Raw genomic sequence first — 140,483 nt, forward strand, 5'->3', positions numbered from 1 at the left:
CTGCAGAGCCTTAATATTTAAGGAAAATATTCAGCCTTTTTTTAAATAAAGAAAGTTGCCTTTTTTGCCATACGTTGTTAACAGGCTAAAAATGCAGAAAATGATCTTAAAGATTGTAAAGATCAGATTTGTCAAAACTTAATGGTACACCTCTACATATTCTCCAGGCAACATTTTTGATTTGTCCTCATACCAGTTTTGCTTTTACTATCCTTTTCTTTTGCAGAGGGGGACTTGGATTTTGGTCGTGTGGGTGGGAACCTGGTGGGGGACTCCTGAAGGGTTGAAGGTGCATCTGAAGAGTCTGGAAAATAAAACCACAACACGTAACTATTAACAGACAAACACTTCACATCTCCTTATTTTCCCTGCATGTTTGTGAGTGGAGGTGGGGTTATGTCAAAATGTTCCTATAGTAACTATACTGACGTCTGTTGAATCATTAGTGTTTGGTGTCAGGATCAAAGCAAAAATAGGTTTTCCTTTAAAGGATCATTTTGCACTGACAGTCTTTCAGGTAAAAATGCATCATTAACCTAAATAGACCACAGAAGTTGTGTTCTGAGTCACATCTGGGACTTTCGTTTCTTTCTTGACTGGATCACCAATGCTCTCACTTTCTTTGCATTCATAACTGAATTCAGCCCATTCAAATCCCTTCTCTGGGGTTTTTACAAAAGGAATTTTGGGAAATGTAGGAATTCAAAAACCTAAAGGGGCACTTCCCCAAATGTACAGTTGTATAATATTTAGAAAGAGGCCTGCAGAAAAAGAGGAACAAACAACACTTTTCAAATCACAGTTTAACTGCAGTAATTCATTTTACACCATAGATTCACATTCAGCGGTTTCCCAAACAAATACAAGCAAGAGCAGTACTGCAGTAGACGCACATATACATTGGCCTCTAAATTATATGGAATAAATTAAATTGGAGCTTCTGCCTTCTAGGTTTAATTATTTTTCTTTTTTTTACTCATTTAATTTAATTTATTAATTTCTAAGGACAACACGCATTTATCAACATTTATGTAAAGCATTCATTTACTGTTGGCAATAATTGAATCTTACTCACACCACATTTAACATGAATGTACAAATTAATTAGATTTTCAGTTTTAAAATGCTCAATCCATAAATCCAAACCTAAACAGAACGGTCGTGACCCACCCGGAAATCTAAACACAAGACTGGAAACTGCAGGAATTTTAATATGTAGAGAGATTAAGAGGAGATTACAACTAAATCTGAGTTATTAATGTTGCTTTTGCTTTTAAAAGGTTTGTTTACATCAGTAGCAGTTTGTAAACACAGCAAGAAAACAGCCCCATATTTGCAGTTAGGATAAGCTGAGAAACACTCAAAATGCTTGCTTTTCATCTCAAATTCTTGAATAATTTATATGAATAATACTTCACATTTATGAGCTCGCAAATTATATGTTGGAGCTTTAATAGATTTCGCTTTTAAAGTTTCTAGCAACACACACAGAAACACAGCATCTGTTTAATTTATCTGGTTAACCCGAAAACACACCAAAACACAACTCTATATGCCTGTTTCCTCATATAAAAGGTATCGTGACACCATAATAATGTATTGAGAGTTATAGAAATAAAGAAAACAATGTGTCTGTGTTGATACTGTAATCAATCTTTTTGACATTTAAAGTAATGTCAGAATCTGCATTATTAAATTTTAATGTATGTGATTTAAAAATGCTAAAAAAAAGAAAAGAAAAAAAGACTATTGGCTATTTTGATGTTTATACAGGGGGAAGAGAAGATTGACAGCCCGAATGATCGCATGCAGGATAATACTGATGGCCTTAAGCTGCCAGCGGTTTGAATTAGGGATTTGAGATAATTCATGATGGCAATCTCACTTCAGAAGAACGAATAGATGATCGCGATTATCCGACCACTTAATAATTCCAGAGAAGAGTGATATTATTGACTTACACATAGAACAACCAGAGCGAAACAATTGTTGTGGTTCCTTTAGCATCGTTTGTCAGATATCTTTCATTAAGCACCCAGCTTTACACACACACACACACACGAACACACAAACACATACACAAACACACACACAACCACAAAGTACTTACTTTGGCCGACTCTCAGCACCAGCTTCATGGATTTGGTTATACACACCCCTCCATTAGTATTATCCAGACCCTGCAGAGAGCCTGCAGAGGTGGCTGACATACACAGAGAGGCAGAGAGGAGGCAAACATTATTAATTAATGTTTAACATTTTATATTTCATGCAATGTGAACAAGTTTATCGAGCAATGCTTGGTTCCAATATGATTTCTTTGCAGACGGTTCAGCCAGTTGCTTAATGTTGCAACTCGTAGGCAACAGAATGCAGCTACACTGGGATGTTGCATGCAGTATGTAGATTATTACACACTAGGGCAGCACCAAATGATAATAAAGGAATTGTTTGGTGTATGAAATGTCAGAAGACAGTAACAATCATGTGTTCCATGAGCCCAAAGAGATGTCTTCATGTTGCTTGTTTTGTCAGATCAGCACTCCGAAATCAAAACGATATTTAGTTTAGTATCACATCGGATGATAAACAAAAGCAACAAATCCTCATATTTAATAAGCAGGAACTGGAGAAGATGACATATTTTGCAAGGCCTTAAACTATTAATTCATAATCAAAATAGTTACAGATTAAATTTTCTTATTTAACAGATTAATCGTCTCACCTCTAAATTCTAAATGTGTCGAGGACAAAGTGAATAGGAACATTTTAAATGTTCACTTAAATAGAAGTGGCTAAATATAATCACACACAAACACACACACCAAGAACTCTTGTTCAACCCGTCACTGCCACCCTCCACGCGCGCACGCACACGCACACACACACACACACACACACACACACACACACACACACACACACACACACACACACACACACACACACACACACACACACACACACACACACACACACACACACACACACACACAGACTTGTTAGCAGCATTTAGGTCAGATAACAACATCTCACAGTCTACAAGCCACGTTGCCATGAAAGCTCCCATCAAATCTGCCTGATGCTGTAAAAGCCTTGTGTGATTTGGGGCATGTAAGCCCTTGGAATCACACTGGCCTGCCAGAGCGAAGTGTGCTGTCAGAGCGTGGCGAGGTGGATGAGGCTACATGGTCAGACTTGCTCTCTATCTCATGCATCACTTGCCACTAAGATGCTGGTTCAAGCGACAGCGGCCCAATAACGAGGCCACATTTTTTTGACTCTCACGCAATCCGACAAATTGAGATGGAGCCGAGGATGATGGCTTCCTCTTCACCCACGAGAAAAAAAAGAAACAGTTGCTAGCATTGATTCAAATCCACCTGTAGGAACCAGCGGCTTGTGATTGTGTTCTACTGACTTTTAAGTGTTCATATGCAAAGAAACATTAACGGGACTGGACTCTGATATGATGTCTGAGCTGAACACGAGCCGTGAGGTTGCACACAGTGACTCACAGGTGATATAATAGTCCCTCCCCTTGATGAACTCCAGACCCCACAGGTTGGGACTGAACTCCTGGAACTTGAAGGTGAACTTTACGTCCTGGTGAGGTTTGTCGCAGTTCAGCAGGGGCGTGTCCGTCTTGGCGATGATGCAGCTCTCCATCTGACTTCTGGAGACCAGGTACACTCGGTAGAACTCCTCCTTTCCCCCCGGGGAAGCATCAGCCCGGGGACACACGATGTCCATCTTATCCCCGATCTGAGGATACAGGACCAGACCCTTACCTGGACTAAATCTGTGTGTGAGATAAAATGAAATGTAATAGCATTAGTGTCATTCAACAACAAAATGTGTAATCAAGTTCATAAAAAAGCCCCAAAGGGGACATCTTAAAATGTTTCGTTCAAGCAACGAAGACATGACATTGTAAATCTGGAACGATTAGTCGACCACAAATGATTTTGATAATCGATACAAGCAAAAATTTAAATAAGTCCTCTAGTTTCAGCCTCTCGGCCATGAGGATGTGTTTATTTTATCCGTTAGTGTTTTTCAAGCAAAATAAGTAATTTGAAGATCTTGCACTCAAGGAATTTTCAGACATTGTAAAACTCTAAACATGAATCAATCAATCAAGAAATGAATCTGCATATTTATTGGTGAAGAAATGAATAGTAAGTTGCAGCCCTTTCAATTTTACCACGATACAAAACATCACATTTGAGAAGCTTGGGGCCAGAGAATGTGTTCTTCATACATGAATCATAACGATTAATCGATTATCAAAGTGTTTCTGTGCTTAATGGGATAATTGTTTTTTGCTCTACAGTCACTCATATGACATATCAAAACTGTGGTATGAGGCTTTCATTCAAATTCCTTTTTATCCTCTGATTTACTGGCTCAACTACAAGCACAATAAGTTGCACCATCTCTCCAGTGTGAACCTGCTTCGTGCACTTACTTGGTGTTGGAGCTGCTCCAGTGGATGGACTCCAGAGTGACTGCGAGACATGAGCTGATGACGGCCAGCAGGGTCACGGCGGCGGCGCAGCTGCATGTGGTTCTCCCCATCACAGGAACAAATCGCAGGTCCGCAGCGGTTCAGTATCATAAAACAGTGGAGTGGAAACCGGCTAAAACGTGTTGCCTTTGCATGGCTCCGGCGGCTCCACGTGCGCGCACAGGACGCATTCCCAACAAGTTGCGAGTCCTCCTCCTGCAGTTGAATGAGGTTTTCCACATTGTGCGTAATTGGCTAGAAAATCATTCGTATGAGGAAATGCATGTATTGGGGACAGAGACTGTGAGGAGTATTTCTTCAGTCATCAGCTGACTGACCGGTCCGCCCATACACTGGCTCATGCGTACTGAAGGGGAGACACTGGTTGGCACAGTTTGTCTTCACATCAAGAAACTGAGATAAATATGAGATCAATGAAACGCCTTGTTTCATTGGTGGAAGTGGTAGTGGTTGGGGTTTATCCTCTCCGTACCTTTCAGAAATATAGTGTAAAAAAAAACAACGTTTTCCTTCCTTCTATTCCCAAAAGCAGTTTCACCTCTCTGAGCAAATAGTTCAGATATTTTATTTACAAGTTATATATATATTTTTTTGAGTTGTTCTTCACCTGAATCAAAGAATGTTGAGACAAATTCATGTATTACATAAATAAAAAAGCAGCTTGTGATATAAGGGATTTTTTTTTTAATGGCGAAAAACCGGGATTTTTTTCTGTATCTGGAAATCTACTCTTGTTTGCATTAATGATTATTTATTTAGCATTATCATTTGGTCAGAGTTGCCTTTAATATTTATTTTTCAAATATTGTTTGTATTACTTTTTTAACTCAAAGTTTTAATTATTCTCAGTGAAGTTACCATTTCAGGAAGTTCAAGAGTGCACCGATTTGTCTTATCGTGCATTTGTGGTCTCCCCTGTTGGAGGGGGGGGGTGGATGAGTGATGAGCTCTGACTCAATCTTCACCATATATGAACATACTCTACCCAGAAAACACAGACTTTAATCTTTGATCAGGTCCATCTGCCTCTGAACATTGAGTAAGGTCCTCAAATAAAAATAAATAAAAACATTAACCACATGAGTTTGGGAACTACTACACTGTATGCCGAGCTTCTTATTATTTTCTGGATCAATATATGTAAAATCATCATTATGGATGGGCTGGGATGAATGTATTTTTCTTTAAATCCTGTGTATTCTGCATTTAAGGAGCCAAGGCTGTAATCCTCTCATTTTCAGAGAATCTGAACTAATGACAAAGTGGTTTAAAAGATTACTACACAGGGTTTCTGTCGCAAGACTAAAGCACCACAAATGACGGCTGAACTGCACAGAAATGTCTGCGTCTCTGCTGGGAACTGACTGGGCTGTATGTGTGTTCAAAGTGCTGGCAGCATCTTCCCATATTTATAATTCATTTTATTTTGTATTTATTTATTTATTTATTTATTGATTTGACATGGACTGCACATAAAAAAAGCAGATGCAGAGATGATCTCTCATGAAAACACAAAATTGAACAGGTCAGACTAAAACTATTTTCAGTTGTTTATTTTTCTTTTCGTTTCTTTTCATTTACTCAACAGAACAACATACATTGACAAGGCCTTTTCAGGTGTCAGTGGAACAGTACAAATCCAGTTTTGTCCAGAGCATTAATTTACCTAAAGCAAAAGACCCACAGTAAAACAGTGAATATATCCAAATGAAACAAAGTGAACTATATCACAATATACATCTCTGTAGGTTCTTGTTAGACTGTGATTGAGATTTTGTTTTTCTGTCTTTTTTTTAACTGCTGCAGTTTTAGATACAGTTATTTCTGTGGGAGCCAATTTATTCACAATAGTTAAATTAAGCACAACAGGGGACAGATTATAATCTATTACATTTGCTTGATCACAAAGAATATTTGCTAATTCTTGTTGAGCAGACCTCTCTTTAGGTTTAGGCCATAATGTGCAGAGTTGTGCTGTAATCATAAAAATATATTCTCCATTGAATCATAATGGGAATTTGAAATTTTTGCAAAGGTTCCAACTCCAATGTATGATGCACCAATTAAAATCAAAGATATGCTGAGAACTTTGAATGTACTACGACTGCAGAATCTTGGCATCCTCACAGAGAGCCAGGTATACATGTGTGAGTTCCATGCTTGTTTCACCTCTTAACTGTTTATGCATCGTTCCTCTATTAAATGAAGACTGCCTCGTCCCAGTCAACCAGCACCAGAGCTGGCAGTGTTGGATGTAGCCGTTGGTGGTTCTTTTTTTTTAGGTGAGATCTCCCAAAGTGAAGCTAATGCTAACATGTTAGGTGTCTGGTAGTGAACAACCCCTATCACGATTAGCATTAACCTCAACCTGGGACTAGATTTGACGGCTGTTTCATCATCTGCATGCCTACCTCACTGTTAGTGTTCAGGCTGTTGAGAATATCCTGCAGGGGGTGACAGACATACTTATCATACGTTGGCTTTGAGAGGAAACGTTGGCTCTGTTTCATTCACAAGTATTATTATAGATACATTTACAAGCTGCCAAGCAGTACAAAGATTAAAAAATAAGCCCCTCCTTCATCAGTGATGAACACATGAATGCTTCAATACTTATGATTCATATATAATATATATAATTCTTTTTTAATGCATAACATTTACAGTACATTAACTTTTTGTACACTATTACTTAAATTAAATTATGAAAACAGGACTTTTACTTGCAAAAGAGTATTTCTACACTGTGGTATTGCTACTTTTACTGAAGTAAAAGATCTGAGTTCTTCTTCCACTACTAGCAATAACTGGTCATTGATTTTTTTGTTGTTGTGGTAACCTAGGTAGCAGTAACAACCGCAACGGTATTGGAGAATGGGCGGTTAGTAAACTGCCTCAACTCAACATTTTTATATTTCTGTACTTAAAAAAATCCAATCAGAATGATTAACTTCCATTAATAAAAAGGCTTTGAGGGAAAAATACTGTCATCTCTACCTACATTCTCACTTTGCTGAGAGTTTTTTGATTAGAAAACAATTCATCACTATACACATTTAGAAATTTGAACCCAATTCTTTCACTATCCTCCTCATATTTATCATTTAAAGTGTCAATTGTGAAGATTTCACTTAAATAAATGTTAGTTAAGTCACTATTGCCAAAGGAGGTAACACAATGGTGATTGAACCTATGGCCAACTGATTAAAGTATTGCAATATTTACATATTTGCAATAGTACGAACCGGGTGTCTATGGCAACATTCCCAGAATATGTGCTGTATTACAGTTTTTCTCTATCATATACAAACAAAAAAAGGAACTTTTCACACAATTCTGAAAACGTCATGTATCAACAAAAAGACTCCATACTGCTAGAAGAAATTCTAAATGAACCAGAACTGAAATCTTAAGGATTGTCACTTTAAGTGTTACCATTCCCTGTAATTCACCATGGCATGTTTGGTTCCTGATGAAATCTAAAACACATCTCTGTAGGTTTGAAATATGTGTGTGACCCGCTAAAGGATCGTTCTAATTGAAGAGTTTAAACCGGGTATTTGAACAAGAGTTCACCGAATTTTGAAAGACTGAGACAGTCCAGGTGTGACGAAGCAGCTGAAACTATCAGTAGAGTTTTTGTTTCTATAATCTCCCTCCAGAGATGTTATGAGGTAAAGCAGGATGTAGCAGGTGCGGTTGTATTTGATTCTGGTTGAGGAAATACTCATCTAAGTTGAGGTGTTGTCAGGAAGTAATGTTTTCTGTGTGATTGTTGTAATAGTAGTTAGGTAGTTACTGACCGGTCTCCACTTCCTCTTTCAGCAACGGGTGTCGCTCTCCATCTTCTCTGCTGAGTGCCTCTCTCTCTCTCTTCTGTCAGCTCTCCCCCTTCTGTATCTGTCACTCTCTCACGCATTGAACAGCAAACCCAAATGTGGGTTTTGTCTTTTATACACTTGCGTGTGACTCATCTGAAATCCCCTTTCTAACATGGCTGTTAAATAGAAACGCAATTTGCAGTAAGATGTCATTTATCTTTTATGTAAATGTTGCCTACAGAAAAGAAAGTGAATTCACTTCTTGGATTTTAAACAGGTTATTCACAGCTATTTCTAGTACTACGTCAGTTTGACCATGGATTATTTGAATTCAATAATATGTTAAAATATGTGACACATCAAAGGAAAATAGATGGAATGTACTGCATTTGAGCGACATGTGTAATAACTGAGCCTCTATAAACTCATGAAATTATTTTAATTTGATATTCAGAGAGAGTTAATAAAACGGTAGAGGAATTAAGTAATAGGGCATCTGGAGTCAAATATCATGTATGTATGTGACAACTAAAACTAAGTTTAAGTTGGCTCTTCTCACATTAAGGCCTCAATAAAGAGAATGGATGAATAAATAAAGAGGTCTTAAACAAAATAAGAGTTTCCTCATTACCCCTCAAGCTGTGTCCCTAATCCATAAAGTACTAATCATCATATTACACTGTTTTAGCAGTTAGTATACAAAATAAATAACACTTCTTTAAACTATTAGAAAAGGACACAATATGAGCAACGTCTGACATCCATCAAATGATAGAAAGCTAAATATCTTTGAGTTTTAGTACATATTTTTTGTCCTTATAGAAAGAAGTTGTCGCTGGAGATATATTGTGTGTGTCTTGCCACCATTCAGAATTTTGTCACATTTATTTCTAGCTGTGAGCAGCTTCCTTTGTGCACTCCACTGTGTGTACATTGGTCTGGTTTGAGTTTACTACAAACAAAGTCACTTTTCCAGTGTGAAATCTCTGTATACTAAAAACCTGTTCAGAATTAGTTTGTAGTGTGGATTAGAGACACAGAGTTTACTGCCTTGCTATCAGCTCTTTAAAGCTGTACTTCAGACACTGTTGGTATGAGCTAAATGTTAACATCAACGCGCTAACATGATGACATTTAAGGTCCCATATTGTAAAAAGTGAGACTTTTATTTATTATAAAGCATCTCTAGGTGCTATTTAGATACTGTGAGAATATTGAAACACTAAATCTAGATTTCCGTATGTTTGTGATGTCCCAACATTACATAGAGCACTTTACATGTGTCGCAATTTATTTCTGGTTGCAGTGTATGTGAATGACATCAACTGACAGGAAGTAAACATGGACCCAAGCTGTTGCCTAGCAATGCAATTCCATTGAACCAAGCTAAAAGGGAGCGTTTTAGACAGAGCTATTACAGGTATATTCAGACAGAGAGTATGAGAAAAATAAAGAGTTTTCATTTTCTATTCAAAGCATGTAAACATGTTCTATAAGGAACCCCGAGCAAGTTTGCTGTTGTTAAACCTGGCCTCTACTTACTTCAATTCAGTAAGGATTTACTCTGTTACTCAGTTCACTGTGAAAGCATGCGTGAAAAACTAAGTTTTCTTTAAGAATTCAAGGCAACACAGGGTGAGTAATTGATATACATATCACAAATCAGCTTAAGAGGGCTTCATAATCTGTACAGCATTCGACATCCTCTGTCTCAGGACCCTCGCATCAGTAAAAGGAAACTATTTTATGGGAAATAAAAGTAAAGAAACCTCCCGGAGCGCAACAGAGGATGGATCCCTCTCCATGGATGTCCTGAAGTGTAATAAATGTCATGTGTACAGAACATAATAATAAAATAGTCAATCTGTATGATGGCATGCTAACATTAGCTAATTAGAACCAAACACAAGGACTGAGAATGAAAGTCATTAGTTTTGGTATTTGGTAATAAACCAAAGTGTTGGACGAGTTATAATTTGGACCTGATGGTGGCACTAGGGGAAAAGTCAGAAATCACCAAAGTCATTAGGGGTCATCTTCTGGGAACCATGAATATCTGTATAAAAGTTTGTGCCAGTCAATCCAGGACCTGTTAAATCATTTCATTGGGTGGCACTCGATTGAAAAAAAAAAAAAAACGAGGATCTCCAAAGTCCTTAGTTTTCATCATCTGGGAATTTGGTTCATCTGAACCAACGCTCATTGCAATTTTCCAGAAGTTGTTGAGATATGTCACTAAAAAACACAAAGGTAAACCATACAATTGTCCATCTGGATTTTGACAGATTTTCTTTTCTGCAACCATTTCATTGAAGTCAAAGTGATGCTAAAAACTGTGCCATGTTATTTTCCTTTATTTACAGATATTACAGACCCATTTCTTATCAAGCCACCTGTACATTATGACTGTGCAGGGTCGTGAAATGAATTCGATTTCTGTTTGACAGTTGAGGGAGTGTCACCAGTGGGGATTTTGAGAGAGACCCTTCCACTAAATGACTGTGATCCTGCACACTATCCTCGTTACATATCGTAGATGCCACCTATAAACTGGCTCCAAAAATCACACAGCCACAGTGTTTGCTTGTGGTCTCCGAGTAACCAAGTCATACTGCTCTGTTTCTGAGAAGACAAGGTGCCTCCCCGATCCATTCTCACTATCTATCCCTCCCCCTCCCCCCCCTCTTCTCCAGCACTGAGAACAGCACACTTTGGCTTCATGCAAACCTCTTTTTTCCCTTTTCTTACACTCATACAGTGGACGTTTGTCATGTAGACTATCACATTCCTGTGAGAGTGTTTAAGAGGAACTAGTTTGAAAAGACAGATTAGCGTCATAGTCGTTGAAGGGATAAGAATGAAAGTACATGAGGAGGCGGGGGAAGAAGCAGAGAAGCGGTAGGGACCCTCCCCTTCATGTACTGGAAATTCACAATGTGTAATATGCCAGCTGAGGAGGCTTCAAACACATATCCTCATTTCTTCTGTCCGGCTTTCTCTCTCCTCCCTCTCATAGATTACACATTTTGAATTTTCCTTTTTCACTTAAAAAAGGTTGTGTATTGTCTTAGTGATCAGAAAATGTTCTATCATGTGAAAACATATGTGTTGAGCTAAAGAAAGAGAGGAACTGACATCATATTCAGATGTTAAGGAGAAAAGCAGATCCTAATCTTTCTTTGAAGGTCAAGTGAAGTGTCAAAACATAGACTTTTGTCAAGAAGACCTTAATCACCTTCATTCTTTGCCTACTTTCAATTCTTTTTTCAGCTACTACGATGGAAACCCGAAAGCCGGCGTGAAAGTTTGTCTATAAGAGCAAAATGATTTTATGTGTTGTATTTATGACTAGTCAAAAGAAAAAAAAAACTCTCTTTTTCTCTCTGTTTCTACAGCTCAGAGCTCTGTGTCAGTGTTTCCACGTGGGTAAACCGCTCCGTTTTCCTGTCATATGTGGTTTATGCATGAGAGGCCCAACAGACGTACAGCTGATATGATCTGATAACATTTCCAGCTCTCGATGTCGTCATCGTCCTCAATGTCGTCATCGTCCTTAATGTCGTCTTGTGGTCCTCAAAGGTTGACATGTGTCTTCAGACAGAGTCATGCAGGTTTCTTTTCAAACCATGGACAACATCTGGTTCAGACCCAAAAGCAGCTTTGGTTTTTTGACCCCAAACAAAATGAAACAAGTGATAAACACTATGACTAGCAAAGAGCAACGAAGCACAGAGTGGACTCTCATTCCTGCTCTTTCATAGCGACGTAGAAGAAATGCTTGGTTTCCCCAACTAAAACCCCTGCAGCTAAAATTAGCAGGTTGAAAGGAAGTGTGGGTGAGCTTCAGCAGTGGAAAGACCAACGCGGGTGATGAATGATTCAATTCCACAAACTACTTTGAATACACGCACACTTCTCAATTTCATTGGTGACTGAAACAGATCCACATCGACTGATTCAATTTTAACTAGGACTAGCCTACTTGCACAACTAAATGTCACCTTATTTTCAAAATGAATGTTAAATGTGTTTGCTTTTAATAGGATTTGCCTACCACACAATGTATTATATGTTATATGTTACACATGATATCTGTATGTACTGTATGTATGTATAAAAAAATTATATAGTAAATAATTTACTTAATGGTAAAATGATAAACTTGCTGAGTTCATAACCTCAAATAATCACTTCATATATTGCAGCCATATCCAGGTTTTTCATCACTGCGTCTGGAAAATGACTACGCCCAAAAGAACAAAGAAAATGTGAAAATGATTAACCGTATTATAAAAATAAAAATGACAGCCAATATTTATAACAACATAAACGTTTAATTAACTAATATGAGGTTTTGTTGCTTTGATATCACAGAAATATGTTGTCATGGCAACATTTCAGCCACAAACTGCTTCTGTTTCATACCTAATTTGAGTCATTTCTGTGTGGTTGAAAGATATTAATTCAAACACATAAAGCTTGTTCCTTTTTTTTGTTTATTCTTTTAGTGGCTACCAACCATCAGAATACTTTTATCAATTGAACCAAATACTCAGAGAGATTAAGGGAACAACAAGTGACCTCCACACTGTTTCTATTTCAAAGAATCTATTCAGAAGCATAAAATGTTTCAGATCCTCACATGTATTTCAAAACCCCCACATGTAATCCTAATAATTAATTGATCTGAAATGTCAAATGGCCATTTATGAATATGTTTCCTTTTGGATGTGTAATCCAACTCCATCCATTTTTTCCATCCATTTTCCGTAACCTGCTTATCCAGTTAAGGGTCGCAGGGGTGCTGGAGCCTATCTCAGCTGTCAATGGGCGAAGGCAGGGTACACCCTGGACCGGTCGCCAGTCTGTCACAGGGCTGACATATAGAGACAGACAACCATTCACACTCACATCCACACCTACGGGCAATTTAGAGTCTTCAATGCACCTAAGCTGCATGTCTTTGGACTGTGGGAGGAAGCCAGAAAACCCAGAGAGAACCCACGCTGACACAGGGAGAACATGCAAACTCCACACAGAAGGTTGTCCAGCCCGGGAATTGAACCCAGGCCCCTCTTGCTGTGAGGCGACAGTGCTAACCACTACACCACCGTGCAGCAGTAATCCAACTCGATTGTCTTTTTATTTTGTCTGTCATTATTTTCTGGTTTATTTAGTGTCTAATAAGGCTTTAAACTGGTTTCCAGGGGTTTAAAGTAACTAAGTACATTCACTGGGTACTGTACACTGAACAGTGTGTAGCATTAAGGCGGATCTTAATAAGGGGGAAAAATGGAATATAACATTATAAAGTATATTTTCTTTCAAATATGAATTGGGTCATAGTCACCTTAGAATGAGCCGTTCATATCTACATAGGGAGCGGGTCCTCTTCATGGATCCAGTGGCCATGTTTCTACAGTAGCCCAGAATGGACAAACCAAACACAGGCTCTACACAGGGCCATTCATGATTTAATGTGCGTAGGTGACGGTACATCTTCGGTACTCAGAAGAAGTTTCAGTTGGTTGAAATCTATAACCTCACGCGCTAGATGCCGCCAGATCCTACACACTAGACATTTAAGTACAATTTTGAGGTTAATTTACTTTATTTGATCATTTACATTTCCTTCTACACCAATTCATTTTGGAGGCAAATACTGTACTTTGTAATCCACTACATGTACTTGATAATTCACTTACGTTACGTTATTAATACAAAATTTAACTCAGCTAATACATTATGATATACAAGTAAAGGTCAATATACACAGTAGTGTATAAAGCAGATACAAGTAGCTCTACCTTTACTGCAACATTAAAGTGATGACCATGTTTAGGATTCTACATCAGTGATATAATATAAACGATTCTGAATGTGTCATTCTGCATAATGAATACTTTACTTTAGGTACTTTAATTATATTTTGATGGCTAATACTTCATTTAACTTCAGTGTGATTTTGAATGCAGGACTTTTATTTAAAACACATTTTTTTTACATTAAAATATTGTTACTTTTACATATGTAAAAGATCTGAATATTCCTTTCGGTTTTATTAGCCTAGTGTTTTGTTACCACTCAGCTGATGTAAGAATGATTAAAATAAAAATGAATTCAGATAATTTGGCTTCTCTCACACACAAGCAGCAATAATAAGTCAACAATGAAACATTAAACCAACCCTGTTTGAGTTCTAGAAGATTTATTTTTGTAAATGTCTGCTCCATGTTCTGAGGTATGAAATATTCTCATATATCTATGTATTATGTTATAGTTCATTAATAGTTTGGTGAATGGATCAAAGGTGGTGCTGAATGCAGAATGGATACAAATGAACATTGGTATTACAGTTTTGTTGTTTAGTTATTTTGCTGTTAATGAAGGAAACAAAGAAAATCAGATTACAGTATCAAAAAGTTCTAATCATCTAGATTCTGTTTGTATTCATACAATTGGAATTAGCTTTAAAGTGACTGATAAACAAAATGTTCTTCCGAAAAATGTTCAGGACACAGCAGAAAGACATTTGTAAAAGATATTTGTTAGTACTTGATCAGAGGTATCAAACATGACAATAAAATCCCCTAAAATGACTAAAGCAACTGTCTGAATCATTCTCAATGTGAGTCCTTTAAAGCTTCTCATGTATATAGAGTCATCACAAAAAAAATCTGCTTTTAAAGAAACTTCTCAATCCTAAATACTACAGCCTACACAGAAAGGACAAAAGATGTCTTGATTGTTTGGAGAATGAGCAGCACTACCCTCTACTGGTGAAGGTCAACTATTGCAGCTTGATTATTAAAAACAAAAATGTTGTGGCTTCAGACCACAGCAGAGCAGTCAGTTCCTAAAAGCAAACACTGATACATGAGCTTACTTTTCATCATTCCTTTAAGTGAAGCAATATTTGAATGTTTGATATTTCCAACAGATTATATGATAAGTCTAAGAGCATCAATGAATTAAGTTGTATCTAAACAAAAACTATTAAAAACACATCATTGAGCCCAGTGTTGTACTGGACGACATACCAGTTTCCTTTATCACCATAAACATGGTTACTTTAGTTTGTTTTGGGTCATTCACCGTCCTTCCTGTAAATACTTACTAAAGCACCAAATCTGTGTCTGTAAATAGTCTCCAACAAATGTTAAATGTATTGGTTTTTGAGTAGCATTTGTCCAAGCGAAAGTGCCCAACTATTTTAGGAAATGGTCCTTTTTTACAAATAAAAGTAGGATATTTTTTCCCAGATTAAGTCTACAGTAGATATAAATAGGCTTGGGGTTGAAAGTCTAACACTAATGAGAGACGGACAATTTAAATAGTTAGGTTGGTCTTTTCTTAGGATTTGTTGACAATAACAAGAATATAGAACAGAGGTCTTCAACAGGGGGTCCGCGGAGGTACTGCAGGGGGGTCGTGAAATATTTGGTTGATTAGTCAAATTTTCATATTTTTTAAATATTTTTTCCTTTAAATACACATTAACATGAATCCAACATATTGTAGCAAATGGTTAAATGGAGGCAGAAGATGCTATCTTTCAGTCAGAAATGCACACATTCAGCGACACACAGGAGCTCTCTAAAGCTGGGCACCGGTTCACTCACAGCGTGAGACCAGCCTGAACCTGTCCCTCCAAGCCTCCCAAACACAAAGAGGAGGCCCCGCCCCTATCGCTGCTGAGCCAATCACGAGGCCGCATGTTTCATATCTATCTATCTATCTATATACAGATTCATCCAATTGTAATGCAAATGCTTCTGCCAACCTCAGCTACTCTATCAGTTGCACCCTCACATCAGATGCCATCTAGATGTGTATATATATATACATATATACATATATACATATATATATATACATATATATATATATATACACATATATATATATATACAGTGGGTACGGAAAGTATTCAGACCCCTTTAAATTTTTCACCCTTTGTTTCATTGCAGCCATTTGCTAAAATCGAAAAAGTTCATTTTTTTTTTTTTGCATTAATGTACACTCAGCAACCCATCTTGACAGAAAAAAACAGAAATGTAGAAATTTTTGCAAATTTATTAAAAAAGAAAAACTGAAATATCACATGGTCATAAGTATTCAGACCCTTTGCTCAGTATTGAGTAGAAGCACCCTTTTGAGCTAGTACAGCCATGAGTCTTCTTGGGAATGATGCAACAAGTTTCTCACACCTGGATTTGGGGATCCTCTGCCATTCTTCCTTGCAGATCCTCTCCAGTTCTGTCAGGTTGGATGGTGAACGTTGGTGGACAGCCATTTTCAGGTCTCTCCAGAGATGCTCAATTGGGTTTAGGTCAGGGCTCTGGCTGGGCCAGTCAAGAATGGTCACAGACTTGTTCCGAAGCCACTCCTTTGTTATTTTAGCTGTGTGCTTTGGGTCATTGTCTTGTTGGAAGGTGAACCTTCGGCCCAGTCTGAGGTCCTGAGCACTCTGGAGGAGGTTTTCTTCCAGGATATCTCTGTACTTGGCCGCATTCATCTTTCCTTCAATTGCAACCAGTCGTCCTGTCCCTGCAGCTGAAAAACACCCCCATAGCATGATGCTGCCACCACCATGTTTCACTGTTGGGATTGTATTGGGCAGGTGATGAGCAGTGCCTGGTTTTCTCCACACATACCGCTTAGAATTAATGCCAGAAAGTTCAATCTTGGTCTCATCAGACCAGAGAATCTTATTTCTCATAGTTTGGGAGTCCTCCATGTGTTTTTTGGCAAACTCTATGCCGGCTTTCATATGTCTTGCACTGAGGAGAGGCTTCCGTCGGGCCACTCTGCCATAAAGCCCCGACTGGTGGAGGGCTGCAGTGATAGTTGACTTTGTGGAACTTTCTCCCATCTCCCTACTGCATCTCTGGAGCTCAGCCACAGTGATCTTTGGGTTCTTCTTTACCTCTCTCACCAAGGCTCTTCTCCCACGATTGCTCAGTTTGGCTGGACGGCCAGGTCTAGGAAGAGTTCTGGTCATCCCATACTTCTTCCATTTAAGGATTATGGAGGCCACTGTGCTCTTAGGAACCTTGAGTGCTGCAGAAATTCTTTTGTAACCTTGGCCAGATCTGTGCCTTGCCACAATTCTGTCTCTGAGCTCCTTGGGCAGTTCCTTCGACCTCATGATTCTCATTTGTTCTGACATGCACTGTGAGCTGTAAGGTCTTATATAGACAGGTGTGTGCCTTTCCTAATCAAGTCCAATCAGTTTAATTAAACACAGCTGGACTCCAATGAAGGAGTAGAACCATCTCAAGGAGGATCAGAAGAAATGGACAGCGTGTGAGTTAAATATGAGTGTCACAGCAAAGGGTCTGAATACTTATGACCATGTGATATTTCAGTTTTTCTTTTTTAATAAATTTGCAAAAAATTTCTACATTTCTGTTTTTTTCTGTCAAGATGGGTTGCTGAGTGTACATTAATGCGAAAAAAAATGAACTTTTTCGATTTTAGCAAATGGCTGCAATGAAACAAAGAGTGAAAAATTTAAAGGGGTCTGAATACTTTCCGTACCCACTGTATATAGGCATCTAGATGGCATCTGATGTGAGGGTGCAACTGATAGAGTAGCTGAGGTTGGCAGAAGCATTTGCATTACAATTGGATGAATCAACAGATGTGTCAAAGGACGCCCACCTTCTGGCGTTTGTGCGCTTTGTCGATCAAAATGAAATGCAGGAGGAATTTTTATTTTGTAAGCGGCTTCCTGAACGCACAACTAGTTATGAAATCTTCAAAGTGATTGATGTTTTTTTCATAGAAAAGGACATTCCATGGGCAACATGTCGGTGCACAGCCTAACACATGAAAAAAAAATACCTGAAAAAAAAAAAGTGGACTAATCGCGCTTGTAAAGGATGTGGCTCCGCAAATGATTTGGACGCACTGCATGCTACACAGGGAATCACTTGTTGCCAAAGACATGAGTGCTGAATTGTCAGATGTCATGGACTCGGTCGTGAAAGTTGTCAATATAGTCAAGAAGAGTGCTTTGCAAACGCGTCTCTTCTCTAGTCTCTGTGCTGCTGAGGGAGAAGAACACACTGCGCTACTGTTTTTACTTCTCCAAAAGCGCACAGAGCTGGCTGCACTTTTCAGTGACAATGTCTGGGTCACCAAACTTGCATATCTTACTGACATTTTTGCTGAGCTAAACAAACTTAACAGTTATATGCAAGGTCGCAATACACATGCCATTCAGCTGTATGACAGAATGGAAGGCTTTCTCAAAAAGATCAGAAGTTGGAGGGAGCGCGTCGGGGAGGGGATCTTTTGCATGTTTCCATCAGTGGATGAGCTGGGAGATTCTGCTGTGCTCTCCACTCCCGTAACACCTGCAATTCTTGCGCACTTGGAGGAACTACTTTTCTGAAGCTGACTCCTGGCGCAAGGACAAGACATGGATACAGGACATGGATACAGTTTCCATTCAGAGACAGAGGAGGAACTATCCACTGACAGTACGTTCAGAAACATATATTACATTACATTACAGTCTTTTATCCAAAGCGACTTACAGTCAGTAGTACATTACATATCATTCACCCATTCACACACTGATGACAGGCTACCATCAAGGTGCCACCATCAGACTCTAACTAACATTCATGCAACATCCAGTCCACACCGATGGCAAGCCTTCGGGAGCAACTTGGGGTTAAGTGTCTTGCCCAAGGACACATCGACTGCCGAAGCCGGGTATCGAACCACCGACCCTCTGATTGGAGAACTACCTTGCTCTCCACTACGCCACAGCCGCCCATATATGAACCGCCCATATATGAAACTAAAACTCCCCCAGTTCTGGATCTCTTGCCAGAAAGACTTTCCACAATTGGCAGCAAAAGCTATGATGAGCCTTTTGCCCTTTGCAACAACATATCTTTGCGGAAGTGGATTTTCCTCACTCACCTACCTGAAAAACAAATACAGGTCAAGACTGCAGCCTGAGGCTGATATGACCCTCTGCCTGGCCACCTCCATCCATCAAGGAGAGATGAGCTGTGTGCTCCTCATCAGGATCAGACATCTCACTATGTGTGCCATCCACATGGCTTGAGGATTCACTGTCCCCCTACATGTATGTTTAAAAAAAAAACATGAATCTGTCCATTATTTTAATAGTTCAGTATTGTATGCAAGATAACAGGTATGTTTATGTATGGCAGTGGCACTAATAGGCCATCACTCATTTTCGTTTCCACATTTATGTTTAAAATAAAAACTTCAATTTGAATATATGAACCTGTGTATTATTTGAATAGCTTTGTATTGAATGCACAATAACAAGGTATGTTTATACATGGCACTAGGCCCAGTTTAATATAAAACACAATTTTATACAATATATATAGTAGGGGGTCCCTGCTCCATCTCTCTATCAGTTTGGGGGTCCTTGGCCTGAAAAACGTTGAAGACCCCTGATATAGAATATAGGTGGCCTTGTGATATGAAATTACAAATTCAAAGCCTAATTTTGTGTGCTCTTTTTAGCTTAAAAGCAGTGCTTCAGTGCATTTAAAAGAGCCTCAAAATCATCTACTCAACTTAACCAACTCCAATTGTAAGGCCAGTATCATGGTATATTTTTAGCATGTTGAAAGCCATAGTTCCTCAATCTAAAGAGGGAAGCAGCCACACTAAGCTTCACACAAATGTATAGGCTAAGCAGGGTTCCCCAAAAGGAAAAATGATTCCGCCCAATTCAGAATAGGCCTTTTCTTTTAAACCTGAGAAGAGTGAATTTGTGTGGAGGAAAGTTCCTATCCATCTTTACTGCAATTTCAGCATCATCTTATATTATCTTTAATAGGTAAACCAGCCATTTTTGAATATATATATATATAAAGTAGGATAAAATAATCAGCACAATACAAACATTCAGGCTCCCTCATGTGGTTCCAAAGTTCACTGCAGATATGAATATTAAATAAAAGACCAAGGAAGCAAGTCAATTTGGCAACGCAAATTAAAACCCAGTCTTTAGGAATGACTAAGGGAGTAGTACATTCAAAATCAAATCAGATATGGTGCGTCATTGTGTTTTAGGAGTCTAACCTGCAGCAACCTTTGTTTGATATCATTCTTTTTCAATCCGCTCATTTCCTGTCACATCTCTCACTATCTACTATCTGAAGATGGTGAAAGTTCAAAACAATTGAATACTTGTTATAAAAAATGTTTTTGTCCAGTTATTTCCAGGAGAACAAACAAGGGCATAAAGAAGTACATTGTAGAACATTAATGTGCGCCACTAAAGAAAGCACACCAATTAGGTTGCTCACTGTTAAGCAAATTGTATAAACAATATTTTCAATGCTTTCTACCTTGTTAATTATTTCCCAGTTGGAAGTTTTATGTATAACTTTGTGCATTTGTATGCCTCTGAGGTTGATGTTCACTCAAATAGAGCAGTTGATTATATCTGTTTTGATACAGAGGAAAGTACATTTGTGGAAAAATATTAATTTGATGTTCATAGATATGTACAAAGGAAGGAGTGTGTGTTGCAATCACACACAGGAAAGAAAGAAAGAGAGAGAGAGAGAGAGAGAGAGAGAGAGAGATTATAACAGTCAGTAACCGCTCCTTCTTTCTTTATCGCCTGCTCCATTTCTTCCACACACAAGGCAAATAAACCAGGTAAGAGGCAATCTCTTTAAATTATCACCCAAATGATGCAAACAGCCCCTTAATACAGACTTTAAAAACACAGATAAATCATAAATCCTTAACTCCTTGGTTAATGTTGTTCTAGAAATCTGAACTTGGTGAGCTTTTAATCAGGGAGCCACGATTGCTATCGGAAACTTTGGCACAGGTGAGCGGTGCTGCTACTGTTTGGTGCCCAAAGGAAGTGTACTCGTTAACACAGGTGTGTTTGCATGCACGCTGTTCTCATTCCAGCTGCGCACAAACCGTCCGGTCTACATGTACATTCAGGCAGGGCCCTGAGCCGCAGGAGAAAATAACAGATTCCTTTCTCTGTAATCATTACTGCTAATACAACACCTGACACAATACCTGTCAGCGTGTGTATGCATGTGCTTGAAAAAATGTGGTTGTTGGGACCAAAAGCTGGTCACATAGTGCAGACTCAACTCCCATTTTAGGACAAAAAACTGGTTCTTGAGTGTTACACCATTAGATTTCCTAATGAAGGGTAAATGAAGGGTCGGGGGGGGATTGTCAGACAGGGAGAGAACCTGTGGTTTGGGTCAAATGAAGTCATTTGGGTCAAATGAAGTCATTGCAAAAGTTCCCTTAAGTGATAAAAAAAATCAAAGTCTGTTTGGAGGCGTGGAAGAGATTTGACATGGATTGCAGTGCTATATTCACTTAATATTAAACTAAAATATATATTATATACAGGCGGCTCTTAATGTTAGCTGCTACAAGGTTGCAGCAAGGAAGTAAAACTGTACCAAAGTAAGGAAGGAAGTATGTGGTGTCATATTTGTGTCGGGTGTGGAAATCAGTCTGTGTTTTAGGCAAAGGATTCATGTGAAATTCAGCTGCAATTTTACAAGTAAGCCATCCATTTGTCCTTTGACAAAGATGAAAAATGTGGAACATCTTTGTCAATGGTCAAAAAAAAAACCTACATCTAAAAAAAAAAAATCCTACATCTTTGACATAAATCAATGTCTCCTGTGTTTCAGCTCTCAATGGCCAATATGAATGGGACACAGTTTTCTGTCCATGCAGTCAACCAGCTTACAACCAGCCCAAACACCTCCAGTAACTCCAGCAGCACTTGGCAGTGGGAAGCAATTCGGGGAATCGAAATTGCAGCTACTCTGATCATCTTCCTGGTGAGGAAATTTTCTTTAAATATTGTATATTACAACTTCCCATAGGGCTGTAATATTGAATAAGGAGCTGCATAATGAACGGTATATGACGTTTTGGGGGCCAAAAACAGCCTTGTTTAAGACCACTGAATGACTCAGTTTGAACTGAGAGTTGATAGAGTTGGATAATGAGTTGATGATAAAACTCTCATATCTGTACGGTAAACATGTAACTTAGCATAAAGACTGGAGGCAGAGGGAAACGGCTAGCCTTTATCTGTCCAAAAGGGGAAAAAAAATCTCAAAAGTTCATTAATAAAGACGTTATACCTTGTTTGCTCAAACTGCACAAAAACATGTAGTGTAAAAAACAAGATGTCTTTGTTTTTACAGGTGTTATGACTATTTCTTGGCCAGGAGCTGTGATTTCCTGGCATTAGGCCAGGAAATCACTGCTGTTTATTGTACAGGGATATAACGTGTTAATTAGAGAGCTTTAGAGGTGCTGGTAGGATGATGTTTTTACCTTTGGACAGAGATAACCGTGTCCTCATTTATTTCCTCCATGCTATGCTAAGCTAAGCTAATTGTCTACAGCTTTCTGCAATTTCACAAATGAGTGCATTTCCCTAAATGTCTATTGCTTTAAAAGTCTGTCGTCCTGAATGTAATCGGCTCTCTCGGTTTCTCAAGGTGGGTGTACCTCTGAATGGGCTGGTGGTCTGGGCACTTGGAATGCGGCATAATCGTCACCTGGTGCGCAGAGGCAGCGGTGAGGAGACGCGTGCTGCCAGCAGTTTCCGTATTTATGTCCTGAACCTGGCCCTGGCTGACCTGGTGCTGCTCCTGCGTACCCCCCTAATGTTGGGCTTCGTCGCTCACAACTACAGCTGGCCGTTCGGAGTAGTCTTCTGCCACCTGATCATGTTCCTGCGAGGTCTGGGGTTGTACGCCTCCGCTTTCCTCCTCTGTGCCGTGGCCCTGGAGCGATGCTTGTGTCTGCTGAGGCCCGTGTGGGCTCGACTGCGGCGCCCCTCCTGGGCCGTTCCTCTGGCCTGTGTCGTCTTATGGCTGATGGCCGCCGCCTTGTCCGCCCCGTATCTCTACTATGCCGTCCTGAAGGAAGTCAACGGGAAATACCATTGCCTGGAGAGTGGGACGTTTAACATGGGACTCTTTCTCACAGAAACAATAGCAGGTTTCATCTTGCCTCTGCTGGTGTTCTTAGGCAGTAACCTGGCTGTGTTGCTCACCATTCAGCAAGCAGTGCCCCTATCACCCACCTCCAGCAGCCCTTCAATGGCCCGCAAGATGACCAGGATGTACCACGTGCTGTTTTTCACCATGCTTCTCTTCCTCACCTGCTGGGTGCCATATTTTGCTTGTCGGTTCCTGCGGGCCTTGGCCATAGATCAACCAGAACGGGCCACACTGTATAAAGGAGCGGTTTATGGCACATACATATCTCTGTTCCTGGTGTACATCAAGTGCGCTCTAAACCCGGTGCTGTATGTGTTTGCTGCTCGAGGCTTAGGCCGTGTTATCAGAGCTTCAGTTGTCTCCACTATTGAAAGACTTTTCAACGATGAAAATTCAGATTCCATTCGTAGGAAGTCACTTAAGAACTCACTTAAAAACTCACAATTGTAGTTGGGAGGCCAACAACGTTTTATTGTGAATAAATTTGGAGTCGTTCTAGTGTTAAAATCATAAATGCCTTTGATTTTTGAAAATGTGAAATGTTTTTAAAATAACTTTTAACTGGTTTATCCATTTGGTCATACGTCCCCAAAAAGTGAGCTGTGTAAATAAAGGGACAGGCTTGAGGGGTTTCATTACCGTAAAGCATAGCAAATGCTTTAGGCCACTGTTTTCCAAATGCGTCCAAAAGCCATAAATGGACAAATAAGTGAATGTTATTAATATGTTTTTATAGGTGAAATCCTTGTGTAACAATGGGGGATCCCAGATTTGGATCGATGGCGCCCGACACTGATTTTCAGATAAAGAAAAAATGTTATGTCCCACCATTTGTCAGATGGACAAAGAGTGAAAATTACAACACAACAGTGAAGTGCATAAGGAGGAATACACATTCCATTAAACACTGATCAAGGCTTGGTTTTGCTATTGTGCGCTGAAGATTTATGGACATAACTGTAGTCAGTATTAGTACATGACGGAAGACGTCAGAAACGCTGCTTCTGTTGCGACACGCTTAAGGCAGGGTCATAATTGGGCATAAAAGTGAATTCATGAATCATCTTGTATGTTGATCAATGGGCAGGTAACACCCTCATGGTAAATGACATGGAAAAATGAACAGATTAATTTGCCAATGCCGGTTTCCTGGCCCCAGGGTGAACATTTTCTTCAAGATGACGCACTATTAAGCTCACGTGTGCTATCTCTACTAGGTTCCAAGAAACTTGATACAGAGTTTTTCTTATCAGTATCAGCAGTGACTCAGATCCATCAATCTGATGACCTCAAAGTCAAGATGTCCAGACTAAACAGGTCCTCGTCTATATATCTGACTGCTACTAGTTGTGCAATTAATGAACCGATGAATGTATGTATTGTAGAGGAGGGAAGCACAAGAGGCTGAGTAGAAAGTAGATATGTTGCATGATCAATATCTCATTGCGACTGTACCACGCCCATGTTCAACTGGACTATAACTTTTGCAAAGATAACTTTATCATTGTTTGTATATAAAAGCACATCTGTTCTGTAACAGTCCACAAAATGAATAAAATTGTATTAATGGAAGCACTTTACATTTATTTTCTTTCTACATAAAAACAAATAAACAAAAGTCAGTTTCTTTAGATGGCAATGTTTAATTACATTTGACCATTCAGTCAGTTTTTACTTGTCAACAGCATGCACCTGTGGCTTTAAGGTCCAACAGGGAAGAATTTCAATTAGGAACAACCAGTTTGTCTTTATTTGCAAGTACAGTATTTCTTTAATGAAGATGTATTCTGGTGTTTCAGCTTGGCTAATGATATCTGAACTTTCTTGCCAGTTTACTGTTTTAGGTAGAAATTAAGCAGTTTTTGTCTCGTTTTTTACATTACCCAATTTCTTTTTCGGACCTAAAAGGTCCCATAATGTAAAAAAATGATCATGATCATAACCTATTTATTATAAAGCAGGTCTAGGGTCTATATAAAATACTGTGGAAGTATCGAGAGGCTCAATCAATGGAGAAATACACACTGCCCTTTAAAGAAGCCTTCAGGATTTCCACACGAATTTGATGTCTATTGGAATCACTGCACAGTTTTAAAGGTAAACATTCTAGCAGAGTATGTGAATGACATCAGTTGGCAGGAAGTTGACTTTGACCCGCAATTCCGTGGAAGTGTGCTAAAACACGTTTCAGACAGAAGGTGTGAGTGTATGAGAGAAAGAAAAAGAAAATCAATAATTACTACTCGAATTGATGCCTGTCCTAGTGTCATTTATTTTTAGAACTAGTACTGTTGCCACCAAAGTCTGAATGCTTTTATTTCTTCACATCGATAATGCAATTCTTTGGTGTTTCATTTGATTATTGCAGGTGTTACACAACTACTGAGTTATGTTACACCAACGCTTCAAACAATGTGTGCACACATGCAAACCTCTTTTAAAAAAAAAAGGACCTGTGTAAGCAGAGATTTGTGAGGTTCCTGTCTGAACAAGGTGCAGCACTTATTGGGTGAAGCTAGGGTTGAAGAGCTGATCGGCATGTTTGTGTGCCTGTAGAAGCAGCGCCTGGGCGTCCTGAACGCCCTCTGATTTCTGCAGGATTTCTCCCAGTTTTCGGGCAGTGGTCTCAGACTCACTGTCTGGTATAATTTTTCTCAATCGAGCCTGAGGAAAACAAAAACATCAAGCACTGCCACTACAATTTTTTGTAAAATGTTCTTTGAACCTTAAACAAGAACGTAGCTTTATCCTGTTGATAAGATCAAGCCGGACAACACAGAATACCAAATGTCACATTCCTTTCGTAAGACATATTTCACATCATTTTCATAATATTACAAAGAAGTTGCCAAACAGAGCATGTGTAGACAGTGCTGCAACATGTAGAGGAAGTGCTCACTCAGACATTTTGACCACATATTATTCACAAAAAAGGTGATGGAACAATCTGAATGTTGTAAAAAAGAAAAAGCTCTTATGCAACAGGGACAAGTCAAGCTGATACTAGATTTTGTGAAATTGTGTTTCATGTGCCACCCATGCTCACCTCTAATGTTGTTTCATCTTTTTGTGGAGGAAGAGGGGGAAGATTGAGATGTGCTTTATCAGCTATATGTAAAATCTGTGTGAAAACAGGTAAGACAACACTGTATGAGTACAATCAAATGTATTTTTATCATTATCTAATAGATGAGGTAAACGCTCGGTAAGTAGGCTGCTAATCTCTGCTTTGATACAAGATAAAGACATTTCCTGTTCCTGTTTGCAGCTCAGAACTATTGTCAAAAATACACCCATTATGTTGGCTCCCACATAACAGCTACACTTCATCATGCTGTTCAACTGAATCAACAAGGAGTGTGGACTCAAAATGACAAACAGGCTGATATTTGTGTGGAAAAATGCAGTCAACCCTGTCTCTCTCTGGGTCACCTCAATTCTGAAATCTGAGGTAATGAAATGCTTTTGTCAGAGTTAATAAATATCATAAAATCATAAAAGACCTTATGACATTAAAAATGCCTGCCAGAGTGTTTTGGCAAGAGCTAAGTTATGAAATTAATGTATCAAGACCAAGAGATTTTGCCTTTGTGAATTTTTTCGACAAAGATTCTCTCTTCCAAACATATAAGTTTACACATGATGTGTCTACACGTTGGGGTGAAGAGAGATTTAAATATGATCTGAAAACAGACAAAGAAACTCTTACTTTGTTTCAATTAATCAACAATCAGCTACAGAATAAAGGAATAGTGATATAAACAAAATAACACCATATATAAAAAGGCATTTTGTTATGTTTATGCTTTATCTTTCTGTCAGCCATTTTTTTATGCAGTGTACTGTGGAGCAGCAGCATCTCGACAGCAGACAGGAAGAGAATAAATAAACCAGAAAAGCCAGCAGTGTTCTGGGGTGTTCACTAGATACGGTGGAAGTGGTGGGAGACAGGGGGACAGGCTGCACAACCAGCTCTGCTCAGCAGACTACATGACACTAATACACTGTGCAATACAATATTTATAATAGTTTCTGTCTGTATATATAATATTACTGTGGATTCTCTACTGTTCTTTACCGTTTTTTATTGCTCATTTGCTTATTTATAATACTTATTTTGATTTTTGTGTTTTTTTTTTATTTACTATGTCTCTTGTTTTGCACTATCCTCTTTGCTGCTGTAATCCTATAAATTTCCCCGCTGCAGGACTAATAAAGGATTATCTTATCTTATCTTATGCTGGCATGTGTAAGTGTTTTTGCACCTCTTTAGCTTTCTCCTCCTCCTCCTCCACCTGGTCCCTCAGCATACTGCATGTGTGCTGCAAAGAGACGGTCTGCTCGTCTGTCTTCTCCAGAGCACGGACCACAGCCCTCAAGTCTTCCTGAAAACCCGGACAAAAGACAACAAGAAGTCATGTAACACAATTAGACACCATTTTACTTACTTCTACTGCAGATAATGAAATACACAGATTTACACACACATTATGCCTTTTAAATGTAGTTGCACTACATTGAAGTTGTAATTAGCCTTCTTATTGGATTTTCATGCCGTTTACTGCATTTAGGACTGCAGCCAGTGTTGTAGTACTCAAGATTTTTATTGGCCTCGAGACCGGTCTCAAGATCACCTTTTTTGAATTCTCGTCCCGGGATCGACTGCATTTTTACTCAGCCCTGTCTCGGTCTCAGAAAAAGACGAAATCTGGATTTTATTTCAAGACAAGGCAAGACCACAACTCCAGGGATATCACTAAAGTACCTGTGCATTATTTGATTTATTTGTTAACACCATTACTGTGATTGATAATTCACAGTAATTAATTGAAAACAAAGACAAATTCCCACACATAAAATTCACCTCTGCAATGCCTTTTGATTATTTCATCAAGACATTACTCATGGTACATTTATACAGTACCAGTCAAAAGTTTGGACACACCTTCTCATTCAATGGTTTTTCTTTCTTTCTTTTTTATTTTTTCTCTACATTGTAGATTAATATTGAAGACATCCAAACTATGAAGGAACACATATGGAATTATGTGGTAAACAAATAAATGCTCAACAAACCAGAATATGTTTTATATTTTAGATTCTTGAAAGTAGTTGAATGAGAAGGTGTGTCCAAACTTTTGACTGGTACTGTACATACACACAAAGCATATAAAGCAATAAAAGAGGTGAATGACTTTGAATCTTCTCTTGAGCATTTCCAACACCAGGAGCATCACAGTCGAGCTGTAGCGGCCTCTTCAGACTACAGTTTGTATTACCTCCAGAGTGCTCAGAGTCGTCTTTCCAACCACTGACTTCTTGGCCTCCTCCTGGTGGCGTTGAAATGATTGCTCTGAATCATTTCGTTTTTGCACTGGAACTTTGAGCTCTGCACATTGAGCAAGAAACCTATAAGAGTTTGGGAAATATGTCAGCAAAAAAAAAAACTAAAACTAAATTAATCAAAGTGCACCTATTACATGATCCTTGACATTTTTTTCTTTTCTGTTGAATACTTTAATAATGATGTTTGAATCAATTCTAAAAGATCAGACTGAGAATTAGTGATTGGTGATATTTAATGTTGGTTCATAGACTTTCATTGCATTGATATTATGATAATGTGATGATATATCAAACATCAGACAAGACTTTTCTGTGATGAACAGTTGTCCTGTTTTGTACTTAATCTATTTGATTTTTGCAACAAAAAAAAAGTTTTTATGGTTGCTTTTATTCTTTAAATGTCAATGGAGGCGTTAGTAAATACACATAACAGAGAATAGAGGCCTGTACTATGAATCGAGTTCAACATACCCAGGGTATCTTTTGCTCATCTGCCTTAACTAACCCTAACAACCGCAATCAGTCACACTTCAATAGTTATCAAATCCAGGGTTTCCCAATCAAGTTATAAGCTTCTTCACATAAAAGGGTTGGTGTTTTGCAGCATAAAACCAATCACAAACTAAACAAGTCTACTGGCAACCGAGTGCCATATTTTTCCAGCCTGCTATTAGACAAATACAAAGAAGATAAACACATAATCCAAGCTAAAACCAAATCAGGTGACATAACTAATTCAGAAAAGGACAGCTGGAAAAAAAAAGAATCAGCTGTTTGAATGTGTAAATTAACAAGCCTATAATATCACTACTCCATCCAGTACATGAGGGGCTCTGACAATAATTACATGTATGTTTTTTAATTAAATGAATGCGTTTCTTTAAAGTATACTTATAAAATTTGAAAAATGAAAAAATGATATACCCATTGATCTGTTATCCCAAACATTACCTGCTAAACAGCTCACCTGGTTTTCATTATGTTCAGATGTTCCTGGCTCTCTTTCTTCTCTTTCCGCCTCAAAGCAAGAGTTGCTCTGGGAAAACCAGATACATTTTTGTAAGTTTCCTTACCAAGTTGATTTAGAATATTATTCATTGCATGCAGTAATTGACATGCCTCTTGGCATTGAGCGGAATATTTATGCTGGCTGAGTTAAATGAGTATAATTATAACCCAACCCATATTGGGTCTTTTTGAGGCTAATCTGATAAGGATACATCAACTTGGCATTGCTCTCTGATTAAAATTATGATAAGGTATAGGTGACATTTTTTTTCTAAATTACCTCAAAACTAGTTGGCATTTCTGTACAGCAATCCATTATTATGTCAACATACGTATACATAAATACTGACAAATCTGCAAAAAAATGGCCAGTTTATCGATCTAGCTCTAGGTATAATATATAGGTATGTCAGAACATACACTCCTGCAATCTACAATCTCACTAATAAAGTTATATAGTTCAATTATTATCTTTCTGACAGTCATTCAACTGACCATTAACGTCTTTGTAAAGGAAGCAAATATGGCTGAGCTGTTGTATGTCACATTATAATATAATACATGTGTGTATAGGAAAACAGTACTTTTCAGGGTAACAACAATGAGTGCTCAGGTTTAAATCAAGACAGTGAAACTCACAGTATTGACAAGTCCATTATGTTCTCCAGAGCATTGATGGAGGATACTGGCATCTGCTTCCACTTGTCCTCATCTTTTACTTTATAGGGTGCTGAAGATGAGGCTTCAGCTTTATCAGGACACAAATAGGAGAAACACAAGAAAACATAAAGTAACAACAGTGCAGTTGGTTTGCTTTGTGGACATACTATTTTACAGTGTGCTACATTACTATCCCTGCATGATCTCACAGTTACACATCTGAATAGACAGGGGACCCCGTGCTAGGAGAGCTTTTCTAACCTTTCCTCTTCTGTGCTGCTTTTGGTTGGGTGCGCTTGCCATGGTTGTTGTCACTGTGCTGGGGGTCCTATAACACATGAGGAAGGTGTGAAGCAATGTGAGGTCACAAGTTGGGCAACAGGAAACTGGCAGAGTGCAGTCACACAGTCAATATCACCTTGAGCGTTTGCCAAGTTACCTGATGCTCTGGTGTCTGATCTGTTTTCTTCTTGCTTTTTGAGTTAGGAGCTTTTGACGCGGCCCGGTGAGAGCCTCTAGCGGGCTTCATGACGAATGCAGCGTAACGTAACGTAACGTGACGTAGGTGACGTAACGTGACGTAACAGCGCCTGGCTAGCTAGCTAATCTGACATAACACTGAATGAGTCGACGCTGTTGAAGCAACAATTAACAAAAACGGTTTTCTTGTTGTCAAAATTAAGACCTTCCTCTAAAACAAGTCATAACCCGTCAATGCACGAACTTATAACACGTGTTTACGAATAAAGTCGCGACCTGGACAAGTTTTCGCGCTGTTGTTTTCGAACGCTTATTGGCACATTCAACGCGCATGCGTGAATACATCTTCAGTTTTCCCCGAGTGTCGCTTTACAGGCGGCTAATCCTCCTCAAGCTACACTTATACTACCAGGGCCAAAGATAACATAGGGAAGCTTATTATTGAGATCCTAATCAAATGTATTAATGTTTCGGGAAAAACAACAGCCTGAAAAAAACAATCAGCATTGAATTGATGCATTCTCACCACGCCACGACGAAAACGCTACCTGCGAGTTGAAACGCAGGGAATAGAAGGCTCCATGTACTGCAGTGGCTGAGGCCCTTGTGATATTCTAATCAGGCCTTCTGTTAACATGAAGCAGGACAGTGGGGTTTATATGTTCATATTCTAGGCGTTTATATAGGCTGGTGAAAAATAAACAGCTTGTTATATCTAAGATAAAACAGCTTCGTTGTACTTAAGTCAGGTTCATGTAGAGGTGGACTCTAAGGCAGGTGGGCAAATGTTATTGTCGATTCTTTCAGGCATGAGGGTGCTACCCAAAATTGACCCATTCATTGGAAAAATGTTGATACTTACTTGAAACGCCAAATACAGCTCAAGTAAAAAAAAATATTATTACAACAAATGAGGAACAGGTACAGGTCCAACCTATCTATGGTTGCTATTATTTGTTTTTGTGGATTTTGGTCTTTGTTATATTTTAACTTATATATTGCTTTACAGTACCAGTCAAAAGTTTGGACACACCTTCTCATTCAGCTACTTTGAAGAATCTAAAATATAAAACATATTCTGGTTTGTTGAGCATTTGTTTGTTTACCACATAATTCCATATGTGTTCCTTCATAGTTTGGATGTCTTCAATATTAATCTACAATGTAGAAAAAAATAAAGAAAAACCATTGAATGAGAACTTTTGACTGGTACTGTATATTTTACCAGTAAATCAACAAACCATATAATCACTTGTTACACCCATTAAACCTATTATAAAACTTATAATAAAGACGGTTAATAATTCTGCAATTTTTTTAGTTTTTATTTCTTCCTCATTTATTGAAATATGTAAAAAGAAAAAATATATGTATTCACTTAATTTTTTACTTTTTTGCAGCTGATTAGACAGAAAGACCTTCAAATTCAATACTGAAATACATAATCTAGTTTATTGTTTTTTGAAACAGAAAAGAGAAGAAATATCCCTTCAACAAAATGTAATCTTTCACAATTATGTTTGCATGAAAAATGAAAAATAAAAGAAGATTGCCAATTATGGCTATTTCTTTTGGTTGCTTCCTCCATGGTGTGGTCTGGTTGGTGTTTCAGTATGACACTGTCAATTTCTGTCCCTCAGCTCCGTCACACCCTCTTAGGGTTGTGAAATTTGCCTGTGAAGCGTCCATTGTGGAGCAGGTCAAAGGGGCTGAGCACCTTCCTGATACCCAGCATGTTTCCGCGCGCTATCTCCTTAAAGGTCCAGGGATTCTGGTTGTTCTCCTCCATATCAGCCTGCTTCTTTTGTAGGTCTGCTAAGCTCTCTCTGCTCATCACCTACAGGAAGAACACAATGCAAGAATGTCTGTGTTATTTTTTAGGTATTTAACCCACCAAAGATGTTCAACAGTAAAGTCCTTTTCAACTCAAAATGTGTTTTGCTTATTGTTACTTCACGTGGATCCTTCAATTCACATTAACGGAGAATGGACTATTAAGTAAAATAATAATTTAAGTTTACGTCTAAAGTTTAATCTAAAAAAAAATATATATATATTTTCATTCATATATGGATTTTTTAGAAGATAGAGTAGAGATGTGATTCTGTTATTTAGCCAACCCTCATTGATATTAATGGGGTGGACAAAATAAAGAGAAATACCTGTCAGTATCCAGCAAATATGACCATTAAATTGAATCAAGACCTTTCTAAAACAGTTTTAACAAAAAACAAAATTATGACCTTCATTAATGTAGGATTTATTGAAGGACTGCAGCAAGGTCTGTCTAATAAACTTGCAACTGAATGCAAACATACAAATGAATCTCCAAAAATATTCTTTTGACAAACGTGCTCAAGCTAAAGTATATATTAGACACTAATGGCTGAGGTACAGTATCATCTCACCTTGGCAGGGAAAGGTAGCTTCTTTGCCACTTCAATCAAGATATGCTCAACCTCCCCCAGCTCCACCTTTCCTCCGACTTCCACAATTAGACGGCCATAGCGGACAGGTGTCACATAGTGGTCGATGGCTCCCTTGCCCCCACCCATGCGCTGACCCAGACCTTTACGCGTGACGGGCTTATATGGGCCATTGATGCGCCAGCGTGCAAATGTAGTCCGGGAGTCCATCTTGCGATTGACGGTTAGACGGATCATCTCTATGTGACCCCAATGAAGGTAGCCCCCTCCCATGGCCTGAGCATCATAAAGAAAGACAGAAAATCAGGGAAGTCATGCGAAGAGTTAGAAATATTTATACATATTATATGTAACAGCTGCTTTTACCAGTCATCTCATATACAGTTACAGAGCCTTCATTATTAAAGGCAAGTTATGAAATGCAGGTAATATAATGTCCATAGACCTTAATGCCTCCTGCAGCTGTCAGATATCATTAAACAGCAGTGTTTACAGAACATAAATGCACTGACCACAATAGCGTACTGTCCTGTAGTGAAGGCATTTGCTCCCCTCGTTGGACCTGTGATATCCCGTAGCTTCTTCATCTCTTTCTTTGCTTTCTTAAAGTTAGGCACCTTGTTCATAAACTTCAGTTTGGGTTTCTCTGGCAATACCACATCTTCAGAGATAAAAACAAGATTTTGGAATCATGAACAACATTATCATACAGCATCAAGCAAACATGTCTACTTGAACAAAGCCTGTGGAGCTATCGACGCTGTGTTTTTCCCCACGTCTTCCCCTCTGCTGTGGTACATGTATACATATAACAATGTGTAAATTCAGAGAGGATGAATGATTACCACTGTAGTCTGGAGGGGTTTCATGCGTCTTCAAGCCAGCAGCTAGGACTTTCAAGTGGCTGTGTAGAAGACCTGTGTAACATAAAGCAGAATGAAGAACTGTCACATATTACTGCTAACATAATACTACTCAGTTTAAATTAAAAGTGTGGATTTGAACAGATGCATCTTCAAGCCTCAAGAGTTATTATGTGATATTTTCAGTTTGAATAGAATAAAACCCACTTGAATGCACAGTGGTGCCGTGAACGAAAATGTCCAAACTTGACAGAGTCTGAATTGTGTATTTTGCAGCTCATGGAGACAGACGTTGGAATTTAAACCTTTGTTATATTTGTCCTTATTTGAGACTGTTGCTGTGCTTATATCTCCACATAGAATTAAAAAAAGCACATAAAAGTTATAGAAATCTATGTTTAATTTATGCATTTATCTTACTTCCTCTTTTATATTTATTCTGTGCAGCTGCTTCTGCATGTCAGTGGTTGACACCTGACAATGCAGTACCTTCAGTGTTGTCTTTACGTTAATGCTCTACATACTGCTATACCACTACAATAACGGGTTTACTCTTACGTTGTGTTAGAGGTGACTATGTAACATTTGTCCAGATACCACGAGTTAAAAAATACAATTTTGTCTTCCACTGGCAACATAACAGCAATGCTTATTAATGTGTACGGTCCAATTAATACATGCTCCTCACACGCAATGCACACAGCCTAATTGGGAGCTGGACTAATTGCATTGTTGACGTAAACGTCACTAGAGGGTCCTCCCTGTCTGACCGGTGTTACCTTGTTGAGGACCCTTGGCTCGACAGATGCCGGTCAATCCGCCCACAGCTGCCTTGATGAAGGAAAACATGACGTTAAGGTGGAAAAGGACCCTATAAACACAAAACCTCCACTCCGTGTTTCCGGTATACGAGCATGTTAAGGTGGGCAACTAGTTAAACAGTTATGAACAGCATGCCCTGCACAAGGTCGCTGCCATTGCTAAGCTGCTTCTTCAATTTCCGCCAGAAGACGAGACACTTCCTGTGCTTTCACAATAAAAGTGTCACATCTCCAAACATACAGCCTGACTCAGAAACATATTTTATTTACCAAATGCATGGACAGCAAAGAAATGGTTGGAGTGCACCAATGAATGTCAGCTAGTTATTCCTTTAGATCTCATTGGGGCTAAAACATTTGTTTTTAAATCCTTTATATTTGTGAATTAATAGTTTTTTCCAATTTGCTGTTTGGAGATACATCTCACAAGTGTTTATTATGATAAGTTTATTCAAATAGACCTTGTGGTTACAGCAGTACTTTTCATTCTGGGCAGGCCGTTTTCGATGCAATAACCGTATAAGCCGGGTAAACTGTTCCACTAATACATAGAACACATATTTGAAGTGGTTTCAAAGCAATAACTTGGCTTAACTTTGAAGGACAAAAGAAATATTAAATCAAAATAGTTAATAAAATGTGGTCACTAAAAGCATTGAAACCATAAAACAAATACACTACAATGGCTCAACTGAACTTGTACTTGGTAAGAAACAATGTTACACATGTTCAGCATCAAAAAAGAATGAACATAACAGCTTAGTGTCTTCTAAGGATGAAGAAAGACATTTTGGGAAATTTGATTTCCATGTTTTTTTGCATTTGACGTTTACTTTAGGAGTGGGCCCGGCCACCTCAACACTACAAAAAGCCTTCAGCCACTTACATTTATAAGGTTCGGTGTCATACATGTTAGGCATGGTGTTTTTATACTAAAATCCATGATAATTTTTTGATCCACATAGTTCATTGAAATTCAAAGAAATACCATTGCTAATGAATCAACCCTCTTCATCACAAGTAAGCCATCAGGACCTTCATTGAAAAGAGCGATTACAGGAGAGAAAACCCTAAATAGTCATGCCAAAACATACATGGGAATAACTTTTAGGTGTAAAATGTGAAATTGAGACACAGATGGGTTGACGTATAGTTTCATGTTTATTAAAATGGGACGGATTTACAGTTTGCACCCTCCATCCACATTGGCATTGATTTAGAAAGCAACAAAACAAGTACAAATGCATTATATACATACCAGTATACATATAATTATAAAACAGTATTTTTCACACAAATGGACTGTATTCTTTTAATTATTTGAAGTCATGGTTAGGAGGCCTTTTAAGCAAGCTACACTTTTACTGTTGAGTTGTGCATAAGCTGTGAATTCACGTCATGGAAAGTGAGTCAAGTTTACAGAATCTACCACATTCAGATCTCCGTGTTAGAAAAATTGTCCCATGTTTGCACAGAGTTCCCTCACAGAAATGTGTTGCAATTACAGAAGGATAGCATCAACAGCACAGGCGCCAGAGAAACAAGAAAAACCCACAAAACAGTAGAAGGTTGGACAAATGTAAAAAACTGAGGAGACACTCCTGTTCTTTTGGTTTTTGCCTTATCAGTAAATGGCAACGCTAAAAAATATAGACGATTGGAGGCTTGATCTAGGAAATAATTAGCGAATATCTTGTAGAGTTTATGGTGTGTAAAGAGTAAGATTTAATTTTAACATCTTCTGATTTTAGAGAAGTTACAACCATTGGAAATAGCTTTTTTATTTTAACTGTAAATTTGGATGGGCATCTTCAGTGAGAGGCTGACAGTAGCACATCTCTAGGATGAGAGACAGGTGTTAAATATGGAAAAGCAAACACATACATTTCATGTGTCTTCTGCCACCTTTGGTAAAACAAATTGTGAGAGATTCTGTCTGCAAAAACTCACAAAAGAAACCCATCCTTTTAGCAAAGCTTCACCTCCAGCAAACATCAAGGAATAGGCAGTAATGAGAGCTGAGTTGTTCTTGAGGGATCAAAGATCTGAACTATATAGGTTTTGTTTTCACTTAATTTCAAAATAAAAAAGAAAGGAGTTGTGTGCTGTGCAATACCATGCATTATGTAACAAGGATTTTTACTTTCATTAGGAATGCTGTAGACAGTAATCTTTGTCCACATCAACTGCTTAATCTGGATTGTTTCATGCTAGTCCTGTACAATGTCACAGTATGATGCAACAGAAGGAAGATATTTTAATAGCTCAGGCTGCCAAATAACTTCCTTTTAACCAAAACCAGGGTATGTTATTGGATTGTGTTGTGGTGAATAAAGATTTGTTCCCAACAGTTTTTTTTTTTTTTTTTTTTACCATCATTTTAAAAAGGATATTATATATAATTTAGTAGAATTGTGATAAATTATTTTCCATTATGTTCCACCTGTGGTTCATTTAATTTGTTTTAAATTACTTCGATCTTATGGTCATATACTTCTTAACCGCTAAGTAAGTATTTTACAATGTGTAAGCTGTTTAAAAATACCTGAATGACCCACAGAACATAATAACAGAGATGAATTACAATTATCTCTGGTATTCAAATTGAAAATGTTTGTGAACAAATTACCTGCATGCCCGTCCTGAAGACAAATTTAATTTCAGAATAAAATAACTAGCTTGGCTTTCCCAACTATTATGTTTGCCACTGACTGACATTTGTCTTGTGCTGACAGGATTCAAAACATCTTCATCACTGTATGTTTCCTAGCCAAACAAACAAAACTGATCTATGACAGCAGGCGAGCAGAGAAGATCCCTCTTGATTTATTCATTTGTGACTCAAAACCAGACAGAATTTATGGAGCTTGACTTCACATGATTTGACGAGACTACATATCTGCCACTTGTATCCGAGCCGTAACATTTGCAGTCACATTTCACAATGTGTCTACTGACAATTTATCAGGAAATATGATCCGTTTTGTGCAAGTTTTAGAAAGTCAATCCGATTGGTCCTTGCTGCAGTTTGAGTTTTGACTCCCCAGTTACACACATTGATGAGCAGAGGAGCACTGTGAGATTTCATGTAGTGTCTTACACCGTTGTTGCTCCACAAACGACACATTGAGACAAAGTTTTCAACCATTAAAACTTAACTGTTTGGATCAAATTGTTGAACTGAATTACTGTGAATACAACATCCAGTGCCCTTATAGCTGAGGGGAAAATAAAGCAGCAGCGAGACCAGATCTCACAGAGTAAAAGACAGACATAAAAGACTCAGTTTCCATCAGTACTGATGCATCTTTGTAGTATTTCACATTAAAACCTAACATTGCAATGTGCAAGTTAGGACAATATTAATACAATACCCATATGAGGTGATTAGACCAGAACTGTAAGAGTGGTAATACTTTGCATGCTTCGCAAATATTTGCAACAGGTTTCAAATAGTGTGTGTTCTGTAGCTCAGACAGTTTCTCAAGTTCATGTTTAAAAACTGTTCAAGCAGAGACAATGACCGGTACAGCACTGAACCCACGGATAAGCACAGGAGCCTGTATTTGATTTATTCTCTGTTTCAATGGATTAAAGGGCGGGTTGACTAAGGTGTTGTTTCTGAGTCCCTGTTCAGGCCTGGCACTAACATGTGTCTTAAGTGGAGAGCTCTAACCTGTCAGTTCACATCTGGCATTTAAATGAGTCTTGAGTGACAAATGTGATTGTATCTCACTTCCTTGCTCAATCTGCAAATCATCACCTACATCATTTCCATTTGCAAAGATCAAATGCATTGATTTTTTAAACTGGCAGGATGCAGCAACGCAAATGAACTGTGTACAGTTGTGTTTGGGGGGTTTTTGAATCACAAACAAAGTAATTTCATCCTCTTAAAAGCCAATGCCAGCTCTGAACGGGGTTTAACGTCTATTAAAAACTTGTAGTTTGACAGTGTGGTATAATTGCAGCACAGGAATAAATAGATGAAATCATCTGTTCATCCCTCGCACTCTCAAACACATACGCACAGCTTTTTTTTGTGTTTCTCATCAGCTCCATAGCAGACTCTGCTATTGGCAATGGGTGTTCTGTGCTTTTTGTTATCCCCACAGTCCTCAGCATGTCCTGCCTTTGTTTGGTGCCTCTGATCACAGATCACATGGCAATTTGAAGGGTCAAGTCTCACGTATGGTTGCTGCTATTAGTTAACTGTCTCTTTGTGGGAGAGTCTCTTACTCTCTGGGCGACACAGTGGGTATGGACAGGCACTCCACCTGGCAGACACACCACGTCAGGCTCACTAAAGGTGTTGTGGCACAGGCGGCATCCTTTCTTTTCAGACACAAAGATTGGTTTCTTGCGGTCTTTCAACTGAGGAGAAAATACATGAAAGAAGAGTTACAGTGATGAGCCCAATGATAACACTGCAGATGTAAAAAAATACAAGATAAAGCGGAATAATCCCGTATAGGATTTAGACAATATATGCTAACTCGTCAGCATGTGTCAATACTAAATGTGAATATTTGTTCTTCTGTTTTTATAATCAATTCAAAGATATTCATGACAAAGAAATACAAAAATAAAACAGATTCCAATCTGACACAATTAGATATCTGGCAATTCCAAATTTCTGGTAGAAATTCATATTAATAACCTAAGACTTATTTATTTGGGAAGCTGGAACAGCAAGTCAGTTGTTTATTATTTAATTGGTTTATTCATGATTGCTCTATTTGAGAAATATTGAGGGAAATGTAACTTCACAAACACCTTTAAAAGAGGTAGAAATGTGTTAATATTATCAGTATTATTGCTATCAAGCCTTTGTGAAACTAATGCTCATATTGTTTCAATAACAAACTTGTTAAGATAAAAAAAAAAAATACATTATCTAATAAATGTTGGTGTCCTACACTGTGAAACAACAGGCTAAACAAATATAGCAGTCTGAGGAAGGAGAAAGTATTAACTCATCTCTCTAATTTGCATGTTTTTGTACTGTGTGGTGCGTTTCTCACCCTGTCATGCAGCAGTTGAAGGTTTTCGGAGCGGGCTAGCCCCACAGCGATCTGGGATGTGCGGCAGGAATGCATACTGGCCCTGATGGCTCGACCCAGAAAGGGCCGCAGCAGCTGCAGTGACCAGCCCTCAGGGAGCATGCGCAGGACACGAACTGCATCGAACACCTCGCCGTGCCGATTGAGGAGGTCCACTGCTGCCATCTCGAGGTCTCCACCTCCCGCTGCAGCCTGGGACTTTCCAGGAGGGTTCCTGTCTAGATAAACCCCCAAAAGCAGGTGGAATAGCTCCTGTCGATACGCCGAATCCCGACAAGAAGAGGCCCAGACACAGAAGGCCTCGGCAGATGGGAAGTCTCTCAGCTTGTGCACCAATATATGCAGTGCTTTATCATGCTCCTCCAGTTTTCCATGTAGTGTTGCACGCTCTAGCAGCAGTGTTTCACAGTTCTCCATCTTACCTAAAAGGAGAAGAGGAATATTAAACATTAATGGTCAAAACCTGCATAATGATCTCTCTTTGTGACTTTTGAGAATCACACCTTGCTATAAAGGATTCTCCAGTCACCTTTACACCCAAACCTGCACTAAGACTACATTGTATTTACGATGCTACAATCTGTCATACAATAGGTGTTAAGTCTAAGATGACAGTTGTGGTTGTACTATAACAAGCTAAACGTCCTGGTTAAAATACTGCAAAACAGCATTTATCAAAGTTTATGCACAAATAGAAAGATCCATCTTATAAATAATATATCCAAATGTATTTGCAGCTTCAGACCTGTGACTCACCTAAAAGAAACTGTGCACGGTAAAGGCTGGACACCCGGAGCAGAGCCTGGAGCCTCTCTCTAGCTCCGGAGATCTGCTCCTCATCTGCTGGCGACTTCGACAACAGCGACAGGACCCTCTCCAGGTACAACACGGCCAGGTGTGTGTGGAACTTCTCCTTCTGCATCCACAAACATGGGAGAGAACAATCTAAAGTCAATTCATTTTCTGGGATGAAAATAATAATAGCAAAAACAGCTATCTTAAAATCTAAATGTTTACATTGATAGCCAATTGCAATATTCATATTTTCACTTGATTAAGGAGCATTTTTTTTTTTATTATTGCCTTAATCTGAAGGTTTATTAAGAATGGTCTCAAAACTAAAATTACGAAAGAACAGGATACCAACAGGATTCGTCTTTATTAAAACTACTGACATGCCCATGAGACGGAGGAGCATCTCAGTCTGAGTTTGTAGTGGCCAGCTTCTCAGTGTGAATCTGTGAGCAGGGCACTCCTGAAAAGGAGCAGTGGTCTAAGTGACATTATCTTTGTTAAATTAAGCTCTAAAAACCAATGCAAAACTTAATCCAACCATTTACTCAAGTACTAATGTTGCAGAACTCTTGGAGGGAGCCAGGCAGAAACTGCAGGTGTATATGCCGTTTAAAAAAGGCGTCCTAGCTCACAGGTCAGGATTGCAGGAGGAAGTCAAGAAGCTTACAACTGAGCCTGTGTCTCATGTGACCAGCTTTACTTTTAGAACGTGTTCAAAAGTTAGTCTATTGCAGTCCATGTAAATATATCCATAATAAAAATTCAATTTAGTACTTGGCTAACCGATACTGCAAGGAAAGTCCTCTAATGATGCTTTCTTTCCTGCAAGAAGGTTGGTGTTTTGATCAGCTACCACACTGCATCTCTGGGGCTAGCACAGATTGTGTGTGTGTGTGTGTGTGTTGCTCAAGGACACTTCAACAGAGCTGATCACTTGTTGACACCAAGACCTGAACTAGTGTCTCCTAGTTCTCTCTCACCACGAAGCCTTTTTACTCTACCTGTATCCGTCTCTCCAGCACCAGGTGTTCCAGGTAGAGAAGCAGCGCCTGGCTGTGCTTTCCCAGGTAAGAGATGACATCATCAGGGTTCAGTTCTGGAAGCTCTTTAATGGCAGGCCTCTTAGTAAAGATGTGAACACCTATCTATGAACAAAAAAAAAGACAAAATGGTTTACACTATAGCTATACCACTTCATTCATAATATGAGAACATTATGTCATAAAATTAAACAACCCACAGTGCCACAAGAGAAGACTATCAAGGTTTTCTATTAAAGCCACACATAGAGCTGTATGCAGGGAAATATGAGGGAGCTCTATATTAACTTAGAATAAAAAACTGAAGAATTGGCTTGTGAGCACGCATTTCCTGCAATCGTGAATGTTTTAAGCACTTCTATTCAATCATCCGATATTCAATGTGGATTGTTTAAAAGTGTTACTTGCTCTAAACTTTATATAATTATGCGTATGTGCTGTGGTTATGTGAATTTCATTGTCATTTCTAAAATACAGATTTCTATGGTTTTATCCTTTATCATCTGAAAACAAGTCCTCTTGGCTAATTTGCGGTTTTGTTTTTGGATAGTCAATGGGCATAGTCCTTAAAATCAATAATTGATATTTATGAAAAAATGAATGCAACTCTTTTCAATTTAACCATTATTAATAATCCTGAGAGCACAATCATTTGGAGGTAATTTGAGGTCCTGGTAACCTACCGTGGGATCTTTCCGCAGGGCCCAGTCTGAAAACTTCCACACAAGGTCCAGATTGGAGCAGGAGCACAGAAAGTCCACAATGTACTCATAGAGGTCAGATCTTGTGGAGTCCTGCAGATCCCCATCTGCCACTCGAATCCACAGCTGTAAATAAGGAGGCAATATGTTAAATACCTAAAACTTCAGTGAGCAAAATATAAAAGACACATTTTAACCGTACATACCTGAAGTGCTGCTGAATCCTGACCATTAAAACGATAGAGCAGCCCGAGTGCAAAGTATCTGTGAGAGGATGGAAAAGACTGAATGAAGTAAACCTCTCCCTCATGATTTTTGTACAAAGCAATTCAATTGGCTTGACTAAACTGGACACAGTATTAAAGCTTTACCAGGATGGGAATTAACAGCAAGTATTTACCAAACAACGTCCCATCTCAATCAGTCCATGTAGGAAATACACTGATCCCCAAAGTGCTAATTATCAGCTGGAAGCATATGACACCATCAAACTGAGACAACCAATTTACCTCTAATCACTCTTTAACAATCAGTGCAGTCACAATTTTGGATGTGTGGATGCGGTCTTGGATTAATTGTTTGTGTGTCCATTCCAATTATAGCACTTCTATAGAATGTGAAGGCTCTTAAAACTATGAAACGTCTGTGTTAAAATGATCACTTATAGTACTTATTGACAAAAATGATAGTATACACACTTGTGATATTTCTCCAGCCATGGGACGCTGTCTGCTAGTAAGCAGGCGTTGTCTGAAGCTAGCAGATCTAGAAGGCTGTCATGATCCTGTTCAGCATACAGCTTTAGCAGTGCGGTGTCCACGTCCTCTCTGCAGCCATTGGCCACCTCTGTGCTTCGTACCTGTGGGTAGAGATAACAGAAATATTATGCAATACATATAAAGTATTACCATGACCTCTGAGAAAGTGATCTTGCTGCACAATGTCTCGATTTACCTCTCCCAAATAACTGATAAGGAATTTCTTGCATCGTAGCACTTTCTCCTGGTCGCCCTGTGCCAGGTGGTTAAGATCTGCATACTCATGTAGAGGAGGGTGGCAGCGTGTGAATGAAGAGGAAGCTGGCAGCAGCAAAGGGTAGAGAGATATCAACTCCCGCACATCCAGCTGACCCTTCCTGCAAATATAAAAAAAGGTAGCAAAAAAAAGTGAGTAAAGCAATCAAAAATTGAAAGCCAAAATCTAGAGGAAGACAAAAGCAGTGTTGGAACGCACACGACACCTCATAGCGGCACAATCTGAAAACATTTGTTCTAATATTAAGAATTTATAAAATTCAATGTGCACTGGTATGGCAGAAAAGTACACATTGATTGATATATGATTAAAATACATTTTGAAATGTGGATCCAGATTCACACAAAAAATAAAAACAATTTCAAAGTTTACTGCAAAAAAATAAACACTATTTCAATATTAATGACTAAACTTTTTTTTATAGCTGACATAACATGAGTGTTGCTGTACCAAAGACACAGACTGTTCTATCCCATGACAAAACAGAGCAGTAAAACAACCCAGTTTTAATAAAATAAACTAACAGTCTTACCTGAAGTGTTCTTTTGCTTCTAGAAACTGAAGTTGGCCAAACTGTATGAAACCTGCCTGCTGCAGGATTCTTTTGTGCAAAATCTGTGTATGTAGAAAGAGAAAATATAAGAGACAATTGTGTTTTTTATTTAATTTTTAAATACTGTCAATGATGTAATAGTTTGCATTAAATATCTCAGCTCAGGCAAAGCTAGCATATTATATCTGATTAAGATTGATGAATCACACATGACACTATCTTTTGACCATATTTTAGCCATTAAGTCAAAACAGCACACTGTTTGTTTACCTGGAACTTCTCTTTGGGAATATTTTGCTGTGCTCCCTCTGTGAGGAGGAGCGCCTCCTCCACTCTGTGACTGACCAGTAGGTCCTGGATCTGTCTCTCCAGGGGCAGGGGAACCAGGACATACACGGCCTTAGTGGAAGCCAGAATGACCTTTCCTAAAAACACACAACACTCACAGGTCAGGACTTCAACACTCAAACAGCCACAAATATGTGATATCCCAAGTTATTTTTTTACAACCAACAGACTCAACCTATTCTTAATCCTGTGGTTCACACTTTTAAAACGTCTTTAGCTCTGAGAGAGACAGCTTCACGTGTAGCGCTTCAGTTGCTTATCGTTTGTTGAACTTAAAGAGTCTCTGTAATAGGAAGAGGTTGCTAGTGCTCCAGTTCCGGTTGAGACTCCAGTGTACTAAAAAGTACCTTAAAAGGTTTTGGTTTCTCATTCCAGCCGGCCAAAGCAGTGGCTCTTTCAATCACTGGACTACTGAATAACAGTCCTGTTTTTCAATTCCTTTTTTCACAGATCTGTGTGCAACATGGAAGCTCTTGACATTTAAAGACTGGGGTTGTAATGGTATGATATGGTATGACAGTACGATAACCATCTCAGAAAATACCTTGGTTAAAAAAATTGCAAGGACCAATAATGTGTTATATAACAGAAGCATGTTAGTTTACATGTTAGCAGCACTATAGTATTTAAATTAACTATTAAATGAAATATTAACATATACTGAAGGTGCACGACAGCTCAGCCAGACTGCTTCCATCTGTACATTAAAGTGCAGAGCTTAATCGGTGAAGTATTCTTTTAAACCTATTAATACAAGAGAAAATGTAATAAATGGTAACATGGTTGATATATGTTAATGAGTACTCCTGCAGGAGGCAGGACACTTGGCAGGATCGAATGCATCTTAAACATAATGCGCCTGTCAGGTGAAACCTCATATAACAGTTCTTCACCTTCTTGTGTATTATTAAGGGAGCTTGTTGGCCTTTTTTGACCATTAAATGTGTTACAACCTTACTGAATAATGGCAAAATGCACGAACATCAATCAGATATTCACTCCTTCGAATTTCTTTTGATAAATATTTGGTTTCAATAGATGACATAGGTTCAAATCCTTGAGAAAGCAATGTGTGAAGATACCTTCAAAGTCTTGCAGAATGTGTCCATCCCTGAATGAAAGGGTTTGTTTTAGCTGCTGGTCCAACATGCTGTGGATGGTGATGAAGCTTTCATCCAAAGCAACCACGTACGGAAAACACACAGCGGCACCAATCACGCTCTCTGACCAGTTGACTGGAGCCCGCTGAGATACCCCTTCTGCATTGGCAAACATTCCTGGGGAGCGATGGGGAGAGACAACTTCAGATTGATGGAAGATAAACAGGGATGCATCATGAAACACTCTCTTAAGATAAGAAGTACTCATAACTTTTCAGTAGCAGATACACACAGGCTGTGGAAATTGTATTTTCATGCATGATTAATGCTGTACATAAAAAAGCTGTTAGTTGCAACCATTGAGTAGAAAGGAAACAGTTGAAAAAAAAAAAAGGAAAATTACCAAAGCATTAAAATTTAAATACCACAACAAATGCAATTTACAGGTCGAAGAATGATGAAAAATCAGTAGAGAGAATAAGGCCAACAAATATGTATTGAGTAAATGAATTAACAGACATTTATATCACATTTTTGTCAGTACTTGCCAGCTGTAAAAAAAAATACTATTGGTATAATTAATTCATAAACATGACCTGGATGTAGACAAATGGCAAAAAATGTATCAATTAACCGATAAGATATTACAGATAATTAAAGTTTCTGCTAAAATTGACAATTACTCACTGTGAGTGGAGTGCATGCACGGTTTAAGACTTGTTAATAGCTGACAGCTGACAGCTGACAACGTGCTTTTTAAAAACCTGCAGATACCATGTTTTTTGTCCCGACTTACCCAGACCACCAGGTGCTGCTAAGAGGAACTCCTCCCTGCCGATCCTCTTCACAATGGGTCTCCTCTCTTCACTGTTGTAAGGGAAGAGGTCTTGGGAGGCTCCTGTGTTGTAGTTCAGAATCATGTACTGTGTAGCGAGGGCCAGGCACAAGAAGTAACCATCGACACTGACGGCACAGGGCTGCTCAGGAGTGGTCACCTCTTTGACCAGCTGCACTCGGTCCTCATACACCATGTAAATCTGCACCGTGCGGCGCTTGGAGGAGAGCACACCCATTTCCACACAGAACGGATCACCGTTCACCGGGTTCTCGTTGATGCAGAACGCTGTCACGCTTCTGATCTTGGCTCCACCTCCTGCCGCCGAGGGCACCGTCTCCAGTGTCACCATGTCGACCAGGAAGACTATTCCATCACAAAGCACTATCAGACGCTCCAAAGCGGAGGCAGCACGCAGCTCGGCAACTGGTTTCTTGAGGCCCAGATATTTGTGCAGCAGCTTCTGAGCAGAGTAACTCAGCTTCCCTTTGGATGAAGTGACCTCATCAAGCAGGAAGTGGTGGATGAAGCAGTCATTGGTGCCCATGTACAAGTGTTTTCCACAGCATTCAATGCACTCGATGTTGATGCGAGCCTTGTCGCCCATGAGGAGATCTCGCTCCACAGCGGGGACTAGCTCAAAAGCCTTCACACTCATCTCAGCCAAGGCATCTACACTAGATGAGGAAAAACAGACAGGCATCAACAAAACTGCATACGAATGAAACGATCAAATTGACAGTACACTGCAAAATATTAATGTGAACTCACTGGCAATATAACTAATCATAAATAAGATATACGGAGGCATGGGTGTATCCCTCATTCACAGCAGACTCTGGATGTAATGCAAATAATTTGGCTCATCTGATTTACCTTTAATAATAACACAAGAGTGAAGTAAAAATCCCAAAGATTCTTTATATCTTAAGGGTTTTTGAAGTGTTGGTTGGGAAAAACATAATCTTGGAGCTCTGGGAAGTCCTACCAAACATGTCTCAAACTGACATTTCACAGATCAAGGAACTGAGTAATTGATTAATAAAATGAGAAGAGTTGTAAGAAGCATTGTAAATAGCCTCAACAGCAGAGAGACGTAGGTTCGCACTCAGATTTGGCATTGAGCCTTTGGCTGTTGAATGATGACTGTAGATGTCGACGTGGTGTATAAGGCATATGATTAAGATGAGGGTTTGTTAAGGATTTACAATCAACATATGGAAGTGTTGTGTGTTTCATAAGCTTAAGTCACAAGTCCTGCTACATATGGATGTACACTGTATTGTGTTTAGGCTTTCCTTTTGTTTTGTTCTTGGCCTGTAATGCCAGTCGAGTCATGTACTCCCACTTATGGGCTGGGCCCTTTGGGGTTGGTGATACTGGCTTAAACTACTACTAGCCCCCATATTCATATATATATATATATATCATATATATATATATATATATATATATATAGATGATAATATTAAGTGTTTCTTTTCTTAGTCAACAATCTTGAAGCTATCTTTAAAGTCTGTTATGGTAACTTGGCTACTTCCCTACTATTGTATAATGTTAATGCTAATTCACATCCTTACCAAAAACCTCCTAAGTAGTGTAGTGAATATAAGCTACTCCTATTTTCGTCAGGTTTGGGTTTACACTCAACATTTGTGGTAGAGATCAGCTGACACATTCTCTCATAGTGACAGCTAAAGAGGCTAACGCTAGCTAGCCAGCGGCTAAAACCAGTAGCTAGACACACCCAGTGTACTGGTTCCCACTGACTGTCTGGTGGTAGAATGGTTTGTTCTGAGGTTGAGACACATTAAGCATGCGAGGAAGCCATGGTCAGACTGAAACACAGCGTGTACTAGGGAGCTTCTGGGCCAGCTAGCTAGGCTAACGCTAGCTTAACCAGCGGTGCTAATGCTACCTACCGCTGCACACTGCGCTCCAGACGGCGGGCCGGGTCACCACCGACAGGCCTCACTGCTGCAAACACAGCCGCCACGACATGTAGTTACAGTGAAACGTCAATAGAGCCATGGTGCACCGACAGGCAGAAAACACAGCGTGAACGGCTCGCTTTAGGTCGTCGTTGTCCCGCAGCAAACGTCGCACATTTGCACTAAAACTCCTGCTGGTTGCAGGTGATACGGTGGTGCGTTCAAGAGCGTCTCAGCAAGAAGCAAATGTGTTGGGGGTTTTTAAACGCACTTCAAACATGACCTCGTGTGTTTCCCAACAAAATAATCAATAATAAAATAATACAGTACCAGTCAAACGTTTGGACACAACTTCTCATTCAACTACTTTGAAGAATCTAAAATATGAAACATATTCTGATTTGTTGAGCATTTGTTTGTTTACCACATAATTCCATATGTGTTCCTTCATAGTTTGGATGTCTTCAATATTAATCTACAATGTAGAAAAAAATAAAAATAAAGAAAAACCATTGAATGAGAAGGTGTGTCCAAACTTTTGACTGGTACTGTAAATACAGACAGAATAATTATAGTTATAGTATTGCACAGTGTATTTGTATTGCACATATTTTTTTAGTGTTTTGTTTTGTGGTCTACTGGGATGGCAGACTTTAATGCATCACTAGTTATAATCCAGGGATATAAATATTGTTAATTTTACATAATGAGGACTCGTATTGCTCATCACAAACACAGTGTTGTTCTCTGCGGTATAATATAATTCAATAACGTGACTGTATCGAACGTTCTGAGAATTGAGAAAAGTCCACGCTGTCCGTGAACGCACCGCGGCTGCTTTTTTCTCCCAGAATGCACCTGTCCACCGAACTGTCTCAGAAAAGCCATTTTGTTGTGCTAGCTAGCTAACGTGATGTGGGCAAAGAAAGCCACCAGTAATACGGGTCTGGTGTATCAACGCTGACTATGTCGCTTATGCGTGTTTGTTTGAAGTCTCCAAATACAACAATTGAGCTCGTTTAAACCTGTGAGTAGTCCAGAGCGGCAGCTGTGTTAGCCCGGGCGAGCTAAAGCTAACGAGCTGCTAGCTGAAGTGTGCTGCTGGAGAGAGACCTGTTTACTGAGCGGACCGTGGTCGTGTTTACGGGTTCATTATCCAAACACAAGGCAGGGTTTGATCATACGTGTGTGTTAGAGACACTGAGGCTGCCTGTGCTGTCCACCAGAGACGACCACCGGCTCAACGAAGAGGCTGTGAGGCTGCTGACAGTCAGTAAACAGCCTCCCCTCAACAGTCATTGAGCCACACACTGAACCATACGGCGTTAAGCAGCGGCGCTAAGCTGATCATGGCAGAGGACACCCGACAGGACAAGAGAGCCGGCTTCTCCGCTATCACGGAGCACAGCACCAACGGGATGTCCAGAGCCTCCGCCGTGGCCTCCAGCAAGAGCGGCGCCTCAAAGAAACTAGTCATCAAAAACTTCAAAGGTAACGTGGCTGCCTCCACCCAGCAGCACCAGTGACACGGTCACTGCCACTCAAGCTCTCAGTGTGGTGACCCGACTGACCCAATTGGCACATGTCAGCCTTGAAAAGGGGTCTGTGTTGTAATCACACGTGTTGTTGCTTCTCAGTGGTGTTGTTTTTGCTTGATGCCCTGATTTTATGGGAAAGTGATGATTTAAAAGTCTTTCACAACTGGTTCTGGTTGTCCCAGTTGAACATAATGGGTGCAGTAGCCCCCATTCAGGTCTTGGATTAATACAGATAATGCTATTATTTATATATGTTTATATATATATGTTTATATATATATGTTATATTTATATATATGTTTATATATATATATATATATATATATATTATATATATATATATATATATATATATTTTATATATATATATATGTTTATATATATATATATATATATGTTTATATTATATATGTTTATATATATATATATGTTTATATATATATATGTTTATATGTATATATATATATGTTTATATATATATATATGTTTATATATATATATATATATATATGTTTATATTATATATATATATGTTATATATATATATGTTTATATATATTTTATATATGTTTATATATATACATTTATTATATATATATGTTATATATATGTTTATATATATATGTTTGTTTATATATATATATATGTGTGTTTATATATATATGTTTGTTTATATATATATATATATTTATATATATATATATGTTTATTATATATATATATATATGTTTATATATATATATGTTTATATATTATATATGTTTATATATTTATATATATATATGTTTATGTATATGACATAAGACAGTGTATGTGTGAAGGACACAAAAAATGTAAAAAAGAGGGTTTATAATTTTCTTTTAATAGTTGATGCCACGGCAGAGCTAGAATCCTTGTTTAACATAAAGTAACTTTTTTATATATTGATATGCATAACATACTAATAATGTTTCATTGACTTCAAAGACTATTTCTTTTTAAATGAAAGAAATAGGAAATTGTCAACTTTCTCTACATATGAGCAACCTTCTTCAGAACTTATTTACTATTAAGAAGCCAGAATTCAAACAATTCAGTGAAAAGCCTCAAAAAAAAAACCTCAAACTTTCTCACCTGTGGGTCTGAAGTGTTGCTGTTGTCGGTTATCCCAATATGGTTAATGAAACTAATATTACGTTTTATCTATTTGCATTTTTTAACCAAGATATATTCAATACTGCCTATTGCAGACGTTGACACATTTTTGTCACTGTTTACGTTTGACAGAGGCCTTTTGAAAAATGGCACTGGAACATAAACTATCAAAACTGTTGGTTTCCAAACCTTGAACTTGTAATGTTAGTGTTGGACATCTCAAACTTTGTTCTATCCAATTGCTAATATTGTCTTATTTGCATTATTGAGGTCCAGTTAGCCTGTTGGGCAGTTCCCAATGTGTATAAATGAACATTGTTGCTTTGCTTCTCTGTAACAGACAGGCCAAAATTAGCCGAGAACTATACTGAGGACACGTGGCTGAAGCTACGAGATGCAGTGGGTGCCATCCAGAACAGCACCTCTATCAAGTACAATCTGGAAGAGCTCTATCAGGTTTGATTCTTTTTGTATTCTTCTCCCATACAATTTAGACCTAAAGTTGCCTATGCTCGGCTAAACAGAATCTCTACTTTCACTTTTGTTACTGTTATACATGAATGTGCATATTCATTTTCAAATCAACATTTCCAGATAAATAAGGTGGATTTTCAAACTTAACTAAAATGATTAATTATTAAGCAGTGGCAACATTTAAAAAAATAAATGTTGTTATAATGTTACAGTGCTCATAATTTGTAGAACAGCTGTCTGATTCTTGTAAATCAAGTGTTCACTCTGTTTGTCTTGTGCTCTTGTCTCTCTCTCTTATAGGCGGTAGAAAACCTCTGTTCATATAAAGTCTCTCCGACGCTGTACAAGCAGCTACGGCAGGTCTGTGAAGATCACGTGCAGGCCCAGATCCAACAGTTTAGAGAATATCCTTTTTTGTGCACAAACACTTCAGGCCGGTTATGTGTCAAACCTGTGAAAACATTTACTGATGTTTGAACAAATTAATAAAATGCATATTGAGGTGTTCTTACAATTTGAATCTTGGTTAATCGTGAAAGAGAGACTCTCTTCACACTAGTTATATTTCCTTAAAACAAAATGAATTTTGCCTTTTCTCAGCCTCAGTCCAAGAAACCCATGAATCATAGAAGACAGGGGGTCCAGCTTGAAAACAATGCTGCATAAAAGCAATGCGCATTTTTTTTTTTTTATTAGTGATTTACAGTGATTCCAAAGTCTTTTTTGGAGTTTTCTTGTCAGCTTTAAACTCAAATTAGGAAGTCTGAGCTCTCCTGTCACACCTCAGGTGTTGTTGCAGTGTTTTTCTCAAGAGGTCAATATACAACATGTCTGACATTCATCATGTAAGCAATCCAATCATAGAACTTTTAATGTATGTCCTCCATTTGCTTTATAGCTGTTTTTCCTGCTTTGTTCTATGCAGGCTGGACCTGCTTCCTGGACTTAAAATATAGATTTAGTCTTTTTTTTCCTCTAATAAGACCCTTGGCATGCTCAGTACAGAGAAGACTCAAACCATTAGTGTCACCCAGCTTGGAACATCCAACATGTTTGAACCAAGTAGGGAGATCAAGGGGTTTATTCATGCTGCCTAGAGATAAGATGCTGTATAGTATGGTCATTCAAAATGTTGGTTCAGTGACATTGATGATTGTAAGATTCTACCTTAACATGGAGCTCACAGAGTCTTTAGACAACCTTTCCTTCCTGAAGCGAATGAATCGCTGCTGGCAGGACCACTGCAGGCAAACTGTAAGTGTGATGTTTGACATTTATGTATATGAAATGTTTGACTAATAGCAAAGTGTACTTACTGTTTTTTCTTTTTCTCTGTATAGATAATGATCCGAAGTATCTTTCTCTTCCTGGACCGTACTTATGTGCTTCAGAACTCCCTACTCCCCTCCATCTGGTAAGGTTACAGTTTATGTCATGTGTTGTGTTTGTTAAGGTATACTTACAGCAGGACGCTGATTATATGTATACGTTGCAGGGACACTGGGCTGGAACTGTTTCGAACCCACATTGTGAGTGACAGTGCAGTTCAGAAGCGCACAGTAGATGGCATTTTGGAGCAGATAGAACTGGAGCGAAATGGAGAGACGGTAGACCGGAGTCTGATCAGGAGCCTGCTGGGCATGCTGTCGGACCTACAGGTACCTGATCACCTGTTTATCACTGTACTAAGCTTACCAGTAGAAAATAGACTGAGCATGTGTCATTGTTTTTAACTTCTGTCTAACTTGTGTTAAGGTTTACAAAGATTCCTTTGAGGAGAGATTTCTGATTGAGACCAATCGCCTGTATGCAGCAGAGGGACAGAGACTGATGCAGGAGAGAGATGTAAGTGACACTATTAATGCATCCATGAATTCTTCATCTGTAACCTGTTATACACTTAATGCCAAGGTCGCGCTTCTCATTAGTAAATTCTCTGAATATGTGTGTTTGTATGTGTCCAGGTGCCTGAGTACCTGCACCATGTGGCTCGTCGGTTGGAGGAGGAGAATGATCGTATCATGAGCTACCTCGACCAGAGCACTCAGTAATTATTATAATTTTTTTAATGTTATTTTATGTTAGCAAGACAAAAAAAAAAATGATGTTGCGTATAGAAAATATATATGAATCCATAAGTAACACGTTCAATTGGAAATAACACTTCATGTGCAAACCAACCGTTAAAAAAGAAAACAAGTAAACATAAATAACCATTAATTATCATTTCTTTCCAAACATTAAGGCAAGGTGTAACTATTATTCATCACCATTAGGGGCCTCTTTTAACTTTTAGGTTTCACTCAAAACAAACACAGTACACTGGTGTATTTGTTTTATAAACAATTATGCATCAAGGTGTCACCTGACGGCTTACATTTCAATCACTAATGGACGAGCTTCACTTAATGTCCAATACACTCTGTTTCTTATCATTATTTGAAATACTTTCACGTTAAGATGCCTTAACATCTTCTTAGTAACTCTTAAAATTGTTTTTTTTTTTACTCCTCACATTATTGAAAACTTTGTAGCGTTCAATTACGATTTAAACATATTGATCTAATAGTGTAAAAGTAATATTCAAGGGTAAACATGCAAGATCATACCATCAGAGTTTCAAATGAATGACTCTGGAGCTTTAGCTGTAACCAAAGTTCCCATTAGCTTTTAACAAATAGTTGATGAACAGCAAGAAAATTTGCTGTGCAGAAAGTTGAGTAGGTAAGATTAAAGGCATGTTCTTCAATCAAAGGACTGATATGTATGCATGTATTCCATTGTTTTGATACATTTTCTCATTTCTTTCTCTCATTAATTTGCAGGAAACCACTTATTAGCTGTGTTGAGAAACAACTTTTAGGAGAACACATGACTGCAATGCTACAGAAAGGTACATCTGTGTGAAATACTTTGAATTAATAAGTCTTCTACATTAGTATGCATGTTTGTGTGTGGCAATATGTGAGGTCAATTTTTTTGTTGAACTGGGCCAGAAGATTATTGATTCCACTCTACTGTATTATTAGCAGGCTGTAGTTTTTGGTGTCGTTCATTTTGTGTCCCACCTTGTCAATAACTGTACGCACTGTTTTGTTTGCTGTTTTATATCTAAATCAAGCCCATTGAGTCATGTCAGTTGATTTTTTATTTTTTTATTATGCACATGTAATAATATTGACATTTATTGGTGCCAGGTCTGAGCATCCTGCTGGATGCGAATCGTGTGACTGAGCTGGCCCTCCTCTACCAGCTCTTCAGCAAGGTGAAGGGAGGACTCCCCACACTGCTGCAGTTCTGGAGAGATTACATAAAGGTATAAACTAAGCTCAACCAACATATACCTAGATATACAACACAAAGCATTACCATCAAGAAATGTGTCCAACATGGTTGAACCTTTCTCTGTTCGCAGACCTTCGGAGGAGAGATTGTATGTACTCCAGAGAAAGACAAGGACATGGTGCAAGACCTGCTGGACTTTAAGGACAAGATGGACAACGTGGCACAGAGCTGCTTTACACGGAGTGAGGGATTCATCAACGCCATGAAGGAGGCCTTTGAGACCTTCATCAACAAGAGGGCCAACAAACCTGCTGAACTTATTGGTGGGTCAGGCAAACAAATGACATGCCACGGCTGTTGAGACTCTGATACATGACATTTTATTGTTTCTTTCGTTAGTTCCAGCATGTAATAACAGCTCTCTTCGTTATTGCTTCCCATCTAGCTAAATATGTGGATTCTAAGTTGAGAGCAGGGAACAAAGAGGCTACAGAGGAGGAGCTGGAGAGAATCCTGGATAAGATCATGATAATCTTCCGTTTCATACATGGTCAGTTCACGTGCGTGTGCGTGTGTGTGTGTGTGTGTGGTGAATGTGGCGTTTGTTTGCTTTTTCAATTAAATAGTCTTACTAACCACTGTGAACCTTTTTCCACTCGAATGAGATGGCTGATGTCTGTTGTCTCTCTCCAGGAAAAGATGTGTTTGAAGCTTTTTATAAGAAGGACTTGGCCAAGCGTCTGCTGGTCGGCAAGAGTGCGTCTGTTGACGCTGAAAAGTCGATGCTCTCCAAGCTCAAACATGGTGAGTCCAACGTCTTCTACCTTGAACTATCAAATTGACTTCTTGCGTTGATAAGAACCCTCATCTGGCTCATGGATTTTGGAAAATGGCTGCATTTATGTACACCTTTACCTTTACCCAAAGCATCTACCCAGCATTTCCAGATGAACAGATGACTCACCGAAGTAGTAAAAGTTAAATAAAATCTGAGATATAATATTTTGTCGGTTTGACTTCCTCCAGAATGCGGAGCAGCGTTTACCAGTAAGCTAGAGGGGATGTTCAAGGACATGGAACTGTCCAAAGACATCATGATCCAGTTCAAACAGGTACGTTCGGTCTCTCTGCACATTTACACACTCGTGTAGCTATAAAGTATGAATACCATGTTTTTAGTATGTGTATGCATTCCACTGTGCTAATTAATGCGTAATTGTAAAAGTTATAATATTTCTGCTCAGCATATGCAAAACCAGAGCGAGCCAAGCAACATAGAACTTACCGTCAACATCCTCACTATGGGCTACTGGCCTTCATACACACCGATGGAGGTCCACCTGCCCCCAGAGGTAAGCATTGCCCTTTTTGTGCACACTATGCTTTGTGCTGCACATTGAGTCATGGAAGCAGTTTTTGTGGGTTAAGTAGAATTTTGAGCATCATTCTATTTGTTCAAACAATATTAATCTATTCATTTATTTGTTATGTTTGCTGATTTAGAGACTGTGGGCAGCAATATGGTGGAGTTATTGAGGAAAACATAGTCAAAACAGAAGTTCAAATAGGTTGACTGTGTTGTACTGAATGTGTCATCCTACTGATGGCCTCTAAAGTTGTCAAGGTCATCAACTTGTCCTTAACAGACTGTGTTAAGGACAATCTGGGTACATGTTTCATCTCTTTTTGTTTTGGTAGATGGTAAAACTCCAGGAGGTGTTCAAGCTGTTTTACCTGGGGAAGCACAGTGGGAGGAAGCTGCAGTGGCAGCCCACACTGGGCCACGCTGTACTAAAGGCGGAGTTTAAAGAGGTAAGGGCATGGTGCATCCTAACGGGGCATTGAGAAAAGATACAAATCGGCATAGAAAACGTCTGAAGTTCACTAACAATGGCTACTTTATCCTGCAGGGTAAGAAGGAGCTGCAGGTCTCGCTGTTCCAGACGCTGGTGCTGCTGATGTTTAATGAGGGAGAAGAATTCAGCATGGAGGAGATTCGCACTGCCACTGGCATAGGTTATACACGCCTTTGAACACGTAGTACAAGTATTTTATTGTTAAAGAGGTGTGTATCACAATCCCTCTCTCTCTCTCTCTCTCGTCCTGCACAGAGGAGGAAGAGCTCAGGCGCACACTGCAGTCCCTGGCCTGTGGAAAAGCACGTGTCCTCAACAAGAACCCTCGAGGGAAAGACGTGGAAGATGGAGACCGCTTCAATTTCAACAATGATTTTAAACACAAACTGTTCCGCATAAAAATCAACCAGATCCAGATGAAGGAAACGGTAATAATACTGGCCCATTTCTTTCTTTCCTTGCACACTTTTTACTTCCTATGCAAAAGGTTGGCTCTTATCCAATTTTAAACTCATTTGCCTTTACAGGTAGAGGAGCAGGTTAGCACCACAGAGCGAGTGTTTCAAGACAGGCAGTATCAGATCGATGCCGCTGTGGTGCGCATCATGAAGATGAGGAAGACCCTCAGTCACAACCTTCTGGTATCAGAGCTCTACAACCAGCTCAAGTTCCCCGTAAAGGTGACGTATATTAAGCATCTTATTCCCACCATTTTTAGATTGTTCTTCCAACACATACGCACAAACAAACAAACAGAGCTCATCAGCATCTGACTTGCTTTCCTCTCTACAGCCGGGTGATCTGAAGAAGCGGATCGAGTCGCTCATAGACAGAGACTACATGGAACGGGACAAGGAGACTCCAAACCAGTACCACTATGTTGCCTGAAGGGATTACCACTGTTACTGCCATGCTTTCCTCACAGCAAGCGTACAGCTGGCCCTCCCAAAACAGCATTAAAGCCCTTCAGCCACCTGACTCTCCTCTGGTGCCCGTCTTTCCCTCCATCCACAATCCTGGACGCAACGTCCAGATCCCTCAGAGCTCCAGAGAGACGAGAGAGACTCGGCTGTACTGTTCCCACTCTGCGTTATCTTTAGTGGGTGACCCGGGTTGTTGATGGACTTACAAATCTGCTAATGCAAAACTCAACTGAAAATAACTAGCACTTTCCTCTGTTTTGTTTTTTTCCTCCCTGGGATTTGGAATTTTTTTTTTTCACCACGTCGTTCTAAAATCACTTATTTTCTACCATAGTTGGTTTGTCTTGAGTTTTAAGAAATTTGTTTTTGTTTTTTTTGTTCAAGGCGTTCACTTTGTGGATGGTTTCATAAACTGCTGAGTGTAAACCTGATTGGTTGGTTGCTTGATTTGGAAGAGAAACAGCTTTTGAAGAAGAGACTTGATAAGGATAAAGTGCGCCAGACGTGTTTGGGTCGGAGGGGAGGGTTCAGTGCTTGTAACACAGAAGCTAATCTACAGGCCGGCAAGCCACTTGGGTATTTCTTTGGGTATCTTATATGTTTTGACCAAAATGTCCAAATGTCCAATGTCATGTGCTGACGGTTTTTTGTAGATCAGATTGTATTCTATGTAAGAGTGAGAAAAGTGAACCTGAATAAATGGATATTTAATGATTCATTGAATGATTTGTAGATAAGTTAATAATAGTAGAATAAGGGCAGTTTGGGCCTTGTTACCCAAGATACAAGGATGTTTGTCTTATATGCAGCTGCAACTGTATGTGGCGTGCAGTTTAAATGTCAAAACATGGCCAATACTTGTATCAGAAAGTCTCCTAATAATCCCAACACCATGTGTCCTTCATCACTTGGCCCCGAATGATACAATAAGGAGGTTGTCTGATCTCTTTCCAGGCACCTGATTTTGAGGCGCTCATGCTATTTTTACTTTGATAGAATTGAGCCATTCAGGATTTTAATACCCCAAATTACTGGAAGATGGAACCGAAGGGGTACTAATTAATACTTCCACTATTACAGCGGGGAATGTACAGCTTTTCTGTGAATACAAAACAGAGCTTAAACAAATGAATCAGCAAGAGGTAGTTTAAGTCTCATTATAAGACAAGAAAAGCACATTTCTACTGTGAAAGAGCGTGCTGGAGCTATGCAGGGAGAATGTAGCAGGGCCCTGGTAGGTCTTGGGCAGCAGCATTAAAGCAGCCTCTGCGTTCCTCATTGGGTTTTGCACACCCTCGTGAATTGATGATGGTGTCAGCTGACTACCCACAACACATGCACTTTGCAGACTGCGCAGCTCATGGTGTGTGCGTGGACTCTCACATGATTAAAATCCCGTATAGCAAGCTCTTACCCCGCTTATAACAAAATCATGTTGTGTTCAAGTGCGCATTTCTATATCCACCCCTTTTAGTAGCCAACAAAAGAATAGGCAAATGTGTATGCGTTTGGTTTGGTGTTTTTCCTGCGAGTTCCCCGAAGGAGAATTGTAATATTATTCCTGGAAGTGAACTCTATTCCTCATTAGTTGTCTTTTAACACCCACCCGACATTGTGCACAGTTATGTAAGTCTGCAAAAAAAAGTCATATTTATCAGCAGACATCTTACACTACTCCACTGTAACATGTCGGTGTTTTTTTTGGTTAATGGAGCAGAGGACAGTTTATTAGTATTAACTGTTTATTAGTATTAACTGGGAAAGCGCTCGTGAGAGAAAAGGGTGGGGGTTGGTCTCACGTGACTGTGTGACTCTGAGCTCCACCAGTTCACATGACGGGGTTTGTTCAGTCGCTGTGGCTGGGACCGACTTCTGACCTGCGTTTATTGAGCATGCATTAGGAGTATATATACGAAACAACTGTATTTAAACAGCAGTGAAGAAGAAGAAGAAGCAGAAGAAGAAGAAGAAGAAGAAGAAGAAGCAGCAGCAGTGACGCCACAGTTTTACGGTCCGTCAAGTCAAGTGCAGCTCGCCGCGTAGACCCACCTGCGCCCGCAGCGGGAGACAGCCCCACTACCTCGGGCTTTTTATTTGCTCCACTACTGGGGGCGAAAAAACAAGGAGGAAAAAAAAACCTGCCCTGAAAGGATGACACTCTCTCGCGCTTTCGCCGCGCTCGTCATCGCCTGGTTTGCAGACTTAGGTGAGTGTGCGAGCGTCGAACCTAACGACGTCACGAACCCCGACCGCTGGTCCGTCGTAGGTGTCGGTGCTGTGGTTGCCAGGTAACCCGACCTAGCTCAGACGTTCCCTCGTTCAACTGAAACAAGGTGGAAAAAAAAAAAAAATAACTGTCGGTCAGTTACATGTTGTATGAATGTAACGCAGGCACGGCTGTGACGTTACTTGAGTAATAAGCGTTACATTCATAATGCACTTCCGGGTGTAGGCCAGTAACCAGTGGAGACACAGCTCTCCAAGTTTGACCCCAAAACGGTCAAAGTTTAACGTGAACCTGTCATAAAGAGGACTAAACAAAGGCCGTCTGTCCTCAGGAGACGTGTCCAAAACGGACCTGGACCACAGGAGACGTGGTGCAGGTCTTTATTCTAGTGTAGCTGTTAATACCCAGGATGTGTAAATGGTGGAGCAGCAGATTGGCCTCATTGTTGTATCATTTGAGAGCCCCACGTGACCACTATGATGGCTTTGTGTTGCACACAGCCCAGTGGAGGCCTACTGGTGTCAGGTCATGCCCAGTTTGATCAGCCTGAACACACACACACACACACACACACACACACACACACACACACACACACACACACACACACACACACACACACACAGAGACCCCTGGCTGCTGACAAAAGGAAAACAGGCCAATGCAGTTGTGTAGTAGGTTTTTTTATTCATCATTTAATTCTCTTACTGATAAATCATTGGATGGATCCCTCTAGTTAACTCTGTGTTCAGTTTTGTTTCCCACAGACCCCGGCTGACCTTAGAGCTCAAAGCCTGCCTGCACAAGCATTTCCTCACAACACAAGCGGCATAGTCAGGACTACTTTTTGTTTTGCTATCCTCTCCAAGCCGACCGTCTAACGCTGCTATCTGTGGCTCAATACGTTGTACACAAAGACGCTTCTACCTCATGATCAGATTGCGGTGTTGGGTAAACCGTCTGCTGCCTGTTTACAGGGTGAACAGAAAGTGTCACCGGGGGGTCAAGTTTCAGCAAAGGCAGCAGAGGAGGGGACTGTGTGATTGACGGAGAGTGACACAGGAGTGAAGCACACTGCTGTTTCCATTTAGGATCAATACATTATATTAATGGAGAAAGTTGAAGGTGAAGGACAGTAAGAAGATTATGAAAGAGGGAAGAGCTCAGTCAGCCAGCTGAGTAATATGTGAGTTATGAAATAAGTACCAATAGCACGGCCAGTGAGCCAAATGCTAAATAAATCTGTGTCTAGTAATGTAACCAACTACTATTTGGGGCATCTTTTCAATTCCAGGAAATCATTCTTTAAAGTTAAATATTCATAGTGGCAAGTGGATTTGGCAAATGGAAACCTGCTAGCGTTGGTGGCCTGTGGGTAGGATTATTATTGATTTACCCTGATGAGTAGTTTATATTTTCATTGGTCCCACAAAGTTGATGTTTTTTTTTAATCACTAAAATCTGATTGAAAAGAACAAAGAAATAAAAAAAAAAACAATTTAGTAAAATACAGTACAATAAATAAGAATCTGTGCTGTTGGAAAGTTAATCAAAAGTGGCCATACAACAGCCACCTCCTTTGTAAACTTTCTGGGAAGTGTGAAGCAAGAAGGTGAAAAATGGGTGAGAATGTTTTTATCAAGGGTTTTTAGCTTTTGGATTTATAAGTACATGAAAAGTCACCCTAGCTTTCAGACAATATGTTTGAGGATTACAGCCACTACACACACACACACACACACACACACACACACACACACACACACACACACACACACACACACACACACACACATAGACACAGAACAGTGAGTTGGCAGTTTCCAAGGGATGAAGGTATTAATACCATGCCAACAGTATGACCCCTCTTGACTCTATCACCAGGAGAGTTTTCGGTTACACTTGTTACAAGTAGCTCTATTAAGCTCTACAATTCTTTCTGGGAAAGAGTCAGGGTGTGTGTGTGTGTGTGTGTGTGTGTGTGTGTGTGTGTGTGTGTGTGTGTGTGTGTGTGTGTGTGTGTGTGTGTGTGTGTGTGTGTGTGTGTGTGTGTGTGTGTGTGTGTGTGGTCTTGGCCTCTCACTCAGCTGTCTGCTGACTTCTGGTGGTGACTTGTGGGAACTGCTTAATGTTTATTTGTAGGGAATGGCATCGTATGTCGTCACTGCTGTCAAACACAAACCAGGAGACCCAGATAATGATTACGTTTAAATGTACAAGTGTGTATAGTGATATCAATACAATAAAGTCAGTTTAACTGATTATCAGGTCACACTGCTAAGCAGCAGCTAAATATTTATTGTTAATAACTGTGGGATGTTTTTAGTATTATGAGATATGACACACAAATTAACACAAAGTGTGATTACTACTATTTCCCCAAAATATTAGATAAAGACACCTGAAAATAAGTCTTTTTGCAGTTTATTTGTGTTTTGAGCGACTTTGTTTTTCAAGATGTTTCTCTTTTATGGAAATGATTTTCCATATTATTTCACTGTTGTGCCTCTGTGCTCATGATGTTCTCCTCTACAGGTTGCATTCAGGCGGTTACTCTTGAGGTGAACGAGGGGAACTCCACCTGCATTAAGACGGAGCTCTCTGCAACGTTCTCCATCACATACAACACCTCCAGCAGCACAGTATGTAAAGTGACAGCAATATTTACGTATCTGAAAGTAGCTATATGGATTATCTCTCTGTGAACACCGGTCTTATCACTTGTCTTTCCTCAGAGAACAGTGCAGGTCTCTCTGCCCAACTCCACCACGGTCGATGCACGCAGCAGCTCGTGCGGCACGGCCGGCAGCACATCATGGCTGGTGGCGGTGTTTGGATCTGGCCACGCGATGGGGCTGAGCTTTTCAACCAACGGCAGCCTGTACAGTGTTGCTAACCTGACGCTGCAGTACAACCTCAGCGACACCTCTATCTTCCCGGAGGCTAACCGCTCCGGTGAGAGCTTAAAAACCCCTAACAAACTGTCCAGTGCAATACAGGTTCAGCTTGTTGTCAAGTCTGGTTAAAAGGATGTGGTGCTTGTATTAAAAAAAATACACTTAATATATTTAACGTAAAGAAAATAAAAAATGTTGCATTAAAGAAACAGAACGCAGGTATGTCAGCACCCGCTAACCTTAAGCCTGATAGGAGCACAAAAACATGTGTACGTTATTGAATTGTCCGTATGATTCAGTAGGTAAAGTGTTGCGTAATCACAAAGATGTGAAGACCCCAGTGCAGACAGAGAGCAGCAAAAAATGTAAAAGTCCTGTTATAAACAAAAAGATAATGAAGGGAATGAAGATCAGGAGAGTAAAGTCAATGAAGGGAAGAGCTGCCGTGGCATGAATGATGGAACAGAAAAAGAGTTCAACAGGCAAAAAAAACAAAACACAACAGCAAGAAGTACCACAGGAGAGCTGACAACAATGGAGCAAGGTCTGGAAGGAGAGCCGGGGTGTATATATACTGCAGTGCTGATGAGATGGTTGGTAACCGGTGCGTTGATTGCAGATTGCAGGCAGGAGTGTGAGCAAGGTGAAGCTGGATGCCAGGGAGGTGAAGACGGGGGAGTACGCCAGCTGACAGGGAGACAACACAAACACAGGGAGAGAGACAGTCTGAGCATTAGGGAGGGGGAAACACAGGGAAAGCTCTAGTCATTGCATAGGGTCGTATCTCAGGAGGTCATTGTTTCCCAGAAATAAAGAAATAGTTGCTAAAACACATTTCAAACTTGCTAGCAAATATACCATCAACACATACAGACGCATCAGTCATTTATTGTGTGTTTTTATTCGTCCTAGATGTGGTCACTGTGGTGTCGCCGTCAGTTGGGATCTGGGCGACCATCAACACCACCTACCGCTGCGCGAGCCCCTCCACTTTTAGAGTTGATGAAGCAGCCGTCACTTTCTCAGATATGAGGCTGGAGGCGTACATGCCAGGAAATGAGCTGAGTCCAACAGGTACCGTTCTGATTCCGTGTCCGGGTTGTTTTTGACCTGCGTCTTTATTGTTGATGACACATTTCTCTACCGTTTCTCCCGTCACAGAAAGCATCTGTGCGGCAGATCAGGCCAGCACCACAGCTCCACCCACCACTGCTGGTACTACGACGACCGCAGCGCCAGCACCGACCCCGCCGGGAACACCTGAGCGGGGCACCTACACTGTGAACAACAGCAACGGCACCGAATGTCTCCTGGCCCAAATGGGACTGCAGCTCAACGTGTCCTATTTCTCTCTATCTCAGAATAAGGTAAAAGATCATTATCAATAAATACGGTCAGTCTGTTCTGCACAACAAAGTTCAGATAAACCAGACTTTGTCTACTTTGCCAGACCATCCAAGAGTTAGTCAACCTGACTCCCAATCTGACGCGTTCATCCGGATCATGTGAAGCCAGCCGTGCTTCCTTGGTTCTGACACAGGAGGGAGGCACCACGCTCAACTTCACCTTCACTCTGGTGAGATCATCCTTTGTCTTTTGTGAATTTAGTTAGTGTGTGTGGGTGTAAGTATTTATTCAAACCCATCTCTTCCTGTCCCGTCCACAGAATTCCACAAGCAACAAGTACCACCTGAGTGAGATAACTCTGTTTGCTAACTGGTCAGATGCAACTGGTATGTAATTTGTCATTAGCAACATTCTTTTTGACTTTTCCCTGATTGGATTAATTCAACTGTTGCTGATCCGTCTGTCTCCACAGCTCCCTTCTCATTCACTAACACTAGTCTGGACTACCTGCAGAGTACGCTGGGCCGCTCCTACATGTGCAACGCAGAGCAAACTCTGGTTGTCGTGCCAACCTTCTCTCTCAACACATTCAAACTGCAGGTCCAACCCTTTGAAGTCACCACCAACCAGTTTGCTACAGGTACAAATGCTTTCTTTTATCAGCCCTGCTGTTATGCAGTTTTTATCCCGAGTTGTATTTATCATCGTCCTCTGGCCTTCATGTTGATGATGTCGTTTGTTAGGAGTCGCTAGCACTCTGCGGCACGGGAACGCTGCTGTGATGAGACATTAATTACCATTTCACAGAAGCTGGGGTCGACTTCTTTCACCTTGGTTGAAGAAATATTGACTGAAAGGAATAGTTTTTAAATAAGTTGGATGAAAAGATTGATACCACTCTGATATTTGTTAAAATAAGAAAAAATAGGTAAATCATGTAACCCCTTTATAATCAAAACTTGCAGTGTGCAAGAGTGCAGTTTAATAGATTAAACACACTGTCCTGATAAGGGAGCTGACCTAAAGGTGACCTAAAGGCATATCTGTTAACTTGGGAGGAAGATTCTGCAGTACAATGTGAACTTCTATCTTTTGTTCCCGTCTCCAGCCGAGGAGTGTCAGATGGACCAAGACCAGATGCTCATCCCCATCATTGTTGGAGCAGCTCTTGCCGGCCTGGTGCTGATCGTCCTCATAGCATATCTAATAGGCAGGAAGAGGAGCCATGCTGGATACCAGACCATCTGAATGGAGCCTTCATTTCCCTTAAACCTGACAGACTGAACAGGGGGAGAGACCCAGCGAGCGAGTAGTAGACTGTGGAGACGAGCAGCATGAGTGAATGGAAGCAGTTGTTACTCTGTGGCGAGTGCATGTTTTTGCATATCCTATGTGATCTCTGGATAATTTTTATTTTCCTTTCACTTTCTCTGTGAGATGATGATGATGAAAAGAAGCCAAAGACCTGCTATCTTTAGATGGTATGCATCTTGATGAAGCCCAAGAGGACAGTCTTTACACCCTCAGTTTGAATCTTCTGTATGAAGTTATCCCCCAGCTGTTGACTCTTCTCGGTTCTTGGAGGTTGAATTTGCTTAAACTGCTGTTTTTAGCCATGTAATTATTTATTTTGAAAATATCTGTCAATATGCAATCAAAGGGGCAGAAGGAGAGTCAAATGAACCTTTTTGGACAAGGATCTTTTTCTAAGTTCCTATGGTTTGTGTGCGCAAGTAATAACATCTAAAGTTTGGTGGAGTTTTAATCTTATGACCACTAGCTAAAGATTATTCTACTCTTAGAAAAGGGAAAGCCCTTGAGTGTCTTTTCTTATCCTATTCCTCCACAGTAGAGACTGACCCATGGCAGTTTCATTCAGCTTATTTAACACAGTCGGGTAATTGTGATTATAAAAAGGTGGTGAGCTGCTTTAACTCATGTGTAGTTTCCAGCTGTACACAGAGTGCGACTGCATTACTAGAATGTATTTAACATAACATAAATTAACAGGTGCATGGATTATTTTTCCATTCTTGCTTTCTCCAACTCTCTCTTTAAAGAAATGTTAATATGAATTGTAGTGATTTGATCTTTTATTTTTATAGAAAATGGTTTGAACTCGTCTTCTATTATGCATCTTACTGAAAGTTAATTCAAATCTTAAAAGTCCAGCACTGACTTTTTCTTTTCCTTTGGGGTGGTATTTCATGCTACATTACCTTTATGATTAAACTTGTTTTGTGTGAAATAAACATGTCTGTTTACTCTGAGCCGTTTAACTAGTAGTACAATACACAGAATACTTAAAGAAGGGATCAACACCAAGGTTATTGTTGTGCAACAAAATCTGATATCAGTACTAAGACTGTTTAAAGGGCCACAAAACCCAAACACTGTCCAAACTGGACACAGCTTTGTTAGGAAAAAGAGAGGAGCCCTTTCAATTATACTTCATTCATTACATCATAGTGCACTTGAGTTAATGATTGAGGATTGGAACTACAGCATTTGCTAGAAACCTAAAACACAATCAATAAGTACATGAATCTGATTTTGAAACGTTTGGAAAAATACATTATAATCATTATAATTCACATTTCGTTTCTACAGCAAGTAGTACCAGCATGCAGTTATGCCTTCATTTACCATTCAATGTGAAATACAGCAGACCTCTTGACTGTGTTTACAGCGTACAACACGTTATTTAGCTTTCCTGACCGTGTGCTCCCAAGCTTTTTCGCTACAGTGTCTCTGACTTTCTGGAGTAAAGTGCAAAATATAACGAAAGGGGGAGAAACTACATGTTAATTTAAATTTCCCCGCTGCGGGACTAATAAAGGATTATCTTATTTTATTGCTACGAATAATCTCATTTCAGCCTATAATTACACTTGGGCTGTGTGATTGTCTGAAAATATGTTTAAGACAAAAAGCTCAGCAGTATGTAGTAGTCACAGTGACATTTAGACGGTAAAAAAAGAGAAAAGGTGCAAACGAGCTGTCGGGTGCTCATCCCAGTGGAATGTGTATTGAGAACAGGTTGTCGAGTTTGGTTCAGGATTCTTCTGCAACTAAGCGAGATCGACATGTTGCCCGCAGCTTAGTCAAGGTTGTCAAGGAGAGACTTCCCGGTTCAATGAAGATTTTCTAGGAAGGGCAAGAAACACCAGGATCAGAGGATTAAAGACAGTTAGTAATAAGGGACATCTGTTTCATACTGATTGGTCCGTTTAGTTAATGACACTCTTCATTGCTAGCTCTTCATCTTTTACCTGCATGAAAGCATGGCATTCCTCAACAAATGGTCCACTGGTGATCTGCTTGAAGGTTTGGCAGACGTCCGGCAGTGACTGGGCCTGCTGAATGAGAGCCTGGTTGTGGTGGATCAGGGTCAGAGCTACACGGAACAGGATTTTAGAGCCCTCGTAGAACAAGCAATCCCATATCCGCAGAACTGTCTGCAGAGAAACAACAACAGAGAAGAAAGTCTCACCAGTGAACACATGCACAGTGATGCACAATATGAAGTTTAACCTGCAGTTTGTAAACGCTTGCAAAATAAATTTGCATGCGCGGTTGTTTAAGCAGCACAGACGGGACCTCTCGACACACACCTACGTGGATCTAATTTGTGGGCGTGGACGTTGACAACGATTTGCCCTCGTACAATAGAAACGGTCCAAAACATCAACAACCAGTTGTTCCGGTTAAATGAAGAGTCACATCCAAGCACCACCAGCTAGTGTAAGTATACTACTGAAAATGCCCAAATATCCTTTTGGTCATCATGGAGTAGTGAGAGACCTGCTGTATTTCCAGGGCACCAAAAAACAATGCCTTTCTACATTGTGAAGATAGAAGGAACAAGTAAGGAGAAACAATGTGTAATTATCAATTTACAACTGAAATCTGTTAGACGGTTAATTTGTTATTTTTCAAATATTTTTCTTCCCCCATGATGCACCTCCTTACCAGCAACCTTAAAACTACAAATTTGCGACTCGGGTGCTGTTCTCAAGTCGAGCAGAGGAAAACCGCGGACACTGCCGCCGCAACCCTGAACCATTCGTGGAATCGGACATTAGTTTAGAATCGTGTCCTCGTTGCCGCAGTAACAACTCCTTCTGGCTGGCCGCACTCTCTGTCTCAGGGGGAGCGATCTCATGGAAATAAGCATGAACATCTGCAAGTGTTACGCCCTCCTAGTGAAGCTCTGTGTATTTGGACAACAAACAATCATCCCCGCCCATCCCCAGGCCAACAGAGGGAGTTAGCAACAACAAGGACTGTTTATGTGCTAGGTTTATCCATTCCACATGGGAAGAAAAGGAAGAACAAAAAGCTTATTTCTCACATTTGTTTTTGAATCCATTCAAAACAGCGCTTGAAAAGTGTTTTTGAACAATGTGCTTTGACAGAGTTTTGATCATTTAAGTCATTAGAAGCACATTTTAACAACAAAACGTCAAAGTTTACAATAACTTTGCTATAACATAAATGCATTGTATAAAGTCTTTAATTTCACTTACCAGAATTTGTCTCAGACTTGCCACATACTCTGTTATCAAGCTCTCCTAAACTTTTGTAAAAAGCAACTTTGACTAAAGATAAAAAAGTATAACAAATACAGTGCAGTCACAACGGCAGGACTTCCCTGCTGTCCGCACTATGAAACACACACAGATGCACTCACTTCTACTGGTAGGACGTCTATGAAGAGACAGATGAACCATCGGGAGACCACCAAGGTCCACATGACATTGTGATCCATCATGGTCTGCCATACTCCGGGGATCTTAACTTTCACCAGTTCCCCCAACACCTCCTGGTCCGTCTTCAGCCCCAGCATGGCTGGAGTGTAGTAGTCTGTATCCGCGCACACACATAATTGCGAGTTAGACATCGCTGTTAATGTACCGATATAAGCAAAACCATTTTTTGTAATAAAAAAAAAAACAGCATGAATGGAAAAAAGTTTAAATAAATATAAATTGTAACATTTCCTCATTTGAGTTAGTGCACAACATAAATCAGAACATACTGTAGGTCTTAAGCCACAGACAGATAAAGCAGGCCTATAGTATTATGATCAGAACACCTCGTCACACACTCACCTGGTAAAATTCTACCAAGTAATGCATCCATCAGCCAGAAGGACTTCTCTTCATCTTTTGTGATGATGAGTAGATACCCAGCTATGAAGTTCATCCCCTGAAGACAAAGGAGACTCACACATGTTTCTAACAATCCTGTCAGAGCAGTTTTTATTGGAGACAGTGGAGCTCTTTAATAAAGCATCCCAGATAGAGAGCAGTGAGTGTGTTCACTGGACATGAAACACAGGGACAAAACACTCAAACTGAAACATGCTGCGTATGGTTAAACATTGACGGGTTTCTAGTTATACTTCATAAGAGATGTAACCATCAACACAGCCCGGCTGCCCATTTGAATTGCAAACCAGACTGCGTATGCTCTGGCAAATGAAACCTTTCAAATGCAAATGATTAACGTAGGCTATGCTGACACAAACAGCCTCTCTTCAGACACATTTGCTTTGAATACTTGTGCAGTCACTAATACAAAAGACACGACGGGATGATAAGGATTTCACCCACTCAAATATATATTGTCCTATTCCCTTTGGCTAATGAATATTAGAGTACATATTTAAGTTTTTCTTCTATAAAATCACTCTGATAATGGACCTTCAGCACTTGAAATCTTTGTAACATGTGTAGGAAGATGTAAGATGTAAGAATGGTATCATGGACGTGTCTATTTCCGGCTGGACCTAGGCAGGAGTATTACCTGACAGTAGCCCACAGCTGGGTTGTGGTGGCCATAAGCCACCAGCACATTGTACAGAGCTTTCTGCTGACATGGGTTTGATGTCTTGCGGAACTGGACGTTGTCTGGAAATGTTCTGTTCAAGTCTGAAGGAAAAAGACCACACAGAAACTTGTATTGCATGCTGTGTGTTTATGGGTGCGTGACAGCAAGCTTGTTTAAAAGAAGAAGCGAGTCCAGATCAGTCTTGGTTTCATTAAATGTCTGAAAATAGCTAAATAATATAATATATATATATATATATATATATATATATATATATATGTTGTTTGCAGGTCAAGCTAGGAAAACTTCTTAATATATAGTGTGTTGTTTTGTTGGATATTTGACTATTTACCACACACACACAGCTAACTCAAATATATGAACTGTTTTACCAGTGCTATTTAAATACTAAATGGAGGGCCCACAGGTGGGGCAGAGATAAACGTACTTGCCACAGCATTAACTTTTGCGTCAAAACAATGCAACAACACCTAGAAACATACAAAGTCACATTTCTGGTCTAACTTTGTAATGTGACCCGGGTACTTGCGTGGTTAAGTATTGTATACCTAGCAATCTCAGAGGCAGAGGATAAAATGATTGTGGCTGTGATAACTTTCCAGAGTTTTTGGTCACCAAAACTGGTGCTACTCAGTGTGCCAGCTGTGGCTGGCAGTTGTTTGGGGTTTTTGCAGTGTGTCTGGCACTGTTGATTGTAGTCAGCAAATCAGTAACCGTTAAGCCGAATCAGCATACTGACCGCATCAGCAACACCACAGGATGTCAATGTCAGAGCAAAAAAAACCAACTTTATAGGCAATAATGAGACTTATTATCAAATTGTCATTGGAGTGACAGTTATTGGTCAGTTAGTTTTGTACCTTCATGGTGATTGTTCAGGGTTCTCTAACAGAAGAAGTGAGGTGATGTGCTGGTTCTTTGAGGTTGGCTTAGTGTGTGTCAGGGCTTGTAAGGAGATCTGAGCTAATATAGGCAAATTGAAAACGGTTCACGGCCTCACCTGTGCAGATGGTATCCACCAGTTTGGGGTCGTGCTGGGCACCGAGCAGGGACTGGAAGTGTCCTGGGTTCTTCTCTAGCTGGTCTTGAGCCCCGCTGGTTGCCATCCAGATCAGAGCCCGGTGCTCATTGGGGATCCCCTTGCGTATATAACGCTTTACTGAAGGAGAGGAGGAACATTCGAGTTTAGTTCAGCCTAATTGCGTGTGCATGAGAATACAGGCGTGTTCAGTTTTCACACTCACGTTTTACATTCTTCTGCACCTTGCTTTTGCCCTTCAGTAGCTTGGACCACTTGATGGATCGTCGGGTGAGCACAACTAGATACTCAGACATTAGCTCCTCATATGACTCATAATCAAAGTTCTTTGAGCGCTGAAAGCCATATGGATCCACGCTGAGCCAAAAAGAAGAGTTAGAAACTGTTAACATAAATGAAACAGATCAAAGGGTGAAAGATTTGTTTGTTTCAGTATTTCACAATAATCATCAGAATTAAGAAGCATTTAAATCATAGCATTGTCAATCTCCAAAAAATTGAACAAATTAATCTAATGAAAATCCAGGGGACCTTTGCAAGTGCCCTGGTGTATGTGTGCTGGTTGTACATGTGTACTATGATGTAATCTATTGTATTTGGAGCAACTAAGAGCTCTGAGAGAGCATTAATCAGTCTAGTATCATTTACCTGCTGGGGCCTCGTCATCCCCACTTACTTAGCACCTCATTCAGGAAAATGAGATTGGATAAAGCTATTACAGCACAAAAGAAAGATTCAATTGTATTAATGTAATCTGATAAAGCATGTGCATCTACATTACTTCCATATACAATCTGGTTGTAGAGGAATAAAGTTGTGGGTGTAGGTGGCTCAACCTAATGCCTTAAATAACACGATAATCCTCCTGCAGCTTAACCCGTTCACAAGAGCAAAGTCATCCCTGCAGAGAAGAAATGCAGCTACGGCCCAGCACTGTGGTAGGCATCTGTTTCAAACACGTTCAAGGACACTTGAACCGCATATTCTAGTGTTTATATACTAAACACAGTGCAGGCTCGAACTAGTACGGCTGAGTGAAACTGGGTGAAAATAAAAGGTATCATTAGGTAAAATGACATGTTCCTCATCTGAGAACAACTTGGTTGTCAAACAAAACGCTGTGTGAATGTGGCACCTGATGGCAGGTGTTGGTTTGGGATATCGGTCACTGTTTGTTTGAACTGGCAACAGCTCCCTTCTCCTGACGTTCAACATAAACTGCAGAGATGAATGTGTGGATTGCAAACATTAACAAAAAGCCAAAAATGCTATAGCCTACGTTTAGCCTACATGTAGACTGAGTGGATAAGACCAATAAACACACATAGTTGCCAGTTTACTAGGTACAACTCAATGAGAATAAGATAGTCTATTACAACAGGGCTGCAATAAAGTTTATTATGTATATCTTATACAAGATAGAAAATATAACGTTCAGTTTTGTGCAATTGTTTGAGAGGTGTTGATTGGACTTTATGGTAAATAAGGAGACTGTTGTTTCTAATATTTAGTCTACCCTTATCGATATATTATGGGTTGTACAAACTATTAGAAAACACAAATGCACCTCTCTAAAACACTTTCAAAAAAAGGTGAGTGCACAATAATCTTCTTGAAGATTGGATTCATAATGAGGCTGTTGGTTGTATCTGGTGTACTAAATAACAAAAAACTGTAGGTTAGTTATATTTGTACATTTTGAGATTTTTTGAGTTTTATTTGAACCATCATGTGATTTGACAAAAATGTTTCCAATTTCTAATGAGCAAAACAGAACTATAAAAATCACCAGCATGCCAGTGATGCACAACTTAATTTTTTCTGTCAATCAGATTAGTCAACTGAGTAAATGTATTGAGTTGTATAGAGACATGCTGAGGCTTGCAGTAACGTTATCCCCACACATTTCACATTTAAAAACATTTGTTGTTCCAATTTCCACAAATTGAGGGGTAAAATAATAATAATAATTGAAAAAATAATAATAATAATAATCTGCCTCTGGATTTACTCATCAGATCAGTTGTATTAGCCTCCCAAACGTCATGATATCTGGGTGCAAAGGTCCGTAAGGAGTCCGGTTAGATACCTGTTAACTCTGTCCTGAGCTCTGCCGTCCAGGGAGCCGGTCCGATCCGTCGCCTGGCTCTTCTTCTCCATTGCCCTTTACGCTCCAGTGATATCCTGACAAATCTGTGCTAGAGTCTCAGCATGTATCCACTGTGTTGTTTTTCTCCAAACAACAACAACAACACAAAGACAACAATTCAAAAGTGCACAACATTCATGAATGGTGAAGTCACGCGTCCACGCTCAGCGGTAACTTTTCTCCATGTTTGCGTGCAGAGACGCGGCCGCTTCCCGTGCATACAATGTAACTTTCTTGTTCTCGCTCGCTTCTTCACATATGTATCTATTCTCTGGGGTTCAAGCCGTGTGGAGAGAGCGGAGTTTTCCTTGAGTTTTGTCGCCATCCACATGCACCTGCTGCTCGCTCCTCCGACTGCAACGAACCGGCCCGGAGCACCTAACAACCCTCCACGGCGGACGGCTCCATGAACGCAACACGCCGTGGTCCACACACAAGTCTCTTCCACTCCTCTGGTCCGCACACACCGCCGGAGCTTACTCCGTGGAGGACCGGGGAGTCGTGACGTTTGGACCCAGGACTCGCGTCATTCAGACCTAATGCTGCTTTCGAGTGATTCCCGGAACATCCCACTTCAGAGCTCTCGTAGGAATGGCGAGATTTGTGACTTAAGGCGCATTCATGGGGCTTTGGTTAGAAAGATGGTGAAGTTCAGCATGTAGACCCACTAGAATCTGGAAACCACTTTTACAAGAAACTTTGATTTTTTTTGTTGTTGATAATACTCTTTATAATGTTCTGTAAAACGTTTATGTATCACTTTGTATTTTTCCCATATTAACTCAAAGCAACCCTTGAATTGCACAAGGCCACTGCTGTCCCCATTTGTATAAAAATGACAAAAAATATATATTTCAGAACATTTAGTAAAATCGTTTTTATGCCATTTAACACATCACAGACACGGCCAACAGCTTAAAGGTCACATCAGCAACTCCCTGATTTAAAAATGTCAAGGGTCACCCCATTCTTTCCAGACGGTGTTAGTAAGTCCGATAACACGTGAAGGCAGCAGACGTGCGTAGTAGCCGCGCCCTCCCCTCTGCAGCCACGTAGCACAGGTGAACGCAGCTCTCTGCTCACCTGAGACTGCTGGGCAACGTTGCTCCAGTCAAATATAAACAAGTCCGCCTCAAGGGTGATTCAGAGGTCACACAGTCCTTGCAAATCATTTGTAAGTTTACAGATAAGATTGAGTTTAGATACATTCATTAATTATTAAACAAACAAGGCCCAGGGTTTATGGCACTCTTCAGTTTATCTCTTTCTGTCCCAGCAGCACAGCTTCACATCCATGTGGAAACCTTTTGATGAATGTATTATATCTTATGATGAGATAATATTATCATTAAAAAAATAATAATCAATAAATGGCTTTAATGTCTTGCTCATATAAGAATGCTCTTATATTGAAAAAGGTGATGGGTATCAAAATGATGCAAACGTTACATCAAGTCGCCAGATTTCAATTTGATTATGTGCTAATGAGATCATCTGTAGCAGGGAACTGTGTCGTAGGGTCGTTATACACTTCCTGGCAGGACTGTCGCTAAATGACTCCGAAGGTTGTTCTGGTGGCTTTTTAGAGGCTTTCTTGTAGTAGTTTAGGAAAGGAAAAATCATGTGGGTATAGAGATGTGGTTGGTGTAACTTGTAGTCAAAAGAGATCAAGTAATGAACACATGCACTTTTTGGATTTGTTTCATTCCCATAAACACCACAAATATAATCACAGTGTGTTTGTATGACTGTGTTGTATGTTGTTCACTGTTACAGTCTTTGTTGAAAGTCATGCTTAACCAAACCTAAATCAAATTACTTGAAATGAGATTTAAGCATTTCAGCCCTACACACACAGAGACACTCAACTATTACACCATACTCTTCGTCACCACTGCTGTCCATCAGGATAAGCCTTAGGATGGACAGATGATGTATCATCTAGGCCTCAATCTTTTCATCCATAGACTCATGTTTCAGCGGTGGTGTAATCCCACTGGTGGGCGTGGTTAGATCTGTGGGCAAAAGATGAGCTTCCAACCACTGACAGACATGTTTGGCACTGCTGTGTGAAGCCATTCATCTGTTCTGGGAAATTGTCCAAGTGTCCTCTTTTGATTTAATTGAAGATCATGAAAATGACGTGATGTGTTTGGCCTGTCCCTCAGTGAGTAATCAATACACACTGCAGCCAGTTTGTATCAAAAAATGTTTACATGCATTTAAGGTCTATCCATGGTTGAAAAACTACTACGATAATCATATTCGTCTGTGACAAAAATGATTGAAATAAGCAGCATTATTGGATTCCGTTATAGATATGAGATGTTTATTTAAAATAATGAAATACCGTGCTGCTTCTTTTTAGTTATACATAAATAAAAGTGAGTTTTACATCTGATGTCATTTTAAATAATACAGTTTACAGTTTTACTTGAGCAGCATAAACCTGAAAATGTATTATTTGGCTTTGGAACGCCTCCCCGGGAGGAGCTGGGAAACACTTCTGTGGAGAAAGGCATCTGGACCCAGCCCGGCCCCGGATGATGGATGGATGGATTAACATAGATTTATATTGAATAACACCTTCAAAATGTAAAGCTGTTTACAGTCAAACTTAACATTTGATACCTAGTCTTCATCATATTATGCAGCGTGCCCTACTTGTTCATTCTCTACTTTATACAATTAGGAAAGATAATGACACTGATTTTCTGTCATCAAGCCTTTGGACTGAAGTGATCTTTTTCTTTTATCTTATCCTTTATACTTATACTTATATTGTAGAGTCCTTTTATAAATGTATATACAAATACACTGAATGGCGTTTAATACAAGCCTATTGAAATATTAAATAATCTTTGAATCAACAATGTTATGATAAACATGTCCACAGCAGTGCAGTTGGTTCTGCATGACCAATTTTTGGCCCACATATCTATAGTATGTACTAGCTTATGGATGAAAAACACCAGTTCACTTGTTGCTCTCACTGCATTTTTTGCAGCTGTAACTTTGTATAAACTGTGTATCGTTGCTGATGTATGAAGCCACATTGAGAGCAGTTGAAATCTTGATTTGAACTCCTTGTACAGTAAAAGGAAACAGTGGACACAGTAAGATAAGATTGTGCATCATTGTGTGTTCGTTAGTACCAACCTAGAAAGTAAAGGTGTCGGTAAATCGTATGACTTTGGGTTTATATGTTTGTTTGACTGAAGGATCCCCGTAGTTGATTGTTTTGTACTTTGGTCTCTGTTTTGGATTGCCTCTCTCAGGTTGAATCTCTGGAGATGTAACAGCAGACGTCTCTCTGTCTTCAAAAGCAGCCTCACTGGCGGTGTCCTCAGAAAGTCTGAAACCTTGCGGCACACTTGTATATTTTAAGTCCATTGTATTAACTTCCTCTCCTTCCTCCAGGACCTCCCTGTCTTGTTCAGGTGGTTGACCCTCTGTAGGTTTCGTTTTTGTTGTTATGAGGGTTTGTCCCTTCATGTTATTTGGACGGCAACTATTAATTCCCATTGGAACCAATCCAGTGTTGGCGGCAGTCATAGAAGTATCACAGTGTGGTGGTGGCATTGCAACCGAAGGATTTTTAGTTTCATGGTTGGATGCTGATTGAGCGGAGAAATCATCGACATCTTGTTCAAATCTACGAACACATGGGATGACGTACTTGGGCAACCTTTTCTGAATGGTCACAGATTTGGTTGGATCTTCCACTGCTCCGTTTCCCATGAGGCTGTGGCCTTTATATGTAGAAAGTTCTTCAATTTTAGGCTCTAAAGGGCGTCTTCCTTCAGTTGCTGCAGTGGAAGGTTCATCTGTGCTCGTGTTTTGTGGGGCTCTATGAGGAACTTCTGTCCCCAAGTTAGGTTTCCTTTCCAAATGTGAGTTTTCTGATGGCTCCATAGAATATAGTTTAGGAGAGGAGTCTACACATGTGGACCACACAGGACAGCCGGTCACGATGGTCGCCACATGCCACTTCACTTGGGCTTCTACCTGTGTAAAAAGCCTGTAAGGCTCTGGGAGCGACTGCTCGGTGACGCACGTTAAACACAGCAGCTCTAGATGTGCATATTTTAACTTGTTGGTGATACTAGTGTCTTCTCCTCTAGTCCGAATTTCCCCACATTCCTCTGACCTCCATCCCTTAACATCGTTATCATAAGCTTGATCTTTAATACGGTTTAATGAGCAGTGAGCTTCAGAGTTTTGATCGGAGTGCTCGCTCCCTGTTTGTCTCATTCGCTCTGCTTTCAAGTTATTTTTTTCGTTGACTTTTGTTGAAACGTCCGCTGCCTGCTGTTGTTTTTGTTCCCGCCCGTTTGTAGTTTGATTTCCTTTCAACTGCCGTCCAACAGACTTGCTTTTCATTTGCTTGCGTTGGTTTCGTTTGGTAACAGTTTGATCCAGCGCTTTTAGGAGCTTACTTTCATGACAAGGTACCCTCTGTCTTGTACTACTTGTCACCTTGACTCCTGCAGAGGGCTTTTCATGTGAACATTTGAAGTCACGTCTCGTACAAACAGTGGCCATGGACTCAAACCTCTCCATCAAGGACGATAGGAGGATCCCTCTTCCGACCATCATTGGTTTGATCGGCTGTTTCTTCAGCGTGTTCTCTCCCTTTTCTTTTTGCTCAGCCACGGCGAACTTGGCAACAATATCTTTAACTCTGCCCCTGGTCTTCATTCCTGGATCTCTTCTAGTCTGCTCCTTCTTGTGTATGTCATGCTCACTGTCTTCGCAGTGGTTGACTTTTCCTGACACTCCTCTGCTGCAGGACAGGGTTCCTACCTCCCTCTGGTGGGTGATGGGAGGTTTGGGTGTGGTCCGTATGAATTTGGTTTGGAGGAGCTGGAATGTGGTGAGACGCCGTTGTATTAATCCTCCTGCTTTTTGCTCTCCTCCATACCTATCCTTTTGTAGATCCGCCAAATATTTATTAGGGATCTTGTAACCTGTCTCAGCAGACTTTCCCTTGGTCATTTTATGCTCTTCAGGAAGCTGAACAATAGTACAATTTGCCTGAAGATGCTCAACTCTCTGATCAGGCCAATCTGTGTTTCTTTCAACTACAATATCCGACCCAGGCTTCTCTGGGTTTCTGTTGATGGTGGTCCACTTGGGCAGATCCTGTGTAAGGTAACGCAGGAGACTCTCCAGAATCCCTCGGAGAACAGGACGGCAGTTGCGGTCTCTAACCAACTTCCTCAACATACTGGCATCAGGGCAGATACTGGTTTTCCGAGAATCTGGTCTATGGAGAATAGAGGACATGTGAAACTTAATCCCTGTAGCCATTTGCAAGTAAGCATATACCTGATTAGTTACGGATACTGACAGTAGAGTTGAAGGTTGATACCCAAACCTTAGCTAGGCCTTTTCATTTTCTTGTACTGTTTTGTGTATGTTTTTAGATAGAGTAGCCAAGGCAGGGTTTACCGTAATATATGGAATAATGGCACCACACCATTTTACCAGTTTGTAAATATGGGACCATATAAAACTAGTTGCAATAATCCCTAAGAGGACAACTTTTTATCTTTTACATATTAATCTTCAACCTTAGAGATATTTTACTCAATAAATGGTATTTCTACTTGAACTGGATGTACCAGAAGTCATCCCACCCCTGCAGCAAAGTAGAGGAAATAAAATGTTCAGACTTGAAGTGAAGTGCTCCAGCAGTGTGAACTTGTTACAGGTGATTAGTTCAGGCGGATTGCAGAGGAGGGTTGTGCAGCAAGAAGAAGAAATCAGGTATGAGAGAAGCTGTCCATCAAAATAAATGTTGTAGTTAAGATAAAGAGAGACAGGCACTTCATGCACGATAAATATATGAGTCCATTTTAATGTTCATATCATATTAATATTCCCCATGTCAATGTGCTTACACAATATAGTACAGTGCAAATAATAATTGATCACAGTATAGATACAATAATTACTACTTTACAGCTCAATAACATTATGCAAACAACTTAAAGTCATTCTTTTTTTTAAAACACCACATGTTGCATGCCAAGATGTATGTAGATTAAAACTATCTAAACTTACTGCGGGTAGAGACGTATCTTTAAATCAGTTAGGCTTTATTAAGTTTTCTAAATTAGAATAAGATACTACATGACACAACATGACCATTTCTTCTTGTTAATACAGGTTAGCTTTAGAAAAGGAAAAGGTCAGAGAAGAAAATTATCTTAATGTAAACTAGCCTCCTATTCTCAGTTAATATAAGTTATAAAACTCCAAGCCTTTTCTTTTCCCCCACAGTTCTGTCATTTAATATTGGGTTAAGACAGGTTGTTCCTCCCTGCCAGCATCAGAACATGGCATTTATGCAAGCGGATTGCAGATGTAGCTTCTGAGAGATGATCTCACAGGAACTAGGCTGAAGCTCAATACCCTAACTGGTCTCCCTTTTGATATTCCACTGCCTTAAACCTACGGTGATAGGTGCTTCAACTCTCCAAATCATGACAGGCATGTGTCTTTAAAAATGAGTTGAGGGCAAGAGAGGCCGAGAGAGGACAGGATGCAGCCTATGACTATTGAGAGACTGCCAAGGGACTAGAGGGTAGCTTGGGACAAAGGAAAGCAGGCTGACAGCCACGTGCAGTTCCTCTGATAGGCAGTAGAGTTCAGGCCAGTGAAGAGCAGGATTACTTGTCTGTGCACTTCTCTGCAGATGCTGCTTTGTAAAGCTTTTCTCCCAGCTCCTCCAGACGCTCTCTTTTGTCCAAATCCTGGTACAGTCCTTGGGGAACCTGACCCAGGCCGTGCATGAGGCCAAAGAGACACCCTGCAATCAGCCCTGTTGCCTCACTCTCACCTAAAAAAACAGCATTTTACAGAAGTCAAAGGGAGCAGGCTGCATGTTTGATTCTGTCTGTGTTTAATTATGTCGTGCAGGTTCTCACCTCCATGGAACATGGCTCGTTTACACAGTTCAGCCCAGTCACTCCCTGCCGCCAGAAGGGCATCGTAGGCTATCATGGGGGCGTCGTGACCTCTGCGTCCCGCAAGGCCCTCTGAGCTCCAGCGCTTATACATCTGTATGGACGAGCAAAGAGTGACAGCAGCACACTGCTCTTGTTAGGAGTTCGGTGAATGTAAGCTTTTCTTTGTCTGTTTGTATTTCTTTTTTGTGTGTGACAAGAGAGGCAGGATTTACTTTGTCCGTCTCCTCAGCATCATAGCGATCAGGGAACGAGGGTTTGTTCTGTCCTTCGTTGTCTATCTCTCTCTCTTCTAGGTAAAACTGCCACTTGGCCTCAAAGTAGAACCAGTTTTCCTGATACTCTGCATAGAAGTGCACAAACACACATTACTGGTTTCAGACTCAAAATGACACTTTTGAAAAAAGTAAAAAAGAAAAGAAAACATTGAATATAAGGCGTTTTTGGTTGGAATAAAAGAAAATCTGCGGATTGATTAAGTAAAACATTTGCTTGGTAAGATTTCTTGGAATAAGAGATAATAAATTATTGTGAACAAAGCTTGAAAAACTAATACTAAAAAAGTAGTAGTATATTTTCACATAAGATATTCAAGATGTATTGTCTTAAATCAAGTCTCTATATCTCACTGAAATGTTACTCGTTAGGTAATTGTGTCTTGTAGATATTGTGATGAGATATTTTGACTAGTTATTTGATAAATATACCCGGTAAGATTTCGCTGCTCATCAGGTTTTTGCAGTGCATCTGATGGTCTGACTCTCTCAGACAGATGTACATAGAAAACTCATAAAACTTTTATGAGAAACCTGTTGTTATGTTTATTTTTATTAAGAAGCTTCATTTGACCTCGATCAATCAGCCAAACCATAAAAATTATGCACCCAGTCACTAACACAGACAGAAACACAGTCTAACCTGGCATGTGTCGTATTGTCTTCCTGCAGTAATCCTCAGCTCGAGGGATGACCTTCATGAGCTCGCGGCCCCAAGTCACGAGAGGTTTCCCCTGGACCGCATAGGATGCAAACAGTGCTGTTGTCAGGGCGCCCAGGAATCCTGAAGCCAAGAGTGACACCACAAGTCACTACACCAATTGAGTCTATACTGACATGTCAAACTCAAGAAGTAAATAATTGTTATTGCAGCTAAAATGTTATGAGCAATGCTTTACAGATTATCTGCAGCACAATAATTAGCCTGTAGTTTGATAAGATTTGTGTGGATAGGTAAGAGACTGCCAACATTGTCACCTGTGGGGTGGTTGTGGGTCATTCTGCCGATCTCAATGCTGACCTCCACCAGGTTGTCTATTCTCTCAGGTTGCCAGTATCTCATACCCACACACATGGCCTTGGCAGCTGCCCCAAAGCCGGACCCTGGACATAGAAACACGTGCACACATCCAGACACACATTTTCATACACTGTCTTTCAGTTGGAAATAGAGAAAACACTATTTAAAATCTCCAATGACCTTTTTCATTAAAGGGTGTATGCCAGGCGAGCAGGAAGTTATTAGGTTTGAGGTGAACGCAGCCCTCCACTGTGGCAGGATCAGGAGCTCGGCCCTGGAGAGACACCATGGCTTCAACATAGAGACGCACCAGCTCCCGGTACAGATCCTCCAGACACCAGTAATCTGGAAAACACACACACACACACACACACACACACACACACACACACACACACACACACACACACACACACACACACACACACACACACACACACACACACACACACACACACACACACACACACACACACACACACACACACACACACAGTGACTGAGGGTCATTAGTGATTGGCATGCAAGGCCAGATGAGTGGTGCTACGCTGCGCTAAATTTAGCTTCAGCCTGCCACGCCACAGATTAGGACCAGCATGCCATTGGGGCGAGTGGAGTCACTTCCACACACCATGAGGTCAACTGTGATCCGAGAGCAGACCCCACAGCCATCCTGCTAGAATTTGTATATGTGTGCACCGATGTGTGTCTGTGTGTGTGTGTTTGTGTCTGTGTGTGGGAGAAAGAGCGTTTTTGTGAACAAAGAAGCATCACCAGATCATTATCATCAGATTCTGTCACACAGAGGCTGAGGAAGGATTGATTTCAAATCTGTCAATCAATGTGTGTAAAGAGGAAGTTGGTTTAATTGAAGTTCTTTGTTCTCTGCTTCAGATAAGAACGTGTTACTGTATTTCTGCTGTCAACATCTGCTTTAACGCACTGTTATTCAGTCACTGGTAAGAATAATGGCAACGCAAACACTGACATTAACAACATTCATTCCACTCCATGAGTTGTTTGTGAGTATGTGTGCAGGCATGCTGGATTGTATCTAAATAGGGCTTCCTAATCTCAATAGATGTCACCACCATGTCACAGTGCTGCTGTCATTGGCTTTGAACCGCATCCGCAGCCAAACATGATACCGGTAGATTATGGAGGGGTCTGACCTGCTATTGTTCACTAAAGGAGAGCTGAGGATCAGCTTTTCCAAAGTAGTCTATTCTGGACTTTTCTGCCCTGGCGGCTCCTGACCACACTGCAGGGGCTTGAGATGACATTTGAGTGATCTGCAGTTAGGCTTCTACTGACATTCTATCTTTGATGACCATGTGGCAACAATGGATTGTTGTCATTCAAAGACGCTCTGCCAGTTAGTGATTAGCAGCTTCCTTTGACTGTATAGAAGAAGCTATTCTGGTCCTCTTAAATGTAGACCGTACTGGTGTCTCTATATTTGATTGAACAGATAAATAATTAAAAAGCTTTTGATTTTGAGTGAAGTGAGACAGAAGAAAAGAAGCAAATGAATGTGTACTTTACTAAGATTTCTGCTCTCTTATTTTCCTCTTTGACAATCATCGTTCCTAAACGTACCTGTAACCATTGCTTCTGCCGTGGTGATGTGCATCAGCGTTGCATCACTGAGGGGCCAGTTATCAGGGTCCAGTTTCTGGGCACCGAGCCCCCCCAGAGAGGCCAGTTCCTCTTGGATCTTCTTGCCTGAGATGCAGCGTTCCCAACGGCCCTTTCGATAGCCCAAGGCATCACCAACGGCACCCAGAACCATGGCTGCCTTGAATTTCTCCATGATACCGGGCTCAGCTCCCGTTGGCTCAACAAGCTGAAAAGAGATCTTCTCCTGGGATTTGGATGGCTCCTGGCACAGACAGCTGATCTTCTTCACCACCTCAGCAGACTCAACATCACAGAACAATGCAAACAGAACAAACTCTCTTGCCCCAAAACATCCTGAAGATCTTCAAACAGCCTCAATTACTCATTTGAAGATTTCCGCTTGACGTAAACTACCTTGGACCTCTGTCTCCACTACGTAACAAGCTCTACCACCTTCCCACCCTCAGAGCTCTCGTCTAGTTTCTCATCAGTTGACACACACGCACACTCACTCTCAGTACCAAGGGCGGGTGGACACACACACGAAAGCATCGCGTTATCAGCCACAGCCTCTTTGTGTTGGGCAGTGGGTAGTTCAGCTGTGATCAGGTGTCTCCTAAAAAGGCAATCCCCATGGCTTCAAAGCCTCAAAGCTTGGTGGCTGGGTGTTGAGTGGTAATGGGAAGAGATGCTAATCTGCCACTGGGCTGGAGTGGAAGCCTGTCAGCTGGTGCTGGACCTCGTTGACATCCCAAGCAGCCCCATGGGACGAGGGTAAGAATGGAGCATCATCCCAACTCCTCGAGCCTGCCTCCTCCTACATTGAAGCTCTTCAGTCTTTACCTCGCTATTTTACTCTCCAGTTATGTACACAGCATCCAGGGGTTCCCTTTCCCTCTCAGTGTCTTTAATCTTCACCAAATGTCTTGATTTTAACCCTTTTGAGACCATCAGTTTTCACTGACACTTAATTTTTTTATTTATCCGTTGGTGAATGTTGCCCTGAACATGCCCAAAGTAACAGTAGACAAAGCATCACCAGGGGAGCCAATGATGATGATATGCAGCAGGAATGCAACCTGATAAGGGACAACTGTTACCAAGCTGACATTTTTTTTTTCACACACACACACACACACACACACACACACACACACACACACACACACACACACACACACACACACACACACACACACACACACACACACACACACACACACACACACACACACACACACACACACACAGTGGTCCTCAGCGAGAATATGAGGACACTTACTGCCATTTAGTTGACACATCACACACCACACACACATAAACACTTCTGCATAATATTTAGTGGTACCATAAAATATAAACATTTTAGATCTACAGAATACTGTTATCCAATACACATTTTCTAAATATAAACTAACAAATTGAGGCCCTGTCCACACTACTACATTTTAATTTTAAAACGCATATCCTGTGCTACATTTACACTGATGGTCCACACTAGGCCGGAATTTAAGGTCATGTGATATGCGAAATCATAGTAGTGTGGACATGGCCTAAATTGCTGACATTCTTGTCTTACATGAGTTTTCTTTGATGAAATAACAATCAGTCACAGTCACACTGAAGATCAAGATTTATATTTTAGCTGCAATTATGCATTTGACATGTGATTCATATTGATTTCAGAAAAATATTAATATCGGGACACTGATTTCAGCACGACACAATGCCACTGACCAGCATTAGATATCTTTGTTTCTGACAACGAAACACACATTTGCTGTCAGAACTCGATGGTGTACCTACAAAGGTACGTCTTTTACGAGGCTATTTAAAAACAACATGCTTTATTGACAAATTTTCTTGAAGAAAACAATGTACGTTATGCTTCTGTGACAAAACATAATATTCTGTAAGTACCTGTTTTCTTGCTGGGAAAAATAATACTGTTTTGATAAGAATGATCTGCATGACTTGAAACAGTTGACCACACATTTGACAAATAAAAACGTACCAAATGTACCACATTAGCAAAGTGAATACTGAGAGACGTCACGTTTTCTGAGAGGCGTCCCGTGACGTCTTGTTCAGGAGCAAGACGTCACGTTTACTTGCTCCTGAACCACAGACGATGTCAGATAATGAAATCAACAACTATCAACTGGGAAACTCTTCTCACACCATCGTGCTGTCTTGACCTTGAAAAGTTTGTGCACAACTTTGTACTTAGAGTCACATTGGATATTTCATTCCACCAACACATATCTAACTTGACTAGTTACAGAGATGAACAATATGACACGTTTACCAGCTGCTACTACAGTGACTGTTTGACAGTCACGATGAAGCTGGTGTCTTTGACTGAAATCATAACAATCCTGATTCGCCTCAACGTCTTCTTCATGCACCCCACCAGAGTTTATGACTAAACTCTGTTTACATAAATATGAAAACTTAAAAACACACATTTGACAACTTAAGGAAAACAAAAGGCAATTATTTCCCCTGTAGTTGAGTGAGAAATTTGATGCTGGGAAATAATCCATCCTTATTTCAACACATGGCAACGGTCTTATCATGGTGACAACAGTTGGCAAAACCAGTTGGCATACCTAGATGGCAAATACTGATGCAAGTGCAGGAAGCCACCTGCTGCTCACTGTGACCGGGAGAGGAAGACTGGTACCTGAGCTCTACCTTCTGTCACACTCTTTAGCCAAGATAGCGGGATGCATTTAGTGTTTATGATAACACTTCAAGAGCAACACTAAATCCTGTATGAAGGAGAAGCTTTGCACCCCTAGATGGCAGCACAGGCGTTGTTCTCAAAGTGACATATTTTTCTCTCAAGTAATTCTATGGTGCTAATCCATGCAAACCAACAGACTTACACCTCAAACAGTGTAAACAAACAGTTAAAATAATCATAGCTGTGATGTAGATGTTCATTTAAAAAGTCTAGTGTGTTCTGCCTGATAAAAGAAAACCTACAACAGAAAAAGTGTAAATCAGTGCAGTTTGTAGGGTTGGCAAATCACCTGGATAATAAAAAACAAACAGTCAGTCAGTTCTTCTTTGTGTACAGCAGTTCACACACTGCAAAAGTAAAGTCAACCAAGTATGTAATGCAGAAGAGTTTTAAAGGTGAGGATCCTAAAAGCTTCTTATGTACTAATCATGATTATAAATGCCATTACCTGTTTTCTCAGATATACATTTGTTGCTCTAAAGCTAAATCTATTCTTACTCCTATGGGTACAGTATTTTACCGCTGTAACAGATGTGATTCTGCTGGTGCTGAGCTAGAAAAGCATGCCGTTCTGTCCGGTTCTCAGTGTGAATACAACTGTGGAGCTGAACTTTGTTTCACTGTCGCTCAGTTAAGGTGAATCATTATTTCTTACACTGTAATTATAGTCAAACCAAATGAAAATATTTAGCATTGTGTTGTAAAAGAGGCAATATGTTTAACCCCAACCCTAAAACACACACACACACACACACACACACACACACACACACACACACACACACACACACACACACACACACACACACACACACACACACACACACACACACACACACACACACACACACACCACACTTCTTCTCTGCTCTCAGTGTGATTGTCAGAGAGCTACACATTCACAATCTCAGTGAAAGTAACGTAGAGTACTCCTCCCCTCGACGTCTGTGGCACTGCTTCACGCTAGCTGACAGAAACATGCAGATTTTAAAACACACTGTTCCATTCATAATTTCGAATTAAGAGGCCACATCCTACTGCATCTATAACTTAATCCTCTGCGTGTGCTGAAAGTTCACCGTCACTGTCCCTCCTCACTGTGCCGAGGGTGCAGGTTAGCGAGCCAAGTCCGCAGCAGCAGTTTTGAAGCCGCACCCATGGATGATTTGCCCATGAGCGACCTATCATTTCCATATTGCAATTTCATAAGTCTGTCCTTTCCCAAAAAAAAACAAAAGAAAAAAAAAATTCTCCCTCCTGTTGATTCCCCTCCTGCTTTCCCCTCTGAACTGGTGTCTCAGGTCAATACCAGGTCAAGGCATCTTATGCAGTTAAAAGATCAATCCTAATGACAAGCTGCAGACAGGCTGATTGAGAAGTACTCTCTTTTTGGCTCATTTGTATAAAAATCCTCATTCAAAAAAAGAAGAAAATTGGGAGGAACACAAACTCTGTTCGCTACATGACGCCCGGGGCGAACACTATGTCATGTGGCGCTTACTCGTCACAATCGGCCGAGCAAACTCCACAAAGTCATCTATGAGGACAGGCCATGCCCCTGAGGAGAGAGAGAAAAATAACACAGATTATTAGTTACATCTCCATGTGATCTACAAGAATGACTGTATGTATACACATTACTGCATCCCGCTTTAACAACCTCACCTTCCTCATCATAGTTTGACATGTCGTCTGCGATCATGTTGCCAAAGTCCAGGAGGAGATTCCACGTGTCCTTGGGAATGGAGCGCTTGTGATGCTCCTGAATGCATCACAGTAACAGGAAAAGAGAGGGAGTTAAAAGAGATTACAATATTAGAAATCCCTGTGCATTGAAAGACAATTCAGCAGTCTGAAAATAAATGACCACCTTTGTGAAACTTGGTTGTTGTTGACTATGTGTCTTGTTGATCGTATTCTCTGATTATTTTTGTAGGCTGTTGATTGTGGTGTTTTTGTATTTGACTGTTTCTGTCAAAGTGTAATACTTTTGCTTCTTCGTATGTAGTTTGAAAATGAAATTGACAGAATATGGCATTTGAAAATATTTGGAAATCAATTTATATATTTTTGTAATATCCCGCTAATGTACAAAAAATAAATAACAGGGTGAAAACAGGTGTAACATAGACTTCCTCTCTCACCAGAAGGAAGCGGTTCCAGAGATCCAAAAACTTGAAGCGATCTGTGAGAACTAGATTCCAGTAAGCCACAGCCATCTCGAGGTCTAGGACACAAAGTACAATACGATTTTCAACTTTTCTTTATTACACATGAAAATTACAATTTTATTTAGTCTTTTAGAATTAAATTATAAATTGGCAAAACCAAATGAGAAAAGCTATTCTATGTCTACATGCTCTTATGTTCTTAATGCTTACCTAAACCTTTCTGGCCGGGGTTCTTGGCAAAATTAAAGGTAAACTGGTAGAAGTCTTTGAACTTCCCTGTGTCTTTTAGGTCCTGCTCTAGTCTGGGAAGTATCGCCTTGAGTTTTTCAGGACTGTCACAACTGGAGGAGACATTGAGAGAAAACAAAAAAATCCTGTTATTATGAGTAGTGGTCAGCTGAGCACACAAAAAACAGTATTTAAACACCTGAGATTTCTCACCATGTTAGTTGTTGTAGGACTCACATTTAAAATAAATATTTTAGATTCAATATTTTCTTCTCATACAAAACAACACAGTTTAACAAACAATTCCTCGCTACTTAAAACCACAGCTAACTAAAAATATCCTTAATGTGTCGACAATGCGGTGGCATCAGAGATTGTGGATGTCAGTGTTATCCATGTTGCTCACCCCAGCTCAGCCATGCCATCCAGGAACTCTTTCCTGCTGAACTCGCACTGCGTGGCCGCTCTGAACTTCCATGCCACCACGAGTATGCTCATGCTAGCTGGGTCCAGTATCAGGTCATCACAGAACTGCTGGATCCCATCAATACCTATCTTGTTCTCATCCTGGGGGTCTGCAAAGACAGCTGAGGAGAGTGAGCAAAACAGGACGAGCAAACTGCGCCCCATATTAAACATGTGTTTTGGTACAACCTGCCTTTGTATCTGTTGTAGAGCTGCTCCAGCTTCTTGCGGTCCACGGTGGTTTTCATGGATTCTTTGTAATAGAGGTCTGGATTCTGGAAGTAGTTGTCTGTGGCCACCTCTAGTTTCCAGTCATTCTGCGTCAGGCAGTACACGGCTGTCCTCTCCCCGGCCTGTGTGAAGGACATGAACTGCCGAACCTTGTCCTTCTGCGATGACTTCAACTTGTGCTGTAAACAAGCAGGCACAAAGGATAAATGTGGGGCTGTAGTAACCTGTTAGGGCCTGTTAAGCCCCCCCCACACATACACAAACTCCCCCGACCCATTTTCACACTGGTATCAGAATACTACCTGTCAAAATTTGTTAGGAATATGCACCATGTCAGCACAATATCAAGCGAAATAATAACATAATTAAAAACTGAATTGCGACACAGGGGTGTGAAGTTATGTTAGAATGCAGAAGCACTCGTCATTTCAGTTATTACTGTGCATTAGTGGTGCATGTTACCAAACAAATAATCAAATTATCCCAAACTAACTGCTTTATGCACAACCTTGGTCCTTAAGGATCCCTGAGGGATTGGACCCCTGAGACAGGGGGGTTACCCATCCTCGGATTAAAGGGATGCAGAGACATGCATGAGGAGTTAGGGCTGCACATCAACATTTCCACAACACACAGCCTTAACTTTCTGAACATTTCATTAAGAGTGCAAGGACTTGAAATCTACTCAAACCTCCAGGCTGGAAACTAGTTCCTGCACTTCATCTGCATACAAACACATGTGTAGGTGGACACACTTCAATAAACACGTGCCATGACTATAAGATCTGCAGATTTCAAAAAGTAAGTCTCATACCAAGACACATACAATGCAACAGCCTTTACCCAAGTAGAACTATTGCCTGACGAGTAACGAGAAAAGAAAAAAAAAGTCAATTTACAAAATGCACCACTGCCACGGTCCGTGAGTTCACAGAAATACCACATCGTGTAAATGTTATGAAGACGGTCATCGGGAGGAATGCACGTCTCTGCAGAGCTGCAGACCCGACCCACCCGATGATCACACAGCAAACCGTGACAGGCCGGGCTGTTGTGACCCAGATTCGCCAGGAAGGGGGTCCTGATCCTGCAGGCTCTCTGTGCTGACCCCGGGCAGCACCACAGGCTCGTGACCATAAAGGGAGAGGTACGTACGGCAAGTGCCCGCTCTGAAAATACCAACTCCTGACCTTCCATTTCCCTCATATTCCCGACACACATCACCCTGGCAATGCGACACTTGGCTGAGGACACACGGATCCCCTCTGTCGGTGTGCCCCCTCCCCGCTAGTGACAGCCGCTGTCGGGGTTTTTGCACTTGTTTAACGGAGTTAAAGCATTGCTCAGGTTTCTCTATTTTGATCTTACCTACCATTTTATCACACGCTGTTTTGGCCCACTTGATATCCAATTACCGCCGGTGCGCATGCGCTACAAAAAGAACTGCGCTCCTGTAGGCGCAGTGGCTCATGGGGAGTGTAGTCCTGTAGCGCTGGGACTCCACAGGCCCTGGTATCTTGAACACATAAGCTTACTGACTGTCTGCATTGATAGACAACTGTTTTGGAACAATTCTTAGTTTATTCTCAAAGTGTTTTTCTACTGAAAAACATCTAAAAAGGAAAAAGTCACATAACTTGATATCAAATCTGTTGGCACCACATTAAACATGTTTTTGAGGTAAACTGCATTGTTGTTGTTGTTTTCAGAATGACTTGGCTTCTACATTTCTTTGTGACTTGTAATGTTTTATCTTTTAACAAACCCCAAAGAGCCGGTGTGGAAAGGTAAAGAAGACCTTGCTCTTTGATTGTTGTTGTGGATTCAGACCGGTGGTCCTGCCTAAACATGATTGTAACTGCAATTAATGAGTTGTGTCTTTTCTCTGTGGAAATGTAAAGAAACACCACAAAACCAAAACATCAGCTTAGAAATATAAGTTGTTTTTTTTTTTTACAATATTAAGACACAATCTTTTTCTTTTTGTACCAACAACGTCACCATTCAGTAATGGGAATAGGCTTTCTGTCTGTTCTCAATCTTCATTTATTTATTTTTTTTGGTCTCCTGTGACTTTTGTAACTTCAAATATGTAAAATGATATAATGTAACTCCACCATTAAGACCAGTCTAAGTAAATGTAACCAGGGACCAGCACGAATGCAGCAAGAAAACACAACACACACCCCCAACAAAAAAAAAAACTACAACTCCCATATCAAAGCGGATCAACATGTTTCGGAAGTAATCTTAAAATGCATCAAAGTTATCTTGACGCTGTTACATCACAAAACAATGTAACCATTTCAGCTGCGGGTCATCTCAGCGCTGTCTGCACGGAGAGCCGCCGCTGGTGCTGAGCGGGTCTCAGGTCGGTGTCATGGGGGTGGTGTTTGTGCTCAGCTGGCCGGAGCTGGTCTGACAGCTCCGAGGAATCTGAGGGTCTAACTCAGCTTTACAGCTCCAGCAGAGAAAAAAAACAGGTTGGACCCAACTTCGACAGGACATTTCCCCCCCGAGGGAAGGCGCACCTACCTGGGTGAAGCACAGCGAGCATTCCCCTCTGTGGGCTCGAATGGGTGGAGGTCGAAGTAAACACGAAGTTGCTCGCCAAGTAAGCCGGTGAACGCCTGCACCGACGCTTCAGCTATGTGGCAGGGGGGAGGAGGAGGAGGAGGAGGAGGGGTGGTGGTGTCGGTGGTGGTGGTGGTGGTGCACAACAGCATGATTGTTCCCCTTCTTCCGCAGCTTCTCCTTCAGCCGTGGAGTGGAGTAGAGAGCCAGGACGGTGCACATATTTCTCAGGTAGTTGCAACCGTGCTTTATTTATCTTTCACCATTGATGTATTCTGTGAAAACATTTGAGCCTTCAGTGTTTGAGACATCATTTCACCAATGTTGTTTCCTGAAAAACCAGTCAGGTCTGGGGTGGGGGGGTGTGGGGGTTCTGCTTTCTATGATGTAACTCTTGACTGCCGTGATTTCTTTTATTTTTTTATTGTAGTGTAGTGATGACGTCATTTCCCCCATTTACAGGTTTTTGATTTAGCTGTTTGTATTTATAGTTTTGAATATGTGCATGCATCTAGCAGTATAGAGCAACCTCCAGGTTTCTAGTTGCCAAAATTGACAACCAGTCAAAACGTCCTTGCATATCAGTAATGGAAGGTAAATGTACTGTACTTAATAACAGTTTGAAGTTACTTGTTTTTTTTTTTACCTGCGTGTTAATATTTCATGCCACTTACTCCACTATATGTCAGTGTTACTTTTTAAAGATAAGTTTTTACACAGAAATCAGTTTGTGAAATATGACGCATTGTTATAGATTGATCCAAATAACAGAATGTGAATTGTGCTGTTGATTTCTAGAAACAGTACCCGAGCGGCTGCAGTCCAGTCGTAGGAAGGAGGACATAGGAGGAGTTTGGAAAGTAATCATCAGTCAGCTTGACTCATGCTCACAAAGGTGCGGTCCAGCTTGAGCACAAGTTTAATTCATTCAGTAATTTCTGTGTAAACAGGCATGTGATTTTAGGGCACGGGAGGACATGGTGTGTACAGTGAAGCGGTTTCTTAAATTGGCTCAGTTTTAGACTTTAAATGCAATGTCACCATACGCAGAAAAGCAAGCATTACAGAAATGCTATACGTGCTAAGTCAAGTTAAGTGCACTTAGCACATAACACATAACTACAAGGTGCTATTACCTACTCCAGCAGCCAGCGGAGCAGGTCACAGGTGAGTCACCCAGCTGTTGTTTAAGCTGTTCAGTTGTGATCAAAAGATTAAACCATATCTTGAGATAACAGCAAGAAGCACAAAATAGCCCACATAAAAAGAGATTGTATCAAATTATCAGAAAAATACTGTCACCAGCTGTGCTTTAATGGGATGACTGTTCATTTCTGTAATTCTATCATTTTGTTATTGTCAACAAATCACATTAAAAGGTGTTAGTCCATATCGCAATACTTTCCCACGTCGCTTCCCTGTCAGTGGCTTTCAGCGCCAAGCCCATTTGCTCCTCCTGAAGACATGGACTATTAAAAACCGGAGCGCTGTTTTTAGCCAACATTTTTCTGTTAGTATTTGTAACCACCGTGCTCTTTATGTTTCCCTTTCCCAGATCTCTTTCTCTTCATCAATCTTCACAATCGGGTGAAGACAGAAGTGGTGGTTTGGATGCAGGTCGTGTTTTGGCTGCTGTGCCTTGGCACGGTGGGGGCACTTGTTGTGCTGCAGAAAGACCAGGTGGCCCAGCACGCCATCAAGCTTTATCGTAGCAAGGGGGCCAAACATGGCCACAGCTGGCTGACCAACAACTGCAAGCGGCTGGTGGGTTTCCTGCGTCAGAAGAGTGTGGTGGTCAGGAAGCTGGCAGCTGCTGCTGATGGCGTAAGACGAGACCAGGCCATTTCAGAACCGGAGAAACTTTTCCAGGTACCAGACTGACAATACATAACAGATTGAGCAGAGGGCCTCTAGTGATTTGTAGCGACTGTTTAGCTTTATTTAATACAACCCTGGTAGAGTACGTGTCTCTCTCTCTCTTCGTGTGTCGACACAATAGCTTAACAATAACACCTGTTCATATTTCATACTTGCAGTCCAAGTTTTACATGCACAGAAGAGGTGCCCTGATTATGTTAGAGCTGCAACTAATAATAATTTTCACTATTCATTAATCAGTCAGTCGTTTTTTTGGATCACTCAATTAATCTTGTGGTTTAAAAAATGTCAGAAATCAGTGAAAAAATACTTTTTGCAATTTCCCAGAGCCCCTTTGTCTAACCATCAGCTCAAAATGAAAGTATATTAAATTTCAATGACACACAAACAGAGAAAGCAACACATTCTTACCTTCAAGAAGCTGGAACAAGATGTTTTGGGTTTTTTTTTTGCGTGATTACAGACCATTCCACCCATTTTAACCCATTGTTTCTGGATCTAACTTGTCCATTTTCTCATGTCCAAACTCTGATGAACACACGTAAACTTCTCTTGTCTAGTGTTTCAAATGAAAACCATATACAGGCGCTTCAGGTAAAGAGGCAGTCCGATTTATTACAGTTTAATATCTGACCTGTGTCTCCCTGTCTGCATTCAGGTTCACACTCTGGAGGTTTTCCAGAAGGAGCTGAATGAGAGCGAGCACCTGGTGTTTCAGGCGGTGCACAGCCTGCAGAGGGCGTTGCAGGGAGACTACAGAGATGTGGTCAACATGAAGGAGAGCAGCAGACAGAGGCTGGAGGCCCTCAGGGAGGCAGCCATAAAGGTGAGGGCGCCGAGGTCAGCAGTGTTTCATGGAGAATAAGATTGTTGTTTCTGATACAAATGTCTAAAAATGTTTTCATGTTGAATGCAGAAACACATCTCCATGAAGGCAAATAATAAGAGAAGAGTGTTGATGCCACTAATTTGATAATTCAGTTTTTTAAAAATGTATTTGCCTTTTAATTTTTGAATATTTAATACACTAATTTGTTTGGTTAATTGATTGTCCAAAATAATGAAAAATGGCCATCATACGTTTTGGAAGCCCAAAGTGACGTTCTTGTTTTGTCCAAACTTAACAGCCTGAAACTAAAAGATATTGAATTTAAAACAATATAAAACATATAGAAGCAGCAGATCTTCACATTTGAGGAGCTGGATCCAGACAACATTTGCCGTTTCTTTGCTTGATTAAACTAACTAATTAACTGTTATAACTGATCGATTATCAAAAAAGTTGATTTATGATCTGTCGAGCAACTAACTTAATACTAGCTTCAATTCTAGATCATGTCGTTGTTGTTGAACAAATGAATGATTTCAATTAGATTGTAATTAAAAACTATCAACATATCATATTGTGATGTATGACAATAGCAGATAAATATTATGATATTGATTTCAGCTACATCGCCCACCCCTTTCCTGTGTATGCTGCCACATGCATCTCTGTTAACATGTGTGTAAAGCTACTTGCTAATACACGCCTGTCTATTGGCCTTTCAGGAGGAACAGGAGTATGTGGAGCTGGTGGCTGCTGAGAAGCATCAGCAGGAAGCTGTTAAGACCGCTTTAGCCCAGAATAAGACTCTGTCCATGCTGGATGAGATCCTGGAGGATGTCAGGAAGGCAGCAGACCGGCTGGAGGAGGAGATCGAGGAGCACGCCTTTGACAACAACAAAGAGGTCAATTTTATATTATTGATACCAACAAGCTTGGGATTGAAAATATATGTACTTGTTCGACAAAGCATCTAAATGTGCCTCCTTTCTGCACACTGTTTGTGTAGATGAAAGGAGTGAATGTAGAGGCAGTGTTGAGGGTGGAGGATGACGAGGAGAATGGAGGGAAGAAGAAGAACAAGTCCAAGCAGAAGGAAGGGGAGGACAACCTAGGACTGAGCATGCTCATCGACTCGCAGAACAACCAGTACGTCCTGACCAAACCTCGAGACTCCACGATGCCAAGAGCGGACCATCACTTCATCAAGGTCAGTTTATTCCTTACGCTCAGATGTGATCCTAGTTTACTCAGAAGAAGTGGAAGCTCTTATTGGTTTCAAATCCTCATTAATGGGGTAGAATATGGCTGATTCTAATAGTTAGTAGAGTTGAACCGTACTTGTATGTGCAGGACTTGGTGTCGGTGGTGATGCTGTCGCTGCCCTGTGGTTGGATTTGCTCTCTGGTCGGACTTCCTCCCATGTTTGGATATATCATCTGTGGAGTCCTGCTAGGTCCCTCTGGCCTCAACAGCATCAAGGTGTGTGTGTGTGTGTGTGTGTGTGTGTGTGTGTGTGTGTGTGCGTGTGCGTGTGTGTGTCTTTTGATTCCAGTGTCAGCAAGTCAGATGAGACTTTAAGAACTACATCAGTCTGTGCTAGTTGTTCATCTCAGTGTCTGTCTTGCAGTCTATTGTCCAGGTGGAGACTCTGGGGGAGTTTGGTGTGTTCTTCACTTTCTTTTTGGTGGGATTGGAGTTCTCACCTGAGCGACTTCGAAAGGTAAACAAGAGGGATTTAAGTTTAGGATTAAAATTGTACAATAACGGCCTTTTTCATCAAAGCTTTTTTTTTGCAAGCAGTGCAAGACTATAACACGTAGGCAACTCACAATAATGTCATGTTTTTTATGGACATGCAAATTGAAATTACATTAGTGACATAATGAGAGAGAATCTGAAAAATCTTTAAATGCATTTGCATTTTTAATGTCCTTTTTTTTTAACTACGTCTCTAAAATTCAATTCAGAAGCTACAGGGAATTTTGTAAAAGCCTTCGGTTACAGAAACTCTTTAACTTTAGACTTGAAAAAATTCAAGATAGATTGTAAGGCAGTTTATACTATACATGTCATGGTTGCACAGTGATTGTAATTTTCATCTAGGTGACACTAACCTTTAACCTAATTCCTGATACATTAATGACTAAATAACCACCAAATCAAAGTTAGACATTTGATGTTACTTTCCCTGGAAATTGGCAGAAATCTGTGCCGCTTGAAGTTGATGTTACCTGAAAATCAACTTTCTTATAAAAATCACTTTATGCCCCTGAATGTTTTTTTCTGTTATAATTTTAAGAGATTAGAATAAAGCTGCTTTTTGTTGGTTAAATACTTAAAGTGGGCTGATACACATACTGTGTGTGTGTGTGTGTGTGTGTGTGTGTGTGTGTGTGTGTGTGTGTGTGTGTGTGTGTGTGTGTGTGTGTGTGTGTGTGTGTGTGTGTGTGTGTGTGTGTGTGTGTGTGTGTGTGTGTGTGTAGGTTTGGAAGACATCAGTCCAGGGGACGTGCTACCTGAGTCTGCTGATGGTTGGGGCCGGTTTGGTGTGGGGACAAGTCCTGCATATTCGACCCACGCAGACCGTCTTCATTTCCACTTGCCTCTCGCTGTCCAGCACTCCGCTAGTGTCCCGCTTCCTGGCGGGGGGAAGCAGAGGTGAAAAGGAAGGTATGTAGGTAGACTTTTAGGTAGACATTTAGAGCAATTATTGATGACACAATGATCAATAATGTGAGTGTGTGTGTGTGTGTGAGACAGGTGAGCTGGACTACAGCAGCGTTCTCCTCGGGATGTTAGTGATGCAAGACGTTCAGCTCGGTCTCTTCATCGCTGTCATTCCGACGATGATCCAGGCACAGAGCGGAGACTTGGACAGGTCAGTTTGCCCTTTTTAGTTTTTTTTTGCACGTGTGCTCTCCTCAACCAAACAGACACAGCTTATTTATAACGTATAATGTTGTTCCCTTTGTGAATCGCAGCCTTCTGCTTGGAAGTCTCCGCGTGTTTTACCTCCTGGCCCAGGTCCTGGTCTCTCTGGCTGCTGTGCTGCTGCTGTGTTTGTTACTCAAATCATTCCTGATTGGCCCGTATTACAAGAAGCTGCATGCTGAGAGCAAAGGCAACAAAGAGATCCTCGTGCTGGGGATGGCAGCTTTAGTCTTTTTCATGCTGACGGTATGCACTTTGCTTCTAATCGTTTATTCTTAGTTTTCCTGCATTTCTCTACAAACGTCTGGTATTTTCTCTTCCAGTGCAGTTTTATTTTTAATCTACCCTGAAGCAGCTGTTAGTGTTGATGAAATCTCTCGCTGACTGATACTGTAGGTGACTGAGTTTTTGGATGTTTCTATGGAGCTGGGCTGTTTCCTGGCTGGAGCTCTGCTGTCAACACAGGGTCACATTGTTACCACAGAGGTCATGGGATGCATCGAGCCGATCAGAGATTTCCTCGCGATCATCTTCTTCGCCTCTATCGGTGAGATGCAACATGGCAATTTAAGACAAATCCCAGTTTTGTAATCATGTTAAATGTATTTACTGGTGAGAAGTCCGTGAATCATCTCGTATGTTTGTGTGATGCTTCAGGTCTCCACGTGTTCCCGACATTCGTGCTGTATGAACTCACCATCCTGCTGGTGCTGACATTCACCCTCGTCATTATGAAGGTAAAGCAACTTTTATCTCTTTTTGCTCCTCTCCTTCTGCAGTTCACCTTTTCCACACTTTCAATCCCCCCTCTCTCCACTTTACTCCTAATTTTTCTCCCAGTTTGTGATGGCCGTACTGGTGCTGTCGGCCATCTTGCCTCCAGGCTCTCGACACATACGGTGGATTGTCTCAGCGGGTCTGGCTCAGGTCAGCGAGTTCTCCTTCGTCTTGGGCAGCCGTGCGCGTCGTGCTGGCATCATCTCCAGAGAGGTCAGTGATGGCTGAAAATATATATGTTATTGTACTGTGCAGACAGAAGAGAGCTCAGGTTGTTGTAGGTGCCCCAGCACATTTTTTATATTCACTGCTGGGATTTGTTTTGGTCCATTTCATTTCTATATTTCAATTGTTTTATTATTGCTGAATTCTAATTTGCTGACTTCTGTGAAACATTTTGTAACCTGAGTTCTGAAAAGCTAATAATTAGATCTTCTCAGTCTCTAACTTTTATGTCTGTCTCTACTCAGGTGTACCTGCTGGTTCTCAGTGTCACCACCCTCAGTTTGCTGCTGGCACCGGTGCTGTGGAGAGTCACCACACACAAGTGGGTTCCCCGGGCTGAACGCAAAATAATCACATGACCAGATCGGCTTCAGCCCCAACAGGTTCCTCTGTAACTCCTACAAAGAGTAAAGTCTTAATTGGCCGTTTAGAAAGATTCATTGCTTACTCTCCACGTCAAGAGAATAAAACCTTGACAATCCAAGTACTGATACTCTCTACTGTTTAAGGTCTTATTTTATAACACATGCCAAAATAAATTCAGATAATGTCAAATAAAGTGCAACATAGCTGGAACTCTCTCTGTAACGGCTCCACATTATCTGTGAGTTAAAGGAATCATTGATAGGAAGCAAACCTGCTCCACAGTTCACTGGAGAAGCACACTTCCAGTTCTGATGGATTTAATGCACTTTCTCCTGCATTATGAAGAAAAACAGATACTTTCTCTCTCTACTGTCTGTATGAATGAAAGTCTATGTAGTTCCGGTTTTTTTTGTCTTTGTTTCTGCACTTTCAACCTAAAGTGGTTTTTATTCCTTGTAACAATCACAGCGACCAAATTTGGATGTCTAACTTCACATTTTGTCTTTTTTTTCATGTATGATACAAATCTTGGGATTTTTTTAATAGGGAAACTTTTTGTTTAATTTATATTGCCTACATTTTTCCTATATTTGACCATCTCACCTTAATATTTTGGTGTTAAACCAAATTTCGGTTATTGCAAATGTCAGATTCTAATCCCCACTATAGTGCTAGCTTTCTATCTGCTGTATTTAATAGACAGTACTTGTAGTTTATTGAAAACATTGTACTACTGTGAATTTAGCTGAGAGGACAGTCTTTAATGTTAAAATGTTTTATAAAGACTATACCTGTCTTCAATTATTCATTTTTGGGCTCTCCATTCTCGTCAAATAGAATAATATATATAAACTCTGGTATAATACACAATAGCAAAAAGTAAATAATGGAGATAATGTAATATTAGAGAGCAGAATAAGAGAAAATGCTCATCACAATGTATTTACTGACATTTAGAAGGAAAATCCTGCAATAGTAACCATTGAATGTCAAACTGTGCCTGCTCAGCAATGCTCTGCACTAAAAGTGAGCACCTCTGTGGCTTCACCTGCTGTAAATGTTCTTGTCTTATTTTCATAATGTGCATGTGGGAGCTGCATACATGTTATTTATGTTTCTTTTTCTTAACTTTCTATAGTTTACATACTTTTGTTGGTGGCCATGACCAACGCACCCAGCCAGATGTGTTCATCAAAATGTCCATGTTTTTTTTTAAATTGTTGAAATCATTCAGTTATTTATTAAAAATAAGATAACAATGAAGAATTGTCTTGGTTATAGTCTTTATTTACTCTGTTCTCAGAATGCAGTAATTTCTCTGGAGTACATAAAAATGAATTGTCTAATCGTAGTAAAACACATAAACAAAAGCAACTAACAACCTAATACTACTAAAGAAAACCAGCTCTTTTATCCCCTCTATCAATACTAGCAACTTTCAACTTATCACAATTCTCAGCAATTTCATAACTCTTGTGAACAACAGCTCTGTTTTATGTGTTTTCATTTACAAACATCCTAAATGGAATCCTGATTTTACTCTGAACTTTTATCTCTTGTTGTTCCTACATATGATAGTTGTGTAGTCCTTGGTATTTTCATTATCCATGTCTCCTCTCAGCTCTGATTTTATTGATTTAATTAACGCATTTTCATTTTGTCCAATTGGTTAGCGGGCCGACTTATATCGAGAGTCACTTTCTGGTTCGTGCATTGGGCATATTGCTGATTTCTCTCTAATTTCCAGACTTCCCTCTATCCGACCATGAAGCTTTACTCTTCCAAATCTCACTTTCACCTCCTCCTGCGTCCAATGCCTGCATATGTTTCCTCTCCTCTACTCAATATCAGCCACTTAGCCCTGCCATGGTTTTCTTGTTTTAGTCCCTTTATTTCTGCCCACCCTCCGTCGAGGATGTAGTTTCTGGTTTTAAAACTTTTTGTTTAATTTATATTGCCTACATTTTTCCTATATTTGACCATCTCACCTTAATATTTTGGTGTTAAACCAAATTTCGGTTATTGCAAATGTCAGATTCTAATCCCCACTATAGTGCTAGCTTTCTATCTGCTGTATTTAATAGACAGTACTTGTAGTTTATTGAAAACATTGTACTACTGTGAATTTAGCTGAGAGGACAGTCTTTAATGTTAAAATGTTTTATAAAGACTATACCTGTCTTCAATTATTCATTTTTGGGCTCTCCATTCTCGTGAAATAGAATAATATATATAAACTCTGGTATAATACACAATAGCAAAAAGTAAATAATGGAGATAATGTAATATTAGAGAGCAGAATAAGAGAAAATGCTCATCACAATGTATTTACTGACATTTAGAAGGAAAATCCTGCAATAGTAACCATTGAATGTCAAACTGTGCCTGCTCAGCAATGCTCTGCACTAAAAGTGAGCACCTCTGTGGCTTCACCTGCTGTAAATGTTCTTGTCTTATTTTCATAATGTGCATGTGGGAGCTGCATACATGTTATTTATGTTTCTTTTTCTTAACTTTCTATAGTTTACATACTTTTGTTGGTGGCCATGACCAACGCACCCAGCCAGATGTGTTCATCAAAATGTCCATGTTTTTTTTTAAATTGTTGAAATCATTCAGTTATTTATTAAAAATAAGATAACAATGAAGAATTGTCTTGGTTATAGTCTTTATTTACTCTGTTCTCAGAATGCAGTAATTTCTCTGGAGTACATAAAAATGAATTGTCTAATCGTAGTAAAACACATAAACAAAAGCAACTAACAACCTAATACTACTAAAGAAAACCAGCTCTTTTATCCCCTCTATCAATACTAGCAACTTTCAACTTATCACAATTCTCAGCAATTTCATAACTCTTGTGAACAACAGCTCTGTTTTATGTGTTTTCATTTACAAACATCCTAAATGGAATCCTGATTTTACTCTGAACTTTTATCTCTTGTTGTTCCTACATATGATAGTTGTGTAGTCCTTGGTATTTTCATTATCCATGTCTCCTCTCAGCTCTGATTTTATTGATTTAATTAACGCATTTTCATTTTGTCCAATTGGTTAGCGGGCCGACTTATATCGAGAGTCACTTTCTGGTTCGTGCATTGGGCATATTGCTGATTTCTCTCTAATTTCCAGACTTCCCTCTATCCGACCATGAAGCTTTACTCTTCCAAATCTCACTTTCACCTCCTCCTGCGTCCAATGCCTGCATATGTTTCCTCTCCTCTACTCAATATCAGCCACTTAGCCCTGCCATGGTTTTCTTGTTTTAGTCCCTTTATTTCTGCCCACCCTCCGTCGAGGATGTAGTTTCTGGTTTTAATAGTAAATGTTGCAGCAATTTAGATGTAATTGCCCTCTCTGGTTTGAAGATCACCTATCCCAACATTTTAAGACAGAAAGGCAGAGGGATAAACTTAATGACTCCATATAAATATATTCAGTATGCGTCCCTTAAAATTAACCAATATCTCCTTATGAGCCTTTCTCAAAGAGTTATGGTTCTATATGAATTGTCCAACCTTTGTTTTTCAAATTGTTTCATTTGGAAGACGATAGGAATGATTGATATGTATATATATCTATATATTTTTTTCATACCCTCTCAGCTGATTAATTAACATGTTTATATTTATATGTGACCGTGTGTATGTTTGTGTCTGCATTATGTAAGATGATAACCCACAAACTCTGCAGTCAGCAGATTTGTGAGTAACATCATCATCATCATCATTGTCATCCTATTAGCGGTGGGACTGTAGACGGTGACAAGTTGAAAATACACTATCGTATTTATTTTGTATAGTGTACAGATTTAAAGTGTAACAACTTTGTCACTGATTGTTTGGTTCTGTTTATGTAAACTAAACAGTGGTATGAAAGTACAAATTCAAGGCTCTTGTACTTTACTTAAATATTTCCATTTTGTGCTACCTGATACCTCTACCCTACTTAGTTTTGGAGCCTCGATTCCACTTAGTTTTGGAGGCAAATGTGCCTTTAACTTCAATACATTTGTCTGACAGCTTTAGTTACTTTTCAGATTTGTATTTTTAATACCCTTATTGTCCAGTGAAAACCACGTATCTCAAGATTTTTAATGTTTGTGATAAACTGAAGGATGAAGTGTTCCTTTATGTGGTGGATAAAATATTTTAACTAAATAAAATAAAAAGCCATTAAAAATGCAACGTCACAAAGCTGAAAATGGCTGTTTTTTCTGAGCTCATGAAAGTGTCAAACATGACAGCAATGCTACAAACATAAGATCTCATAGAATATGATGCATTCTTGAAAATTAAACTACCCAACAGTATATAAGAGAGTTCCAATTAGCACAACCATAAACAACTGCAGCAGCAAAATGCGACATACACATTAATGCAGCAGTATTATTAATCCAGATATATCACATATAATAGTAATAAACGGACAAGGAACATTTTACTTGATACTTTAAGTAAATTTAGCTGATAACATAACATGTTTTTATTTAAGTAAGGTTGTGAATGCAGGACTTTATTTGTAGTGGAGTAAACTCTCACAATCTCAGTGTGGTATTAGTACTTTTACTTGAGTAAAGGATCTGAAAACTTCTTCCACCACTGAAACTAATTATCCCCAACCTACAAGCAGTCACTCTGCCATATTATACCAAACAAGAATTGAGATTTTAATCTGCATTAGCTACATTTGTCAACATGTTCTTCAGTGTTGTGTTTTTTTAATCCCAATGTTTCCAACTGACAACCTCAGATTCTTTTCTACTTTCTTGAGTATGAAGAGAGGAGAAGGAGACACTTGATGATAGATGCTCAAGCCTGTTAGTGTGCGTCACGTTACAAAACAATATAAAGATTTAAAGATTTTATTTTTTATGTCATGGGTAAAAAAATCAGATGACAAAGAAGTTCATGAATCAGTCAGCAAAGCATGACATATGTTCATTAAAGCAACACACAGACATTTACAAGTGGGCCTAAACTGTTGAATAAAAGTGGTTTAAAGGTTGTTAAATAAAAATCACTATTGATCGTAGACACCTGCTCTATCTTTGACACTGAAAGGTTTGTTGTCAAGTGATTATGGGATATCTGAGTATCTTCTTATTTCATGGCTTTGAGTTGGAAGATGACCTTTCCCTCGTAGGGGTCGTGGAAGTTTTCATAGCTGATCTTTTTGGAGACCACTCTGCACTGGATCTTGGCTTTCTTCTCTTTAACCAGGTGGAACCGAACAGCCACCAGCGGGTTGACGTAAGTAGGCTGAAGAAAAGGAGGAAGGAGGCAAAGCAGGGATTGTTGAAATTGCTTTGAGTTTTGTTTTTTAGAAGAATAACTTGACATTTTAAGAAATACACTTTTGTCACTTTCTTGTGGAGTGTTACATGAAGATTGATACCACAATTTGTGCTATAATCTTGTAAACATTAAGACTGCAAACGGGAGAAGCAGTTAGCCTTTCCTTCTACTAGCAACTTTTAATCTCACAAAAATAACGTGGTATATCTTGTGTGTTAAATCTGTGAAAACTGAAGAGTAACAAGGATAATTTGGGGTTTTATGGGGAGTTGTGTCAGTGGAGACTGCAGGAACGCACTTCCTGCTTCCAGTCTTTGCTAAGCTAAAATCACCTCATACTGGTTTCAAATACATATTTACATTACGGACTTGAGTCATCTTTTCATATGACTCAGCATATTTTCCAATAAGTTGCACATTTTGTTTAATTCCCAAACTTAATATAATTAACTTGAACATGTTGGTGCTTGGTGTGATTAAAACACATTCAACATGAATGTATTAATGTATTTTTGCTTAACTGGTGGTAAATCAAAAGTGTCTTGAATTCTACAGTTGGTGAAAATGAGTTGTTGGCCTCTATTGACCCGCTGTTTATGGTACACGTTTATTTAGATATATGCACATTATATGTACCACAAACCAGGTGACACGCAATGAGTAAAGTATATTGGACCATTGTCTGGTTGGTGATTCAGGCTTAGTTTTAAAGAGCACATTAAACAACATAAACTGATCCTAATTCTTGCTCACCTGTGCCAGTCTTCCGTAGTAAGGGAAGTAAGAGCGATCCATGATTCCCATTTCAGGGAAGTACTCAATGTTGTCCACATTTTCTTGTCCATCCTAAATACGCACATAGACACAGAATTTCATCATATTTAATGGGGCACCAATTTTACTCATGAATATTAGTTTACTCGCCACAAGTAAAACTCTGAGAAAACAGTTGTATAATTACCTCCAGCAAGGAGGTTATGTCTTGATTTGTCTGTTTGTCAGCAGGATTTCAGGAAAACTACTGGCTCAAATATCATAAAACTTTGTGGAAGGGTAAAGCATGGGCCAAGAAAGAACTCAGAACATTTTGGGGCTGATCCAAATCACGGGGCAGATTTTTCACTCATGGACACGGCCTTGGTGGAGGTCTACGCTCTCCGAGTAATCATCTAATTTCTCATGTGACCCTTGAGGAAATTTGACAAGTCTGAGAAATTAAACATCAGCACTGTAGTTGTTGAGTTTAATATATAAAATGATGATAAAAGGTCAGCATATTTTCGCCTCTGATGCATCAGTTTTGATCTTAAATTTAGTACCCCTGAAAACATGTAAACTTAAGACACGTTGTTCTTAATGCATGCTGTTAAAGTTGGTATATGCAGTTGTTGCTCACCAGTACAGTGCAGTTGACATAAGGGGGAGGCCCAGTGTGATTAGAGGGCAAAAAGCTGATGATCTGCAGATACAAAACAGAACATTTGCTTTTAGTCATTACTATTAAATCTGATATTTTTTTATGTACTTCATGATCTAAGTTTCCCAAAAGTGCAAAGAAGGATATTTATGGATTAAACCTACCCTGTTCATCTTAATGATGACACAAGGCATGGTGCAGTTGTAGCCAAAGGTTGGGTCTTCAAATCCTGAACAGGCTCCCAGCATGCTTTGCGTGAAAGGGCATGCCCACTTGGTGTGGTTAGGGGCTGTGAAGGTCTTCTGGTAGAAGAACTTTCCCTTTGTGCAGTTATAGTTGTTACATTCAAGCTGCTTGGTGTCATTGTAGGCTGAAGGAGAAAGATAGAAAGAAAGATTTAGATGCCTTGTTTTGTGTTAAACATGAAAGTGTCTGTCAATCATGGTGGAATAAGTAAATACTAACGCTTCAGGAACTCATTAAGGATGTTGGTCATCTTCATCCAGCTGGCTTTGTCTGATGTGTTGTAGTTGATTTCAACAATTTCCTCCCCGTAAGTGTTCGGCCACACCATGACCCCTGAACAGGGAAGCAAAAAACAGCTGTATAACTGAGGTCTAATTCAACTCGTCGCTGTCTTAACTCATGTTGATGTTGTTGTTGTAGTTGTTACCCGGAGATTTTAACCGGTCTTGGTAGTCGGGGGCGTACGGATCCAAAGTGTACATGAGCGTCCAGATGGCCAAAGAAAAGAGGCCCGTCATCACCACGTAGAAGGCCACATAATACAGACTGATGTACACTGTGAAGGAGAGTTTTTTTATTAACACACACAGTCAGAGTTACATGTTTAGGGCCCCTAAGTCTGACGCTCGTTTAAAGCTCTGTGTGTACAGTAAAATAGAGACGGAGAAAAATGTATGTCCAACTTTGCAGAGGTCAAAGTGTCCGCTGTCGATATGAGCTGATTTTACTCTGATTGTAAGATCAAACAGAGGGGGGGGGGGGCTCTGACAAAGAAAGCTTATCACAACAGCAGGCTTATCGCTCTCTGTCTACAACCTGCAAACATACACACTCGCTGTGGTGATATTAAAAGGACATCAAAAGTCACACAGAGTGGTTCATACAAGTCCATGATGGGTGTTTATCTTTTACTGAAGCACACACACACACATACATGCACACACAGTTGCATGTATGTGGTGCATCATTTACATCACAATGCTCTCATGCAGTGGCAGGAAATAAATGTAACTAAGGACATTTGATACATTTATTTCGAGTTGCTTTGCAGGTTTAAATGCTGTTCACAAAAATATATGAAGATCTTATGCAAATTAAAGCATATTTATAGATTTAACTACATAACAATGCTGAACTATTTCATGTCTTCAGTTCTTATCATATTTTACTTCTTTTTTTACATACATATAAATATTTTTAATTGTTAGGGAGCCTGCACTGCAAGCGACTGCTCTACTGAAGAACTTGAACTAATTGAAACAAGTTTGGGAAATTGTCTCACATATGAATTCAACTAGAAGGTCCAACTGGTGCTTAAAGTGTTGTTAGGCAAAAACAACAAATGTTTTTCAGTCATTGCTGGTGAAGAAGATGTTTCCTAAATGTTTGGTAGCATTGGTCACTAATTGAAGAGGATGCAATAAGACCTTCACCATCAGTCAATGAATGGCATAGCAGTGCGTCAAATACAGTCCTATAAATTATACTCTCAGTCTTGTATTTAATACAGAGCCACTGCACTGTATTATAGTATATAATGTTGCTCACAAGAGAGGTTAATGAAGTTATACTTACCCCATTTCTCTAGTGTTCTCCCAAATAGCGTCCCATTGTCGGAGTTCCAGACAAAATGGCCAAAGTCTTCACATCGTTGCCCACAAGACCTCTTCTCCTTCAAGGCGGCCATGATGAGCAGACCTTTTGTTCCCTTCACTCAACTTTACCTTTGATTTCTCTTCCTCTCTCCCTCACTGACAGTGAGATTCAAACAGTAATATTTGTTTCTCCTCTCTCCCACCTGTCCCTCCTCAAAGATTTTGAGGCACTTTCAGGTGTGTGCTCTTTTCTTTTTTGGCCCCTGTCTCATTCTTTGTTACACTGATTTAAGCTTAAACTCCCTGGGCGTCACTCCAGAGTGTGATGAATGCGTTATCTCGTATTCACTATTTATAAGGCCAAGATAAGGCGGGCATGCTGGCCATAGGGAGGCTGAGGGGGGACAAAGTAGAAAAAGGTGAACTTCCTTCTTCAGCTTCAACGTCCTTCACTCTTCAGAGAAACCTGAGGATCACCTTGAACCGCATCGGTTACTAATGACAACAGTCAGGGTGAACGACTGCATATGATTTGCTCAGATTTAAACAAAACTGAAGCATACAACAAAGCCTGCTTCTCATTGATTCTCTACCCACCGAAGTCCCAATCTGGGGTTGGGACAATGGATTTTTCCTAAAATTATAAAGGAGGACATTTTAAAGGGACTGGATACTGTAAAATATTCTCAACGCTTAGTTTAAAATTGTAAGAATTCCCCATCACAAGTTCCCAGAGCCAAAGGTGACATCTTCAAATTGCTTGTTTATTCAATTTACAGCGATTAAATGCAGAAAAGAAGCAAATCCTCAAATTAATATTAGCATTGTCATTGTGAGCATTATAGCATGCTGATGTCAGCATTTAGGTTTAAGCCCCGCTGTGCTGAAGTGCAATTCCACGGAGGTGCTAGCCTGGCTGCAGACTTTCTGTTTGTAACAAAACATAAATTATAACCAGTTATTGATTTCCATCGACTACCTTTATATCATATTGAAGGCACTAGAAAGCTGACGGGACGTGTCGGTAGAGCCATAATCCAATCAGTCTCTCATATGTCATACATTTACTCTCTGTGTCTTTTTGTAAGGTCATGGATGTTTTCTCTAACCCATGTTCCTCATGATACAAACACAAACCAAAACTAAAAGTCTGCAGCCTTGCTAGCAGCTCTTACTTAAACATAGCGATGCTTTGAGCTAAATGCTATTGCAAGCAATTATAAGAGGATCCTTGCAGGTTTTTAGGCTGAAAGGGTGTTTCTTTCTGGTAGAGGGAATTGAGAGAGATAAGGTTCAAATAGACAAAGTAAGAAAAAAAAGAGTACAAAACCAGAACTGTGCAGATGCATTATTTTAGCTGAGGCTGCTGTGAACTTTTGGTTCATTTCTCTCTGTGCCACTCTCTCACTCTCAGCTTCACTGCATTCCTGCCATTACCAGCCCACTACATGCATGACCACATTCATTCATCCTCCTTCTTTCTTTATCTCCTCTCCATCACATTCCCCTCTCTTCCTCTACAGCGTACACGTGGGTTTGTGCAGGATAAAGCATTACAGTGTTACAGAGTGGATAATTCCCTTTGGGGGAAGCTGATGAGTCAGGTAGATTTGCATGTGTGTCTGCATGTGTGTGAAAGGGACTCTCAGGTTTGATGATTGAGGGGAACACTGAGCTCTCTGTGGCTGTCTGCAGCGAGCAAGCGGGATGTACGATTTCCTCTCTACTGGTCACCTCCACTCCTGCCCCTTTTCTCTGTAGCTTTTTGCTTCATCTCACACATTTCTCCGTCCCTCCTCCCCACTTTTTGACTGTGTCGCCATGGATATCGGTGGCCTGACGACAGTGGTGGCCAACTCTGCCTACATCTCAGCCCGCGGAAGCTTTGATGGCACTGCCAACCCCGCATCCAACCGAGACAGGAAGTACCACTCCCGCCTGAAACTGCCTCACATCACAGTGTGTGAAGGGCTGCAGGAGACTTTAGATCTGGGCTTCCAGACAGTCTGTGTGGAGCAGCCCATCGGCAAACGTCTCTTTCAGGAGTTCCTGGACTCCAACAAAGACTACAAAGGCCCCTGCCGCCTGTGGAAGGATATTGAGGAATACAACATGGCTGAGGATGAGGATCGGGCCAAGAAAGCCAGCAAGATCTTGTCCCGGTACATGGAGCCTGACGCCAAGTATTTCTGCCCCTTCCTGCCGGAAAATGGCATCACAAAGGTCAAAGAGAAACACCAAGAGGCCGGGGATGATCTTTTCAGTGAGACCATGGATAATGTGATGGACTTTCTCAAGGAAGTGCCCTACACTTTCTTCCTGGAAAGTATGTATCTGAAAAGGTTTCTGCAGTGGAAGTGGTTGGAGATGCAGCCCATGGGTGAGGATTGGTTTTTGGATTTTCGTGTTTTGGGGAAAGGAGGGTTTGGGGAAGTGTCTGCCTATCAGACGAAGGCCACAGGGAAACTGTACGCATGCAAAAAGCTCAACAAGAAGAGGCTGAAGAAAAGAAAAGGCAATGAGGTAAGGAGACAAGATCTCTCTCATCAGGGGTGGCAATTCTGCAGATCTAGCTGCACAAGACAAGGCATTACTAGCCTAGTAAACATTGCAGTTTGTGCAGAAACATAAGTTGCCGTCTAGTTTGTTTCTTGTTCTCAGTATCTGTGTAACCCACCCACTTAACAACACTCAGTAACCTGCCTTGAGGGCTTGAAGAAGTCCTTAGACACCTTTAGCTTATATGATTAGTGTCCTCAGCATAAGACCATGCTGATCTCCTTATAAAGTGACTATCCAGTCATATTTATAAATGGAGCGGCTCTGGATCTAAATACAGCATCAGCTCAAAATGTTTTCATAAATTTTTCTATGTCTTGACAGGTTAAATGTTTAGAATACAACTCTCTGTACAAGCTTTTTTTATGCTGATCACCAAATTGAACAATGTCCGGTACAAAACACAGTAATGCTGGTTAGCTCCATATAGACTGGCTTGTATGGAAAAACAAGCTTTATTTAGATGCAATGGTGTCTAGTTTTTCATATTTCTTGTTAACAGTTGACTGAAATGGTGCATTCAAATGCAATCATATGTTTTGGGAATATGATGTGCAGCCAACTCTCAAGCATCAAATGTCAGAGCCGCCCACCATCATATGATACCTACTCCTGACAGAGAGCTGAAACTATATACTATGGGCCACACCTGTTTAAATGCACATGCTAAAGCCTGATAATGTTGTCCTACAACTCAGTGACCTTCACTACTGATGAAAGGAACATAAAGAGTTGATTACGAAGATATCTTACTATAGTGTAGTGGAGCTGAATTAAGACTTGTTTCTTTGATAATCTGAAAGCTTTTGCAGCAAACTAAGATAAATTATGTGCAGACAGGACTGTTTGTGTGTCGTTAGCGTGTCTTATAAAGACGACAGCAAACCTAGACTGCTGTACACTCTGAACATGAACTCATATCTGCGGTCTCTTCCGGTCCTGAAGGGGGCGATGGTGGAGAAGAGGATCCTGGCTCGCGTTCACAGCAGGTTCATTGTCTCTTTGGCGTACGCCTTCCAGACAAAAACAGAGCTGTGTCTGGTCATGACCATCATGAACGGAGGAGACTTGAGGTTAGATCTCACTCACTGACATACTGACCACAACATCTGCATATTTCAGTCTCTCCCTTTGATGCTTCGTCCTCTCAGGATCTAATTGAGACACTTTGCCACCCAACATTAGTAACATCTTTTTTAAAAGTGACCTGATATCTTTCTTTTATTTACAGATCATTTTAAATATCAGTGTGAATGTTTGATTGAAATGAAAACAATACATCTACACACCCTCTCTATTGTGCCTCAAGGTATCACATTTATAACGTGGATGAGGATAACCCGGGATTGGACGAACCGAGGGCCTGCTACTACGCTGCTCAGATCATTCAGGGCCTGGAGCACCTCCACCAGAAGAGGATCATCTACAGAGACCTCAAACCAGAGAACGTGCTGCTGGATAATCAAGGTCAGACACTCATGTACTAAAAAAGATGAAGTCTCTTGTGTTGGTTGTAAGATGTTTTAAATTGTTTTGCTGTTGGTGATTCATGTTTTATACATCAGCTATACATTCAAGACACCATAATGGATCAACAGTAAAATATTATACTATCATATTTTGGGCAAATAGAATATGTTATTAAAACAATAGACTGACATTTTAGAAATGTGCTTATTCACTTTCTTGAGTTAGAGGATTGATTCTCTCATGTCTGTCTGTTAAACATGAAGTTGTAGCCATGAGAGCGTTAGCTAAGCTTAACGTTAGCATTAAGGGGGAATGGTTAGCGTGGCTCTGTTCAACAGTGGCTCAAAAACTCACTGATTAACATGTTATATATCTTCTTTGTTTAATAAGTGTTTTTACTCTGTGAGATCCTGGAGTTGTGAACAGAGACAGGCTAGCTGTCTTTATGCTAACGTACATGAGAGTGGTGTCCTTCTCCTCATTTAACTAAGGCCCAACAAGAAAGTGAATAAGCAGTGTCCCCAAAATGTCACTTAAACAAACCTTCAACAGATTTACTTATTTGCGTTTTTACTGTTTTTACTGTGATGAATGTGAAATTAAAGTCCCTCACCTTGACTTTATAAATATGTCTTATTATTCTCCTCAGGAGGTCATAACACACTCACACATGCTGTATAAACACACTGAGCCACTCACACACACACTTTCAGTAACGTTACACACGGAGTCTCGCTTCCAACACAAGGACGTCTGACAGTTATCATGCTTCTATAGGTGAACGTGTCAGAGACGTAGTGTTGCGGGTCAACATTGATATCAGTGACGTGCACAGCTCTTGACATTACCCAGGTGTGTGTTTGTTCTCACAGGTAACGTGCGTATCTCTGACCTTGGTCTGGCTGTGGAGCTGGCTGATGATCAGTTCAAAATCAAGGGTTACGCCGGGACTCCAGGTACAGCAGAAACTAACCAGGCTGACATTTAGCTGCTCTTAAAACAGGATCTGTGATCGAGACCCACGCCTGTAAAAACCAACAGCAGTGTTTATCTTTCTCACTCTGTAATTGATATATGACATGTAGCTTCACTGTACAGCTGTCTTTTTCCTTATTCCCCAACCAGTTAAACCTGAATGACTGGAACTAGCAGTCCTAAATATAATCACTGTGTATCAGAATAGAAAGTATGCATATGCGGAATCTGATATAGTTTTTATCTCCTATTTTGTGAAAAGAAACACCATAGTGTTTATTGTGTATTTTGTATATTGTCGGGATTGATCATTACTAAATGACACATGGAACCTACAGTATGTGCTGTAGTTTGAGGTGTGTCAACTCGTACAGTGTTATATATTTTTTTATAAACTATAAGCCAAGCTAATTATTATTAAGTAGTAGAAATATTATATTTTATTATTTGATTCTTTTAAGTTTAAATTCTGATATTTGTTTACATTTTTTTTAAGTGACAGAGATCTAGAAATCTGTGAAACAACAGTTAACCCACATTGGAGGATACTATTTACAAATTAAAATTAAAAGTAAAATGAATTAATGTAATGCACAGTTTTGTGATTAAATTAAACAAAGAAATGTACAGTTCGTTTGTCAAAAGTTTCTAGGTTGGAGGAATATCTGCTTGGAGGAATTTAGACAATGTTTTCTAAAACCCTGGTCATGGCCAGATCTGTTGGTGCAACGCCAAACATACTGTTTACTGGTACTAATATACATTAGATAGTAAGGACTAGTACTACCCTCTGAAATGCAGTGTAGTAAAAGCAGCACATGCGTAATGTAAAAATAGAAATACTCAAGTAACGATGTCCTTAATTTATGGTTGGAGGTTTTAATAGTAGCAGCTGTATTTTTAAGGGAGTGAAATCTGATAATGTGACTCTTTGATCTCAGGATTTTAGTTTTAAGAGATACAGTATTCATTTTCTATCACTTGCAGGGTTTATGGCTCCTGAGCTGCTGAAGGGAGAAGAGTACGACTACTCCGTAGATTACTTCACTTTGGGGGTCACTCTGTATGAGTTTATGGCCGCTAAAGGACCCTTCAGGACCCGAGGAGAGAAGGTAAATATACTGTGGATGACCCTTTACTCCTATTCACAATCCAAGTTTAAAGCTGATTTTTCGTTAATTGTGGGTTTTAAATACACATTTGTTCTTTTGGCTCTCTGTCTTTTCCTCACAGTACTAGCGTTTACCTCTTTCTGTCAAGTTCTGTTCAAAGTAATGCAGTAACAGTTTTTTAAGATGGGATTTTGATCTCAACGTTACCCTCTTGTGGCCTGATGCTGACACTGCTTTGAAACATGAAGCCAGTGGTGAAGGAAGTACTCATACTCCTTTCTTAAATAACAGTAGTAATTCAAGTAGAATATTTTACTTCAGTAAAAGTACTGTGGCGATACTGATTCCCCAGGTTTCAGCTGATTGTGAAGAAGCCTTAGAACCAGTTTCAACCAGATTATACAGGAATATTTGAAGAAACAAATCTCACAAATGCCTCAACATTGAAAAATGCCTCTTCAATTATAATTAAATGCCCCTTCGATAGTAAAAGAAATGCGTTTGAATGGGGTTTTAATGGAAATAAACCAAATACACTAATTAAAGCCCCAGTGTGTATTGATAGGCAAGCACAAACTCTTTGCACTAAGATCTGACCTGATGCAGCAAAACCAAGTGGAAAGTTGTTCTTTAATATTCACAATAATCAAAATCTCCCTCAATCAGAAAAGTTAAGACAGCAAAGAAGTCTCTAAAAGACCTCAAGACCAGAGTTTCCAGCTGAATCTGATAAAATGCATTTGCATTAAATCAAAGAGGGTTCAGAATAACCTGAGCGTGTTGTTCCTGACTTCTCTTAAGCCCTAAACGAACGGCGTCGTCACACCCTGATTGGCCAAGAAAGGAAATGCACCAAGCTCCTCTTAATTCTTAATTAGGAGCTTGTCCCCTTGTCCCCCTGTCGATGGATTTTATTATACGTAATTATGTACATCGACGTACATCTTTACTTTATAGAGGATTTACAGTGATATTGTACAGTGTTTTCAGATAATTGTGCATGTACATAAACTTCAATTCCCTGAATTTATCTGCAGAAACATAACGTAATAAGAGTTGTGCAGGTAAATGCCTCGATAGGTAATTCCTTGAGAATTTCTGGTGCGTTTTCCAGACTTTAAAGAGGTAAAGGGTGAAAATGTGTTAAAGTTGGACTCATGTTTTAAATAAGAGGGACAAATGAAGCTCTCATTCTTCTCTGTGCTGTTTGCAGGTGGAGAATAAGGTGGTGAAGCACAGGATTCTGAATGATCTGGTAACATATCCAGAGAAGTTCAGTGAGAACGCCCGATCCATCTGTGAGGGTTTACTGTTCAAAGAGGTCGACAAGAGGCTCGGCTTCAAGAACGGATCATGTGATGAGATCAGGGCGCACGCCTTCTTTAGCAGCATTACCTGGAGGAAACTCAATGCAGGTCTGTTTCTTATCATTAAAGTTTCCTAATTGTTGCCAGTCTTGTCAGTTTGCATCAAATTGCATGAATGCACATATCTGTTTCTGCAGTTTTTACAGTTTCAATAACTTCTTGCTCATTAATATTTATTTTGAAAGTATTTCAATCATGCGTAATGCTGAAGTACATACATATATTTAATCATCAGTATCTACATCTTGAAGAATGTTATGGTTCTCTTTAAGGTGATAAGATTCACTTGTAACAGTGTACTGTCACCACTCTACAAGTCATCTATGCTTTCAAAACTCTTAAAAAACTTACTGGAAGAGTCTCCAATGTGCATACGACAAAAGAGAGTTTCTATAGTTATTTCATAGAAGAGAGTTATGTAGTTTTTTATGGGCATTTTGGGCAGTTTTCAATATTTTCTTAGTTGTTAAATGTCCGGAAAACGTATTTTCTTAATCAGATTCTAGCTTTGAGCAGTGAGGTCCTACATGAACATGACACGTTTGAACAGTTTATGCTTCTTACAAGATATTTTTGTAGATTTTGTCTTGTTTTCGTCTTCTAACTGGTTTGAAGTGGGCTGTAACCAGTTGAAAAGAGGTGATGGTGCATATTTCTGCGCACCAATCAGGATTTAGAAATGAATTGTGGGGGCAGTTGTGATGTTGGCAGGATACTATCAAATGGCTCAAACAGACCCACACAGTTTTTGATAATTGATAACTTATTATGATATTTAATGTTATAGAGAAATACATACGATTTGAGGGGGTTCAAATACTACTCTAATTACTTCCATTCAGTTTTGTGTCTCTTTTTTTTTTGCTTTTGCTACATTTTGTTTGAAATTCTAAATGTTTCCATGTTTGGGATTACAGCATCTTTTAGAGGCGCCCAATTATTTGTCAATTTTTTATTGGATAATTGACAGAAATCCATCTTGTATCATGTTTTCATCCATTCTGTAAATCACACTGATGAAGGCCCTGTGCTGAGACCTGGTTGGTTGAATAAAGTGACTCATCTGTTGAGTCAGTTAGTGTTGACATGTTTTTTTTAATTCTCTACTCAGGAATACTCACACCCCCCTTCGTGCCAGACTCAAAGACAGTCTATGCCAAGGACATCGGCGACGTCGGGGCCTTCTCCACGGTTAAAGGCGTGCAGCTTGAAGACAAGGACAATGATTTTTTTGCTGAGTTTGCCTCGGGGAACATCTCCATCCCCTGGCAGGAGGAGATGATCGAAATGGGGATCTACGGCGAGCTCACACTCTGGGGAGCAGCGGGCGCTTTGCCCAACGACCTGCGACGTGAATCCATCCTGGAGCAGCCGCCCAAATCCTCCACCTGCACGCTGTCGTAAGACGACGATGACCAAAGAGCACCTCGAAGAGAAACATCCAGCTGTTAATGAAATAATTTACATGAACTGTTTGTCAAATGGAAGCTTCTCACTGCAGTCTTATAGATAATGAGATACTTCCAGTATTACCTGCACTTTTTGTCCAGTACTTATTTTATTGTAGTCCTTACTGTAAAATCATGTTGCGTTTATGTGGATGGATACTATTCTTTTACTTTTTGTCACACTCTTTTTGCATTATCTAACTGTCTGTTTATAACTGTTCCATAAATGAAAGATTAATCATGTGTGTGTCAGTGTGGGTAAACTGCAGGCAAAAGAAAGAGCATTTCTATTTCCTATAACACAATTTTTCCACTTTTTGCTTCTCCAATCTCTTATAAACGTTTGAAGCTTCAGACCTGTACATAAACTTGTATCCATTACTGCAGAGATGTTATATTGAATTTAAATAAATATATTGACATTAAAATCAACATGTTTTGTGTGGGACTGACACGTTACAGCTGAGCCAAGCTACATTCTTCTGGAGAACAACACATGTAGATACAGATACAAGCAGACACTTTTTTCAAATCGGTGTGTTGAACTTTCTTACAGATAAAAATCCAGTATGTTTCATTGAACAATAATTTAAGAACTGTATATGTTCTAGCCTTTGAAAGGACGGGAAAAAAAGCTTTGACTTATTTAAGAGCAGTTCACAATGATTCACTCTTTCTTTTTTTCGATTAAGCTGTAGATTTCTTTTCCTGGTTTATCGTTTGATTGTTGACAGATTTTCAAAAAGTCCGACAGGATGTCATCGGATTCCTTGTTTTGTTTTGTGCAATCAACTTTCCAAAAACTAAAAATATTAATTTTACCATCATAAAATATAAAATAAAAAACAGGGAATACTTACAACTAGAGGTTGAAAACTGGGGAGCGTTTAGCATTTCTGTTTATAACAATGACGTAAGTGACTAATCAAATAGCAAAATATTTGCTGATTAATTTTCTGTAGATCAACTTATTGAGTGCTTTAAGCTTTACACAATACTTACACACTAAACACATGGCATTGTCACTCTGAATCATCACCACAAATGGGATATCAGAATATCACTAGTTATACCAGAGCACTATTGTAAATGGAAATATTAAGGCTGAGGGTTTCGTGTAGTGCCCAACAATATCAAACATTTAGTTGTTATATTTGTTTTATATTTAAAAAAAAACAACCCACAGAATAATAGTATAAATGGGCAGAAGACTTGCTTTTCAAATATTGACCATTTGAGGGCGCTGTAAACTCACATCAACGCTGCAGCATCATGACTATTTAAATATAACAGCCTGTACACATTAAAACAAACCCAGAAACTCCCTTTATCATAATAAGAAAATATGTATACATCATTCTAAGAGTTTAGCCATATATACTGCGAGTATTTTACCACGAGTCCTGTATTAAAGCTGAATCAAACTTATGTAAGATAGATGATTCAATAATTGATCACTTTGGTGAATGCAGGGAGCTGATTGGTCTCTCTCTCTCTCTCTCTCTCTCTCTCTCTGTCTCTCTGTCTCAGGCTTCAAGGAAAGTTGAACTCGTCTGCGCTCAGAATCAGCTGTAACAATCAATATTATGAACCGCCTTATTCTTTATCAGATGTTTTAGAAGATGTTTTAACTATAACAAAAAAAAAAAAAGCATCTTGTTCGCAGCGTTTCGCGTGTGGAAGATGATGACACTGTTTTGAATCCACAGGGACAATTAAAAAAAAAAAAAACGCCACTTAAAGCGTCTCTTAGCTGCCTGCTGAGCTTTTCTTCATTTCTTAAGATATTTCATCCGGACTGAAGCAAAATGCAGCAGCCTGAAAGCCAGCGGACAACTCAGCGAACAACGGCAGAAGTACTGGATCCAGCAGGTAGGCTAAGACATGTTTAGGTTCATCCGGAGGTCTTCTGACCTGACTCTGCATGAAGCTGCAGGATACAGCAGCATCTTCAAATCATTATGACAATTATGACATTATTCAAAACATGTTTTTCGTCTAGTGTACAAATTCAATGAAAAGGTAAAGTGTCTTTGTGTAACAAGTCCTCCAAAGAAGATTATTTTAGAAATACTTAATGTGCTTCTTGCATAGTTCATCTCCTGAGTTTGAAAGTATTTACTGAAGTAGCCTTAAAATGCATTTCTACTTTAACTTAAACTCAAAATTGTGATCACCATACCAATAACAAGCATATACAATAAGATGTCTTCTTATACAGGAAATTAAACCCGACAACTATATATATAACTGCTCCACAATAGCCAGATATGAGTACTTAAAGTACTTGTGTTTTTGGGATCTTTGAGTACATTTTGATAATTACTTCTGTGAGAATATGAATGCAGGATTTTTACTTGCTTTACATAGTTGCACTGGTACTTTTACTTAAGTAAATGGTCTGGACTTCTCCACCACTGCTCAAAAGAATAATAGAGAAATGAAGTATGGTGAAATTATTGGAATATGTGCATTTTTCTGGAGAAAAAAGGAGGTTGGAGTTTTGGATAAGGTTAAGAAAGGTATGTAATTCAGAGAGTTTAGACGAAATGAAGAGGTCCTCCTGTCATCCATCCTCAGCTCACTACCTGCGTCGGAGGAAAACTGCTCTGTGGGTGACGGTGTCCCTGCTGGCTCTGGCTCTGGTGGTGCTGGCTGTGGGTCTGATCTCTGCTACTCGCACGGACAACGTGCCTGTCGCTGGATATTACGCCGGCATCACCGTGAGTGACAGAAACTTCATGTCTCACATCCTCAAACCCTCAAATGTTTTTGTCCCGACACTGAGAAAGCATGAATGGCATCAACCCTCAAACATGATTGTCAGATTGTGTGTGTTTTCTTCAATCATGTCTTCCACTTTGATCTCTTTGTGCCTACAGCTGAGTTTTGGAGCTTTTCTGGGTATTGTTGGCATCCACCTGGTGGAGAACCGCAGACCCATGGTGAGTCTGTTCCTCTGACTTTCATGTCGTTGTTGCAACACATTTAAAATCACATTATAATGTGATTAAATTATTCCATCTTATGTAACACCTTATGATCTATATTTAGACCCCTCAACTATATAAACTTTGTAGTCGGGACTTCAAGAAAAGTTTTACTGTTGCATGCATGTTTGGTGTTTTATTCTTTAACAGCTATAAGTACTTTTCTATTCACTTGACGACAGCTGGTAGCTAAGTGGTGCATTAAGCAGTTAAACACAGGATGGAATACACCAAGATAGATCTTTAAGGGGAGTGGTATTGGACTTCCAATCTTCAAATGAATGATATTGTTGCTCTGTATCTGCTGTGTGTGCACATTTGCTAAGAAGTACGCGTTATCAACGTTATAAAGGTGAAAATATGTGTTATTAGCTTGTTCTGCGGCACTCAAGTGGCCAAAAAAGTATTATGCAAAGCAGGCAAATGCTTTCAATGTGAATATTGGCTCTTTTTTGTTTTGTTTACAACGACAGCTCGAGTTGTGTGTAGCCTTTTATTTTTTCCCTCTCAAGGCTTTTGTCAGCTTTTCAAGCTTCATAGTATTTCTTTTCTAAAAATGAGGCATTGTTCCTGGAATATGGGACATATATACACAGTTAATTTGAAGATTATGTTACCAACTTTGCAAATTCACTAAACTGTTTTACAGGAAATTGCTCTATTATGAGCAAGAAGCAAATCTGATTACCCGAAGGCGGCCGTAATGTGTTCTTGGTGCTTGTGCCCGGGTCAGAGTACGTGACTGGATTTGTGGTCGAGGGAAGTGAATGTGATTGGCTCTGGATTTCTATGACAAGAGGGGAAATTGCATTAGTATTGGTCAGTTACTGACAGAGCTACATTATTTCAGAAGGGGACACAGGTATAACATCCTCAAATTGCCTCTCTGTACAACAGAGTAGAGACACATACAGGTAGACTGAAGACATGTCTGAAAAGATTATCGACTCTTTAAAAATTCTTACATTTTTAAACTTGGTGAACAAAGTAAATGGACAAATTCAGAAACTCCACTTTAGACTGCTCTAAAAGAAATAAAACACAATAAAAGGTGTAGAAAACCTCCATGAACTGTCCTCCAATTGGTGTCATTTGTGGCTACAGTCAAGAGGCTGAGAAATGCAAGTGATCAAGAGGCAGGGGCAATCTGAATCTGAAGCTGTTCCCTAACGTTTAAGTCAGTATCACATTCACAGGACATGAAACCCAGCAAGGACTAAAGAGGACACCAGTGACACAGAAACTTTAGCAGACTGGCCGTCCTTGTTTTTCAACTGGTGATTTGGCCCAATTATTATCTCATTTAAAGTTGAAGTTGGGAAGTTGATGACAATACGGTAATGACTCATTTTTCGTTTATTACTATTTTGGAATATTTTTATGTCTATTCCCCATTGGCATTTATTATATTTTATATATTTCTTAAAATATTGTTGAAAAAGAAAAAAAAAGAGTTAAAAGGAAGAAATAAATGAAAGACTAAGTTAAAGTTTCAGGTTTTAACGCAGAAGAAACCAGGATTATAAAGATTTCTCTATAAGACACGGTTCCTACACATTTTCCATTTCATTATTGCAGACTGGTAACTAATTCTACAAATAGTATATCTTCTTAGATTGTAGCCCCTACCGACAATGTCACATTATGTAGCTTGAAGTGTTTTATCCAGCAACTCTTTTTATCAGCCAGGCAGCGATCAAAGGAGCAAGACACATTGTTTCTGTGAGTATATCCATGTACGGAACATCACTTACGCTACTTTTGGGTGTATAGTCTTTATAATTACGCGTATTCACAGTCTTATACTTCAACAACAGTTTTATGACAAAATGTGACTTTCTTGATTTTAATTTGCAAACATAATATGTGTAATTCATGGCACAATTCAAACAGGATCAATAAATGATTCTCTCTCGCTAATCTCTCGCCGTTAACTACAGTACATATATTTTCTGAAATGACCTCTCATGGTGGTCCACCGAAAGGGGCGGGACTTCACCTCTCTATTTGATACACCTCCTCAGAAACCAACAGGTCCGACAATGACAGCGAGTAAGAGTGTTCATGATGACGTCATTATTTGCATAGCGTGCAAGTGTTATTTAGCTCATCATTCAGTTATTTTTAATGGGTCACAGACATTTGTCCATCCCTTGATATTCCGTAACAGAGCTATTTTGGGCATAATGAACAGAGCATTTGCCAACATTTTTGTTGTCATAATTTTTTCATTTACGTTATCAGTGTGATTTTGTCATAAAACAAAAGGACGTCAACAAATACTAATCTGAAAATTTTTGTTGACAAAATGAACACTGATTTTAACTGCTAAGTGCTTAAACCTCCAGATTTCCAATAAATAACTTTCGGGCACTGTTCAGTATGTTAGAAACCACCGCCACAACATGTTTTAAAACGTGTCAGCTGGAGATTGCTGCAGGCACTGCCCAATATGTTAAAGTAAAAAAAGCTTAAACAGACAAAAAAACTGTTTAAAACTTTACAGACATCGAGAGACACTTAACAGGCTTATCAGAGCACAAAGAAATATTGTCTTGGCATGTTAGAGATGAGCCTGTTACCATGACGCGTATATCAGTGTGTGTTGTGAATTTTTTATGTGGCGTCCAGGGTGTCGCTGTCTTACGTTACGCTTCAGTGTACCGATCTAATCCGGACTGCGCAGATACCCCTCATATAGCTGTTCACACAAGTGTCTGTGTGTTTGTGTAAATACAACCATCCTAGTCTCAAAATAAAGCATAATTTAACAAAGATAAGGACTACAAAATATATTTTCCATCATTCCATTTGAGTCCTTGCTTATATTTCACTTCTCGTATTGTGTGTGTGTGGCTGTAAATGTGAGAGGGAAAGACATCGAGAAAGAAATTCACTACCTGCTGTATCGGTCGGCCTCTCCAGCATGGCTCCCAGGTCTGTGCTTTAAACTTTAATGACGAGATCGCTGCCACACTAGCGGTGGTCTACGATGTCTCTTATGAGGCACATGTGGCACAATGTTCCTCTCACACAGGTGTCTTCTTCCCATCCTGTGTCTGAAGCTCAGCACTGTAACTCGAGAGCTGGCTGGCAAAGCGAGGCTGCTCATTAAAGAACAACTACTGTAACCGACGAGCCGACAAAGCCACAGACATCTGAGAGCTCCTCTCTTACTTCCTGGATCTCACAGGCCTTTGCTCCTCCGTCCTCATAAAGCAGCAGATGGAGGGCATAATGTTGCTATCTCAGCCAGGCATAAGCGTGCGGGAGATTATGAGTTTGGTCGTGTCTATGTGTGTGTGAGTGTGAATGTATCTGTCTGTCCACAGCAAATCTTTCATACTGCTGGACCCATTAGCCTGATATTTTTGTGCTCTTTTATGACTGTATGCTTAAATGATTACATCACCCCCCAAACACGATTTGGACATCATCCCTTGTTACATTGAATTCTCTATGAAAAACGTTGATTTTCTCGCATGCCGGAGAATCTAAAAACTAAGAAAAGTCTTCATTATCTGTAAAGTAATGTAAATATCAACAACAATAACAACACCCAAACTATATGAAAACGTCAGTTCACAACTAGTGCAGTATAATCCAAGTCTCATTTATCCGGTTGCACTACCCAAACATGTGAAAAAACAAAAACAAACAGACATGTTTCATGCTTTGATTCCAGAAATTAGCAACTTTAAATTCCTACCTTCGTTGAAGTTGACTGCATCAATTGAGCAATTCAAATGTATTGTAATGTACTGTAGTGCTTTACAGGGGGCAGCCATACTAATAAAATGGATTATAGCTACGTTACAATGATAAACTAATACACAGCAACAAAAAAATACCACATAAAAAAATGAAATAGCGATAAACAATAAAACACAAGCAAAAGCTTAACAAAAGCACAAGTAGATCATCTAGAATATTGATTTGACTTGATGTTTATGTTGACTTTATCATATGATGTGTCTATTTGTTGCCATGTTTAAGGTGATTACACATCCCTTACACTGAATTATGAACATATAGACATGTTTTATGTACAATACATGTTTCTAAGACTAAACAACATGTATGTACGAACACATATAAACTGCATATTGATGTTGTGTAAGTAGTTGATTGGGCCTTTTAAGTCTTGATGATAAGCGTTGTATCAGAGTGCAATAAATAACTTGATTGGTGGCACCTGAGTAACTAATTCAGACGCTGATTTAATGCACATGTTAAGACACACTAATCAATTAAGCTCAGGGATTCACATCTACTGTATACTTTATATCTCTGGATTTTAGTGTTATAAGACATTTTGCTCCGATCACTAAGACCAGACCCTTTTCATGAATGTGTGCACGCGTGTTGCAGGTAAAACACACATTTGTGCTCACTGATACCGCTTGGAAAGCTTTTTAAAATCTTAATGACTTGAAAAGACACTTTTCATTTTGTCTTATCTTGTCCTCGAAAATGTGTCAAAGGATGGTGGAGCATGAAATTCTGTCTGTAAACTTGCTTCCTATCTGCACTGACCCTGCAGCTCCTGAAACCGGCTCCACTGCCCTGATATGCTTCTTTATGACTAAATGCTTCATGTAGCTCATGTTCTTTGTTCTGTAGTAACAGCCTGTATCTCACAGACTGTCGTCCTTTCAGTCACCTTGCAGCTTGGAGAGCAGAACGTTGGACATTTTAAAGGGCCGTATTTTACCCAACAAGTTTCTTATTACCAGTGTGTCCAGCTGCGGTCGTGATTGGTCACTGGACCACTGAGCAGGGGGAATAAGACCTTGCAGCGGTCAGCCAGTTTAGTTACATAACCTGATGGGTATCTTAAGTGGAGCCATAAAATTCAGCCTCGTGTTTTTATCTCTTCGTCACTGATATGTTTTACTCTACAACTTTCATCAGGTGTGTTTCTCTGTTCTTCAGTGGCTAAATGGATATTTATTATAATGTATCAAATTATTTCAATGATGAACCCCCGAGGAATTATAACCTGAATCTGAAGCTCTTATAAACTTAACAGAACTTAATAACGAATCCCAGCTCATTCTTTAGCTGTCCAGCCAACAACGTTTTGTTTTCGTTCACTCTCACTGCTCTCATTCCTTCATTTCCAGCATCAGAAAGCAGCTGTTTTCAATGAAAAAGCCCCCAAAACCCACCGTACACTACCTGCTCATCACCAAACGGCAGGCAGGCACTTAACAGTTAACAACTAGCTGGTGAACATAGCGGAGCATTTAGAAGCAAAAGGATTAGATATGTCCCTCAGAGGCAGGTAGAGACCAAAAACGGAGCTAAAAGAAGAAGTTTTGTTCTCACATTCATCAGGTGGACACAAACACAACTTCAAATGAATAATAATGTTGCTACACAGCAGCAGAATTTGTAAATATGCAACTGATTGCCAAATCAACTTAAAAAGTGATGACATATCAATGTTATGTTCACTACTTGTTTCTGCTGCCCTCCAATGGATTTAAAAAGTTATCAGGTGTAAGAAATGGCCCCAATACCACGATATAAAAATACTTCATTAGTCTACTAGTAAACAAGTAAAAGCACCTCATTTAAAAATCCCTCTGATGTAAAAATACAGAGGTAATATCAGAAAATGTACTTTAACTATCTCAAAATAGCATTTTACAGTTGTAACTGTGTTTTACTTTTTTTTAAGTAAAATTAGTAACTTGTAAATAAAGCTATCATATAAATGTAGTGGAATAAAAAGTACAATATTTCTAAATGTAATGGAGTAAAAGAATAAAATGGAAATTATTGAGTAAAGCACAACTGTGGTTACGTACAGTCCTTGAGTAGTTATACTTAGTTACATTTCACCAATGGTTGTTTTAATACTTCCTCATACTCAACTCCTGAGAGCAGAAAACCACATACGTCTTAAATCTTTTACAGCATTTGATTTTTTCTCTGTTTCAGTTGTATCAAGGGAGATTCAGGGGTTTTGGAACAGAGTGTGTTGAGGTGTTTTATGAGCTGGCAGCTGGTGCTAAGGTAATGTGAAGTAATGCAGTTGTCAGGCTCTATTGTCTCTGCCACTGGCCTCATCTCCCACTCGCAGCCCATAAAAGCAGAGTCATTTAAACCGCTAATGAAGTGGAGAGTCTGGGCCAGAGGCAGATAAAACCCACCCAGAAAAAAAGCTGATTTTCTCAGGCGGCTATTATTTCACTTTGTTGAGGGATATTCATTTTAAAATTCCATTGATTTAATCCGTTCACCACATCTTGTCTTATTCTTACATGTACAGCTAGATATTTGGCCACGAGGTTAACTAAAAATGCATTATTAGGTCTTTTTTTGTAGAGGGGCCTTGTTTTAAAAGAAAGAAAGAAGAAATTGATTTTAATTCATGTTGTGCTCACAAGTTGTACAATTTTTTAAATGAAGTTGTGTTCAATCAAATAACCATAAACTAAATGAAGCACTGAAAACACGAGGGCAGGTAGTACACCTATTATTCCAGCATTTCAGTAAAGAGTCCCACAGTAGATTTTTTTATCCCTAAACGGGTAAACCTGGCCATGTCAAAACAACCTCATCACCAACATTACAGACTAAAACATACATATTTTGAAAAGCTGGTTGGCCCAATGCAATCTAAAAACGTACCTGACTGTCTCTGGCATCACTCAGAGCTGAAAAAAGACTAAATGAATGTTTACTAAATGTTTCTCAGCCCGTGCTGCCACAAAAACAAACCAATTCTTAAGTTCAGCCTTTGGTTCATGTTAATTGAAAACCTCAAAAAATTTCCACCACAGCTCGACCCAACATCAACCTGAACCTCTTAATCAGCCAGATTAAGTGAAAACACCTGAGCAGGTGTTCTGGGCCTTTAACAATTCACCCTGCTCACAACACATTGATCAGCCTGAGCTGGCACTAAATTAATACTAACTTGAAAGAGAAGGTGTTACACGGGTGTTAGTTTTAACAATAGTAATGCAGCTAAATGGAATTCAGCCATCATTAACTTTGTTATTCACATCTGTGATTTTCTTACTATGACAAATGTATTAGTGAAAAAGCCCATTGACTCCAAATATAAGATTCTCATCCTTTTTGGTGCAAATTTTATATTCCTATCTCGTTTTTGTAGTTTCAGTTGAAATAAATCAGAAAAATAAATATACAAACAGAAAATAAACAGGAAAGTATTTTTCTTAGTTTCATAAACAAGCACTCTTGTTGTTTATGGGACAAATAGACAATAAATATAAAAAAACATAATGATCACTTGAGCTACTTCGTCAGCATAATTCTACCAGTAAAGGTCTTCATGGATTTAATAACGTTTCTTAAAAAGAAAGAACTTAAATGAAAGGAACAGAAAAGTCTCCCACTAATGTCAATGCAGCATCATTAGCTAAATAGATTATATCTAGATTATAAAATATATATATAATATATAATTATAATATATATTTAAATATATAAAATATTTTTATTATTATTGCTTGTGGGGACAACGGCTTTCTACCACGTACCATTAGAAAAAAAAAAAAAAAAGTGCGTTTTTAATCTCCTGCTTCAATACAGCAGGTTCGGTCCTGGAGGAGCGATTGAACAGACAGTAAACGATGCTCAGTGATAAAGTTCATGATCAGACATCTGTGATCAGCCAGCTGGGTCGGCTGGGCGGGGGAGGGTGTAATATCAGAAAAGTACTTTGTCTTACAGTAAATGCTGCGTTGTGTGTCCCAAATTAAAGGTTATTAATCAGTGATCAGATTATTGGGTCAGTTTGCAGGATTGTGTGAATGTGGGAGATAAGAAACATTGTGTGTGTTTTTGTGTGTGTGTGTGTGTGTGTGTGTGTGTGTGTGTTTCAGGTTGGGAGAATTAGTTTGACCTTGCTGGTACAAAAGGCCGTCCCTTTGTCCTGTACGTCTCCTCTGTGCCCATAAATTTACCCACAAAGCATCTCTGCGTTGGCAGAGCAGGTAGCCGTACATTTCCTTTATCGTCCTGCAGCACAGGCCCTGAAGGCGACCAATCAGGACACACACACACATGCATAAAGCTCACATGCTGTGTGTGTGTGTAAAGCTTATGATAAGAATATATACTTTGCCTTTTTATATACCAGTTCTGTCATATTCATTTATAAATAAGAACCAATTATGTCAGGAAAATGACTTTACCATCTTCATCTCTTTAAGCTGGTGGCATCGATCATATTCATCAGCTTCGGAGTCATTGCGTCGTTCTTCTGTGCCATTGTGGACGGGATCATCGCTTCAGAGTTCATCGTAAGTATCACATGTATTTACACGCCTGCACTGAAAAGTAAGAAAAACAAACCTAATGCACGTTTGTTTTTGTCTGAACAAACCCTCAAACACACATTTACACACCAAATGTAATCATCCATACTAAATTCAACAGAGACACAGCTTACAAAAACACATATTTAGACTGGCACAGACACATTAGTGAGATCAGGAACTTTACAGAGGCAATCAGACAGAACTGTCAGTAGCCGCCATCACTACACCAGACATGTAGACTAGACCAACTAATCTCAGTGCCCGACCTGCAGAGAGCTGCTGGGGAAACATCCGGCCTAGCAGGGCTGATTAAATGTGTCGAGAGGTTATACACCTTTCTCTAAATCACTGAACACTCCTGTAATAAGATGCAAACAAATACACACTACACAAAAACACAAACAACAACTGAAGATGCATATACTCTCCCAAAATTACATCTTCAACTGTATTTCCAGTGAGAATTGATTACCAGGAAACATCCTTGCAATGGTCGGATGTCTACACAAACGGTGTTATTTGAAAAAGAAATTAGCAAATTAAAAGTAATTCCACAAAGATATTTGTCTCCCTTTTATTCTCCGTCCAACTACAAACGTGTTCATCTTACATTATGTCTGTATTGCGTTCTCCTTTTCACAGGAAGGAGCCGCAAGAAGCCTCATTAAACATATTCAGAATAAGTCAGTTTAACATAATTTGCCCCCATCATATCAGAGGACAATTATAAACTCTCTAGTTTTAGAACAACTCCCAGACTAAATGAATACATGTCAAATTCAATTTGTTCAAAAACCTTCATTTGTTCTAAAGGAAATGAAAAGAAAATGCAAAATGAGGTCAAATAAGGTCATTGTTGCTTCCTTACTGGATATCCGAGATGTTCTCTGTCTTTGGATACGCACACATGAACACCTCAGTTTGTCACATCACCCTAATGAATTTTAATGAGTATCTTAATGAGTATGAACCAGAGACAGTTTAAAAAGCTTCCACTGAGTCACTGATATTGATCAACGGTGCTATCAAACCCTCTGCAGATATATTGATTTTGTGCTCACTGGACAGTAAAATTCAAATTTATTGCACCTTCAAGATTTGGACAATGAACATGATTATATTACCTTTCACAATATATAAAGCCCGTTGAGGTTTAATGCTGTAGGGTTTGTAGTTCAGCGCAGTGGACGGGTTTCAGCAGGCGCATGTTGTAAACCTTCACTGCTGCAGTGACACAGAAACAGGATGGACGGAATTACACAAACCAGGGTTCATGCAAAAAGTGCATCATTATTGAAACCATTAAATAATGTAGATTAACTCTAAAAAAAGAACGGAAAGACATTTAGATAACATTTGTGGTGTATAATAAGTTGATTCTTTTATACATCCTATATAAGGGTTGTCTGTCTCCACATCATTTTGTCTTATGTATTTAACAAATCGGCCACTTCTCTCTCTCTAATCTTTCTAACACACAGGACATAAGGCCCTTGCAGGAGGACATGTGTGACTTTTACGCCAGTGGAGCAGGTTACGCCTACGACAACTACTATACTGAGGTGATTCATGTACAAACTACCTCTATCACAGCTTTAACATTTTGTGTCTCAGTTAATGTCTTTTAAATGTTGTAAATTATGCTTAGAATTCATTTTAGGTAAATCTTTAGGATTATATTCTGTGTTCTTGCAGCCTTTTTGTGCTTAAATAAAAAAATCCACAAAGTGTGTTGTGACATCTAGTGGTCAAACAATGTTACTGCATTTAGGCAACAACTGCATCTAGGTACTTTGCATAAAATTATTCGCAAATAGAAGTTTTGGAAATGATATGCTGACATATAGACAGTTACGTCATGCATTTCTTTGTCCAAACTGTTTGCCAAGATCCTGCTTATCTGGCTGTTGTATCCCTTTTCATTAGGCTAATAAAACTTTTATCACAAATGATTAAAAGCTGTGAGAGCCTCTTTAACTCATCAGACCTCTCACGCTGCAGGTGACGTGCCGTTCGTTTGACAAAGCGTGCAAGCTGAAGCTGAGGAGCAACACCTGCTACTGCTGCTACCTGTACAACTGTGCGAGGTGAGACGACCACCAGCTGTTGGCATTTGTTTAGGTGTCCGTGTGTGTGTGCACCTTACTTGAGATAAAGTATTTTCACACATTGTATTCAAACTTTTAACTTCCAAGCAACAGCAATTTATTCATGTACACTTCAGCAGTAATTGCAGATACTTGAATCGTACTGGTGTGAGGGTGAACATCAGAAAAAATAAATCACTCTTGTGATTTTGGCACTTTCTTGCATTGAAGAAGTTCTCATTTCACAGCCAACTTTCAAACCCAGGTTGTTGAGAGTTTTCCATGAGCTCTCGAAACACCAAAGAGTAAGCACTTTACTCCCCCCCGCTTGGAACTACCTCAGTTCTCAGTTATTGGCCGGAGAATGGCTGCCTGGGAGGCTTAATAAAGTCATGAAGTGATGGACAGTGTGAGGAATTATTTGCTTTCTTCCCTCCCTGGAAGGTTTGACAAAACTTATTCTGTGATGAGCTGTGAAAAATAGTCATACATAAGCCCTATTTTTCATGGCAAGACATTTTCTTTGACTGTAGTTTTCCTTAAGGTTTTATTAATAAAATCAATAAGAGCGGCCCTCTATTAAGCATTACCGGACGCACTGACATTGCTGACTGATGCTGAAATGGAACAGAGTAGATCAGAGCCTTTCTAGCTATGAGAAGTAAAATGTCTGCTGTAGTGAAGGCCTCTTGTATACACGCTTTGTGATGTATGGCCATAAGTAAAATGCATATCCAGAGTAATCTTTACCTTCTTACTGTTAGCACTGACTCCTGCTCTCTTCATCTTCCAGCACAGAGTTCCACACACAGTACTACGCGTTCACCGGGGTCAGCGGCTGCTGGGATGTGATCCACCTGCACCGTCTGCTGTGGGCCTCAGTGGTGCTCAACGTGCTCGGCCTGTTCCTGGGCATCATCACTGCCGCCATTCTCGGAGCGTACAAGGACATGGTGAGCAGGAGTGCATCTTTACTTTATAGACAAGAAGTACAAAAGTGCTCTTTGGAGTGAAGGGCAAAGAAAATACATTTTCAAAATTCTCACAAATTGACGGTGACAAAGGATTTTTAATACACTTGTGTCTTAAATCTACTTACCTTTCCTTATTGCTTGCAGTCACTGCACATCGTAAAAGCCCTAACATCTGTTTGTTGTGTGTAAATCATAGGATCCTAAGCTCCAGGATATGTACATCATTATTTTAATGGTTACTCGCTCACTACAGCTTGTTCCAAAGCTATAAAGGTTATATTTGTCACAGAAAGTGGAACTGTGCTCTGTCTGAATCTGATCAACATAGTTCCTGATTTACCAAAACTGTAAAAAAATGATGCATCTATTTTCCCCTTCTTTTTTTGATCTGTTCCTTGACCAAAGCTTTGTCTGAAATATAATATTGATTAATGTGTGTGCAGATATATCTTTTTTTCTTCACTGCCTCACTTAGTACATTTTCAAACATTTTCTGCTCACACATGAAAGAATTAATAACTCATATTCCCATGATTCAATGTTTCACAGACATACATATCTCTGATCTCTTATTCATTTTACGTAATGATCATACTTCGTTACCTCTTATATAATGGGTATGTGACATGCTCACCCACATTTGCCTTCAAGCTTCATTTGATGATTTCCCGTCTTAATCAAAAGCGTTTTTACTGTCTCCTGCAGCAGAAGCCGACTCCCCAGGTCGCTGCCAGCCCAACACCGCCACCCCACATCCTGTACAACCCCACCCAGCACATGGTCACCTACCCTGGCTTCTGCCCTTCAGGACAAACTCTGCCCGCCTACCCCAACTATCCAATAAGCATGCAGGTACAACACAAATAAAAAAAACAATAAAAGGTGCTTTTCACAGAAGACAAATGTCCATAACACTGAAGGAAAAGCACAGCTGTGGATAAGGGTCCTGGTATTGTGCATGTTTGTTTACTTGGACACTTGAATATAACTGAGCCATTGTTAATGTTATTTTTGCTTTTCTTAATATGACAAGTCAAAATGTCTGCTGTAAAAAAAAAGGTCAATCTTCCATTCCAGTGTATTGGTTTGGAAACCAGATGTGCAGCAGCACTGGATCACATTTATTTTTGCTGAACTAGCACAGCTGTTTTATTCTAACATCAAAGCACCTGACCAGACTGAAAACTATTAATCTGCTCTGCTGCCAGGTCACATTCCTAAGAGGGATACCTGCAAAACCTCACTAAAACCACAAAAATCTTACTGCTACACATCTACTGAGGGATGAACCCTGTTTCTTCATTACATAAAGATGATTTTTTAAAACAGTTGTGTCCATCACTTTGGTTTACATTGAAATATCTCTACAATTATTTGATGGATTACTATGACATTTTGACATTCATGGTGCCCAGAGGATGAACCTCACAGAGTTTGGTGAGTTTGGTGATCATGAAAAGGACATATATATGTGGCTTTCAGCGAAAGGTCACAAAAACTATTGTATGAATCACCATGACATTTAGTGCTAACATTCATTCTCCACTCAGGATGACGTTATGGCTTTCTTAATCCTGTAACTTTTCATCTATTGCAACCATCAAGTCAAAATTTTAATTTGTCCAATTCTTTGGTTTATGATCAAATACATGCAAAACTATCAGCCCATCAGCCATAATTCCAAACATTAGTATGCTAACACACTAACCTAAGCAACTACTTGCTAAACATCAGCATACTACCAATGCCATTATGTTAGCATGCTGACTGAGGTTAGCATTTAACTCAAAGCACTGCTACTGTACCTAAATACAGTTTTACAGAGTCACTGCATGTCTGTAGATTCTTCTTCTGGTTTTGTTTCATGGGATCATTTTTTGTGATGAGGGTCATCCAAGATCCTGTTAAAAAAGGGTATTCTGATTGACGCTATAAAGTAAACCGTGACTATAATTTAAATTTAATTTAATTTAAATAAGCAATCCAATCACTAATTAGCAGAGGCATAGTTTTACTCATATTATGGTGATTTTGGCTGAAGTTTCTCTCACAGAATTAGAGAATTTCAAATATTTGCTAATACACCTGTTTCTGCTACCAGAGGATGATAAAAACCATGCCTCACATAAAACTGTCAGAAATGAATTTAGGTATCTTTGGCTTCTTCTTCCACATACCGGTGCAAGCTGCCACTCCCTGTCTCTTCCCCTCTCCCACAGCATAACAGCAACTATCAGCCCCCTGCTACTCCCCAGATGGTCCCTGAGGGAGGTACAGCCTCTAACTCCTGCCTGTCTGAGGAGAACCAGAGCCAGCAGCCCTCTCAGACTCAGCCTCAGGGAGCCACCCAGGAACCAGGGGGCTACATGCTGACACCCAACGCTCCAGCCCTCTACGGATCCGCCTACAGCCCCTTTGAGAAACCGCCACCTTACGCCTGCTGAGCCATGAAACTAACATCTGGGGCGTGATAAGAGAAATAATATCTTGATCTGGTCGAGATGAATGTAGCACAAGACATTTCATAGGTGACCTTGTAGATGGAAAGCAATCAGTGAACTTCTCAACTACACTGTATTGATAGATATGCTACATTTCATGTGGTTGCACTGAGGAGAGACAGATTTATAGCTATGTAGTGTGATTAAATAGACATGATTAAGTTATTTAATGTGAATTTATTAAAAGGAAACGGTTTGGGAAATATGCTTTTTTGCTTTCTTGCTTCTCTTGAGTAACATGAGGAGATTGATACCCCTCTCATCAGCCAGCTAACTTAGCTTAGCACGACCTGAAACAGGGGGAAACAGCTAGACTGGATCTGTACAACAGAAACAAAATCCTCCCACCAGAGCCCGTAAATCTCATTTATTAATACCATATATCTCCATAGTTTAATCTAAACAGAAAATAAAGCAAGAAAGCAAATGAGTGTTTCCCAAAAACATATTACCTTAACCTAAAGCTGGCCTTAAGAAGCTTACACATTACACGTGAAGAGGTGTTTAGTATTATACTTGACTGTGATCTGATTTATATTCTAATATGTGTAGACTAGATTAAAGTTCTTCATTGTCTCACTATATACTAACTAATGTATGAACAATTTAAAAGGGCTTTCTTGAAATGTGAAATGGAGGGTAAACAACCATGATGTTGCTGTTATTTCATTATGTAAGTGTGAATCGTTTAATGTGCACTTTGAAGTCAATACACTGTATATATTATTGATGATGCATGTTAACTGCTGTGGGATGGGATGCTGTAGCAGCTATAAAATACAATATGTATTAAAGAGGCAACTTTAAGGAATGCATATTCACTGATGCAAACAAATAAATGTTGAGTAAGGGCTTCATCAAAGTCTCACATTTAAAGGCACAGTTTGACATTTTAGGGAATTATTAATTTGCTTGCTTGCCAAGAAAGCAATTAAGTGTATTTCCTAAAATGTTGAACTTTTACCTTAAAATTCCACATTTTAAATTTAACCAGTACTTCTTTTACTCCAGTACCAGGTGTTTTCATAGTATTGTTTCACCTTAAAGATGAACTTTCCATGTAAATCACACAATTTTTCCTCTTACAAATAAAAAGTTCCAATTCATGAGGGATACAATTATTTTGTTCAACTCAAAACAGTCAAAAGCTGTAGCTTATTTGGTAAACCATGAGTTTATGACAATAACATGTCGGTCACTCAGCAAGACATGAAGAGTTTGATACAGTAATCACACAGCATACAAATGCATTTTTGAAAATACAATTTTACTCTTTAATGTTCATACAACTGCTTTTATTTTTGTTTTTAAATAGGATTTTCACTGTTGAGGGAAGTTAAAACTCAAAAGGCAGACTCCTCTCAGCATTGTACACATATTGGCAGTTAAAGTGAAAAATGAAAACTAAAGACAAGTACAATATACAACACATGATAAAAAAACAAAATAATAACTCATCAAGCTCTATAATCTGGCATTCATTCATCAGAAAACTTGAAAATTATACATTACAGAGGGTAGTAAAATAACACTGGAGCTCTTTTGGCATTCGCAGTCCCAATGCTCCTGACATTCTTTGTTTTTATTGTGTTTTGATTTGCTCAGCACCTATAAAATCAAATTTTAAAAAAGGGTCCCTAAAGATGTATGATACTTTGATCCCCATTTGCAGGAAGCAGATGAAGTTCGTAGACTCAGATTATTGTTCTGTTATAACTTAAATGTGCAGGAAAACTCAGTGAGAAGAAGGTAGTGTTTTTGTTTTCTGTCTTCTACAAAGCATTGTACAGTCACATTATTTACATTTTCAGTATATTACAGCGCACTCTTTTTTTCTCTCAGTAGCTTGTGTGGTGCGTTTGATGCAGTGCTCACTCTCTCTCCTTCATTGTAAGGGCCCCTTCCTGTCTCCCTGTGCTTCTGAGACTAATATATCATCCTCAGATCGGTATTTGGCAGGTATTAAATGTGAGTGGGTGATTCTGAGGGAATGAAGGGGCCTTTGTGATGAAGTTAGTGATGGAAGATTATTGAGAATCAAGGTGTCTTTAAAAGACTGTTATACTCCAAAATGCATAAGTGGTAATGCATAGTGTATTAACTGCAATGAGTACAACATTTTGTTAGGAGAAGCTTTAGCTCTGTTTGTGTGTTACAGTACTGCACCTTTGTGAAATGATTCAACTGTTAGGAGGGAAGCTGTCGTGAAGTTTGGGTTGGTTGTCTTTGTAGGCACATGGTTGATTTTTAAGGTTGCAGGCAGACATGGAGTGCTGCTTTAGTCGAGAGGAAATCAATAAAATGGCTTCAAACGCAGTCCATTGCTACCTGCAACAATGTGCAAGGTTTTTCTACGGAACACAAAGTTGTGCCTAATACCACGCCACCCCTGTTGTGGTGACGGAGGGGATTCAGCTTGTTAGGAGCAAATAACATCTATTTAGTCCCCGATCAACCCCCTAAAGTCATTATGCGCCAGACACTCACGAAGATCTGAGCACCTAGTCACACATTTTCTCTGAGTAGGGTAGCTGATGAAGGACTGTATTTCTGGTCCCCATTTTTTTCATTTTTTCAGATTCTACATGAACACCTGATTATTTCAAGCGACGTGGGCCTTAGGGGGACTGGATGTAAGCAACATGACCACAGCTCTATCAGCTCAGTTGCTGCAGCGAAGAGTCACAGCCTACAAAGTCCCAGTCAGATCTGGATTTAAAGCACAGGATGCCAGGCATAGTAGGCTGACCCAAGACCAACCATCGGACATTGATCTAGATAAGGCCCTGCGTGTTCTTGTGGGCTTCAGAGGCTGTGATTCATGGGCAGTTTTTGAGGCAATGTTGTGCAGCATTTATTCCCATATCTTCTGCCTATTACCAGGGACATTGCTCATTGGCTGACTAACTGCCTTACTGAGTTATTTTACTGAGAATACTGTGAAAATCCCTGCAAATGCATCTAGACAGCAGTGTCATCACAGTAATAGGACAGGGTGACCCTGGGCTAAGGCTCCAGCTGAACCACAACGCCTGGTCCAGCTTTTGTTTTTTTTAAACATTCCAATCCAAAACATCTCCCTCCTGGTTAAAGATCAGTATATTGGAAAAATCCCCATTGCCTCAATGAACTGCTAATGGATCAGCTTTGGCAGACTATTGCGCTGGTCATTGGTGAGAGTCCAGCAGGGGGCAGGAGTGTGAGCGGATGTCGTTGTGTTTGTGGATGGCCTGGTCCAAGTCCAGCAGCTGTCCGTTAACACTGACCTCCATACAGCCGCTGTAGTGCGCCGACACCAGCGTGGACGCCAGAGAAACATCTGAGTGAAGAAACAACAACATGTGATCAAGCAGATAAACAAGATAAGACTGTGTGGGAGCGCTAACCCTGAGTGTGCAAAGTCTGTGTGTTGAATCAGTCAGACTCAGTTAACGCATTGACCAACACTTTTTATCATATATACATGACATTTCTCATCAAAGAGAGAAAAAAAAATGAAATCTTGTATTTTCTTTCCAGTTTGGGAAATGCTGGATCCTGAGTTATTTAATCAGCTGACAGTCAAAGCAGAAGTGACAACTATGTGTCATTGTTATGGTTTGCTAACTTCCGTACATGAAAACAAAGTGAGACACTCATAAATGCTGGAAATTTAGCAGGAATCTCCCTTCCTCACTACTCCCTAGATAAGACTGTTTTTTGCTGACATGAGGAAACATGAGAGTGTTCAGAAACAGAGATTGTCAGGAAAGTCTAATCTTTATGTAATTCAGCTGATCAGCTCAGGAAAACTGAATGTGCCGCACAAACAAGGTTTTGTGTGGCTTTGCAATCATGAAATCTTCATGTGCCAAATACTTGTTTGTCCCTGAACAGGTTCAAGAGCAAAAATGTATCCTCGTTGAAGTAAAATACATGAATACCCAACAAAAATGTGCAGAATTATTTGTAATTACATGTTTCTCACATTATAAATTAATTATGAATCCTTCATTTCCACCTGAGTATATAATGATGTCTGGCAGCTTTAGATGCACCTACTGTTTTAATTATTTGAAGTACTTAGCAACACTTTTACTGCTTACTCCTACATACTGCATGAATCACATCCTACTAAATGTCTACATAAATGTGTGTCCCCTCACCAGGTAGGCCTCCTATAAAGGTGCTGGACTGTGACAGGACGTCAAAAGGAATTTCGGTGTCTTCACTACGTCCAGACTGGCCATCGACCAGCAGCTGGGTTTGGTTTCCTGAGATTGTCACATGGATTACATGACTCTCGCCGTCACACAGTGGGGCAGGAGATCTGGCAATGATGACATCACCTACAGATACCAGAACAAACTGAAGGCACACAAAAGGTCAGTGTTGAGATCAAACACGGTAACTCATTTAACAAACACACACACACACACACACACACACGATGAGCATTTAAGTTCTCACATCTCGCCATTCATCAGTGCCGGGATAATAGTCTGCCAGAGCGATGGAGAGAGGGACTCTTTCCTGGTGAACAAGTGCAAACAGCACTCCGATCGCAGAAGTTGGACGCAGGTTCAAGTGTACGCTCAGGTTCTGTGGTTCTGAAGTGATGATAACAGGAAGAGAGAGAACAGCAGGTCATGAACTTTATCCACAAACAAACTGCAGGCAATGACGGGAGCCGACATTCACCCAAACAAAATTGAACATCGACCAGTTCCTTCAAGGAGAGGCCATTAGGCAAAGATATGCAATCCCGAGTCACGCTATGCACAACACTCCTACACATGCACACACTGCACCATAGCTGATGTTGAAGAGAGCGAAGCCTGTGCCGGGGAAGTACGCTCCGGGATCCTCGGTGCTGAAACACTGCATGTTGTCGTTGGTCCGGACGGTTTCTTGTATGGACGTATCTTCGCCAGTCAACCACCTCCAGTCCTTCATACAGCCATCCAGACGGGGATTCACCTATGTGATAATAACACCAGTTGAGAAATATGTAAGGAACATTTCTCTTTGGTACATGTTCCATATTATACACAAGCACATACAAATAAACACCTGATTGACTAGGCCGTCCTCTCTGAAGGGGACTCCTCCCACGGTGAGGTTGAGTTCGTGCATGCCTTTCTTGAGCGTAAACAGATCACCGTTTACTGCAATCTTCATGACGGCCTCCTTGTCAATCTTTAGCACAAGACTCCGCCCCTGCTCCTCCACCGAGATCTGAGAGGAAAACAAGACATTTAAAAGGAAGCCTTCAACCAGCTCATGTAGACAGTAGATTACTGTTCATGACAGAAACCTCTAACCTTTCTCCACCGGCCGTCATTAACAAAAGGTCCGCTGCTGGTGACCCTACTGATTGTGCCGTATTTAAGCTGTAGTTCCAGCTTCCCATGGTGCATTGCCAGAACAATCCAGGAGCTGTTTAGGTGACCTCCGGCGAAGAAGATCACTCCCTCAGGGTCGTAGCTGCGGAAGTCAAACTCTGCAGAAAAGCTGGGAGTCGGGTAGCAGTGACAGAGCGTACATTTAAATAAGTTAGTATGACAAAGATAATTGAGAATAAACATGAAATAAAGGGAAAATAAGGAGAAAAGGGACAGGAAGATAACAATTCCTCTGAGTGACCAAAATTATTTTATCAGGGATCCACTTGGCACTCAAACTACATGGTTGGGATTTTCCCAGCTAATATTAGACATTATTTAAGAATTAGCTGATATGACTTCACAGTGTGACCATGTATGGTAAAAAAATAAAAATGTTGCCTTTCTGATATCAAACCAAGATACCGTTAAACTTGCTGTATCATTTATATACGACCATGTCCATTAAAAAAAATGGTTTTGGAATCAGCTCATTGCTTGTTAACACTGAATTATTTTATCTTCCAATTCTCAGAAATCGACAATCATGCAGAAAGTTATGCAACATGTTTTGATATTGATACATTTCCTGATGCAACACAGAATAATAGTAAAAACTTTCCTCATGTATTCTCATTAGTGAAACTAACACAGTCTTATCAGAACCAACCAGCAGGCCGGAAGAGTCCATTTAATCATTTACCTGTCTTTATACTTACTGTAACAAGGGTATAAATGGAAAAAAAGGGGTGATGTTTTGGTCAGGTGACTACTGTGGAGCATCAAAACATTACTTTCTCACCCAGTTTGAATCCTCCGGCGGAAACGCAGCCTCACCACTGGCACGCCGCTGAACATGCGGCCCAGGTAGAGGGAACGGGAGTTCCTCTTCAGAGACGGCGACATACAGGGAGTTATATTCTGTGAAAAACACAAACATAAAACTAGAGTAAACGCATGCTGCTACTTCACGAGAACCATGTGCATATGCAACACTTGACTAATTTAAAATGGTTTAACAGATCGAGAGTGTAGTTTACGGTTCACATTTAACCATAAAGGTGAGAGCTTAAGTATGAAATGTCCTGGTAAATATTTGCCACAGTTAATGTATTTCACCTTACAGCTCCTGAGGTCCCGGCCCAGCTTCATGCCCTGACGACCATCACAGTAGCAACGGAAACCCCCCGGAGTGTTCAGACACTCCTCTGCACACACACCCGCATCACACTCATTCACATCTGACGAGTGATAGAGCAGTTTGAAGATGTAAAAAGAGAAGGAGAGATGAAAGTCATGAGCGAGGTATAAAGGGTTACAGGCTATCAGAGAGTTGGTGAATTATCAGAGTCCCATCTGTGGAGGAATTAAAAAAAGGATCTAAAACACTCAAAAATGATCAGATGTGTTTCCTGTCAACATATCCAGGAATGCAAACAACACTTGAGTGGAGTGTTCTCTGACGGTGGTTTCTCCCCGCTTCATAGACAACCTTACATGGCCATGAGAAGGTTGGCTATAATAAACGTTAATTCTCAGAGGAGGGACACTGAGGTTATGAAAAGTCTGGTTTCCTCTGCAGAGCAAAAACAGGGCACAGGAGTGATTGATGACTTTGGTTTAATGTTTCTACCAACAGACCTGAGGATGTGGTTGTTTATCTTATTATGTTATCTTATTAAATAGCAAGACAGCGGGTTTTTGGCCTTGGAAATCCTTTCATTGCTTGAGTATAAAATTGCATGTTGAGTAGTTAGCTAATGCCTCTCAGGAAACCTGTGATTCAATTTTTTAAAATCATACAGTATACAATATTATATTTGCACATCGTGGGCTCTTAACATTACATTTATGAAAGTCCAAGGCTTCTTGAAGTTAAGGGTTGGTGATGCTGCTGCCATTGTGTTTTCAAATCATTGCCTGTGCGAAGCAGGTGTGTTAAAGATGACTTTTTAAAGACGTCTCTAACCTGTAAACCAGGGTATATCTTTTTGTGTGTTTGTGAATTATGACTTCTTTATTTTGGCTTTAACTCATTTATTTTGCTTTAATAACCATTTCTGCCCTGAACATGTTTTCCATCAGAAAGCAAAGGTGAACCCCAGGGTCACCGTGAATTTATTTTTCCCTGCGAATCTAACTTTTTCACCATGCATGGAGATGGTGACCTGTTGCCTACTTATACAGAGTTTCTCCGAATGTCTTTGCATTCCTTTCCTGACCCCACAACACAGCTGCATCAAGTCCTGCTGGGGCTGAAGCTGCTCCTCACTTAGTTCTCATGAAACCGTGTGTTTGTGTGTCTTGGTGTGTGCGTATACACACTCACCAACACAGCTCTTGGTTTCATTGTCGTAGAC

At 39.8% G+C, this 140,483-nt stretch overlaps 15 protein-coding genes across 18 annotated transcripts in view; 6 read left to right on the forward strand and 9 right to left on the reverse strand.

The window, feature by feature from the left end:
* LOC129106605 (ephrin-B2a-like) overlaps positions 1–4,581 on the reverse strand; it is a 6,220-nt gene extending 1,639 nt beyond the window's left edge. The window contains exons 1-4 of the mRNA XM_054617942.1: positions 4,472–4,581; positions 3,519–3,802; positions 2,111–2,203; positions 194–304 (exon numbers count right to left, since the gene is read on the reverse strand). Coding sequence (XP_054473917.1) covers positions 194–304; positions 2,111–2,203; positions 3,519–3,802; positions 4,472–4,581 — 598 coding nt within the window. The remainder of the gene's footprint in view (positions 1–193; positions 305–2,110; positions 2,204–3,518; positions 3,803–4,471) is intronic.
* A 16,411-nt stretch (positions 4,582–20,992) lies between these two features.
* Positions 20,993–24,938, forward strand: LOC129103096 (C5a anaphylatoxin chemotactic receptor 1). Its single transcript, XM_054613372.1, has 3 exons — positions 20,993–21,024; positions 22,044–22,196; positions 22,869–24,938. Exons 2-3 carry the CDS (start codon positions 22,050–22,052, stop codon positions 23,823–23,825), a joined length of 1,104 nt encoding a protein of 367 aa, XP_054469347.1. The 5' UTR covers positions 20,993–21,024; positions 22,044–22,049; the 3' UTR covers positions 23,826–24,938.
* A 922-nt stretch (positions 24,939–25,860) lies between these two features.
* Positions 25,861–31,418, reverse strand: cenpq (centromere protein Q). Its single transcript, XM_054613383.1, has 8 exons — positions 30,829–31,418; positions 30,651–30,717; positions 30,369–30,477; positions 29,689–29,757; positions 28,655–28,784; positions 27,641–27,760; positions 26,422–26,496; positions 25,861–26,039 (listed from the first exon to the last, which is right to left on the reverse strand). The coding sequence occupies exons 1-8, from the start codon at positions 30,916–30,918 to the stop codon at positions 25,878–25,880; spliced, it is 822 nt and encodes a 273-aa protein (XP_054469358.1). The 5' UTR covers positions 30,919–31,418; the 3' UTR covers positions 25,861–25,877.
* Positions 31,419–32,302: 884 nt separating this feature from the next.
* On the reverse strand, positions 32,303–35,163 carry mrpl16 (mitochondrial ribosomal protein L16). The gene is made up of 5 exons (XM_054618095.1): positions 34,938–35,163; positions 34,141–34,212; positions 33,808–33,956; positions 33,278–33,571; positions 32,303–32,706 (listed from the first exon to the last, which is right to left on the reverse strand). Exons 1-5 carry the CDS (start codon positions 35,005–35,007, stop codon positions 32,515–32,517), a joined length of 777 nt encoding a protein of 258 aa, XP_054474070.1. The 5' UTR covers positions 35,008–35,163; the 3' UTR covers positions 32,303–32,514.
* A 968-nt stretch (positions 35,164–36,131) lies between these two features.
* On the reverse strand, positions 36,132–48,604 carry tgfbrap1 (transforming growth factor, beta receptor associated protein 1). Of its 2 annotated transcripts, none has more exons than XM_054617939.1 (13): positions 48,372–48,604; positions 46,411–47,121; positions 45,597–45,791; positions 44,437–44,591; positions 44,146–44,228; positions 43,533–43,713; positions 43,277–43,437; positions 42,785–42,842; positions 42,561–42,704; positions 41,839–41,982; positions 40,799–40,958; positions 40,004–40,464; positions 36,132–39,353 (listed from the first exon to the last, which is right to left on the reverse strand). In XM_054617939.1, the coding sequence occupies exons 2-13, from the start codon at positions 47,105–47,107 to the stop codon at positions 39,165–39,167; spliced, it is 2,628 nt and encodes an 875-aa protein (XP_054473914.1). In that variant the 5' UTR covers positions 47,108–47,121; positions 48,372–48,604; the 3' UTR covers positions 36,132–39,164. The 2 variants fall into 2 exon arrangements, with proteins under 2 accessions (XP_054473914.1, XP_054473913.1); XM_054617938.1 differs by having other exon boundaries at positions 46,411–47,126.
* Positions 48,605–49,233: 629 nt separating this feature from the next.
* Positions 49,234–58,289, forward strand: cul4a (cullin 4A). Its single transcript, XM_054608359.1, has 20 exons — positions 49,234–49,871; positions 51,393–51,508; positions 51,827–51,930; positions 52,711–52,780; positions 52,867–52,940; positions 53,022–53,184; positions 53,282–53,371; positions 53,491–53,573; positions 54,352–54,419; positions 54,724–54,842; positions 54,942–55,134; positions 55,257–55,361; positions 55,505–55,615; positions 55,838–55,923; positions 56,056–56,163; positions 56,510–56,623; positions 56,722–56,827; positions 56,923–57,095; positions 57,195–57,347; positions 57,460–58,289. Exons 1-20 carry the CDS (start codon positions 49,730–49,732, stop codon positions 57,553–57,555), a joined length of 2,274 nt encoding a protein of 757 aa, XP_054464334.1. The 5' UTR covers positions 49,234–49,729; the 3' UTR covers positions 57,556–58,289.
* A 1,118-nt stretch (positions 58,290–59,407) lies between these two features.
* Positions 59,408–66,331, forward strand: lamp1a (lysosomal associated membrane protein 1a). Its single transcript, XM_054615057.1, has 9 exons — positions 59,408–59,796; positions 62,353–62,459; positions 62,553–62,772; positions 63,627–63,788; positions 63,876–64,081; positions 64,165–64,290; positions 64,381–64,447; positions 64,534–64,701; positions 65,170–66,331. Exons 1-9 carry the CDS (start codon positions 59,742–59,744, stop codon positions 65,307–65,309), a joined length of 1,251 nt encoding a protein of 416 aa, XP_054471032.1. The 5' UTR covers positions 59,408–59,741; the 3' UTR covers positions 65,310–66,331.
* Positions 66,332–66,425: 94 nt separating this feature from the next.
* grtp1a (growth hormone regulated TBC protein 1a) lies at positions 66,426–73,672 on the reverse strand. Its single transcript, XM_054615067.1, has 8 exons — positions 73,046–73,672; positions 71,162–71,313; positions 70,918–71,076; positions 69,873–69,997; positions 69,176–69,272; positions 68,755–68,927; positions 67,334–67,519; positions 66,426–67,208 (listed from the first exon to the last, which is right to left on the reverse strand). Exons 1-8 carry the CDS (start codon positions 73,114–73,116, stop codon positions 67,116–67,118), a joined length of 1,056 nt encoding a protein of 351 aa, XP_054471042.1. The 5' UTR covers positions 73,117–73,672; the 3' UTR covers positions 66,426–67,115.
* A 6,110-nt stretch (positions 73,673–79,782) lies between these two features.
* Positions 79,783–83,188, reverse strand: adprhl1 (ADP-ribosylhydrolase like 1). Its single transcript, XM_054619931.1, has 7 exons — positions 82,975–83,188; positions 81,556–81,720; positions 81,333–81,458; positions 80,998–81,138; positions 80,295–80,422; positions 80,041–80,173; positions 79,783–79,952 (listed from the first exon to the last, which is right to left on the reverse strand). The coding sequence occupies exons 1-7, from the start codon at positions 83,186–83,188 to the stop codon at positions 79,783–79,785; spliced, it is 1,077 nt and encodes a 358-aa protein (XP_054475906.1).
* A 3,383-nt stretch (positions 83,189–86,571) lies between these two features.
* On the reverse strand, positions 86,572–91,492 carry dcun1d2b (DCN1, defective in cullin neddylation 1, domain containing 2b). 2 transcript variants are annotated; one of them, XM_054613439.1, is made up of 7 exons: positions 91,375–91,492; positions 88,802–89,018; positions 88,550–88,718; positions 88,126–88,256; positions 87,889–87,971; positions 87,410–87,506; positions 86,572–87,302 (listed from the first exon to the last, which is right to left on the reverse strand). In XM_054613439.1, the coding sequence occupies exons 2-7, from the start codon at positions 88,974–88,976 to the stop codon at positions 87,226–87,228; spliced, it is 732 nt and encodes a 243-aa protein (XP_054469414.1). In that variant the 5' UTR covers positions 88,977–89,018; positions 91,375–91,492; the 3' UTR covers positions 86,572–87,225. The 2 variants fall into 2 exon arrangements, with proteins under 2 accessions (XP_054469414.1, XP_054469406.1); XM_054613431.1 differs by lacking the exon at positions 91,375–91,492 and adding an exon at positions 90,212–90,233.
* On the forward strand, positions 89,814–99,618 carry tmco3 (transmembrane and coiled-coil domains 3). Of its 2 annotated transcripts, XM_054613419.1 has the most exons (16): positions 89,814–89,986; positions 91,588–91,644; positions 92,212–92,308; positions 92,969–93,282; positions 93,950–94,117; positions 94,843–95,022; positions 95,127–95,327; positions 95,471–95,599; positions 95,748–95,840; positions 96,604–96,790; positions 96,881–96,998; positions 97,102–97,297; positions 97,448–97,598; positions 97,709–97,788; positions 97,892–98,041; positions 98,299–99,618. In XM_054613419.1, exons 4-16 carry the CDS (start codon positions 93,025–93,027, stop codon positions 98,410–98,412), a joined length of 2,025 nt encoding a protein of 674 aa, XP_054469394.1. In that variant the 5' UTR covers positions 89,814–89,986; positions 91,588–91,644; positions 92,212–92,308; positions 92,969–93,024; the 3' UTR covers positions 98,413–99,618. The 2 variants fall into 2 exon arrangements, with proteins under 2 accessions (XP_054469394.1, XP_054469385.1); XM_054613410.1 differs by lacking the exon at positions 89,814–89,986 and having other exon boundaries at positions 91,504–91,644.
* Positions 99,619–103,521: 3,903 nt separating this feature from the next.
* LOC129108505 (potassium-transporting ATPase subunit beta-like) lies at positions 103,522–107,066 on the reverse strand. The gene is made up of 7 exons (XM_054620351.1): positions 106,955–107,066; positions 105,807–105,935; positions 105,599–105,712; positions 105,298–105,503; positions 105,113–105,175; positions 104,470–104,562; positions 103,522–103,680 (listed from the first exon to the last, which is right to left on the reverse strand). The coding sequence occupies exons 1-7, from the start codon at positions 107,064–107,066 to the stop codon at positions 103,522–103,524; spliced, it is 876 nt and encodes a 291-aa protein (XP_054476326.1).
* A 1,729-nt stretch (positions 107,067–108,795) lies between these two features.
* grk1a (G protein-coupled receptor kinase 1 a) lies at positions 108,796–115,861 on the forward strand. The gene is made up of 7 exons (XM_054615020.1): positions 108,796–109,497; positions 110,479–110,606; positions 110,843–111,000; positions 111,876–111,959; positions 112,966–113,090; positions 114,304–114,505; positions 115,569–115,861. Exons 1-7 carry the CDS (start codon positions 108,796–108,798, stop codon positions 115,859–115,861), a joined length of 1,692 nt encoding a protein of 563 aa, XP_054470995.1.
* Positions 115,862–117,713: 1,852 nt separating this feature from the next.
* LOC129106108 (transmembrane protein 255B) lies at positions 117,714–132,703 on the forward strand. The gene is made up of 10 exons (XM_054617441.1): positions 117,714–117,777; positions 118,486–118,628; positions 118,788–118,850; positions 127,091–127,180; positions 128,680–128,769; positions 128,970–128,986; positions 129,184–129,285; positions 130,079–130,238; positions 130,965–131,111; positions 132,479–132,703. The coding sequence occupies exons 1-10, from the start codon at positions 117,714–117,716 to the stop codon at positions 132,701–132,703; spliced, it is 1,101 nt and encodes a 366-aa protein (XP_054473416.1).
* A 1,305-nt stretch (positions 132,704–134,008) lies between these two features.
* The window catches only part of gas6 (growth arrest-specific 6), a 13,585-nt gene continuing 7,110 nt past the window's right edge, over positions 134,009–140,483 (reverse strand). Inside the window, exons 7-15 of the mRNA XM_054611270.1 lie at positions 140,453–140,483; positions 139,243–139,364; positions 138,926–139,044; positions 138,064–138,253; positions 137,813–137,977; positions 137,551–137,719; positions 137,210–137,349; positions 136,906–137,107; positions 134,009–136,079 (exon numbers count right to left, since the gene is read on the reverse strand). The exon at positions 140,453–140,483 is cut by the window's right edge and continues 92 nt beyond it. Coding sequence (XP_054467245.1) covers positions 135,928–136,079; positions 136,906–137,107; positions 137,210–137,349; positions 137,551–137,719; positions 137,813–137,977; positions 138,064–138,253; positions 138,926–139,044; positions 139,243–139,364; positions 140,453–140,483 — 1,290 coding nt within the window. The 3' untranslated portion in view covers positions 134,009–135,927. The remainder of the gene's footprint in view (positions 136,080–136,905; positions 137,108–137,209; positions 137,350–137,550; positions 137,720–137,812; positions 137,978–138,063; positions 138,254–138,925; positions 139,045–139,242; positions 139,365–140,452) is intronic.

The sequence above is a fragment of the Anoplopoma fimbria genome, chromosome 2, assembly GCF_027596085.1.
Source record: "Anoplopoma fimbria isolate UVic2021 breed Golden Eagle Sablefish chromosome 2, Afim_UVic_2022, whole genome shotgun sequence".
NCBI classification, from domain to species: Eukaryota; Metazoa; Chordata; class Actinopteri; order Perciformes; family Anoplopomatidae; genus Anoplopoma; species Anoplopoma fimbria.

Bases quoted from the DNA above. Each gene is read 5' to 3' on its own strand.
- grk1a (XM_054615020.1), top strand. From the start codon at position 108,796: ATGGATATCGGTGGCCTGACGACAGTGGTGGCCAACTCTGCCTACATC. The intron at 109,498-110,478 runs GTAAGGAGACAA...CCGGTCCTGAAG, and splicing joins AGAAAAGAAAAGGCAATGAG to GGGGCGATGGTGGAGAAGAG. The intron at 110,607-110,842 runs GTTAGATCTCAC...TTGTGCCTCAAG, and splicing joins ATGAACGGAGGAGACTTGAG to GTATCACATTTATAACGTGG.
- tmco3 (XM_054613419.1), top strand. From the start codon at position 93,025: ATGCAGGTCGTGTTTTGGCTGCTGTGCCTTGGCACGGTGGGGGCACTT. The intron at 93,283-93,949 runs GTACCAGACTGA...GTCTGCATTCAG, and splicing joins AACCGGAGAAACTTTTCCAG to GTTCACACTCTGGAGGTTTT. The intron at 95,600-95,747 runs GTGTGTGTGTGT...TCTGTCTTGCAG, and splicing joins CTGGCCTCAACAGCATCAAG to TCTATTGTCCAGGTGGAGAC.
- tgfbrap1 (XM_054617939.1), bottom strand. From the start codon at position 47,107: ATGAGTGTGAAGGCTTTTGAGCTAGTCCCCGCTGTGGAGCGAGATCTC. The intron at 44,229-44,436 runs GTAAACAAACAG...CTACATACACAG, and splicing joins TTCCCAAAGAGAAGTTCCAG to ATTTTGCACAAAAGAATCCT. The intron at 42,705-42,784 runs GTATGTACGGTT...CCTTATTTACAG, and splicing joins AGGATTCAGCAGCACTTCAG to CTGTGGATTCGAGTGGCAGA.
- cul4a (XM_054608359.1), top strand. From the start codon at position 49,730: ATGGCAGAGGACACCCGACAGGACAAGAGAGCCGGCTTCTCCGCTATC. The intron at 55,362-55,504 runs GTCAGTTCACGT...GTCTCTCTCCAG, and splicing joins AATCTTCCGTTTCATACATG to GAAAAGATGTGTTTGAAGCT. The intron at 57,096-57,194 runs GTAATAATACTG...TTGCCTTTACAG, and splicing joins AGATCCAGATGAAGGAAACG to GTAGAGGAGCAGGTTAGCAC.
- lamp1a (XM_054615057.1), top strand. From the start codon at position 59,742: ATGACACTCTCTCGCGCTTTCGCCGCGCTCGTCATCGCCTGGTTTGCA. The intron at 62,460-62,552 runs GTATGTAAAGTG...GTCTTTCCTCAG, and splicing joins ACAACACCTCCAGCAGCACA to AGAACAGTGCAGGTCTCTCT. The intron at 64,291-64,380 runs GTGAGATCATCC...TCCCGTCCACAG, and splicing joins TCAACTTCACCTTCACTCTG to AATTCCACAAGCAACAAGTA.
- cenpq (XM_054613383.1), bottom strand. From the start codon at position 30,918: ATGAAGCCCGCTAGAGGCTCTCACCGGGCCGCGTCAAAAGCTCCTAAC. The intron at 28,785-29,688 runs GTGAGCTGTTTA...AAACTCTTATAG, and splicing joins CTGAACATAATGAAAACCAG to GTTTCTTGCTCAATGTGCAG. The intron at 26,040-26,421 runs GTGAGCATGGGT...TGTTTTCCTCAG, and splicing joins AAGATGAAACAACATTAGAG to GCTCGATTGAGAAAAATTAT.
- LOC129108505 (XM_054620351.1), bottom strand. From the start codon at position 107,066: ATGGCCGCCTTGAAGGAGAAGAGGTCTTGTGGGCAACGATGTGAAGAC. The intron at 105,713-105,806 runs GTAACAACTACA...TTCCCTGTTCAG, and splicing joins AGACCGGTTAAAATCTCCGG to GGGTCATGGTGTGGCCGAAC. The intron at 104,563-105,112 runs GTGAGCAACAAC...GTGCGTATTTAG, and splicing joins ATGTCAACTGCACTGTACTG to GATGGACAAGAAAATGTGGA.
- adprhl1 (XM_054619931.1), bottom strand. From the start codon at position 83,188: ATGGAGAAATTCAAGGCAGCCATGGTTCTGGGTGCCGTTGGTGATGCC. The intron at 81,139-81,332 runs GTGACAATGTTG...TCTTGGCTTCAG, and splicing joins GACCCACAACCACCCCACAG to GATTCCTGGGCGCCCTGACA. The intron at 79,953-80,040 runs GTGAGAACCTGC...CTGTTTTTTTAG, and splicing joins ACGAGCCATGTTCCATGGAG to GTGAGAGTGAGGCAACAGGG.
- grtp1a (XM_054615067.1), bottom strand. From the start codon at position 73,116: ATGGAGAAGAAGAGCCAGGCGACGGATCGGACCGGCTCCCTGGACGGC. The intron at 69,998-70,917 runs GTGAGGCCGTGA...TTTTTCCTTCAG, and splicing joins GGTGGATACCATCTGCACAG to ACTTGAACAGAACATTTCCA. The intron at 69,273-69,872 runs GTAATACTCCTG...CTTTGTCTTCAG, and splicing joins CAGCTGTGGGCTACTGTCAG to GGGATGAACTTCATAGCTGG.
- dcun1d2b (XM_054613431.1), bottom strand. The intron at 88,257-88,549 runs GTGAGCAACATG...TGTCTCCTCCAG, and splicing joins GATGGCATGGCTGAGCTGGG to TTGTGACAGTCCTGAAAAAC. The intron at 87,972-88,125 runs GTAAGCATTAAG...TTTGTGTCCTAG, and splicing joins CCCCGGCCAGAAAGGTTTAG to ACCTCGAGATGGCTGTGGCT.
- LOC129103096 (XM_054613372.1), top strand. From the start codon at position 22,050: ATGGCCAATATGAATGGGACACAGTTTTCTGTCCATGCAGTCAACCAG. The intron at 22,197-22,868 runs GTGAGGAAATTT...CGGTTTCTCAAG, and splicing joins CTACTCTGATCATCTTCCTG to GTGGGTGTACCTCTGAATGG.
- mrpl16 (XM_054618095.1), bottom strand. From the start codon at position 35,007: ATGTTTTCCTTCATCAAGGCAGCTGTGGGCGGATTGACCGGCATCTGT. The intron at 34,213-34,937 runs GTAACACCGGTC...TATGTTACACAG, and splicing joins AGCCAAGGGTCCTCAACAAG to GTCTTCTACACAGCCACTTG. The intron at 32,707-33,277 runs GTGAGATGATAC...TTCTTCCTGTAG, and splicing joins AGCTACCTTTCCCTGCCAAG to GTGATGAGCAGAGAGAGCTT.
- LOC129106108 (XM_054617441.1), top strand. From the start codon at position 117,714: ATGCAGCAGCCTGAAAGCCAGCGGACAACTCAGCGAACAACGGCAGAA. The intron at 129,286-130,078 runs GTGAGACGACCA...TTCATCTTCCAG, and splicing joins TACCTGTACAACTGTGCGAG to CACAGAGTTCCACACACAGT. The intron at 130,239-130,964 runs GTGAGCAGGAGT...TGTCTCCTGCAG, and splicing joins TCGGAGCGTACAAGGACATG to CAGAAGCCGACTCCCCAGGT.